The sequence below is a fragment of the Pecten maximus genome, chromosome 8, assembly GCF_902652985.1.
Source record: "Pecten maximus chromosome 8, xPecMax1.1, whole genome shotgun sequence".
Classification (NCBI taxonomy): domain Eukaryota; kingdom Metazoa; phylum Mollusca; class Bivalvia; order Pectinida; family Pectinidae; genus Pecten; species Pecten maximus.
This window is the reverse complement of record NC_047022.1, coordinates 20,198,086-20,319,981: the sequence shown is the minus strand read 5'-3', so window position 1 is coordinate 20,319,981 and position 121,896 is coordinate 20,198,086. Positions and strand designations below refer to the sequence as shown.

Here is a 121,896-nt window from a genome sequence, read left to right as displayed (position 1 = left end):
CCTTTAAATCGCTACTTGTCATAAAGTTATAAATGGATTTGAACCCAATTTGGTCAGAAACATCCTTGGGGGAAGGGGAACAGATTTTGCATAAATGGTGACTCTGACCCCCAAGGGGCCAAAGGGGCGGGGCCCAATAGTGGAAATAGAGGTAATTCCTTTAAATCACTACTTGTCATAAAGTTATGAATGGATTTGAACCCAATTTGGTCAGAAACATCCTTGGGGGAAGGGGAACAGATTTTGCATATATGGTGACTCTGACCGCCAAGGGGCCAAAGGGGTGGGGCTCAATAAGGGAAATAGAGGTAATGCCTTTAAATCGCTACTTGTCATAAAGTTATGAATGAATCTGAATCAAATATAGTCTGAAAGATCCATGGGGGATGGGGATCAGATTTTGCATAAATGGTGACTCTGACCCCTAAGGGGCCAGAGGGGCGGGGCCCAATAGGGGTAATTGAGGCAATTGCTTTAAATCGCTACTTGTCATAAAGTTATGAATGGATTTGAACCCAATTTGGTCAGAAACATCCTTGAGAGAAGGGGAACAAATTTTGCATTCATGGTGACTCTGACCCCCAAAGGGCCAAAGGGGCTACAATAGGGGAAATAGAGGTATTTACTTTAAATCGCTACTTATCATAAAGTTATGAAGGGATTTGAACCCAATTTAGTCAAGAACAGCCTTGAGGGAAAGGGAACAGATTTTTCATAAATGGTGACTCTAACCCCCAAGGGGCCAAAGGGACAGGGCTCAATAGGGGAAATTGAGGCAATTCCTTTAAATCACTACTTGTAATAAAGTTATGAATAGATTTGAACCCAATTTGGTCAGAAACATCCTTGGGGTAACGGAAACAGATTTTGCATAAATGGTGACTCTGACCCCCAAGGGGCCAAAGGGGCAGGGGACCAATAGGGGAAATAGAGGTAAATCCTTTAAATCGCTACTAGTCATAATGTTATGAATGGATTTGAACCCAATTTAGTCAGGACATCCTTGGGGGAAGGGGAACAGATTTTACATAAATGGTGACTGTGACCCCTGAGGAGCCGGAGGGGCGGGGCCCAATAGGGGAAATAGAAGTAATTTCTTTAAATTGCTACTCATCATAAAGTTATGAATGGATTTGAATCCAATTTGGTCAGAAACATCCATAGGGAAAGCAAAACAGATTTTGCATTAATGATGGCTTTGACCCTAAAGGGGCCAAAGGGGTGGGGCCCCAGAGGGGAAATAAAGGTATTTCCTTTTAAATCGCTGCTAGTCATAAAGTTATGAATGCATGTTGTAAACTTAGAGAGTCTGGACTTCGTTATTTCTTTAAAGCAGTTGGATTCCCCACATTATAACCATATATAGCATTGTTTGAGATTGACAAATAAAACGAATTGAACAATTATAATATTACTTAGACATTTGGTCAAATCCAACCAGGTGAGCGATACAGGCCCCATGGGCCTCTTGTTATTCTATCTAGGGCGATTGGAATAAAAAGGATTGCTTACACACAACAGTTAAGCCCATGACCTCTGAAGCTTTCCATGAGAAATAACAGGTGCAAACTTCTCCCGGTTACATTGATTCACTTTTTTGTAATTTAATTAATTAGCTACATTTTCAATTAAAAATTCTGTAAATAAATTATTCTGTCTCATTTTTACATAAATAAGAAAAAAAAATGTAAATGCTTTCAAAGTCAAGATAGGTGGTCTTTAAGAGTATACTGGCAGCTACATCACTGGTAGGCACTGACACAGCTAGTCCAGCTAAAAATTAAATGAAAAATCAAAATCTACAGGAAATGGAAACAACCTGTCTCAGATAATGCATTCAAACCTGGTTGATTGATCTTCTTTAACCATTTGACTTATCACAGGATACTGACCTAAGCCCACTACAAATTTAACATATATATGTACTATATAAACCATGAAACAAAATAATCATGCATGTAACAAGTAATATATCTGCATAAAACTCAGCTACCACATATAATCCATTATCAGTTATTGCAATAGCAGTGTAAAATATTAACATATCATGTTATATTGAACTGTTCTTTACGGGATAAATAAGCCTAATTGATATACATGTACATCAGAGACCTATATATATACATATATATATATACCATAATTAAAGTTAAGAATGTTCATATCATCATATGAAAACTTTTCTTTTGTATGAAGTTATGTTAGGCTACATTAATTTGAATTTAGTCATTTCAATGCTATAAAAATTATTTTCCAATAAAAATGGGAAGCGATAACTTTATGAATTATTTTATACATTTGTATTTAATTTATTTTCGATTATAAATTATTAATGATTGATATTTAAAATAGGTCTTCTTAACTGATTTTTTTACGTTTACATATTAAAAAGCATTAATTATTATCATGTTACTAATTACACTAGTACTGTATATATAATACCGTATGTGATGATACATATATATTGACACACCCCTTTTCTGACACAGTAATCTGACTCATCTTCGCGAGAGTTATCTCCCTTCACCGGAACAGTTTTGGTGTTATTGGCGCTAGACTCCGAAGATGGCGACAGGTTGGTATATTCTTTTCCTTGTTTTTAACTTGGTTTTGTGTGAATGCAGTCATTCAGTGGATATCTTTGATGACCCACGGGCAATAACGGATGTTCCCTTTGTTTATTTTTCATGTCGGATGGCTGCTTACAGACAACAGACAGGTAAGGTGACATCTTCTTCCGAGTCCGAATGAAACATTCCGAAATTCTGCAAATAACAAAAACATGACAAGTCCATGAACTATCAAAAACAGATGAGTGTAAATTATTTATTTTCGTGATTGATTTTGTCGATGCATGCCAGGGTCATTATCAAATAGACTACCAGAACGTTACTGTAGATGAAAAATCTGGGTCATCGTGACACTTGCAAATCTGCAACCAGTTTCATCAACTGTGAAAATGTTCGGATGCATGCTGGGGCTCACCAAAGGGAGGTCCGGGACAAAGGCTAAATACCCAGACCTAGGTTATGACTTAAAAAGTATCCATGGGGGCTTTGTCAGCAATAATTATGCTCTGATTAAGAGAATGTACTTTTATTTGAAGTGATACAGACAGGAGATTGTACCCGATGACCTGACAAGTTTGACAGACCCACATGTTGATTGTATCATTTAACATGTTAGATTGTGAGGCAATGGCGACTTTAATTGAAATAATTCCCTGCATGCAGAATTTAATTTATAAACATTAAAATGTCTTCAGCCAAACATTAATAAATAAATAAGCTGCACTCTGATTTTGCAGTAATTATATTTTGAATACCCCAGTAATATGAAAGGAATGATTTCTAAATAAAGATGTAAAAGCAGTTTGACACAGTATAATGTATGATGTCTTGAACAGTGAATTGGACTCCCGTTTTAAGTTCTAGCTGAAGCTAGAGTAAGACAATATTGATACAAAATACAATTCACATAGTTCAAACAAGAAGGGATTTCCGTCACGACTTTAGCTAGAAACAATGCCCGAAATCATCTTATATAATATTACGAGTGGCCATGGTTCTGCTTGTCATTTGCTTGGATTCATCATGCATCTGGTTAACAATCTGATTTAGATCTACTATAATACTGTAAATTAATATGTGTGTGCATTTTACCGAAACTGTTTGATTTGATAAAATATATTGAAGAAAGATAATGTAATATATAAAATAAAAATGCAATGATGAGACTGATTCAAACCCTGAGGACCTCCAAATTAAAGTATAGACTGAAACTCAAAGCTCTTATATATATATTATATATAACAAAAAGATCTCATTGTCTGCAGATTCAATGCTTATTTCAGTCAGCTCATATATTTCTGTCATCAATTAACAAAGCCTGCAGATTTGTCATATTTTAATTTTGCTTTGATTGACTGAACTACAACACAAAGGATATGATTAAAGTATGGTTTGTTTTTAAACAGAATTACAAATATATTTTTTTGCTAAAAATTTCATCAAAATAGGACTTATGATTTCCATTGAAAAGAAATGATGTGATATCATGGGAATATTTGTAGAGGTTAAAAAATTGCAGTAGACAAATATTTAATTTAATATGTTGGTGAAAATAGATAAATTTGCTGTACTGGGGTCCTGTATACATGTTATGACATGGGAAATGCTGTGTTCTAGATTTTCAGACTCTATATACATGAGTTTTTGCCTTAGGCTAAATCCGTCAGATCGAGACAGGATTGACAGGCTTTGCATTGTGTTTCTCACACTACAAGTGCTTTCTGTAGAAAGTGGAACATTTGAGGATGATAATACAAAAAAAATGTGAAAACTTTATAAGACTACAATGGAAAATGTCACAATACTGTAAACACAGTAACACACATTATAGACATTGGGTTCCAATCTACGACATGTAAAAAATAGTTTTAGGTCAAAATCAGATTCAGATTTAATGAAAATGATTTTTTTGTATCATGTATTTAAGAAATATATGTTAAATTTATACCTCCCTCCCCCCCCCCCCCCCCCCCCCCCCAACCAAACCCAACTCCAACCACTTTGCCCCTTGCAGCCCCCCCCCTCCCAGTTGCTCTAGTTTCCTCCCACAGAAAGGCCTTCCAGGCCAACTAGAGTGAATGATATAATTGTATGGTACTTCTTTAACAATTGTTATAAAATGAACAATATTCACATTACCATTGACCACTGAACATGGTTTTTGGTAGAATTTTGAAATAATTAGCTTTCCTCAAAATATTCTCCCATATATATATTTACTTGCCCTTGTGTACATTTTTAAAACTGATTTTTTTCATTCAATTATTTCAAAAAATGAAACAGTGAGTACATCTATAGAGATAAAAGAAAAATCACCTCTATTGACCAAATGAATAAGAGTAAAAAATGTATGCAGCAAGAAGGGGCCGCGGTGGCCGAGTGGTTAAGGTGTCCCGACACTTTAACACTAGCCCTCCACCTCTGGGTTGCGAGTTCGAAACCTACGTGGGGCAGTTGCCAGGTACTGACCGTAGGTCGGTGGTTTTTCTCCGGGTACTCCGGCTTTCCTCCACCTCCAAACCTGTCACGTCCTTAAATGACCCTGGCTGTTAGTAGGACGTTAAACAAAAACAAACAAACAAATGTATGCAGCAATTTCTGGACTACGTTTATTTTCATTTGCTCCTATATCTTCCTACACAACTAATCTGATTCTAATCTAACAAGAAAGCTAAAAACCACTTAACATTTTGCCGTCTACATGTATAGTTAATATCTTATACATGTAGAGCTGTCTTATTTGAACACTTTCCACTGTTACTGTTAAATGAGCCCTTGTTGTAATAAAAATAACTTGATCAGTGTAATGATGTTTTTCTGCCTGAAATTTACAACAGCAATTGCCTTAAACCGGGGCCCAGACTATAAAAGGAAAGTATTAGCATTGTGTTATACTGTTATAAGGTTTTGCTTCATTTTGGGGAAAATAACACACTTTTTAGCTGGGGAAAGAGCCTAGCCTGTGTTTAGCTTTAGAACAGGTCAAAAACTATACACTATTTTGATAAATTCCTTTATAATTTTTTTGTTTAAAATGCAATTTTAATAAAATCTTTGTGAATCTAAACATTTAAAAATTGATACTACAGTTGGTAATTTCAAGAATGAGATATTTCATCAATATTGCTGAAATATTTTCTGTAGAATTTATTTTTGGCCATTTACTCATTATACTAAAGCTCTAAATTTTGTCTAAATTAGAAAGTTTTGCAGTTTCAATATTTGAGTACCAGGCATATTAAAATTGAATTTGTACACAAAATAATTAAAAACTAACTTAATGCACTGTGGTATATAAATGCATTAATGTTGGCAAAATATTTTATCAGCAAACACAAATATGTAGTTGCCCTTATCAGATAGCCAAAGCATCACCCCTATTGCAAGAAATGGACCCTGCTTCTCTTTGATCAGAGGTAAACCACAGATGTTTGGAGGGAGGTATAAGAGGGTTGCACTTCATCAAATTTTCATCTTTATCCATATACTTATGTAACTAAGCCTGAAATTGTATAGAATTACTTGGGTAGTTTTTGTGGTTGATCCACTACACTGAATTAGAATGTGTTACAGGCTAAAGTGGCGATGGCTTTGTCTGAGTTTAATGACATCGCTGCATCGGCTAAGGTTAAAGGAAGGACATATGATGTACAAGATTTGACAGTAAAGATAGACACCACATAACATGTGTAGAAAGAAAAAAACAGACTTACTTATTAAATAATCCTGGCCCCATGCAGTTTCATCAATTCTTTAACTTAAAAGTTTCCCATAGAAAGCATGACAGAAGTTAAGTGGAAAAACTTAGTTAAAGAACTTTAATTAACCTTCCTTAACTAAATTCTGTAATGCTTTTTTATGGAAAATTTTAAGTTAAAGAATTTCTTAAAGGTAAGAAATATTGATGGAACTGGCTCCGGTTTCATCAACATTCCTTAACTTCAACTTTTCCATAGGAGAGCATTAAAATATTAAAGGAAAACATAGATGATCTTTAAAATCAAGAACCTTCCTTCAATTTTGTAATGCTTTCATATGGAAAATTTTAAGTTAAAGAATTTCTTTAAGTTAAAGAATACATTTGTATTGATAAACTGGCCTCATGGTTTATTCTAGACTGGCCCCCCTGTCTCTAGAATATCAAAATTATAAATAAAATTGAACTTTAATGATTTTGATCCCTAGGATTCTAGAAGTTTCAAACAGTGAAACTAGGGGGAGATAATCTAGTATTAGATTTTAGCTTGGCAATTCTTAACTAAAACACTGAGGGTCTGGTGGCCAGTCTAGGTTTGTTTATCATGAAATATTTCTTGCTGTTTAATTTTGAGGAAGAAAGAAATTTGACTCTGTCTGAATTTTGGCTTCCTTTTTAAGGCCTGGGGCAAAGATACAAGTCAGAATTCTTACAAATACTACTATGTCTGAAAGGTAATTATTATAGGAAAATTATAGGTCAATGTTTAGAGAAAAAGTTAAAGTCAACACATGACGGGTGGTAAATACCGTTGACAATATCTTGTTACTTCTGATTGAGCTGTGTATAGAAACATAATACTTTCCTAACCTATCCATGAGAAAAAAAGTTTCTCACATTTCTTCTCAGCTTGGAAAGTGAAACCTAGAAAAAGTTGTTAAAATTGACATTTCAACAATGAATTCTTTTACGTTGGTTAAAATTTGTGGTGAGATTTTCACTGTTTTGTCACTCTGAATGGAGGTGTGTGTTTTATGAGGTGAAGTTGTTTTGTAGATGTTGGTGTAGAGATTACAGATAATTTGTTGTATACTTGGTAATATTGACGGGGTTACAATTAAAAGGACTAGAATGTTGATGTTACTGATGGGAACTGTTGCCTGTGTTTGAGATTGATTTATAATCTCAGTGGAGGGCTGACATTTTGTAATTAGATCTTGTTTAATGAAGCCAGCTGGCATCCTTGATGGTAACGACTATCCGAGTATTACACAGAGATTAATCAATCTTTAACACAACATGTGTTTTTTAAATCTTCAATTTGACTGAATTATCTTCCTTGTCTGTTATAAATTTACCTTTTACCTGTTATTTAAAATTCCATTTTAATTAATACAGTAGTACATTAAGCACCAAATATAGTGTCAAGGTGCCTGACAGATTCAATGAGACTGAAAAAAACCAGCAATGAGTTTCGCAGTTCATGTAATTTCCCAATTTCATGTAAGAACATGCATGTGATCATGATTTGTGAGAATATGTGATCATGAATTGTGAGAATATGTGATCATGAGTTGTGAGAATGTTATGGTTTGTGAGAATATGTGATCATGAATTGTGAGAATTTGTGATCATTTAATAGTTGTGAGAATATGTGATCATGAGTTGTGAGAATATGTGATCATGAGTTGTGAGAATATGTGATCATGAGTTGTGAGAATATGTGATCATGAGTTGTGAGAATATGTGATCATGCAATGCGGGAATATGTGATCATGAATTGTGTGAATATGTGATTATGCATTGTGAGAATATGTGATCATTTAATTAGGGAAAAGAATGGATCTTTTATTAGAATTTTGTTGGTGGGATGGGGGCAAGGCCGCACCCAATAATCAATTAGTCTATAAATATGTTAGTACAGATTATCATTAGTTTCAATATTTTGTGTGTATTTAAAATGAAAATTGCAGATTTTTGTTGGTAAAATCAGTTGTAGCTTATATAGATATGCTTAGTAATTATGTTTATGAAAGTTTTCTTTTGAGGAAGTTGATATGACCTTAATCATGTATAAACTTTGACCCCCTGTGATGACCTTACAACCAGGTTGGCCGTGTGTCAAGCCCCCTTTTCATTGTCAGATGTCTGTTGTTTTATCATATGTTATCCCCTTGAATTGGCAGACCTGATTGATTACAAACCATCCATGAAGATGCTAGGAAACATGATACTGAAATATTTGTGGAAAGGAATTTGTGAACAAAGTCACAATTGAAATCTTCAGGGTTACATTACATGTTTACAAGGGTTTTCTGACAGAGATACAGGAGGACTGGAACACCAGGTAGTCGATAATATAAATGTTTACATGTCGAGCTGTATACTACCGGTATACTTACATTTATATGGCGAAGTACACAATAATGCAACCTTATATAGTAAAACTTTTATCTGATATACTTGTATACATTCAGTACAGAATATTTAACCTACCATATTTATACCAAAGTACCCTCCTCCCTCCAGCAGCTCTGTCTGATTACTGAGGGGTGCTAATGTTGAGGAGTGGGCTTATTTGAAGGCATGGTTCCTGATATTTATCAGTCTCTGATATGTATCCAAATATTGTGAGTTGAGGTTTATTTTCACAGTAAGGTGATTTAAGGAGAGTGTCCATGAATGATAGGCCACTGATGGACATGTTTATAGTGCCATCATACTGAAATATCACAGCTGTACGTGGAAGAATGATGCCCCAATGGTCACATTTATATAAAGCCAATGGACAAACCAGTCTTTATAGCCATCTTTAAAGGTGAACATCAAGCAGAGCAAGTACCGATTTTAAAGACTTTAGTTTGTCTTGGTCAGGGGATAGAACCTGTAACCTTCTACACTGGGGTGAACTCTCAACATAAACCAGAAGTGAGGCAGTGTCAAGAAAGACAATTTGAATACAATAGTTGTTTATACAGAAGAGTAAATATAAATTCCCAAATTTAGTTGCCTTTTACAAATTATGTAAGGGGAGGGGGGGCAGCATGTAGAATTCCTCTGACAGAGGCTAGTCAAATGGCTTTCTGAAGGCAAAAAAGGACGAATCTACATTAAGGGCCAGTCCAGATTACTTGGTAGCTGTGAAGATAAGGTCTGGAGTGTCTTTAGTCTAAGGTTATTGTTAGAAATATTAATGTAGCCAGTGTAACTGTATAACCCAGTTGCTGAATCTTTTTTGTTGTTTTTGAAATATGGACATGCTAGTGTGACATCCCACTCAGAATATACTAATGGCTAACCCAGTTCTTACTGCTAACTTTAAGCTGATCTAATGTTAAACAGGCAGCAGCAAGTATATAAGACTTCTGTTTGCCTTGGACAAGGGACATAACCCATAACCTCCATCTCGGAGGCAACCATTTAACTAAAGACCAAAAATGAGGCAGTGTCAAATGAGATGTAATTAGGAAAAAGAAAGTTGTTTTGAAACAAGATAAGAGCTAAGATCCCAACTACAGTCAAATTTTACAAATCATGCAATGGGGGCAACAGGTATAATTGTTATGTAATGTACTGGGTCTGTTATTGAGTGAACAGGACTGTAATTTCTTTTGCCAAAAACCATATGGTCAGGATATCAGACTTAGATAATGCTGTTTCTGGGTATCCAATATAGAAATTTATCATTTACAGTCGAGACTCTTTCCTGCAACATCATAAAAAAAAAAAAATATGAAAAAAATTCTCAATTTCTAAATCAAATATTTGTAAATCATTTCAAACGGTCTCTATATTTACATACAATTTTTTTTTTTTTTTTAATTCTTAAATATTTTTTAGTTACAGCTGATTACCCTTTTTGAGCCCCAGATTGATCCTGCATCTGGGACTACATGTAGACATGCAGCAGTATAGTGTACATCTGTGGGGCACCAATGGGATAAATATATAATTGTTTATAAAAAAAAAATGACCTGAAGATGCCAATTTATTGATAAAAATTGGAAACATGAACACTCGCATGTAAACTTTATCATTTGCTAAATAGCACTTTGAGCGTATGTATGTGTTTACAAAGAAAATCACAAAAATTTTATTTCCCTTCATTACTGGTGCCCCATATGAATGAGTGATGGCTGGCCTGTAATTGTAGTTAATGAAGAGGTATTGATTTTGATGCATAGACGAGTTCTCAAAGTCTAGTTAGCTTGCAGCAGACAATAATTAACATTTTATACTGTATATTTATTTGGTTTTAAAACCTGTATCTGTTGTGGTTAGGGTATAAATGTATAGTAATCACTTGGCGGTGCATGTGTTTCGTTTGTTCCAGAGTGTCTGTAAGTGTGCAATAAACATTGTTGAAGTGTTATAGGGTCAAAGGTCATACATGGCAACCTTTGAAAAGAAAAGTTAATTAGGTACATAAAAATCATGAAATACACAATAATATTAGGATATCAAGTTCTACACCCTGATTAGATGTTGGTGGTCGTTGGTCAAGGTTTAATGGACAGAGGTGAAAAGGTCATATTTTGCCTCTTCAAAAACATCAAGTTCTGATTGAATTTCAGTGATCATCAGTCAAAGGGTCAAAGATCACACTTTTGAATAATTATACCCCGGTATGTACTAGTGCTGTGTATCGGCAACAATGTCACGATACGATACGTATTGCGATACAGACATCACGATACGATACGTATCGCGTATACGTGCAATTGTCATGAATTGAAACAAATCAAACAATATTTAACGTTCAATCTGAAGTTTTAATGACACTCATTGAACACATTTTTAACAAAAACAGTAGAATTAAACCGATCTAAATAAATGTCAAATATAAACAGGACTCTTGAGTCTTGTCACTGAAACATTGTCGACTCTGAATGTTATACCTTGGGCCAACAACGTGCAACAAATTACAACTCACGGAAACATTCATTTCCACTGCCGAAAAGGGCGCAGATCATTTATTATAAACTAGTTATCGATACATCATGTAGCATGTTTGCTATCAGCTTTTAAACATAGCTGGTTTTTGGCTTTATTTGTGTTAAACCTGTCCACGGTTTTCGGTTTTCAATACTTGTCTTGCTGGTGGTGTAAAATTGTCAAATGAGGGTGATGCCGATTTAATGCGAATTCAAGTTATTGTGTTCCCGGAATACATTAACTCCGTCTCCCATTCTGTGAATACGGCAATACTGAATACTCGACTTCGATAGGTAAGTTCCATGTGCTGTGGACCCTTGACTTGTTTCAAGTCAACGAATACCTTTGATTTACAAGTCGGAGGAGGTTTAGTACTAAGATATAGATATAGATAGAGAGATAAAGTTAAACGGAATTACACATGGCTGTCAGCGTTAGCCGTTGTCCATATTTATTCGCAATCATCAAGGCGCTCTGCATTGGCGACTTCATACAATCCGGTTACAAGCGTTTTACTGACTGTGTGCTTTGGCGCGCTCGATTCGCTGTATCAAATGTGTTACATGGACCCACACCCATGCCGGCGATATTACGATACAGGGATGACTGTATCGATGTATCGTATCGCGGCACAAAACGAAGATATATATCGATACGTATCGATGTATCGTTACAGCACTAGTTTGTACATATAGATAATCACATTTACTAACGAGGATGATGGGGTATACCAATTTAAGAATTCAGGATATAGCAATACTTCGGTTTTTGGTTTATTTTATTTTATGTCCTATTAACAGCTAGGGTCATTTAAGGATGTGCCTGGTTTTGGAGGGGAAGGAAAACCGGAGTACCCGGAAAAAACCCACCAATCTATGGTCAGTACCTGAGGCAACTGACAGTGTCGAGAATGACAGTGTGTTGTTGTTCCGATGGATATATGGTCCGGTGAAGCAGGATGTTTTTAAATTAGGTTGTTAGTGAATTAGGTGGATGGTGAAAAATATGTTTCACTGTTATAGTAAAAGTTAACCTCTTATACAGTAATAAGCCCATGCCTGGTAATAACTAAATAAGCCCACTTGTATGTTTTACAGTTCTGTAAAATTCTAGCAACTGCGATTTAAATTGTCTGGCTAAGACCATCTCTTAATTATTTTTAGCAGAAATCTATGTTTAAGTCCCCTAGTTGTATTACAGAATAGATAATTATTGTTTGTCATTGTTTGAGATATCTTAAATATAAAATTTTTTCCAAAGAAAGAAATGTACATCATGTACATTACATGTTGTTTTCAATTTTTGTGTGATCATTAAATGATTAATAAACATTGTCTTGTAAGATTTTGCTAAATAAAAGGAATGAAATAATGTATAAGAAATACTTTTAAAAATCTATGTCTGTTAAATCCCTGTAAAAAATTACTGCCGGAGGTCTAACATACAGTACGTTTTTATACATGTGGAGAGTTACAAGATGAAGCGGACATTGAATTTTGATCGCCTCTTAAGATGTTATTTAATCATCTGAGTCAGCTTCAAGTATCCCGTCTCCTAGGCTACCTAGTTAACTACCCTCACTATAGGAATAGGATTAATGTCTTGACATTTCTGTTGTAACACCCCCCTGTAGACCCCCAAATACATCTTTATAATATACAGTGTGAATGGTTTTTGTCCTTTGAAGTCTAGAAAACCACTTGGCTTGTGAACTGGCAGTTTTGTTTTCCTATCTCATCTTACTCTTAGGTTAAGAAGATGAAGTTTAGAGTAAAGAGTGCAAAAAACACTAATATAAACAACCTCGTAATAATCTGATCACAACGGTGTGGATAGTCAAAGGGAAATAACTCTACACAATTTAATACTTATGTAAAAAACCTAGTAATTATATTATTATCAAAGGGAAATAACTCTGTACACACCTGAGTAATATCAATAACCTAGACATGATCTGATCAAAACCACGTGGATATTCAAAGGGAAATTACTCTATACACAACTTACTACTAATGTTATCTTGAAATGGTCTGATCCCGTTGTGGGTAGTCAAGGGAAATAACTCTTTACGCAACTTGGTACTTATCACAAGCTTGTTGATAGTCAAAGGTAATAACTCTGTATACATGTTCATGGTGTCATTACGGTTTAGTCAATTGTTCAAATGATTCACAACTTAATGGTCTAGGGAATATTTGAAGAGAAATAACTGTATAAAACTATGGCTTGGCATGTATCACACTTAATGAAAAACAAAGGATTAATTAAGATATTTATGCAACCATATTTTATTATTGTTTTTTTTTTCAATGAAGATTGTTATTACAAACTCCAGGAAGTTCTAATTTGACCAATCTTGATATGTCAGTTTCCCATGGCTTTTAGTCATGACTATTTACGGGACCAGAATCAGGATCAGAAAATCATTTGAAAGGTGGCTGCCATCTTGGAATTTTGGTAATTGAAGACTTTCAATTCTTTTCCAAAATTCCATATGTAGGTGCGATATGTTGTCCCTGTGTAGTCGTAAATATATTTAGTTTTGGATTTGCTCAGAAAGGCAAAATTACAGTCATATTTTGTCAATGCCATGTACAACAAGTCAATAGAAATGATTATTATGAAGTGAACATGGAACCAATATATAAGAATGATACCCCAAGTCTGTCTAATTAATAGTAATTATAATTAAGTAATTAGTTACAGATTTAACTCAAAAATAAAGTTACTTAGTTGTATTTAAACAGATTTGTAATAGTTTGGGTACTTGAACTATGAAATGATTCAAAGATTTGCAGAAAGCTCTAAGTGCCATTGAAAGAGATAATCTGAATATTAGCATTTTGTGGAAGAAGGGAGATAACCTAACATAAAGTCGATATTGAAAGGGAGAAAACTCCATTAGTGTGGTTCTCTGGTGTGGATCTTTACTTTGTTGAGGAAGGGAGACAACTCTGTTAGCCTTATACTTGCATGTACCAGCAGTATATTGTTTTACTAAAAGAGGAAATTCTTTAAAAAAAAAATTATGAATCAGTTAAGTGAAGTGTAGATATGATTATATCATAATAAGCCTGTATCACATTATAAATGCTTTCTTAAGAATTTAGCATGATTAATACTGACTTTTTATTGATAAAATACTTCTTGCAAAATTCCTTTATATAGATATTGAAGAACTGAACTACCAGTTTGGTAATACATAATAAATTAATGTGCAACAAAATACACCCTGGGGAAAAACCACAAAACCTCTCATGATCAGAGTGCACCTAAGTTATCAGTATATAATTGATCAATAGCCTAATTTTCATCTTAATGACTTGAATATATACTTTTTTAAAGAAAACATGAAAAATATTTAATTTTTGTTGACAGTTACAAGATGTATAATTTTGATCAGTGTTCCTTTGATTATAAATGTTTGTGTTTGCCTTGATGCGCAGGATTCTCCTGTTATAAATTGATTTCAATCTCAATTTTTAAAGATAAACCCATTAAGTTATTTAAGGTGATTAGAATGTTAGATTTCACATCAGAACAAGTGAGTTATTATTAGTAACTATGGATATATTTGAGTGATCTTGTTATGTAATGGCTATCACATTACGAGTACTAAGGTGACAGGGGTTCAACCCCCTTGATCCGTCTCATCATGTGAGTTTCCCCTGGGTACTCCGGTTTCCTCCCATAATAAGACACCATGTGAGTTTCCCCTGGGTACTCTGGTTTCCTCCCATAATAAGACACCATGTGAGTTTCCCCTGGGTTCTCCGGTTTTCTCCCATAATAAGACACCATGTGAGTTTCCCCTGGGTTCTCCGGTTTTCTCCCATAATAAGACACCATGTGAGTTTCCCCTGGGTACTCCGGTTTCCTCCCATAATAAGACACCATGTGAGTTTCCCCTGGGTACTCCGGTTTCCTTCCATAATAAGACACCATGTGAGTTTCCCCTGGGTACTCCAGTTTCCACTCACAATAAGACACCATGTGAGTTTCCCCTGGGTACTCCGGTTTCTTCCCATAATAAGACACCATGTGAGTTTCCCCTGGGTACTCCAGTTTCCACTCACAATAAGACACCATGTGAGTTTCCCCTGGGTACTCCAGTTTCCACTCACAATAAGACACCATGTGAGTTTCCCCTGTGTACTCCGGTTTCTTCCCATAATAAGACACCATGTGAGTTTCCCCTGGGTACTCCAGTTTCCACTCACAATAAGACACCATGTGAGTTTCCCCTGGGTACTCCAGTTTCCACTCACAATAAGACACCATGTGAGTTTCCCCTGGGTACTCCGGTTTCCTCCCATAATAAGACACCATGTGAGTTTCCCCTGGGTACTCCAGTTTCCACTCACAATAAGACACCATGTGAGTTTCCCCTGGGTACTCCGGTTTCTTCCCATAATAAGACACCATGTGAGTTTCCCCTGGGTACTCCGGTTTCCTCCCATAATAACACACCATGTGAGTTTCCCCTGGGTACTCCGGTTTCCTCCCATAATAAGACACCATGTGAGTTTCCCCTGGGTACTCCGGTTTCCTCCCATAATAAGACACCATATGAGTTTCCCCTAGGTACTCCGGTTTCCTCCCATAATAAGACACCATGTGAGTTTCCCCTGGGTACTCCGGTTTCTTCCCATATTAAGACACCATGTGAGTTCCCCTGGGTACTCCGGTTTCCTCCCATAATAAGACACCATGTGAGTTCCCCTGGGTACTCCTATTTCCTCCCATAATAAGACACCATGTGAGTTTCCCCTGGGTACTCCGGTTTTCTCCCACAATAAGACACCATGTGAGTTTCCTCTGGGTACTCCTATTTCCTCCCATAATAAGACACCATGTGAGTTCCCCTGGGTACTCCGGTTTCCTCCCATAATAAGACACCATGTGAGTTTCCCCTGGGTACTCCGGTTTCTTCCCATAATAACACACCATGTGAGTTTCCCCTGGGTACTCCGGTTTCCTCCCATAATAAGACACCATGTGAGTTTCCCCTGGGTACTCCGGTTTCCTCCCATAATAAGACACCATGTGAGTTTCCCCTGGGTACTCCGGTTTCCTCCCATAATAAGACACCATGTGAGTTTCCCCTGGGTACTCCGGTTTCTTCCCATAATAAGACACCATGTGAGTTTCCCCTGGGTACTCCAGTTTCCTCCCACATAAGATACCATGTGAGTTTCCCCTGGGTACTCCGGTTTTCTCCCACAATAAGACACCATGTAAGTTTCCCCTGGGTACTCCGGTTTCCTCCCATAATAAGACACCATGTGAGTTTCCCCTGGGTACTCCGGTTTCTTCCCATAATAAGACACCATGTAAGTTTCCCCTGGGTACTCCGGTTTCCTCCCATAATAAGACACCATGTGAGTTTCCCCTGGGTACTCCGGTTTCTTCCCATGATAAGACACCATGTGTGTTTCCCCTGGGTACTCCGGTTTCCTCCCACAATAAGACACCATGTGAGTTTCCCCTGGGTACTCTGGTTTCCTCCCATAATAAGACACCATGTGAGTTTCCCCTGGGTACTCCGGTTTCCTTCCACAATAACACAACATGGGAGTTTCCCCTGGGTACTCCGGTTTCCTCCCATAATAAGACACCATGTGAGTTTCCCCTGGGTACTCCGGTTTCCTCCCATAATAAGACACCATGTGAGTTTCCCCTGGGTACTCCGGTTTCCTCCCATAATAAGACACCATGTGAGTTTCCCCTGGGTACTCCAGTTTCTTCCCATAATATGACACCATGTGAGTTTCCCCTGGGTACTCCGGTTTCTTCCCATAATAAGACACCATGTGAGTTTCCCCTGGGTACTCCGGTTTCTTCCCATAATATGACACCATGTGAGTTTCCCCTGGGTACTCCGGTTTCTTCCCATAATAAGACACCATGTGAGTTTCCCCTGGGTACTCCGGTTTCCTCCCATAATAAGACACCATGTGAGTTTCCCCTGGGTACTCCGGTTTCTTCCCATAATAAGACACCATGTGAGTTTCCCCTGGGTACTCCAGTTTCCACTCACAATAAGACACCATGTGAGTTTCCCCTGGGTACTCCGGTTTCTTCCCATAATATGACACCATGTGAGTTTCCCCTGGGTACTCCGGTTTCTTCCCATAATAAGACACCATGTGAGTTTCCCCTGGGTACTCCGGTTTCCTCCCATAATAAGACACCATGTGAGTTTCCCCTGGGTACTCCGGTTTCTTCCCATAATAAGACACCATGTGAGTTTCCCCTGGGTACTCCGGTTTCCTCCCATAATAAGACACCATGTGAGTTTCCCCTGGGTACTCCGGTTTCCTCCCATAATAAGACACCATGTGAGTTTCCCCTGGGTACTCCGGTTTCCTCCAATAATAAGACACCATGTGAGTTTCCCCTGGGTACTCCGGTTTCTTCCCATAATAAGACACCATGTGAGTTTCCCCTGGGTACTCCGGTTTCCTCCCATAATAAGACACCATGTGAGTTTCCCCTGGGTACTCCGGTTTCCTCCCATAATAAGACACCATGTGAGTTTCCCCTGGGTACTCCGGTTTCTTCCCATAATAAGACACCATGTGAGTTTCCCCTGGGTACTCCGGTTTCCTCCAATAATAAGACACCATGTGAGTTTCCCCTGGGTACTCCGGTTTCCTCCCATAATAAGACACCATGGGAGTTTCCCCTGGGTACTCCAGTTTCCACTCACAATAAGACACCATGTGAGTTTCCCCTGGGTACTCCGGTTTCCTCCCATAATAAGACACCATGTGAGTTTCCCCTGGGTACTCCGGTTTCCTCCCATAATAAGACACCATGTGAGTTTCCCCTGGGTACTCCGGTTTCTTCCCACAATAAGACACCATGTGAGTTTCCCCTGGGTACTCCGGTTTCCTCCCACAATAAGACACCATGTGAGTTTCCCCTGGGTACTCCGGTTTCTTCCCATAATAAGACACCATGTGAGTTTCCCCTGGGTACTCCGGTTTCCTCCCATAATAAGACACCATGTGAGTTTCCCCTGGGTACTCCGGTTTCCTCCCATAATAAGACACCATGTGAGTTTCCCCTGGGTACTCCGGTTTTTTCCCATAATAAGACACCATGTGAGTTTCCCCTGGGTACTCCAGTTTCCACGCACAATAAGACACCATGGGTGTTTCTATCTGGGCCAACAAAAATGATTCATATAAGTTTGATTTGATCCCCCCCCCCCCTCCAATTTAAAAAAAAAACAAATGTTTTGTTTTTAATTTTTAGTTCAGAATATAACTCATATGCACTGAAATACTGTGTGATGAAACAAACAAAAAAGTATATAGTTAGATTATTGGTAAAAGTTTTGGAAGTCACAACTGACTTACCTGTTGACATGAAATTGTCACGAGCTTGCCAGCACATCCTCGTAATGTAATCCTTTTCCTCTATTTACCCAAATTTCACAGTATGTGTATAAATGTTCTAGTCTGATACTAACAAGCCTTACCAGGGCTATGTATAACTGTACTGTTGTATCCATCACAGGTAGACTCTGCTGTGTATGATTACCCCTCCGTTAAAAAATACATCTATTTGTCTATCTAATGTGGTTGAATACTCTTAAACACCTACGGTATCTACTCTGAAATTTCGATAACTGGTTTGCAAATTGATGATTTTTGTAGTACAGGATATCTAAGTAAATTTGAGCATTTGGTGAATGAAAGATGCAAGGGCAGGGTGATCCTTGCCTTTCTATGTCCGATCTCAAATGAAACCCTTAGGTGCCTTTAAATTTTTGAAAAGGGGGTGTGATATTCACTTCTACACCATACCACCCAAGATTCTATTGATAAAAAATCATATGGAAATCACCTTGGCTTTTGAAACACACACAAAAAAAATTGATATCATGATTGAAGAATGGCTACCATAGTAGTATAATGTATGGAAAATTGATTCATAATATCTGTATGTCTTTCTGTTATTAAATTATGTTGAGGAGTCTCCAAGCCAACTTTGATTTATATTTATTTTGTAAAGGAATCTCCCAGATAGAATTTCAAAGCAGCAGAAAAGGTAACATACAATTTGATCTGACAACTAATAAAGTGTTGGATTACTTTTCCCATGCTGACATTTTTATCTTTTACTTCATTCAGAAAATAGATCTCAATGATTCAGGTAAAATTGATTTAATGGAAAAGCCCTACAAAGTAAAAAAATGTCTGATTATAAATGCGGCTATACTGTGTAGTATATTTGTATATTTAGAGGGGGTTGAGGTGCCCCTGCTTCAATCAAGGGCAACATTGGCAGGCCCAATAGCAGAAAAAAAATATTTAAGAATTTATGATATACACTGTATGTTATGTATATACTTCTTGATTCAAGATTTAAGGAAGAAAGTTCACAACAACTTGATAAGAGGACTGAGTTTATCAGTCGTCGATTTACTATGCAATAATCAAATAGAAATTTTACTGCTCCAGTTTTATGAACTGAATCTCCACAAATCAAGATATTTTTTTCTGTGCCAGTTACACCATCCTATTTAAAGTAGGTCATTTCTACATTTGAATGGAAGAATCCGAAGTGTAAATTAATCTTTTAAAATTCTGTGACGGCAAAAAAGTATCATTTGAAATCATGAATTACACACAAAATTTTTATCACTTTTGTATGAATATACATATGTATTATCATTAATGTAGGCCTAGGAAAAAAGTTCAATTGTTCGTTCAGAGCAATGTTCTTTGTACATTAAGTTTGATATGGGATTTTCTAGGGACTTTTGATGTATGTATTGTATTGTGAGGATCCTTTTTGACATCCACAGTACCAGGTCTGTCCAATTCATCTAAGATCAAGTCAGATATGTAAACTATATGCAAATAAAGTTTATTTATTTAAAGAGAAGATGTATCAAATCAAATAACCAATCTAGAATTATTTATACATTAAAATGAAACTACTCTGTATCTCAATCGGACATGTCGAGAATTTCTGAAGTATGTGGCGATGTAGAGGATTTTTATCACCTAACAAACGATTTAGATGTTTTTCTAGGGTGTGTATCATAAAAGTCAAGAATCTTGTCATGTAAGGTAATTAAAACTACATATCCGATACCTAAAAATATTTTATAAATATCAACATAACACATAGTGTTCTGATAATGATTAGAGTTAAAAGCTTCCTGTATGTTGTGTAGTGAGGTAGCAACCAGCTACTACAAAGAAGAGAGTGAAAAGCCTCCTGTATGTTCTGTAGTGAGGTAGCAACCAGCTAATACAAAGAGATCCTACCTCAATATGACCTTGGCATTGACAGGATATTTTAAACCCAGTTAACAAACCAACATCCATCCATCCATAATATTTCAAAACTCTAAAAAAAAATTTGCTATTTGTTCTATTTTCCAAAAAAGATTTTGGTTGCCATGGTTACAAAAATAGTTGTTACCATCAACAATGGAGTTTTAACATACAACAAAAAGGCACGATAGTATAGTGGTAGGACTCCGTGACCAAAGGGGCACTAGTTTGAGTCCTGTCATGGCCACTGTGTTGTATCCTTGTACGAATTACTTTACTCTGTAATGTTCCAGTTGATTCAGTTGTAAATGGAATGACAGCCCCAGCTGCTCCCTAGGGAGTCGAGGAAGACATTGACTGGTTCCAATAATTGAATAACCAATAATTTGTAAACCACTTTGAGACGACTATAGTATAATGTTGCTGTACAGAGGAGCCCACTTATTTGCATATCGCTTATTTGAATATCCCGCTTATTTGCATAACATTCTCAGGTCCCGATTTTCTTCTTCTTTATCTTTGTATTGTAATCCCGTGTAAATGTATTATATAGCAGTATATAAAACTCCAAAATATTATCAAACACTATATATAAAAAAGTTTCAGGTGTAAATCTTTAATCAGGTTGATCGAGGACTCATCAAAAACTAATCTATTAATATATCATTATTTATGGAAGTTTTTTTGAAAATAGAATACAATTTTTAGTCATAACTCATAATCATAACTATAAGATTTTTGATACAGAAAAAGATTAAAAAATAGTTCAGAATTTGCGAATGGGTTGTTTTCCTATTGAAATACTTCCTGTTATTATTTGCACTGTGAAGGTGATGTCACCATTTACAGACAAAATTGAATGACTTTAAAACTCCAAAAATAGTCCTTTTTGAATTAGATACTTCCTGGTGCTATTTTCACTTTGAAGAAATTTTGTGATGTAGATATGATATCGTAATGTCATCTTTCTAGTAAAAAAAATAATGAAATATTCAAAATCTTTTGGCGTCAGTTTCCGTCTATACTAAGCCAACAGGACTGTGATTATAATAATGAGTTGGAATGTAAATACATGTACTGGCTTCCTGCATTTTAAACTTTTCTTGAACACCTGCAATTTAAAACCTAAAATCTACATTTACTCAAAAATAAATGGAATGTTGTGATTTGTTTAACTTGGAATTTCTTTTTCATTTCATGTACAGTAGATCTTTATTTGAATAATTTGTAAAGAACACAAACAGGATTCAATATTTAAGTTTAATGCACTCTATCATTACGTTGAGATGTGATTTGGTGATAGGATTTGCCGTTTAATAGTTTGGCAAACAAACATCTGAAATGAAGGTATTTTACATAAGGCATTTTACACTTTTGGGACCAAGTAATTGAGATAAAATGTGCCCAAAGTATGATTATCAAAAGATATAAATTCCAGAGTGAATATTTTAATGAAATGTTCAAACATAAATTTTCTTTAGAAATGAAAAATATTATTATATGGTATGTTGTGGCCATATTCTTAGCTTATAATTTGATCTAAGATTTACATATGAATTTTGTAGAATTTCTCATTTGTTTGAACACGATATGATGATTATTATGGCACTTACCGAATGAAATTGTGTGTAGAAAGGAAATCTATCGCAGAAGGTATCTTTTTCAGGAAAACACCTAGATTGTTAAGGGTGCATGTATACCACATCTATCTGGAAATATTAAGCCCCTGCTCACAAATAATATAATCTTCATTTTTGCAGAATCTTCAATTTTGAAATAGTAAGTTAAAAAGTGGCTCATAAATAAGCCCTCCCCAAATCTATGTTAATATTGAACCTTTTCTTTTGGAATGAATACAGTACTACCATGTTTACACTAAGAGAGGGGATTTATTTGAGCATAATTATTGTACAAAATTTTACACTATGGGAGGGGTCTTGTTTGAGGATAAATATCTAGATTCAGCACAAAAACTTAAGACTACTTGACTTTACAGACCCTATGTGTTATCATTTTCACTTCTTAAATTCTGAATGAAATTCCTTCTTATAAAGGCATACATTGTTGATAAAATATTGTTTCGGGCCTGAAATTTAAAATGTAAGGTAGATTTTCTTAATGAAGTAATTTTCATCTACTTATAATGTAACAATTATTGATACCAGGTAAATATAACTATACCAGGTAAATATAACTATAGCTATAAAGTCATCATCCAGTGGCGCCAACATTTTGCAAACTACTTAGATATTTGAAATTGTGCTTGAAATATATAATATCTGGGGAAAAGAACTTTTTGGATTGGATATACTTTGTTAAATTGTTTTGGCTCCGAAATGATATATATAACTGTATATTCACAATTGAATAAATTTTAAATGATTTATACATAGAGAGAGAGCCTTCCCTGATAATCAACATAAGTATTAAGTTACTACTAGCTATATATAGGTCATTAAAGTAAAAACCACTTTCTCAAAATCTACAAAAAATACAAATCTAAGCTGACACATCTCTTACAAATCTGGAACATGAATTCCAAAATGGAAAAACCAGGTGCAGAACTGTGCGTACGTGTGTGATGCTATAGACAGCTTCGTGTGTGCCCACTCTCAGTCTTCAAATAAATATGTTTATCTCCCAGTAAACAAGCATTAACAGAAGCTTTCTAAAATTTAGGCTGTGGAAATCTGATATGAATTCTTCTTGCTGCATGCAACGATTTAAAAAAAAAACCCACAAAACTTTTTAAACTACAAATTAGATATTCAAGTGTGAATTTTAAGAGATTGTGTAGAAATTATTTGTGTGTTCTTCAGCAGGAAATCCTATTAAGATGAAAGTTTTAAATTAAAATCAAGTTTTTTTAATGAAAATCCATGTTTTTATTAAAACAGCAGCAGTATCATGTTACATTGATTTAATGAGTCTCTCTCCCAGTTCATACGATTCACTGTCTGGTGCTCCATACAGCTAAATGTAGTGATGAATGGTGAATTTAATGACAAAGAAATCATTATTAGTCAGAGAATGAATACATCAGCAACCACACGGATGCAAAAAAAAAAAAATGTTGCAGCCAACAAAACAGAAATTTCAAATCACCATGGTGACAAGTCGATGAAAGGGAGATAACTGCATAATTAATAAATATTGATTGAAGGAACTCTTCTCTGAGCTTCAGCCTGCTTGTATTGGAAAGGTCTTGAGACATTTTCCTGTTATTTTGAATCAGTTTTCGAGGTGGTGATTTGATATTAACCAAATGAACTCCTTGACTCTTTGAGTGTGTAGATATTGTATATATAGAGACTATAAAAATTGACCCTTGGGCAGAGGAGAAACCCATTTACAACCAAGATTCCTGATTATCAGCTGGCAACACCCTGATCTCCCCGTTTGAAGGTCTAGACTGACCCATCCTTTGAGGTGGGACATTCCACTGCGGGAGATTGGTGTGAGGTGTAGAGGCTGACTGGAGTCTGGGCAGGTTGAATGGCTGATGTGATATGATGATGTAATTTCTAACATGTGTGTTCCTGGGTAAAAGGTTACTCATCAAGCTGTAGGTATTGAAACAAAGGAATACACACAAGGAAATATCTGTTTGGGATTCTCGTATTGCGGCCGACTTTTGGAAACCAAAATCCTGAGGATTATATACAGTATTATCACTAATTAGAGAAGAAATATTGTGTTTCTCTGAATTCAGCAGCAGGATTTGTTGACCAGCCAATCAGATTGATTTACCTGATGACCAATCATGTCATCCCCTCATTCATGTAAACTTAAAGCACCATTCCTCAGTCTGGTTCCTGCCAAGGTAAGACTCGACCTTTGAACTTTTTCATTTACATATATAATTATTTATAGATGCATAATAAGACTCCTCCTACTATTAGGTAATAATTCACACTTACATAGGTAATGATATACCTATATATATACATACATACTTTTAAAGAGATACTGAGGTGTTTCAAATTTGTAAATGTTTACATCATTATACAGTGGCATATTTTAACAAACTCCTGACAATACTAATATTCTCATTTATTTTTGGTATAAAAAGTAATGTCAAATTGTCAGATATAGACTTGTGTTATATTACCACAGTAGTTTTAATCCTCCTCCACCCCACCACCCCCAATTGTCTATGGGTTTGTGCAATATCTGTCTGTAATTATTGTACTAATCTTTATACTCCCATAATTTATCAAACTTCATGTGAAAACATCTAGAATTTACTCCTCATTTGACACGCCTTATAAGGAATGACAGGTATTTATAATCCCTAATTAAGAGTGATGGTTTCCATCATCCTTATTTAACATACCTTATAAGGAGCGATGGTTTTCATCATCCTCATTTGACATGCCTTATAAGGAATTTTGGTATTTATAAGCCTCATTTGACATGCCTTATAAGGGATTTTGGTATTTATAAGCCTCATTTGACATGCCTTATAAGGAATTGTGATAGTATTAATAATCCTCATTTGAAATGCCTTATAAGGAGTGATAGTATTCATAATCCTCATTTTACATGCCTTATAAGGAGCAAGATGGTATCCATAAGCCTCATTTGACACGCCTTACATTACAAGGAATGATGGTTTTCAGAATCCTCATTTGACATGCCTTATAAGGAATTGTGATGGTATCCATAATCCTTATTTAGAATGCCTTATAAGGAATGGTGATATTTATAATCCTTATTTGACACGCCTTACATTACAAGGAATGATGGTTTTCAGAATCCTCATTTGACATGCCTTATAAGGAATGAAAGTTTTCATAATCCTCATTTGAGATGCCTTATAAGGAGCAATGGTATATACATAATCCTCATTTGACATGCCTTATAAGAAATGATAGTATTTATTATCCTCATTTGACATGCCTTATAAGAAATGATAGTATTTATAATCCTCATTCGACATGCCTTATAAGAAATTGTGATGCATTTATGTTATTGTTATGCATTTTCACAATCCTCATTTGACATGCCTTATAAGGAATGATAGTATTTATAATCCTCATTTGACATGCCTTATAAGGAATGATGGTGTTTAACTCCTATCAGCTTATGTTTTATAAGGAAAATCATTATATATACTGTAACAATGTCTACATTATGGCATAATACCCCACATCTCTACACAAAATATACATATGTGAGGCATATTATCTAATGATTTCACTGGTTTAGAAACAATAACAAAAGTGTAAGTTCTTTTTCAAAAATTTGAATAAAACGGATATTTTTTTTAATGACAAATATAAGAATAATGTAAAATATACCCTGAAATGTATAACATTTATGGTTACCTGGTTGGAGACAGGTCGTTACAGGTGTGATATGACCACCCGTGGTGTCCGGGTCTGTAAAACACTTGAGATAGGTGTCCCACCCTATATTTTTCATATTTGCATCGTTTACTTTTACACATGTAAATGATAAGGACTAGATATATGATACCCTAAACCCAATCTTACCTCCACAAAATTCTAAAAGATTTAATTTCAGACAAACGTAGCGGCCATAAATCCCACACAGGATACAGTGTCCGTAATATAAATGTTGAAAGTTTAAATCATATCCTGGACCAGTAGATGGACAGTCCAGCATATGACCTTTTGACCAACATGAACTGAAAATTTAAAGCATTACTGGTATGTCTGTCTGGCAAATCATTCACAGGTGATAACTATGTAGGTATATATAATACTTTTTCCTTCATCAAACTTTGTCATTTGACTTGAACAAAAACATCTAGTGCATAATCTATATCATACGAAGTCTTTTAAAATACCACAACTTACTTTGCTTGGGATTTTAAACACAAATATTATTGATGCATAACATCTATGCATACCTTAAATTAAGGTATGCATAGATGTTATGCATCAATAATATTAAAATCAATATGTTGTTTTCATATGTGCTTTATGAAATTACATTACTCATATGTGTCGAACAATAATAGTAAACATAGACTTGTGTAAGTATTAAGTTTATGTATCAAGTTGACAAGGCATAAGTTTTGTTAAGTATTAAGTTTATGTATTAAGTTGACAAGGCATAAGTTTGTGTAAGTATTAAGTTTACATATTAGTTGACAAGTAATAAGTCTGTGTTAGTATTAAGTTTATGTATCAAGTTGACAAGTCATAACTTTGGGTTAGTGTTAAGTTTACATATCAAGTTGACAAGTCATAAGTTTGGGTTAGTGTTAAGTTTACATATTAAGTTGACAAGACACAAGTTCATCATCAAGATGTGATTATAGCCTGTGGTAAAATCCACCCACATACCCAGGTCTTAGCCACAACCTATAATTTACTGTCCCAGTACAGGGCTGGGTGGGTTGGTTTGGATCAAGGACATTTTAACTTAACTTCCTAACAAGGAAAGACAAACTCCCTTGGAATGAGAACGCCAGACTACAGTTTAAGATTGTACCTGCTGGCTCAGACTAGATGATCAGTTTAGAGAAATCTCTCGTTTCCAAGTCACCCTATTAAGTTATCACCATACTGAGTTGGATTTAAATTATTACTTGTGAAAAAGTCTTAATATGAACATTCATGTATTATTGAAAGAGATATTCAGAATAAGATAATTTGTAAGAGAGTTTCATGGTGTGGTAGTAAGTAAATTCGTAGTCATATTAATAGCATGGGTCTCACAAATATGTACTTTGAATTTCAGCACTTGCCGGGAAATGTCTTAAATACAGTGTCATATGCCTTGAAAGTCTTGAAATGTTGCAAAAATACCTTGAAATTTTCGAAATTCATGTCATTTGGGTTGTTTTAAAAAAACTAGAATCGACAATACTCTTTATTGGGATTGTTATGTACATGTACACTAAAATACAAGACTTTATATTGTGTTATGTAACTGTCATAATTTCACCAAATTTTGATTATATATTTTTTGTATATATATAAATGAAATTAAAAGTCTTAGAAAAGTTCTTGAATTTAATGACAGGAAGTGCTGGAAATGTCTTAGATCACTAAAAGTCTCTTCGAACCATGAATGTATGATATACAGATTGGAATCAAAGGGAGGTAATTTGTATCTATGAAAGAAGGAGAGGTAATCAGATGATTTTAACATAAAAAAACACAACTGAATCATTAGCGAAGATAAAGCATCGGACATTCCGTAACAACCTGATATATCACAAAGAAAATGATCAGTAAGATCATAAGGGGAGCTTATCAGATACAGATCAAGGGGAGATAATCAAATCACAAATCCATCATCAGAGAAAGGAATCCATTGTATGATAAATTCAATTGTGTGATTTGGAAGAAATTTATATTTTTTTTTTTTTTGGTTTTAGGCATGAATTACATATGTAATATGAATAAAAAATATTTTCTTTATAATAGCTAGCCCAAAATCAACCATTACTTCATGTAAGCATGCATTTGTTGGCATTTGTACTTAAAAAAGTTAATATATTTTTGCCATTTGATAAATGATTAAATTTCATCTGAACTTTAAATTAAACAAATTGCTCCATCAAAAAAAACTGTGATTCATTTCCTATGTACAATAAAATCCTTGTTTCTAAATTGTTTGTGACAGAAACTCTTAATTTTCTCCTTTTGAATAATTAAGTTGCATGTGTACTTTTAAAGTAAAAACTATGACCTTGAACTTGAGAATTAGTGAGCCAGAGATTTCTGCATTGTTTGTTAAAACCATGATAGATGATGCATTGTTATTTATTTAATTATACGTCCGCTGTCAACAGAAATGTGCACTTTTACATAAAATGTCATTTGGTATAAACTAACAAACAGTTTTCTGTGTTAATGAAAAAATCTGAAAAATCACAGGAATGCATGATTTTAAGGATCACCTGCGTTTAATAATGCTTTGAGTATTTTACAGCAATGTATTGTCAGATATTCAGCTAAATGTCCTTTAAGTTGAGGGAATGTGTAGGCTCAGATGATTGGTAAACAGACTATAAACACGGATAAGGAGAGAGACAAACTGAATTCTCTACTAAATTAAATTAATGATGTAAGATATTGAAATTATAGAATAATACAACAGTAAATATCTTTTTGAATTTATTAACAAATACATGGTCGTTTGGGTTTTTTCTTGCCAAACATTTCATGACATTATGTTGTAAAAAACAAACATGATCTTTTGTGTGATATTCAAGTTGTACAAGATGGAATTCAGGATATGAAATTTGATATTGTTTTAAAGGACACGGAAATTTGTTTTGGCATTCTGAGAGATTGGGGAAGGGTTTTGAAGTGGTTCCTCTATGGTTTGCCTGTGTACATGTGAAAATAAAAATGTATGTCACACCCCAAAGATATCGGATCTGAGTGACAAAAATCCCTCACAGAATTGAAGAGGTTATATGATCAGCATATCCTTGTACTTCAATATGTGAGTGGCCCGGGATTTTTCATCTTTGACTCTTAAGTTCTTTCATTTGTTTGTGTTCAGTACTTACGAATATTCATAAAGGTATAGAGGTTTAATGATCTCTTACGAATATTCATAAAGGTAAGAGGTTTAATGATCATGAGGCCATATTTAGGGCTACATAATTTTTCCCAGATGTAGAAGAAAAAAAGAAAAACCAAAAGTCCATATGGGAATGAATAAATATAAAAAAATTCTATGATCTTTCTTCAGATTACACTTGTAAAAATACAGCAATCTCAAATGGCCAAGTTATGTGTACACATGTGAAAAGAGGAAGACATTTTGTAAGATTTAGCTTAAATATAATTTGTATACTTAATCTGTCAGTATGTGGCAGTTATATGAAATTTGAGACATCAGCTAAAATAGAAGGAAGTATTAAAGGCTATACAGATATATTTAGTGTTATATAAATCATGATTCGTGGAATAAAGTTAGGAGACGCTTCCATTAGTTTTGTATAAAAAGCTGTTATGATCAATTAGTTTATTAATTGGTACACTTGCTGTTTCATTATGATGTAATGCTCTGCATGTTAACATGCAAAAACTATCTGCTTAATTAGCACCTCTCTTAATTACTATGATATATTGGAATATTGCGCACAAGAATATTCAGAATTCTGTCTGATTTGAAGAGTTAAAACATTCCCAAAATTATGATTTTATTGGTTGTTAAGATTGATCAAGTGATAAATTTATTAGTAGTAAGGTACATTTCAGAACTAACAAAAGATTAATTATGATTTGATGAATTTGACTGGTTAATCAGGATTCGATAAAATGTACTTGGGTGTATTTCAGAACTGATTATAGCATTTCCTTCCACAAACTTGCACTAGACTTAGTCCTCGGTGGTATAGCTGGCTTCAAGGCATATACGTATACATACTTGGGTTTCTTGAGATGTTTTGGCTGCAGGAGAATGTAAATATGTGTACATCAGGCCACAGTATGTAAGTGCCTGCTACCAGGGCTAGAAGACCTCTGTATAGAGACGGGACAAAATGTCCAGTACTGGTGTTCGATGAAGATCGTGGAACAGTAGTTGTCAGTTAATTTCGTGTGATGTCATATGAAAAATTTGTGATTTTTGATTGTTGGTTTGCATAACTACTTCATGAAAAAGAAACAGAGAAATATGATTTCATCAGAATTCTTTGATTGACATTAGAATTGAGAAAATTATTTTTGTGACTTCGATGATGAATATTCATTATGACAATTACTACGACAGATGATCTTAAGGATTGGAATATTTTCCCTCTACATTCTATTTTCTGATTATGGATTTCCTTTAAGTGTCAATTTTATAGATTTGATTTAGGACTTAAGTTCATCATTTTTGTCCATTTTGGATTTAAAGTTACATTTATTCAAATTCTTTATAAATATTATTATATACATATAATGAATTTATTTTACAGTTAATTTTAGACTTTTTTAAAAGTTATTAATATTCATATTTGTAATTTCGATTCAATTTGATATCACTGTTATCATAGATTTTCGATCTTATCTAGACAAAAGTAAATGGTATGATGATTCTATTTCATGAAATCTAAATATTTTGTTTAAATCTTGAATTTTTGGCATTCAGGGGTTCTTGAAATTTGATTCTATAATCATGGATCTTTAATTTAGTCTAAGATAGGGACTAAGAGTGTCCAGGTGTATGTCAAGGTCTGTGTGTTTTTCAGATTAGAGTTCCCTATATACATTATAATCCCTACGTATGCTTCACAGAATATGGTTGGGTGATCCGATATCCTAGGCGGTCTTAACAAATTGGATATATCTCTCATCAAATATCCCCACATGAAAGTGAAAGTAGACATTTAACGTTACGGATGAGCGAAGACCAAAGGATTGAATCTTTGTGGTACTGAATGAAAATATTTGTGGCAAAAAAAAATTTCTTTGGATTAATGAACATTTTTTATGCAAGCTGAAGGACAGATTTTTACTGCGATGAGATAAGGGTGTGGATTCGATTGTTGTATTCTGAACTTGATGTTAAACATATTTTAGAGGTTAATAACTTGGACATTTCTCAATGTACTTCACATTATTTGTTCAGACTGCAGATTGGATGATATTTAAAACCTGTTGTAAAAGAACGATTGGAATATTGGACTGAGAATGGAATGAAGCACCTTCATTTATCAGAAAATATTCAAGGAATTGTAAAATAGAGGAATTCTAATCGTGAAGGATTTCAAGCGACTGTGCATGAAAATGAGTGTTGTTTTATAAAAGACTGATAACGTTGCTACTTGGGCCTTATCATTGGAGGTGAATTTTGCAGTTCATCAGTGGAAGTTATTTTCTTTGGATGTTTTATCAAAAATTTACAGTGTTGAAGAACAACTCGCATAAGTTTCATGCTTGACACATGTGTACTCTTAAAATTACACATGTATGCTCTTAAAATCACACATGTGCACTCTTAAAATCACACATGTATGCTCTTTAAATCACACATGTGCACACTTAAATGGTTTATGGACTTGTAACACTTATAAGGGAAAACGAAACACTAACATCTTGTAGACTTAATTACATGTTACTCCATTGACATCATACCTGATCATCTAAATACTTAACCTTAGTGTACGAACATCATTGAGACTTGATTACATCAATCATCGTCCATGGGCAAAGTAATGATTATTGGAGAGAGGAAAGCTAGAATTTAAAGTAATTTATTGTTGGACTCCTCCAGGGGGTTTTGTAGTAATTGGTTCGACACTTTCTCCCATATATTACATGACACAACCTATTAAAAGCCTGTTTGATGATCACTTCTCGGCCTACAGACGTTCAAGTAGTGTTGGGGTGAAATTATGACCCCTGTTTCTAACGTGTGCATAATGTGAAAACTTTGTGATATTGTTTAAATACCTGTAGTGGACTTTGAACATTACACATTTTCAAAAGCAATTGGATTTTACATGAAATTCTTGGATTTAAACTGTATTTTGCAAGTGGAGTTTCATCGATGATGCTCAAATACGTGCAGTGAAATTTTAAATTGGTCAGTGTTGCTTTTCAAAGTTATGACACAGTTTAATACTGGAATGACAGAATCGAAAATCTAACAGATACATATTTCTACCATTTCTGCAACGGATTACGTTCGACTATAAAAAGGTCTGTGAAATGCACTTAATGACCTGGTATGTTCCTAATGTTGTATTTCCTGCGAATGTTCCGGAGTGGTGTGTGCATTTAGATCATAACGACATATAACATTAAAGGTCGTTCAAAAAGCTTTGATATTGTAATCGAACATTTGTGTTACATGTGAACTGTGCACATGACTGTTATTCGAGTGTAATTCAACACAGCTACATGGTAGAGCCTGCTTCTTGATTTATGTGGAGGAAAGGGCTACTTGACATGTACAGTAGTCTATGAGATTCGTGATTATGTTAGAAGTATATTAAACATATGGACATTGGGATTATCTCAGAAGCTTGTTTGGATAATGGAAATCTGCAGTGAAGTGGCTGGATTAAGGTTTTGTATATATAAAGAAGTTTGTTGAAGTTATTTCTAGGTTAGTTTTAAAAAACTTTCTCTGATAATATATACATCTTTAAAAATCATAATCAGATATTGACAGAGAGGTTTGTGTAGGAGCAAACTTCCGGTCAGTGAAATTGTGCATTGTTTCTATATATATAATTAAGAATCTGATCATAGAGAATTTGTGTTGTATATGTGGCTTTCACAGGAGTGTGTACGCAACATCACACAGTAAACTTTTACATGTGAATGAAAGGAAAACTGTACTTGAGTAACTTTAAGGATACCAACCACACGTCACGGACACAAACAATGTCCTTGGGGCACAGGATGTGAAATGCACATGCGTTGTTTGTGTGTGTTGACCGTCGCACGATGGGGGACAACGACAACTCGTTTTCCCGGGAAGAGAGTCCAAGTCGACATGTGACCACCTCTCCGGGGGGATCGGAATCCTTCGGTCAACTAAAACTACGGAAAACCTGCGGAGAGATTCTCCTGTCTCGTTATCAAAAAGTGAGTGTTGCTTCCTGTTTTAATCGGTTTGTTATTGTCGTTTGTAAGAACTCTCGGCCATAAAATATGATTTGTTGTTTGGTGAATATATGGACATTTTTCCGACTACATTATGAAATACAAAGCCAGGTAGTATATATCATATAGCAGTTTCGGGACATGATTGATTTCAGTATGTAGGACCGAAGCATCAAGTGGCTTACAAAGCTGACCTCACCTTCATGTACTGACAAATATTTTGTTTCATAAAGTGTGGGTATAGAATTTGAAGATATCTATATGAGACGATAATGTGAAGAAGGTTGACCAGATCTGCCAAGAAATGGTTTCAATTTTCCTTGTAAATACAGGTGTTTGACTTGTTTGAGCATCAGAGACCTGTCCTGTAGATATATATGTGGCTATCACATAGCAGCCACTCGGTGCAGACAAGGGTTTTAAAAATCTATTGTTACAGCTTCTGCAGTATCGATCGAAATGCGAATTTGAGACCTATTCAAGCTTGTCTCCATCACTGAGCAGGAAAATTATTATTTTTTTCTGATGTGGTGTGCATATCACTGCTTTCTTTATCAACTGTATACAATTTTAATTAATTAAGGTTATCAGAAAATTTAGATCAAAACTCTACAAAAATGTTCAATATTTGATTGCTATTAAATTGAAACTTTAAAATGAAACAAACTATATTTTTGTGTTGTTTAGAAATGACACCAGGCAAAGTTATTTTGCCAGGTGTTTGAAATGGACACCTTCTATCAGAATTTATACCCCTGAAATGAAGATGGAAAGTCAATTTCCAAGTGAATTAGTTTAGGGAAATTTGATCTGTAAGGCTTTCAATACTGATCCAAACCATCACTGTGACCAGTCTTATCTTAGTATCAAAACACAGCTGGGAGTTAACTACAAGTTGAATGTTATTCCAGAGATTTTTTCCCCCTGATTTTTCCCTGCTGGTTGTACATGTAGATTTATGTTATTTGAGACTTGTTCAAGTTCCAGAACTTCTAATAAATCTTCACAGGGCTGGGATTACTGCATAAAAACCTTAATTGACAGTTTTTGCTGCTTTAGTAGAATCGCCTTTAAATGGTCTATTATTGCCTTTAAATGGCCTATTATCCCAACTGACACTTTTTCAGTCATATCAACATAAAACACCTTCCCAACCACATATCATTTGCCCTTGCCCAGCCTGCATCCCAAATTTTCTGACTTATCTGCCCTTGTCCAACCTGAACCCAAACTTTTCTGAGTTATCTCCCCCTGCCCCACATGCATCCCAACTGTTCTGAGTTATCTCCCCCTGTTCCACCTGCACTCCCAACTGCACCCAAACTGTTCAGAGTTATCTCCCCATGCCCCACATGCACCCCAACTGTTCTGAGTTATCTCCCCCTGTTCCACCTGCACTCCCACCTGCACCCAAACTGTTCAGAGTTATCTCCCCCTGCCCCACATTTACCCCCACCTGCACCATAACTCTTTTGAGTTATCTGCCCTTGCCCAGCCTGCACCCCAACTGCTCTGAGTTATCTGCCCTTGCCCAGCCTGCACGACAACTGTTCTGAGTTATCTCCCCCTACCCCCAGCAGTATTTTCTTGAATCTTACTTAGCAGCATGTTCTCATGCTCTTGTTGTTTTGTTAACATGCTGATAAGTCCCAAATTCTTGATATTCATGATAAAATCAAATTCCCATGCGGCTTTAATGTTTTAATTGTGTGCAGCTTACACTGGTAAGAGACTGATAAAGTCTACACAGTGGTATGTTCCCTTGGCCTCCCCTACACATGGTCAGATATCATACAGATTCATCAGTTCAGCTCCTGTGGTCAGCCACTTAGGCAGATACACAGAAATTACCAGCTATGTAAACACTGGTGGCAGATAGCTATAATGACCACCCCTTTTACCCATCTGGTCAGGTCAAACAAATTATACATGATATATAAACAGTGATCAACTGATACTGACCAATACCTAACTAATGGCTACTTATGTGTCCATCTGGTCTGGTCAGATACACCGAAGGACTTGTCCATCTGGTATGACCACCCTGAGACCATCTGGTCAGTTTTACAGATTTACAAAAAGGGTTAACCAATACACATACATGGGCTTATTTTGTCTGGTCAGGTCAGTCATAAGGTACACAAGTTGATACAATCTGATACACATGTACATATCATACAGAAGTATACCATCTCAGTTAAATAATTAGATTATTTTATATGCAATATTTATTCAACTAAAAGCCCATCTAATGCAGTTAAGTAAAAAAAAAAAAATCTATTCTACGCTTTGCCCTGGAATAAGCCTATGTAGCCAATCCTTTTCTGACGAACATTATTTATCCTCCAATTATATATACCAGGTAAGTCCATGTCTGGTAACATGTCCACCCACCAAGGTCTATTTGTTTTTGATGGGTTTATCGCCCCATGAACAGCCAGGGTCATTTAGGGATGGGGTCTCCCTGTAGTAGTTGGTGACAACCACACTGAACAACATACAGGAGGCCGGTCGCATGCCATCAAGAGCAGTAAGTATAAAGTGCCTTACCCAAGAACACAACCACAACAAAACAGACTGGTCAGTTTGGTCAGTTTGGTCAGTTTCTCAGCTTCCTTAGAAGCACAAGCCGACATGGGTAGGGAGTGTCCAACCACTCACCTCGGATCTTACCTGACGTTATATGGCTGGCAATTAAAATGACTGAGCTATCACGGCCCCACCCAGGTCTAATTCAGTTCAGTAAAACGTTATTGCTTTGTCCTGCATTAAATCCATCCCCTACTCTAATCAAAGCTTATATATGTTGGACTGACCAAAACAGGGATTATTTTTGGATAAATAAGTTTCTGACCAATTGAGGAAAAATTATGTTGGAAAAAAAACACTGGTTATTGTGGTTAGATGACTTTCTGCCTTTGTCATGTGGATAAAATAAATTTTTCCCAAGTGAGAAACGATGAAACAAGTATTCAGTTGGCTCTATATATTACCATCTTATGTGTATGAATCTTAAGTAATTTTCATGATATTTGGCAAAAATATCTTAAGCAATCCAGCAAAATTTTGTTTGGTTATACTCAAAAGTTAAAAGATGTGTGTGCATTTGAAAGCATTCCAAAGTGATGAGGACAAGTTATATTGGTAAAGATTAGGATAAAACTTAAACCACAAAATTCTTCCTGTGCCAGGCATGTCAGATTTTCTACAGTTTAATGTACATGAGTATGATAAGCCATGTACGTAGGATGATGTGGACATTTACAGCGATTCTACCCCTATCTCCGGTTTACCTTCCAAGTGTATGTGTTTTGATACATCCCTTTAACATTCCGGTATCTTCACACTTAGTCAGATGTCATACTTTATGTTCGATTCACACCCATCCCCCCAGGCCGTCTGATGTCATAGTTTGTGTTCACAACCATCCTCCAATGCCGTCTGATGTCATAGTTTGTGTTCTCACCCATCCACCCAGGCCCTCTGATGTCATAGTTTGTGTTCACAACCATCCACCAAGGCCGTCTGATGTCATAGTTTGTGTTCTCTCCCATCCACCCAGGCCGTCTGATGTCATAGTTTGTGTTTACACCCATCCACCCAGGCCGTCTGATGTCATAGTTTGTGTTTACACCCATCCACCCAGGCCGTCTGATGTCATAGTTTGTGTTCACAACCATCCACCCAGGCCGTCTGATGTCATAGTTTGTGTTCTCTACCATCCACCCAGGCCCTCTGATGTCATAGTTTGTGTTCACAACCATCCGCCAAGGCCGTCTGATGTCATAGTTTGTGTTCTCTCCCATCCACCCAGGCCGTCTGATGTCATAGTTTGTGTTCTCTCCCATCCACCCAGGCCGTCTGATGTCATAGTTTGTGTTCTCTCCCATCCACCCAGGCCGTCTGATGTCATAGTTTGTGTTCTCTCCCATCCCCCCAGGCCGTCTGATGTCATAGTTTGTGTTCTCTCCCATCCACCCAGGCCGTCTGATGTCATAGTTTGTGTTCTCTCCCATCCACCCAGGCCGTCTGATGTCATAGTTTGTGTTCTCTCCCATCCACCCAGGCCGTCTGATGTCATAGTTTGTGTTCTCACCCATCCACCCACGCCTTTCCGTGCCAATCTCTTCACATGTTCAGTGCCTTCTGAGTCGAAAATGTTGTCATGTGAAATTTACGGAAATTTTGATATGGATCAGTCTAAGGTCATGGTCATGTATATATCTAGACTGAAAATAGTATTTATGACACAGATGTAATTAATTGACAACTGAAGAGGTCTATTAATACGATTAGCACTAGAAGACAAACTCAGGTGAAAATATGATTTTACTTTGTACCAGTGCATGCAGTAGCTGTGTCACTTTGACCTTGGCTATTACGAGCTGTTTATTGTTATTGTCAGATTTGGTATACATGTATTAGATTGAGAAGTTTAACTTTTAAAAAGCAACAGGATAAGATGTAGGTGTAATAGAAATTGAATTCAGGGAGCAAATATTCGAACCAATAAAGGATTTCATCTGGACACAAAGTAGAAGGAGAAGAAGATTTAAGTGTCTAATTGCTTCATCGATAACCAATACCTTCCATGTAAATCTAGGGGCCTGTTCGTTTGTGCAGACAAAGTGGTTTGATGTGTTTAATTGTAACCTTAATTCTAGAAAGTAAATCTTGCCAGACCTGCAGATATTAATACAGGTCTTGAAAGTCTTTGTCAAGGCTTCATCCAATGGCAGCATGAAAACTAGGTTGTCGTTATTTCAAATGTCATGTTATCAAAATGAGGAACCAGGAATCAAGTACTGATGAATCCTTCAACTTCTTATCACTAATAAGAGTTGGCATCTCAAAACAAAGGCAAGTTGTGTAAATATATATTATCAAAAAGCCTGAAATACAAATGAGAATCTCACAAATGTTTGACATGCATTAACAACCTTACAGCTCAAACCATATATATATATATATATACAAACACTACAAACAAAATGGTAGGCCCTGTAATGCAGTAGTGTCCAGTCTTTGTGATGCTCATGATTACTGTTAATATGGATGTAAGTAATTGCTGTATGTCTCATAAATTATTCAATGTATTCTTTAATGCGTATGATATTACAAATAGATATATATTGTTTACAAATCTTCATAGCAATGTATGAGGTTGCTAAACTTTTGCCAGAATTTGCTTTTAACTTCAGCCAAGGGTCTGTAATATCCTAATATCCTCATAACTATTCATTCATCTACAACAATGAAATTTAGTTTATATGTATTGTTGTTGAGAGCATTTCTTATGCCATTACATCAAGGTTTTATTAATATAAAACAATTTCAGATCCTTAAAAGATTGATGTTCCATGAAAAAAAAATCACCCAATTTCACATCTAGGTCAGGATTATCTGGGTCAGAAATGCACCTTTTAGTAAAGGAGGGGCCATTTATTTAACCCTAACTATGTTAACACCAGGACCAGTGGGTTTTTGTACTGCAGAACTTTAAAAAACTGGGGTAGTGTGGCAATAAATGTAGGTAAATGATACAGATGCTGAAAGACTGTTTTAAACTCCTCCTAGACTTTTCTGTGGACTCTTAACATAACTGCTGAAAATTAGTTGAAATATGATAGCGATATAAAAATGATAAATTCATTGTGTTGACAGCAAATTCAAGCAAAATTGTTCAGATTGTAAAAATGTAAAGTGGCATTTATTTATGAAAGAGTAATAAAGTTCTAGGTATAGTAAATTAAAATCAAAGTGAGCTGGTTTAAATTTACCACAGATCTCGTCATAAAATAATGGATTCACTGTCAAGATTGATATCAAGTAATCAAGATGTTGAAATAATGATTCAAGAAAACCTTCTACTGAACATGTTTTTAAAAGTGCCTGTGTTAGAAGTGTTGGCCTCTTGATAATAATTTACTAAATGTGATGGAAATATATTTAAATAAATTAATATGGCAGTCATTTGCCTTCTAATTAGCACTTAAATATAATTAAGATACAGAAAATATGTAGATCACTGTAATTATCCTCAAATAAGCCCCTTCCCCTAGTGTAAAAGTTTAGTAACATGTTAATCCTCAAATAAGCCCCCTCCTCTAGTGTAAAAGTTAAGTTTAGTACCATATTTATCCTCAAATAAGCCCCTTCCCCTAGTGTAAAAGTTTAGTACCATATTTATCCACAAATAAGCTCTCTGCCCTAGTGTAAAAGTTAAGTACCATATTTATCCTCAAATAAGCCCCCTTCCCTAGTGTAAAAGTTTAGTCCCGTATTTATCCTCAAATAAGCTCCCTTCCCTAGTGTAAAAGTTAAGTACCATATTTATAATCAAATAAGCTCCCTTCCCTAGTGTAAAAGTTTAGTACCATATTTATCCTCAAATAAGCCCCTTTCCCTAGTGTAAAAGTTTAGTACCATATTTATCCACAAATAAGCTCCCTGCCCTAGTGTAAAAGTTAAGTACCATATTTATCCTCAAATAAGCCCCTTTCCCTAGTGTAAAAGTTTAGTACCATATTTATCCACAAATAAGCTCCCTGCCCTAGTGTAAAAGTTAAGTACCATATTTATAATCAAATAAGCCCCTTTCCCTAGTGTAAAAGTTAAGTACCATATTTATCCTCAAATAAGCCCCTTTCCCTAGTGTAAAAGTTTAGTACCATATTTATCCACAAATAAGCTCCCTCCCGTAGTGTAAAAGTTAAGTACCATATTTATCCTCAAATAAGTCCCTTCCCTAGTGTAAAAGTCTAGTGCCATATTTATCCTCAAATAAGCTCCCTCCCCCAGTGTAAAAGTTTAGTACCATATTTATCCTCAAATAAGCCTCTTTCCCTAGTGTAAAAGTTTAGTATCAAAGTTTGGAGAGACTTATTTCTGAACCACTTTTAGCTGACCATTTTAGAATTGATGCTTCTTGAAACTTTGTGGGAAGGTGCGGCAGACTTTTGTAGATAAATGTTGTAAACAAAAAAAATTTACTTCATAAATATTGAGGTTGATATGCTTGAACTTTAGATATACATACTCAAATCATGCATACTCAAATTGTAACAAAGTTCAACTGTACAGTTATATTGTTAGACTTCAATATTTAAATCACTTCCTGTACAAGTTTATTCATTCTAAGATAACTTCCTGTTTAGAAAAGCGTATGATATTATAGGTCTAGAACCTTGTGTGTTCCACAAATCCCTCAGCAAAGTTTTATGTTATCATTATAGCAACATTTCTCAGACATTGTCAGACTTATCTTTGATGTGAAAAGTTCTGGCAAAGAGAGTAAATTGTTTGAGGTCTAGAAGTACTCAGAAGATTCGACAGTTTCTTAGTCTCGTTGCCTTATCTTTCATCGGTGTAGTTTGGGAACATTTTAAGTATACGCAGGTGAAAGTACCAGATCAACTCTGAAACATTTGGCACAATCTGATCATGGTATTGATAAAGCTTGATCCACATACGAAGTATGTCTTCTTGAAGTTTAAACAATTTTATCAGCTTTTTTGCATTTTGTTTTATAGAAATTAGTAATTTATTATCATAGATGGTAATTTGTTTCATCTTTGTCTCTCAAAAGTTTGGAATTTTTTGCTGTAATCTTTATTTTCATTTGATCTTTGTCTTTTAGACTCTTAATATTGGGGAAGTTTTTGACTGTATGATATATGCTGTGATCATGCCAAAATATAATGGAACAATATTTATCTTATAAACCCACCTCTCCTTATGACTACAAACATTAACCAGTTCATGCTGAGTTTAACTAAAATTTACCCTGTTGACCAAACTGTTCACTTAAAAGTCATATATGAAAATTAGTTTTTCAGTCATGTTGAAGGTTGTGCATCAAATGTAGATGTAAACTTTATTTATTTTACAAAAATTGCGAAACAAGTTACATCAACTTATATTAATTACACTTATTGGCCCGGATTAAAGCACTCGATCGATGTTGTCACGGTAATTTCTATAAAATCCAAACAAATTATGTGTGTTTTGTCACATTGTTTGTATTTTCCTTAATTTTTAAGGATTTTTAAAAATTAATGTTTTTTTAATTAAACTCTTATATGTTAAAGTTTCCTCTTTAAATGATGAAAATTGTAGGCATAGTATTTGAATACTTTTTAAATTAAAACTAACAGAAATTTTAAAGATATTTTAAAATGCATCAAAAATGGCTTACATATTAAATGCAAATGGAGAAATCTTGAAAATGGATAGAGTAAGGGAAAGTGAGAGAGAGTAGAAACAATATGGGGGTGTTAGCAATCTGTTTAATGTAACGCTGCATGGTTATCTCAGAGCATCACCCACAAATGTTGGAAGGAAAGTCAGACTAACTTATCAATCTCTCACCAGAATTGTACAACATTGTACCATCTGTCCTGTCTAAAACACAAACTCAAAACCAAGGTTCATGTAAATATTTCAGTGAGGGTGCTAGCAATTTCAACTGAATTCATTTCACAAACTGCAGCACTTTGGAATTTATCTGATTTTCACTAAAACACAGTGAGCAGAGATTTATTCAATGGAAACCAGCACTCTCAGATAGACAAATCTGATTTGGTAGCTAAAGAGTCAGTATTAAATATCATGACCTTGTAAGTATAAAATATTTTGACCTTGTAAGTATAAATATTGTGACCTTTTAAGTATGAAATATTGTGACCTTTAAAGTATGAAATATCATGACCTTGTAAGTATATAATATTTGATGACCAATTAAGTATAAAATATTGTGACCTTATAAGTATAAAATATTGTGACCTTGCAAATATGAAATATCGTGACCTTGAATGTACAAAATATCGTGATCTTGAAAGTATAAAATATCATGACCTTGTAAGTATAAAATATCATGACCTTGTAAGTATAAAATAATTGTGACCTTGTAATTATGAAATAACGTGACCTTGTAATTATAAAATATTGTGAACTTGAATGTACAAAATATCGTGATCTTGAAAGTATAAAATATCATGACTTTGTAAGTATAAAATATCATGACCTTGTAAGTATAAAATAATTGTGACCTTGTAATTATGAAATAACGTGACCTTGTAATTATAAAATATTGTGAACTTGAATGTACAAAATATCGTGATCTTGAAAGTATAAAATATCATGACCTTGTAAGTATAAAATATCATGACCTTGTAAGTATAAAATAATTGTGACCTTGTAATTATGAAATAACGTGACCTTGTAATTATAAAATATTGTGAACTTGAATGTACAAAATATCGTGATCTTGAAAGTATAAAATATCATGACCTTGTAAGTATAAAATAATTGTGACCTTGTAATTATGAAATAACGTGACCTTGTAATTATAAAATATTGTGAACTTGAATGTACAAAATATCGTGATCTTGAAAGTATAAAATATCATGATCTTGAAAGTATAAAATATCATGATCTTGTAAAGGTATTAGTAGATCTATAGCTGGAAGTTGGAAATCTTTGAATGACACCATCATCATTGTAATTTGTTCTCCATCATTCGGTTATTGTCGTCCTACAATGAAATATATATAAAGTAACTACCATTTTTTCCAATAGTCTAAAGTTGAGAATTTTGAAAAAAATGGACCCGTATCATACAATTTTTCCCTCTTTAGAACTATTGTGAATGAGTAAGTGTTTATAAGAAATTTATTTTTGGAGAGCTGTTCCTGAAATCCTTTCCAAGTGTAATACGATCTCTTATCAACTGGCAATATATATCAGCATTGCTTGAGCGTTCCACAAATTCACATAAGCTATGTTTCCATTGGTTTGGTTTGGTTTATTTTGTTTAACATCCTATTAACAGCTAAAGTAATTTAAGGACGGCCTCCCGTGTGTGCGACATGCATGCGTGTGGTGAGTGTGTATGTGTGTTTTGGGAGGCTGTACATGTGGTATGTTCGTGTGAAGTCTCCTTGTGATAGGCCGGAACTTTTGCCGATTTATAGTGCTACCTCACTGAAGCATACTGCCGAAGACACCCAGCAGGACACCCCACCCGGTCACATTATACTGACAACGGGCCGTTGTTTCCATATAATTTCTGCAGCTTAATAAATTGCAAAGCCACTTTGTTACTTTCTGTAGATAATTAACTTATTTTTTCTGACAGTGAATTTCCATGTCATAAGAAGTTATTTCAATATTCAGTTGGTTCAGCCATATATAGGCATATATATATGCATAGTATATTTGAAGTTCATTATGAGTCTGTTAGAGTTATGTCCCTTCTACTGAAGCGACATATTGAAATCAACCTTTTTTACAGCAGGCTTACAAAAGTTATGAAGACTATCTGAATTCAGATATAAACATGGTTTCTTATTCTAAAAATGGTTGAAATAGATTTCCTACCATAACATGTACACCTTGATATTATATTCTATCAATTCAATTTGAAAAAATACATTTTTTAAACAAAGTTTACCAGTAATTTGGGAACTGAAAATATCCAGTTTGGTTTGAGATCCTGTTGGGGACCCGGCTATTCAGACAATGCACCATGCAGTCTCGAGACTAATTTGTCATACATGGTCAATTAAATGCTTTACAGGGGAAATCATGCTTACTTTATAGAAGGGATAGGATATGTAGGTTAGTTCCGTATGATACTGCACAAGTTCTCCAGGGTAATGGATCTTTGACTTCTCTTAAGTATGCGTTTACATTCTCGCTTTAATCTTTTTATCTCGAAAATCTCGAAATCTGAATGATGTTGTAATACTTGAATAACATTTTTTGACGAATTTGCAAAATAGAAAAAGGGTCCGTTAAGATGATAAAGTTAGATAATTATTATATATAAAATCACTTCACTTTACATTGATAACAGAGAAAGGTATTTTAAGTAAGAAACATATGATGCTTCTGAAAAACTACACATTAAATCCACTAGCAAATATACCAGATATATATTGCATGCAGAAAAAAAAAAAAAAGTCCTACAGCTTTTATTTCGCAAATTTGAATTTAAAAAAAGAAGAAGAAAAATATTTAAAAAATTCTTAAAGATATTTTTTTAAATAAAAAAAATGAAAAAAAAAGTTAATGTTGCTATAGGATATTTACAAGTTCGATCTTTTTATAAGAGAAAAGTTTTTCAATTGATTTTTTGGATGAAGCTGTTAACCTTAGGTCCATTTGCAGGTTGCCTGTATGTAATGTATCAGCAGGCATTGATTGATGAGAATGAACCGAGAACTTCATACACAGTAACACACCAATGGGCCTCCCTGCCAACGCTATGACATTTCTCATGAAATGCAAATACGTATCATTACTGCTTAGCTTAATTAACATCTCTGGGAAACAAAACTCTAATTCAACTTCATAATAATAAAAAAACATGAACTGATTATTTCAACAAAAGGTTAAATTTTGTTAATTTTAACCATTGTTTCATAATTTATCATTCAACAATGAAAAACTCTTTTAATAAAACTTACTATGAAGTTTATTTGTTGGAGATTCCATACTCCAAAGTTGTGCTGCAGATGTTTTAAGCAACTGTTTCATTCAGCAAAATTAAAATGAAAATTTTGATTTTTGTTAAAAAATGAAAGAAGATAATTTGATATGTTTGTTCTATTAATTTGTCACAGATGGTGTATAAAAACAGTATTTTTACAGTTTCATGGCCACAAGATAAGTTAAAGATACATATTTTCCTGTCTGTCAAAAGTGAACTTTACTCTATTTTACAAAGCACTATCATTTTGTAACTTAATCATTGGTAACATGAGGCACCAAGCTGCAAAAAAGATTTTGTGAAATTGTATCGGTGTCAGGTATGCTGTACAAGTTCATGAAACATAAAAACATTTAAATGTCTTGTTCTAGGGTTATAGGAACTCCGCTGTGTTTAATCCATCGTAACTAGATATGTTAAGTTGTCACTTTGTCTAAATCTTCCTTGTGACAATAAATATTGCTTGAATGAAACTGTCGAAGGTCAAGTACATGCCTAGCATAATAAGGATTCTAATGACTGCAACGTTTCATTTTCATCACCCCAAGAATATTCAAGTGGACATATATTATCTTGCGATGATATTTGAAACGGAAAAGTGACATGATAATTTGACAGAAATGTGTCATGTTTTTATCTTGAAAATGGAAATTTAAAAAAAATACTGATATTTTAAAGATATATTGATGGCATTTAATTATAGTTGAATAAATGTTCTGATAGTATCGTTGACAAATATTGCAGCATATTTTGCTACTTCTTTGACTTGATTCCAACACTGCAAGGGAGGTCATCCTAAAAAATTGTATAGAGTTAATAAACTCTTGGATACTGCACCTGAATTTTATCGTAATTTGTTATATATCTGATTTATATAAATAGTTCTGCTCAAATTTGAACTCCCAGACTATTTGACAAATATGACAAATTATTGCGTCCCTCAGAATTTATTTTTCAATCATGAAAAACTCGAAAAACTATTTTTATGCTCAGCTAAAAAAAATTCCATGCTCACTTAAAGAGAAAAGTAATATTCGTATATTGAGACTGATCATATTGTATTTATGCGCAGGATGTTAGAACTTCTTGATTAAGTATTTTACGTAAGACAGGAAAACATAAGCCTGTGTCAAAGTTTTGTCAGCTTAAGTAATTTCAACACAAAATCTTTTCAAATGCATCTGGGCTAAGATTAACCTCGAGCTCTTTATTCAACACAACTGCTGTCAAATCTGTTTTTATCTGTACATATTAACATAAACTTGATACCATGTATATATAATAATTATAATGTATTATGTTTTGTCCTTCAACTGTGTTTTAAACAAGTAATGCTTTCTGAAAAAAAAGATGACCTATAAAAAAAAACCGCCTAAAAGAACATCAATCAAACTACAGGATGCCTTTTGATTGGCAATTTTTTTTTTTTGTGATTTTAGTTTAAAGCTGCCCAACCTTGATGTGTTCTGAATCTATAAAAGATTGACAGAAAAGATCTATGTGTGTTTTTAGGTCAATAACGGGGTAGACTCAGGTCAGCTCAAAGTAAATACTGAAAAATATCTTAAGTTCTAAAATGTGGCCATTGTAGTGGACCCTTGACATTCTTTTTAAAGCTTTGTCACATTTAATGGTTCAATTTAAAAACCTTTAGCCTTAAAATTGGATTTGCTCTTGAAAAAGTGGCTCTCTTGTAAAAGTTTAGCAATCATTTAGTTTCAAGAATGTTTACTTTTTCAGCTCTTTGCTTACACACTGATACAAAGAATGTGGCTTAAATTACCACACAATGTGAAATACATTTTGAATTTTTATTCAGAAAACATGGCACCGAAACAAACAATTATCAGTATTCATTTTGTTGTTAAATCAGGAAAAAATATTTAAGTGATGGCACAATTTCTTCACAGATACATACTTGTATTATGTATGTATATAAGGTTGTACCATAAAACTATTCTCACTTTCTCTGACCAACATTTTCATCATGAAATTTCAAAATAAAATGAGTTTAAAATCGGTCATTCATGCTTTCAGCAGCTTAAATGTACATTTCAATGTAAAGGGTCCTCAGTACTTAGAATTGAAAGGGACTTTTGTCAGTGTTGTAGATTCCAGACAGAAGATTTTTCTGATACTACCTGTTGGTTTCCGTGGAAACTAATGAGTTTGTACCTGTGTGTCAGGTGACGTGTTTGTAAGGAATGTATAGTAACAGTTGTAAATGTCTCTTTACAACAGGAAACTTTTCTGAATGAATGGTGCCTAGTCATATGAGAAAACGTTAGCATTAGGCCAGCTAAAAAGAACACCTAGCTCCGACCAGAATAATATGTAGTCTTGAGCTAAATTTAAATTGGTTCTCCAGGATTTGCCTCCATTGGGCTGTATTGAGAAAGTTTTGGATTTTGGACAACATTTCTGAATTCTTCAAATATCCTCAATTTTCATTATAATTCGGTTATTTATTTGGATTAAAAATTTTGGGAATAATTTGAAAATGTTATAAGTTTTCTACATATTTAAGGAGAAATTTTGTCTGCACAGCATCCTCGCTCAAATTGAATGGTTTATGATATTCTCTTTGTTTTTCACCAAAAGATTATATTTGTTCTTAATGAATTATTAATTGCAAGATTGGGGCCGCGGTGGCCGAGTAGTTAAGGTGTCCCGACACTTTATCACTAGCCCTCCTCCTCTGGGTTGCGAGTTCAAAACCTACATTAATTGGGCAGTTGCTAGGTACTGACCGTACTCTTTCCTGGCTGGTGGTTTTTCTCCAGGTACTCCCGGCTTTCCTCCACCTCCAAAACCTGGCACGTCCTTAAATGACCCTGGCTGTTAATAGGACATTAAACAAAAACAAACAAACAAACCCTCTCCTCCCTTAATCTGCACCACCACAAACACCTGTATATATACCATGGAAAATTGAAAACTGATCATTTTGAAATGTTGGATGGTCTTGTGAATTCAGTTGGTATTGAATGTGACTTAAGACATGACAGGTGTTTGAGTTGTAGCCAGTTTGATATGGCTGAAGTGTGGTACACCACCCAGAGAGAACTATACCCCAGATAGCCTTGTACACCACCCAGAGAGAACTACACCCCAGATAGCCTTGATGTCGTAGTGGGAGGAACAAATCATTATGGCGGGTATCAGATGTTCAGAGTTACAGCTGAGTTAACTAACTTTCTATAGGAATTGAATTTTAAGATTTTATGTAAATGATAAGAACTTTCTCTGTATAGAGATCCCTAGCCATGACCATCTAATGAATAAATATCCCAATACTCTGTCACTCCTAAATCCCTTACCCCAAATTCATGACCTTCTCTATAGCCCCACCCCACCCATTTCTATTAATATGACATGACCATCTCTTCCCTCAACTAAACCCAATCCACATACCCCCCTCCATCAATATCTCTCCCCTACCCCTTTCCAAGAGACTATCAAAATGTCATCTCTCCCCTCCAGATCCCCTACCCAATCCACAGATCTTCCCTAAAGACCCCCTCCATCAATATCTCTCCCCTACCCAATCCACAGACATTCCCTACAGACCCCCTCCATCAGTATCTCTCCCCTACCCAATCCACAGACATTCCCTACAGACCCCCCTCCATCAATATCTTTCCCCTACCCAATCCACAGACATTCCCTACAGACCCCCCTCCATCAATATCTTTCCCCTACCTAATCCACAGACCTTCCCTACAGACCCCCCTCCATCAATATCTCTCCCCTATATGTCATCTCTCCCCTCCGGATCCCCTACCCAATACACAAACCTTCCCTATAGACCCCCTCCATCAATATCTTTCCCCTACCTCATCCACAGACCTTCCCTAAAGACCCCCCTCCATCAGTATCTCTCCCCTATATGTCATCTCTCCCATCTGCCTAACCCCAAAACACAGACCTTCCCTAACGACCCCCCTTCCATCAATATGTCATCTCTGCTTGCCCCTACCCCCAAACCACAGACCTTCCTTAGCCCTGTAGACCCATCAATATACATTCTCTGAGTGGGACCTCTGCCCTACTCCCCGGACCACAGACCTTCCTTAGCCCTGTAGACCCATCGATATACAATCTCTGAGTGGGACCCCTGCCCTACTCCCCGGACCACAGACCTTCCTTAGCCCTGGACCACAGACCTTCCTTAGCCCTGGACCACAGACCTTCCTTAGCCCTGTAGACCCATCAATATACAACCTCTGAGTGGGACCCCTGCCCTACTCCCCGGACCACAGACCTTCCTTAGCCCCGGACCACATACCTTCCTTAGCCCTGTAGACCCATCGATATACAATCTCTGAGTGGGACCCCTGCCCTACTCCCCGAACCACAGACCTTCCTTAGCCCTTTAGTCTACCCATCAATATACAACCTCTGAGTGGGACCCCTGCCCTACTCCCCGAACCACAGACCTTCCCAGGAGATTCCAAGTCTACAATTTGTTCTATATATTTCCTGACCCTGCAGCCCTGACTACCCTCTTACTCAACATATGATGATCATGATACCAAACACAAAACGAAGGACCACCCCCACCACAGTTCACAACCGATTGAGATCATTGACTCTGAACAGGGATCAAATTATATTTCTTTGGTGTCATTCATCTTTAAATTTATATTTCTTATCTTCGGTCACAGTGGTAGATGAAAGAAACCAGTTGTGACTTTAGATTGTTGTCGTTTATTTGGTGATAGATGAGGTTAGTCTACCTTTGCGGTGACATAACGGACATCCTTTGAATAAGATCTTTAGCTTGTTGTAGTATATTTTCTTTCTCAATTTTCTTTTCGAATAGACTGGAATTCTTTTCTTTTTTTAACCATCAGATAAGTTGAAAGCGATGTAAATAAGTCATGGTTGGAAATGATTTTCCTACACATAATGTCACATGTAAAAAATTTCTGAATTAAATGTCTGTTTGTGAAAAAATTATCATCTTTTATAGCATCTGATAAGAGTTGCTTCGATAACAAAATGCATTACGATAACAGGATGTTTGTCTGTGCAAGACGATAATACATCTTGGAAAAAAAACTGTGTTTTAAAATTATGTTAATGGGAAAATTTTAATACTGTATTCAACCTAATAAGTGCACCCCAACCTTTTTCAGGAAAAGAGGATTGGTATGATAATTGAATCATACAAGTTTCTAATCTCACTGATTGGTCATTATGATGCAAGTTAAAAAAAAGATTTCACCCCAAATTTTTTTTTTACATGGTTTTGTTAAACACACTTCATTTTGTTTTTGTATGCGTACAGTGCGCTTATTTGGAATGTAGCTTCCAAAGCGAGTATACCTTAATATGTTTATTAAATTATGTTAATTTATGCCAATCATAAAATCTAACACTATACACTTGTACAATTAGACATTAAGGTGAATCTTTTGTTATGACAAACTACATATGTAGTTGATATGAGTAAACTTGAAAGTTATTACACATTTTATGATGGACACTGAAATTGATCTGTGTCTATTCCTCGAGAGAAAAAAAAGACAGTTTCTGAAACACACAGGTTTTGATTACATATATACATTGCTAAATTACAATGTGTAAAACTGGCCAGAATGAGTGCTTCGAACACAGACCTAACATAACCTCTTCTAAACTCCCAAACACAGAAAATTCTTTTGTAAATGTGTGATTTTAAACATGAAATAATTAATGCCATAACATTTTAATCAGGTTGTAGGAATTTTGGCTTCCTGTCATATAATATCGATCCAAATCTACACCAAACTTGAACTTCCATTTGCAAATCATATATCTCAACACAAAATAAGCTGTTCCTTCATCAAAGATTTTTTCTTTCACTCTCTAAAATGAATTTAATGAAATCTGGTTTCTGGGTATACTGTTAAAATTTTGAGTATCCACAGACACCAGGATATCATGATTTGGGCTGGAAGTGATAGTTGACATGCCAGCAATCTGGGGCTGAAAACTTGTAAGCACTGGCGTTAAAATTCTCAGACAGTAAAACCGATTGTAGAGGTGGTATATATTTGTTTTACAACCTGATGTAAGTCTGTGTTTGAACAGATGTTTCCAACAACATGTGGGAGGATGTGGAACTCTTCTGTACTTTAAATTATCTGCATTTTCAAATTATACTTTCTTTTCTCATACGGACACATGTTTGAATGTGTTCAAATGATTTTGAAAAAAAAAAAAAAAAAATGATAATGAAAAAACTTTTAGCAGTTACACTTTCTAACAAGCTATATTATTATGAAACTCTATGGTAATTTAAGGTGTTTTGTTTACAATCTTGTATGTGGTTTCCAAATCTGGTTCAACAGAACTGATAATCTGAAATCATTGTTGACTAATACAGATGATGTTTGACCTGTTTACTCTACTCCAGGTCATGTCTTCCTGTCCGGGATGAGTGCATTTCCTGTGCGTGTATTTTTGTCTCGGATGTAAATGTTCAATTGACAACGTTGTCACTGTACATGTTACTTTTGAGTGTGCTATGAAATGTTGGCCCCTTGTAATTAATTATCAGACCCCCCACAAACCACAGATAATACAATCATGGGTGTGCCATTTTTCTAAAACATAATTATATCAAATAGAAAAAGTTGTCAGCACAGTAAACATACATATCTAGATTTCTCTTTGTTCCTTTAAGATTTGAGACCCTCCCCATTCCTCAACTATGATATGTCTCCAATAAAAATCAGAAATCCTTAGAGAAACTCCAGAGAAAGCAAGCATGGGGACCGTTGTAGCGTTTTGTGGATCTAAAGTTACAGTTGTGCTTAGTTGACCTTTGACATTACAGATTGGTGTAGATTTCATCTCTCTTGTGATCCGACCTTTGACCCCAAACTTATATATTCAACTTGACTAATTATCAAATATTTCTTGTACTCAGAATTGAAAAGAATGTGAAAGTTTCAAGATCTTTCGAGAAAATCTCATTCAATCACTGAATGAAAATGAAAATAATCTTTTCTAAGTTTTAAACACTTAATCCACACATACCAGCTATGAATAGATGTGTGATCTTTGACCTGTGACATTGCGACACTTGACATTTAGTTTTCTTCTGTTGTCATGGTAACTCGACCTGATGACAGGAGAATGGGAGAGTTTTCTAATTTGATGTGAATGCTACAATGAACAGACATCATTTATAGCACACAGCCATTTCTTCGAAGAGATATGCTAATAGGGTATGATAATGATGGCCACTGCCCCAGGGAAACTGTAATTTTGATGTCAAATGTACTGGGATAGGCTCGGCTTAAGCACAAGTATTGTTTACACAGAATGCCCCCAGAAACTTGAAATTTCTTGACTGAACATTTTATTTCTAAAATCTGAAGCATGTTGATGCATAATGCACCAGGATTATAAACTTCTGAACATAAAGTTTTATCCTCAGAACTTGAGTATTATCAAATTTAGATGTTGAACGAGTATGAACTTCAGCTTGTCTGTCACTCTAAGAAATGGAAATCATTTAATTGTGATATTTTTTCCCAGTTTTCGAGAATTCATGAAAATAAATGTAATTTATCAATGAATGGCCATTTTCAATGTTGCCTTAGATACAAGAATCTAAATTTTATTCATAATAATATTTATGTAAAATAACAAAACATTAGCATTGTGACATTATTCCTTCTGTAACTTATTGGGATTGAAAGTAAATGGCTGATGGAGAGATTAAATAAGAATGTGATTCATACCATGTGGGTGAAAAAATGGTAAAAATGTGTTATGAACTATTAAATATGATATCTAGATAGAACATGTTTTACAATTCGTCTCATCACCAACCCCTATTTCTCAAATGCTGTTTTACCTGTCTGCAGACTTTCACTATCAACATCAAAACAAGTGTCACTTAAAATGTTTTAGACATGTACTGAAACAAATCTGGTATTTCAGGCATTTCTTTTTTGAATGCCATAAGGCTGTTTTATCTGAAGGAATTTTCTTCTCTTTGTTTGAAAGTTATAATTTTAGAAATTAAATCATAATCAAACACTCACCTGTTCAGGGTAAGATTTCCACCTGCTGTGCCAGCTCTGGATTACTATCAGCTGACTTCACGATTGGTCGGATATTGTTGTTACGTAAATAACTTTGACAACCCCAATGATAGGTCAAAATTTTTGTAGACATTTTTAACTCAAATTCAGAAAAAAGCAAAGCTTTGAAATATCAGGTTTCCAATTTTATCACCTTTGCAGCATCACAGAATTGCATATTATGTGTCTGCAAGCTATAGGGGGGAATTTAAAATGAAGTTCATAATCTAGAAGGAAATTATAGTTATTTGGGCAGGAAAGAAAGCATTGAAAATCTGTGACTGTATTTTGTGTAAAATTGGTGGTTCAATGTTTAATTTACATAAAATTTGAATTTTTATTCTTTCCATAGTTTAAATAATTTTAAAAGTTTGTAAAGACATGTGAATTTGTTAAAAGTTGTAAGTCTGTGTCATGTACCTTAAACACCCATAAACAAACTGATGTTAACTCGTTACCAAAACAATACAGGTAAATAAAAAAAATTGTTTATTTCCCATTATGTTCAAGGTGTGTATTGTTAAGTTGATCTGGGACCAATTCTGTAGCTAAAGGCCAAACCAAATTAATTTCTAGATTGATCTGTAGTTTTAGGCTAAAGTTGTATTTGTTGGTGTTTCTTGACTTATGTGTTTACCTTTGTAAGGCCATACCAAGGTAATTTGTCATTTATAGGCTATGTAGTTCTAGGCCATACCAAGGTAATTTGTCATTTATAGGCTATGTAGTTCTAGGACACCCCAAATCAGTTTGTAGTCCTGTAGTCTGTGTAGTTCTAGACCACCCCAAATCAATTTGTAGTCCAGTAGGCTGTGTAGTTCTAGGCCACCCCAAATCAGTTTGTAGTCCTGTAGGCTGTGTAGTTCTAGGCCACCCCAAATCAGTTTGTAGTCCTGTAGTCCGTGTAGTTCTAGGCCACCCCAAATCAATTTGTAGTCCTGTAGGCTGTGTAGTTCTAGGCCACCCCAAATCAATTTGTAGTCCAGTAGGCTGTGTAGTTCTAGGCCACCCCAAATCAATTTGTAGTCCTGTAGTCTGTGTAGTTTTAGGCCACCCCAAATCAGTTTGTAGTCCTGTAGTCTGTGTAGTTTTAGGCCACCCCAAATCAGTTTGTTGTTCTGTAGCTATATAGGCTGTGTAGTTCAATGTCACATCAAATAAAGTTGTCCTATATTGGATATAGTTCAATGTCACATCAAATAAAGTTGTCCTATATTGGATGTAGTTCAAGGTCACATCAAATGAAGTTGTATTACTATTGAATGTAGTTCAAGGTCACATCAAATAAAGTTGTTGTCCTATATTGGATGTAGTTGAAGATCACATCAAATAAAGTTGTATTACTATTGAATGTAGTTCAAGGTCACACCAAATAAAGTTGTTGTCCTATATTGGATGTAGTTCAAGGTCACACCAAATCAGTTGTTCTGTAGGCTGTGTAGTTCAAGGCTGTATAAAATTTATTTGTAGTTCTGTAGACGTAGTTCAAGGATGTAAAAAAATTATTTGTAGTCCTGTAGGTTGTGTAGTTCAAGGTCACATCAAATAAAGTTGTAGTCCTATTGATTGTAGTTCAAGGTCACGGCAAATAAAGTTGTGGTCCTATTGGATGTAGTTCAAGGTCACATCAAATTGTATTACTATTGAATGTAGTTCAAGGTCACATCAAATAAAGTTGTTGTCCTATATTGGATGTAGTTTAAGGTCACATCAAATAAAGTTGTATTACTATTGAATGTAGTTCAAGGTCACACCAAATAAAGTTGTTGTCCTATATTGGATGTAGTTCAAGGTCACACCAAATCAGTTGTTCTGTAGGCTGTGTAGTTCAAGGCTGTATAAAATTTATTTGTAGCTTTGTAGACGTAGTTCAAGGATGTAAAAAATTTATTTGTAGTCCTGTAGGTTGTGTAGTTCAAGGTCACATCAAATAAAGTTGTGGTCCTATTGGATGTAGTTCAAGGTCACATCAAATAAAGTTGTAGTCCTATTGGATGTAGTTCAAGGTCACATCAAATAAAGTTGTGGTCCTATTGAATGTAGTTCAAGGTCACAGCAAATAAAGTTGTGGTCCTATTGGATGTAGTTCAAGGTCACATCAAATAAAGTTGTAGTCCTATTGGATGTAGTTCAAGGTCACATCAAATCAAGTTGTCCTATTGAATATTTTGTGGCATTATAGGTTGTGTAGTTTTAGGCCATGGTTGCTTGCCAATATAAATTGTGAATTAGTTTGCCTTGGCCTTGGAGGCCTGAAGGGATCAGACCAGACAACGCCTGACATGTCAGGACTGGAGACAAATCTATTGTGACTGACTGCTGTCCAGCTCATTATTACAACCAGTGGTCAAAAACTTGTCAGCTTCAATGTATAAATTTTGACTTCACTTGGTGGAGTCCTGTGGTTTACTCCCAATTTTAAATCCAATGTGTGTGGATTCATATGGTGATAAAAACCAGTAAAATCTATTATTGAAATGGATATGGAAGAACATGGTGAAAGTTTATGTTTTTTTTACTTATACTTTTTGTGGTGAGGAAGCTTGCATTGGTATAATGGAATGTCAAATGAAGAGTATTTATAGAGGGATGACTGGAAGACATGATTCAATTTACAGATTATAATCACTATAAAAATGCTTGTCAACTACATTACTAGGATATTATTAGCAATGGTTGATAAGTTTGAGATAGCTTCTCCTAATCTAAGGTCCTGTTCACAATTCAGAATCTTTCAAAACTTGTCCACAAGTCTTTTTTTTCAGCCAAGTCACTTTTAGAAACTTTCAAAACTTTTCTCCTATTCATATAAAAAATGTATTTTTACTTTTCAGATATTTTGAAACCTAATTATCCCAATCAAAGTCAATTTTCACTTGTATGGTCACTTTCAGGACCACTCAAACTTTCTTTCTCTTAGTTCAAAGTCTATTTCACAATAATTATTTGAAATTATCATTCAGTAAAATATATATATATAATCAATTGTTCAGCTAGCTGTTGATGTTAGGAAATTTTTTTTTTTATTAAGATACAGTAAATTTGAATATGAAAAATTCATTTCATGATTTTGAAGAGCTTTGATGGTATGATGAATGATGATGATGATGGTGATGGTGATGATGATGATGATGGTGATGGTGGTTATTGCAGCAGTTGTAGAATGGACTTGTGACAATTGATATGGTAAATGTTATGATTTATTTGGTTCCAGTGACTGAATCTTAGTAATTCCAGTGAGTTCCATTAATGGGATTACAATCAAATTGTACTGGTTCTGGAAAAAGCATTATTTTGTTTGCATCAGATAGCTATAGACTGTGAACACTTTGTGGTGATTGTAGTTGCAGATCAAGAGTTAATTGGGAGGCACCAGTGGGGTTTCTGATGCAGTGTTAATTGGGAGGCACCAGTGGGGTGCCTGATGCAGTGTTAAACGAGGCACCAGTGGGGTGTCTGATGCAGTGTTAATCGAGGCACCAGTGGGGTTTCTGATGCAGTGTTAATTGGGAGGCACCAGTGGGGTTAAGATGTAAAGTGTATAATCGAGAGGCCTTATTATTGGGGCTCTGTATCCTGAGCTATGTCTGTTTTGAAGGAATTTTGCCACCTGTCGTAGCCCGCCTAATCTCTGACTGTGGTGGGGTGGTGTTGAGTCCAGCACCAGTAACACGTGGCTATACCAGGTATACTCTAGTCTGTTTAACGAGGTGAAAGTTTGAAAGTCGGAAATTCCTGTCCATTCACCGACACACCAACCATCAGATCTGTATTATTTAACAGACTGGTGTTACAGCTACAGGTAAAAGTAAATCAAATGATGAGTGGATTTGTACACGGTCCTAGTCATACTTACCTGGATACTACGCAGCCTACCTGGAGAGACTTTCTGTACCTAGCGGTGTGTGTCTGCGGGAGACACCAATAGGCCTAGTGTTACACCGGCTACCAGCGGTCAGTGTAGGAACTGGACAGAACTACTGGTCAGATATATACTATTACCAGGGCTATCAGTCAGCCTGGATGGTATTTCACTGACCAGAAAGCGAGGGTTTAGGTAGAAGTTGACCGTTTAGCGATGTAAGTAGGTAAAAGTTGGATGTAAGTCCACAGATGATAACAGTGATATCTACCTGAGGATTCCCCAGTACAACACACCTGAGACCCGCACTAACGACCCCTATACCTGTTCATATGGACTGTAATCGTTGGTGTTGGATATTCATTTGTCGTTTGGAGGCAAAAGAGCAGTAAAAGTCATAAGTAGTCAACAATGACATGACGTTCGCTTATTACGTTGTGTCGAGGCCGTGAACAGCGTAAACAACGTGTGGGTCACCTAAACACTTGTCAGCAACGGCAGCCGTGAGAGCTTGACGAGGGTCCCATCTTGTTATGGGCTGTACTTAAAGGAAATATCACCTATGATTTTGCATGTACATCTGGTACTTTTACACCTGTACAAATTACACCTGAAAGATTTACACCTTGAAGTGTTTACACCTGTGCTTACACCTGAGGGAATTATACCAGTGTAATTAATTCATACAGGTGAGATTTTTACCTGTATGTTTCTTAAAAGGAAAAGGATTAAAATTTCATTGACCTTGGATAATTTTTACGTTTAAGGATTTTGTCAGTATTACAGCTGTGGTATACTGTAGTATACAGCTGTATTCCTGTATTATTGACTTGCTGTAACTTAGCGCCATGATTCCGCGACGTACACAGAGGACTGGAGGCTTGTCCAGTGCCTCTTTCTCATCCAGAGCGACGTCAAACACCTCGTCATCAACACATAGTGCATCAGCGTCCATTTTACTGCGCGAGCGTGAACATCAACGGGAACATATTGGACCAAAATCTCCACAGAGTCCGAAATCTCCAGACGAAATTAAACATCCCTCACGCTCAGCCTCATTTTCATCTCAACACTCAAATAACAACTCTTCAAAATCTGCCACCACAAATTCGTCTAAACAATCGGTAAGAGTGTTTAAGCAATGTATTTCATATATATAGACTTGCACAAATTCCATTATTTTATTACCCAAAATGAGCTCTTCGGTTAGTTGGAGAGTCATATATGAAAATTAGGTCGCTTTGACCTCTGAGCCAAATTTTTAAAGTAATTCAACTTCTGATCTGAATCAAGCTTCCCTTAGCTAGAAGTATTAACATTTTTCCTTGTAAAATATTGAGATCATAAGGTCTGAAGTGGCAGCGTTTTATCCAGACTTACGTCAGCTAGAAGTTTAACGTCTTTCCTTGTGAAATGTTGAGATCATGTGAGTTTTATTCCAATGTTTCCCCTTAAGTTAGGTGGGGATTATATATTTTGTGTTGTACCTGATCAATATTATTATATATGAATGGGTTAAAATGACTATGATTGGAAATTGATTTCACTGAAACAATTGATCACTCAATGAACAATAACCAATCATTGCTGGTATCTGGTATAGTACTGTAATAACATAAATGAAACAGTGTGAGAGGAGGGTGGATAAGGTTGATACAGGTGAGAGAAGGATGGTTGTGGATGAGACGGTGTGAGAGAAGGATGGATAAGGATGAGACGGTATGAGAGAAGAGTGGATGAGATGGTGTGAGAGACGGGTAGATAAGGATGAGATGCTGTGAGAGAAGGGTGGATAAGGATGAGACAATGTGAGAGAAGGGTGGATAAGGATGAGACAGTGTGAGAGAAGGATGGTGGATAAGGATGAGACGATGTGAGAGAAGGATGGATAAGGATGAGACAGTGTGAGAGAAGGATGGTGGATAAGGATGAGACGATGTGAGAGAAGGATGTTGGATAAGGATGAGACAGTGTGAGAGAAGGATGGATAAGGATGAGACAGTGTGAGAGAAGGATGTTGGATAAGGATGAGACAGTGTGAGAGAAGGATGGATAAGGATGAGACAGTGTGAGAGAAGGATGGTGGATAAGGATGAGACGATGTGAGAGAAGGATGGATAAGGATGATATGGTGTGAGAGAAGGATGAGACAGTGTGAGAGAAGGATGGATAAGGATGAGACAGTGTGAGAGAAGGGTGGATAATGATGATATGGTGTGAGAGAAGGATGAGACAGTGTGAGAGAAGGGTGGATAAGGATGAGACAGTGTGAGAGAAGGATGGATAAGGATGAGACAGTGTAAGAGAAGGGTGGATAAGGATGAGACAGTGTAAGAGAAGGATGGATAAGTATGAGACGATATGAGAGAAGAGTGGATAAGGATGAGACAGTGTGAGAGAAGGATGGATAAGGATGAGACGGTATGAGAGAAGGGTGGATAAGGATGAGACAGTGTGAGAGAAGGATGGATAAGGATGAGACAGTGTGAGAGAAGGATGGATAAGGATGAGATAGTGTGAGAGAAGGTTCAGGATAAGGATGAGATGCTGTGAGAGAAGGATGGATAAGGATGAGACAATGTGAGAGAAGGGTGGATAAGGATGAGACAGTGTGAGAGAAGGGTGGATAAGGATGAGACAGTGTGAGAGAAGGATGGTGGATAAGGATGAGACGATGTGAGAGAAGGATGATATGGTGTGAGAGAAGGATGAGACAGTGTGAGAGAAGGATGGATAAGGATGAGACAGTGTGAGAGAAGGGTGGATAAGTATGAGACGATATGAGAGAAGAGTGGATAAGGATGAGATAGTGTGAGAGAAGGTTGGTTGTTGGTGAGACAGTGTGAGAAAAGGTTCAGGATAAGGATGAGATGGTGTGAGAGAAGGTTGGATAAGGATGAGATGGTGTGAGAGAAGGATGGATAAGGATGAGACGGTGTGAGAGAAGGGTGGATAAGGATGAGATGGTGTGAGAGAAGGATGGATAATGATGAGATGGCGTGAGAGAAGGTTGGATAAGGATGAGACAGTGTGAGAGAAGGGTGGATAAGGATGAGATGGTGTGAGAAGAGGATTGGTCTTGGATAAGTGTTGAGGATTTAAGTTAAAAAGAGGGTAGAATCCCGGATGAATGTGGTACAGATTTAATTGTCAGTAGTGATAGATAGGCACAGACAGATGGTCCTCATCTCTACAATGTTTATTGTCAACAAACATGGCCGACCTGTTATTGTAAACTGAGACAGTTTATTATGAGAAATAATGTCTGCAGTGGGGATGGGCTAACTAATCAGCCATCACTATCTATTTTGTTTTCTGTCTGGTATAGCACCAGCTATGGTGATGGTGTATCATATCATATTCAGTGTATATTCTTTGTATTATCTTTGATTGTGGAGGGGGTTGGTTGGTAGGGAGGGGATTATGGGGTGGGGGTTGAGGATGATGTGGGACAGGAGGGTGATATGGTGGGGAGAGGGGGGGGGGGGGGGAGCTGTGAAGGGTGTAGGTGTGGTAGTGGGGGGGGGGGGGGGGGGGGGGGGGATGAAAAGAGGAATAATACTATGAGACCATGAGGAAATGTTCATGCAATGCTATATTAATAAATGTATGATTTTCTCTCTGGGTTTTAGGCCAAGTAAACTTAATATATGTTTCCTGACACCTATATAATGTATACACATACAGTATACACAAGGATGTGTTATATTTTATGAAAAGTTTAGCTGCAAGATACATGTATGTTAAAGGTCATGTACATACATATCTAGCCTGTAGCTGATAAACATGTAGATGTGTTTTGAGTTGAACAGACATAGATATACAGGTAAAACGAGGTCAAACACAGGTATGATAGTCTTACAGGTTACTCCAGGTCACATACAGGTGCGACAATTTTACACCTGAGGGATGTATTTCAGGTACATGTACACACTACCTCAGAATATAAGGTGCATACATCAACGTTTTGTTATGATGAATGCTTTCTTAAATTACTGACAGGAAATTGCTAGCTCTCTAAGAAATTATAATCTATTTGTGATTATAAAGTTGAGTGTAGGTGGAGTATGTGAAGTTAATGATGTATTACATTTTCAAACCCAGTCAAACCTGCTTTTAAGGCCATCTGTGTATAAAAGAAAAAATGTGTATAAAGACCTGACCACTTGTTTAGGTTCCCAGTATAAAATTTTATTGTAAATAAACAAAGGTCACCTGCCTAAAAGGCCACTCTTCCTTGGTCCCTAGAGTAGCCGCAAGCCCCTAAGTTTTTGGTTAAGTGTTGCTCAGCTAAGTTCTAATACTAAATCATCTCCTAGATTACGAAACACTGGATACAGTTGAAGGTTCCTATAATTGAGACGTCATGATGCGCTTGGGCTATATTATGGTCCAGTATAGTCTGAATATAGCTCATCTTCTCAATGATAACTTTGTGCCTTTGGGCTCAGTATAGTCTGAATATAGCTCATCTTCACAATGATAACTTTGTGCCTTTGGGGTATATTACGGTCCAGTGTAGATATAGCTCATCTTCACAATGTCATTAAGGGTTACAGGGTAAAATAAAGGCCCTTTATGTCCTAGTAGGGTTACAATTATAGGGATATATAGGTTAAAAATGAGCATACAGATTTGACCTATGTTTTTACATATGACCATACCAAAGAAAGTGTGTCCATTCTTGGGCCTATTATTTCATACTCATTAGGGGACTTAACATTCACTGAATTGTCTTCTTTTATGTATATGTTCTGTATATGAAGAACGTTTCAATTTTAAAAATATATATTGCTATCAAGGAAGAAAATGATATCAATGTTTACATTTAAAGTTGCCTTCTCATGATCAGAGTTGAAGAATGAAAGTTTGTGGGTGGAGATTAGGGTCACCTCAGCCTAACATCAGCAGGTGTTCTGGGTCAGGCCACACACCATGTATAGCCTATCACCTAACAGGTACACTGTACAACCTGATATCAAAAATGAAATTTTGTAATGTACATGTATCAAAATTTTCAACAAAATTCATTCCGGAGGTTTCTATGATTTCTAAAATATTAATGAATTGTTGTTTTTTTCCCTTTATCACACAAAATTCAATTCACTATCTAGAACCTGGTAGATATATTAACTCATGTATGTAGTGACTATACCTAGATTCAAGATGGCCACCACAGGGCCTTTTAATTGTCTGGAAACTTATAAGCCAGAACTTATAATAAGCCAGAACTTATAATAAGCCAGAACTAATTTCCTGGCATCTTGAAGAATTGCATATCTGAACCACTCATGAAGACGAATAATAATTATAGATTAAGGTAATTCATGACAATATGTGTTATTTTGTGAGAAAAAAAACATTGCAGAACTTGGATAATTTAAAATTCATATAATATTAAAGATAAAATATTTGTTTGGATATTCTGATAGGTGATTTAGGACATTGTTCAATCTGGCCACTTGATTGACCCATCGGTTTTCTGTAGTGTGACCAGGTTAAGCTAACCAGTCATTTGACTAAGATGTTTACTCCATCTCTGTAGACCAGCTGAGATGTATATTTACACAGATACCCAACTCCTTCATCCGGCTTCAGTTCAGCACAAGTATTATCAGCTTGTAATTATCTCTGTACAAATTATGATTTATGTGTAGCTATGAATATTGATATTCATAGATATAACCAAAACTGAGGAAATGTACTGATTTTCATTGATGGTATTAATGATTGAAGTTGATAACAAGTATTGGTACACAACTTTCAAGTTTATGATTTTCAAGCTAACAAAGCTTTTAGCACTAAAGGACTGATTCCTACTACATACAACTAGCATATACTATCCCCATATCTTCCTTCTCTGAAAACTTTTGAAAATTATTTTATTTCAATAGCTCAATATAATATTTATTAAAATAAATACATTCAAACAAGGGGCAAAAATATTTGAAAACCAGTTTAAGAAAGATTTAAAGAAAACGGTTAACATACGTGAATTGCCATGTATATTGTATTGTTTATGCTTCAGCATCAAGCTGTCAGCTTTGGGATGTATTTCCCAACCCCATAAGAAATATCTCACATTTTTGGTGAGGAGGAAGGCTAGTTTTATCACACTCTGCTCAATACAGCAATGCTAGAACCGGCACATTTTTTTTTTCCTGTTTTTCCTCCAGCAGGCTATATCTATCAGCAATGCTTTAGTTTTGTTCTGGTAGAATACAACAAGTTCTTTGTGTGGCAAGATTAGGCTGAGCAATTTTTTGTTCTTGGATTTTAATATGTACTCTCAGAAAATAACCAACATGGAAACTGTATATGTGTATATATTGGGGATGATGTTGGCCTGTGTGGTATAGACAGTGTTATTTTACTGGAAATATAATCAACGTGGAATTCACAGCAAAGGTGTGAAATCCAGAAATCATTTTGATAATTGGCAGCAGATTTCACGGTCCACATCTCGAATCATGTTCTCTCTAGGAGGAGATGAAAACGTAAGTGTGAAGTTTACACGAGAGATCAGTAGTATTGTATATGTTTCTTGGGTCTCAGCTGGCCATGGGTTGAAGGAATGGGGAGGGTTAGATGGTTGTGGTTTTGGGAAATATTAGGAAGTTATTTTGTATGAAATCTTGTGTATGATTAAAATGGTTTGAGGGAATACAGATTTTAAGGAAGATGTAGTGTACATTTCTTTTTTCACTTTTGAGAAAAAATGTCATATAAATGAATGAGCAATTCTATATTCTTGCATGGCTAAATAGTGTGTTGAAATGCAAAATCTGTGAAGATCTTCTGATATGTATAGGTAGATTTGAATAGGGGCGTGAATCTCAAAGCTCAGAGTTGTAACTTTTGTGTTTTGTGGAGGGGGTAGGGCAACTTGTGTGGAAGAGAAATCTTTTATATATATAAAGTTATATATACATCAATCATATTGGATCGTGTATTAAATATGCATATTATAATTAATATTTTAACAATTCATTTTACATTATTTTCTGGATGGAAATGATACTTGATCAATAAATAAATCTTCTATTTCCTATACTGGTACATATATATAAATATACAGAAACACATGGAAGATTTCCCTGTGTAGGACATTCCAAGTTAGTGCTACAGTCATACCCGTTTTTTTGGCGGTTACATGAAGGCATTACTGCACTTGGAATTCCATGTAGGAAAACAAAATTTTTATCTGTAAGATGAGAGGGCGGAGGGTATAATATTTACTCAGAAATGGTATAAGATGATTCATTCTGTGTTGTCAGTTTCTCTATCAAACTCCTGCTGTTTTTACTGATTAGACGACCATTAGAATTCATCTGGCTTTAAATCGACAGCAAAAACTTGTATGATGTATATAGGAACAAGATATTTGATGGCTTGCTATATGCAAGACCGAATGTGCACTTCCAAGTTTTCTGGTACATTTTGTAAAGCATGTGATTTCTGTGTTTTTAGTTTCAGACATGAAAAAACATTTTCTGTTAACTTTCTTGCATGTGAATTTTTTTTATCTTGCTGGGACAAAGTCCATGGTAGCTATTGCTGAACCTCAGTGTCAGCGTCCATAAATTGTTTGTTTGTATGCCGGGTTTATTGCCCTGTGAACAGCTAGGGTCATTTTGAGGTGGGGTCTGATTGTAGTAGTTGGTGACTACCTCCCTGAACAACATACAGGAGGCGCATCACATGCCATCCAGAGCAATTACGTAAAAGTGGCCTGCCAAAGGACACATCCACAACACCATAAACTAGTATGATTCCGAGCTTCCAGAGAAGTACAAACCGACAGGGGTAGTCAGTGTCGAACCACATACCTCAAAACCTTTCCCTGAGGTTTACATGGCTGCCGCACTAACTGACAGCTATCATGGCCCCACTCTAGATCTGTAAACAGCTAGGTTAAGGTTTTTAGAAAACAGTGTTAATTTTGTGTCAATACAGATGAAGATACAGCTTAGGTATTTCACGTGTGTGTTCCTTGTCACAAGTCCTTTCTATTGATATTGTAGACATGCTGACCTTGACTGTGACCTTTGACCTACTTTTAAAAAACTTAATCTGAATTTCAATCCACTCTGTGAGCTATGATATGTCTTTGACAACTCTTGTTTTTAGCCATGCACTTTGGGCATTTTCATATCATCTTCATGGGGTGAAGTATACCTCCTGTGATATACCAGTGATTTGTTATAGAGTAATCTCCCTTTTAAAAACTTTTAAAGCAGCATCAAGTACATTGTACTTGAGAATCGACTTGGCAATATATCTTGAGCACCAAATCCTAATGGTTGGAATCATTTGATAACAATTCACAAAAAAAAAAAAAAAAAAAAAATGTACAACCTTAAATTAACTTTTGATGATCTTCTTGGTCGGAGATGTGAAAATGGTTAAGTACCATACATCCTTTAAATCAATGGTAAGTGAGTTACTGGTAATCTTTAAGTATGATGCACAAGTTTTAAATTGAGCTATTCTTGTCTGTGTATTTATAGTTCACAAGTCCAGAACAGCCAGGATATGTCGGCTTTGCAAACCTTCCCAACCAAGTTCACAGGAAGTCGGTCAAAAAGGGCTTCGAATTCACACTCATGGTCGTGGGTAAGTAGAAACAGGCCGATTAAGGAAATAAATTTGGTTTCCTGTATTTATTGTAGATGTTGAATCATTCACTCACCACAAACCTGTGATGTAGTAGAGTACACACACAGCTCACTTAAACTGTGAGGTGATGGTGATGTAATAAATCATATAGCATTGAACTGACTTTCTATGGTATTCATATAAATGGTTTGGTTTGTTTGGTTTATTTGGTTTAACGTCCTATCAACAGCTAAGGTCATTTAAGGACGGCCTCCCGTGTGTGCGACATGCATGCGTGTGGTGAGTGCGTATGTGTGTTTTGGGAGGCTGCGGTATGTTCGTGTTAAGTCTCCTTGTGATAGGCCGGAACTTTTGCCGATTTATAGTGCTACCTCACTGAAACATACTGCCGAAGACACCCAGCAGGACACCCCACCCGGTCACATTATACTGACAACGGGCGAACCAGTCGTCCCACTCCTAATATGCTGAGCGCTAAGCAGGAGTAGCAACTACCATTTTTGAAGACTCTGGTATGTCTCGGCCAGGGGACAGAACCCAAAGCCTTCCTCACATGGGCGAATGCTCAACTAAAGGCAAAAAGTGAGGCATTGGTTTGTTTTGTTTGGTTTATTTGGTTTAATGTCCTATCAACAGCTAAGGTCATTTAAGGACGGCCTCCCGTGTGTGCGACATGCATGCGTGTGGTGAGTGCGTATGTGTGTTTTGGGAGGCTGCGGTATGTTCGTGTTAAGTCTCCTTGTGATAGGCCGGAACTTTTGCCGATTTATAGTGCTACCTCCCTGAAACATACTGCCAAAGACACCCAGCAGGACATCCCACCCGGTCACATTATACTGACAACGGGCGAACCAGTCGTCCCACTCCTAATATGCTGAGCGCTAAGCAGGAGTAGCAACTACTATTTTTAAAGACTCTGGTATGTCTCAGCCAGGGGACAGAACCCAAAGCCTTCCTCACATGGGCAAATGCTCAACTAAAGGCAAAAAGTGAGGCATTGTCAAGGGAGACATTAGGAAGAAGAAAGCTGTTAAGAAAGAAGAGAAAAGATAAGATCCCAAATTTAGTCGCCTCTTACGATCATGCAATGAAGAAGCAGGTACAATTCTTACGCCCTCCATGCAGGGCAGTTCATATAAATGACACTGATCTTTGCGACCAAACATCAAATTGCAACTGACTGAAATTATGACATAAAAACGGGCACACCATGAATGTCATTTACAGCCTTTTAAACTACACGTCTTTCTTGTTGGTTTATATTGTGGCATTCTCATGCAAATGAAAATACAAAAGTTTGAACTGAGTATGACCTAGCTGAACTAAACATATGTATATATATATGCTTGCAGTGATAAAGTTTCATTTGTGTTTCAGGTGAGTCAGGCCTGGGAAAGTCCACACTGGTCAACAGCCTTTTCTTGACCGACCTCTACCCAGAAAGACATATTCACTCTGCTGCAGGTAAAGTAGTCTGTGATTGGACGATGCATATCAGCTAGTTTGTCTGATTGGTGGAATTTCACTTGATCGATCATTGATTGCGATCTTGATATATTACATATTTTTTTCTGTTTACTGCTGTTCTCATCCAACAGATTCTTAAGGTTTTCTCATAATTTCCAGTATACATATCAATCAAATTTTTGAAATGCATTTTACTTGCCGGACAGTGGACTATGACCAGATTTTGTTTAGTATTGTTTAACGTCCTATGAACAGCTATCAGATTTTGATTGAATTTCAAGTGAATTATCTGGTTTTGCAATCTATAGGAATATTTGTTAAGTGTATTTTGATAAAAAAAAGGAAAAGAAAAAAAACTACATCCCGCATTCATTCATAAATTCTGTTGGCATACAAAGCAACTTGACCTATATAAGATGTATACTGCAGTGCACCTATCATTTCATGGAGAAATGTCACACATGACCGATCCACTATCTTTTTATCTGGGTCTCTATCAGATAAAAGATGTGGCGATACGGACTGCAACACGTTTTCGTTGGTAAATCACTCTCCATTTACCATAGAAATTATATCGTATAATTCAACACAATGGATGCTATTTGAAAACACTCTCATTAAATTTCGCCAATTTTATGCTTCAAGTATCCCTACGGCAATTTGATCTCCGAAAATTGCTTCATTATATTTGAAAGAAATTGCATTAAACTCTAAATGTAAATTAAAAGATAAAATATGACACCAACATTCAACGTATATGTTCCCAAGTGCATTTATCTATGAAAAAAATTAACCATGTCTCAAATTTAAGTCCAAATGTCATTAGGAAGCCTGTTAATTTTGTCACGAAAAAACGTTTTCAGTTATTTCTTTGGAAAATATTCATTACAAGATACTGAAAAAGTGTTGCCCTTTTCAAAAATGTTTTGAAAAGAATATATTAAATAAGAAATTATCTAAGGGTTCGTTGCAGGTGCAGGTCCTGTCCAAAAGATGACTTTTTTTTAAGTATCTGTCCTATTTTCAAGAATCTTGATGAAGTGTTTTTCTTGTTTAAAACAATTCTTCATAATAGAATTTCTTTTTACAGAACATTTAAAAAGATATTTTCATCTAAAATATAAAACATGAATTAGAATATAGATTTGTCTAAAAAGTGAAATCTACATCAGTCATAAAATGAAATCTACACATGTACAGATGCTACTGAAATCTACAGAGATGCCATAAATTGAAATCTACATAAGTGTCATAGTCTGTCTACTGATAATCTCTTTCAGAATTTCTGAAAAATTTTCAGAAAGAAAAAAAAAACAAGACTGATGTCTCCCAAATGGCCGATATTTTCTGGTCTCAGATTGGTCAACATACTTACAGTATATTGCAGAAACTTGGTACCAACATCATAAGTTATGATGCTGTATCTCTCAACTACAGCGACACACTCCACACTTAAGCATTTTGTACCACTGTAGGAGTAGTTTGAGTGACTTCTATAATGATTTCTAGCTGTTTCAGAATCTGTTTTATGTGTCTCTGTCTGGTTCTGTAGGTGTTTCAGTAAATATTATTGATACTTCCAGAGAAAATCAAACAGACGGTGAAAATTGATGCATCCACAGTAGAAATAGAGGAGAGAGGAGTGAAACTCCGGCTAACAGTCGTCGACACTCCTGGATTTGGAGACTCTCTCAACTCCAGCGACTGGTGAGGGACGGCATTTGATGAATTAAAAATACAGTTTAGATATTAATTATTCATCTACAATAAAGATAAAGAAGTAGGAAAACAACCAAAAGTTGTCATACTATAAATTGTGTGAAGTAAAAACTTACTGATGCATCAGTTAATCGTTATTACCTCCCTTTACTGGTGCAAATTTGAAAGGAAGGAACATGGCCAGGCACACATACCAATAGTATATACAAGTTGAATAGTAAGCCATGTTGGTTAAAATATTGTAATACAAAGACAAAAAAATTTAAAGCAGTTTATAATAAACAAATTTCCATGTACATTTTTTGCCGAGAAAGGGTAACCAATCAGATTAGAGTAGATTTATGAGTGATGATGCCCATTGTATAATTACTATCATGGTAACCAATCAGATAACAGTAGATTTATCAGTGATAATACCCATTGTGAAATTACCTGTATATTTCTGTTGTTTCCACATTCTGTACCAATATTCTTTGTCTCTTTGGTAAGAACTTATTTTAAACTTTCAACAGAAAGCTTTGATTTGACACAGTAACAGTAATGAACTTCCCATATGTACAAATGTGCTCACAATCGGCCATGTCTGTTTTTCCTAATTTAATAGAAGAGAAACAGTTATACACTTCAACACAATATTTTCCCCAAATTCCTTATGGCTGCATAATATGGCGATATGTTATAGTACTTTGTATTGTATCGTCACTTTCCTGGCAATATAAAACCTCTTTTCAGCCTATACATATAATTATAACTTATAAAAACTCAAGACCTTAATCTCTTTTATATATAGACTTTATTTTTTATCCGACAGCTTCAAGCCAATCATTCAGTATGTTGACGACCAGTTTGAGCGATACTTACAGGACGAGAGCGGTCTCAACCGACGTCACATCATTGATAATAGAGTCCACTGCTGCTTTTATTTCATTAACCCCTCAGGTCACGGGTAAGTCAAGGTCGCACATAGGTCAAGGTCACAGGTATCTGAAGTTGAAAAAAGTAAGAGAGAAAAGTTACAATAGAAATGTTTCAAAACTCATACAGCCTCAATCAATTACGACGTTTACTGTATTACTTATAACAGCTTTATAACAGCTTTATTGCTCAAGATTAACGTTGACATAAGAGACAATGTGCAGTGAAAGATCCAGGGCGCGGGATCGTTAAAATCCCCCAAAATTTACGTTTTGCCCCCACTTGCAGAAAATATCTGGGGGCCAATTCACGCACAAATACTAGTGTGACCCGCATATGTATCAACATAGCGCGGGTACAAGATGTGTTTAATAATATTTTTAAGCGTGTTTTTATCAATCAAACGAAAAATATAGCAAGTACAATACCGTATTGGTGTCGTCTTTACAAACATACATGATTTAGGCGGAAGTCGTAATTAGAGTTACTCCCCTTGAGTCGCAAGAACACTTAAAAATTTGACGAAAACCCAAGCGCTTATGTGACTTTTAACAACTCAAACAAACATGGCGGAAGCCACCTCCACACAGAAAAAAAATATCACGTTTCTTTAGGACTCATCATCATCATCATAATGTAGAGAGTAGGCCTGATAAAAACACCGAACATAATAAAGACACAGCAGCGGACACAACAAGAAAAGAATAAGGAACATTCTGCAAAAAAAACGAAAACACGATTTCCATGTTGATATAGATCTAGTTTGATGCTCATTATACATTTAATAACATTGATTTTTGTTTGATCATTTTCAGAATGAAAAAATCTGTTAGCATATGATATTCAGTCTTTGTTTTAAAAGTTCTATTGTACCAAATAATTTGTTTTCAGCAGCTATGAAGAGCAATTATTTAATGGAAATGATGCAATAAGTCAATTCTTAAAATGTAATAGTACTTTGTGTCATTCATGTAAAGAAGTAACTTAAAAACAGATCCAATTTCAAAATTTTAACTTTTACCATAAGGTTAGTCAAGAGCCCCCATCTTTTTCAATTTGATGGGGGCATGCCCTCAGTTACACAATTTTCTGTATCCATCACTGAATGTGTATACGTGTATAACACACGTTTTGAAATAAGTGAAATAACTTCTGGGCAATAACATTACATTCAAGCATTTTACTGGTAGTCACGCACACTTGGTAGTTCGATGATTCTTTTAAAAGTTTAGTGAACAAAATGACCTAGTCAGTAGTCAAAGGGAGACAATTTGCATTAGAAATATAGTCAGTGGTCTAAGGGAGATAATTTACTTTCAGGTTTGGTCCATGGAAGGTGATAAAACTGAAAAGTTTAGATAGTCACTGAAATCACAACAATAAATTTTCTGACTGGTCGTGATGTAGAATTAATTATTTTAATTGATTTTACAATGCGTTATTTGGAATCTATTGTTCTCATGACAGATTACGCCCCCTTGATGTGTCGTTCATGAAGGCAGTTCACAATAAAGTCAACATTGTACCGGTGATCGCCAAGGCTGACACGCTCACTCTACAGGAAGTTTTCCTTCTCAAGAGAAAGGTATACTGAAGATATTGTATATATCTCTAGTTGTATAATCCTGATTTCTGATCTGAGATTTTGGCATTATCGATAGAATAGACTTTTGTTGTTATGTAATGGAAGTTTTTTAATTCATCAAAATGATGAGAAACATTTGTAGCTCATTAATGGAAGTTTCCAAATGGTAAATGGTGAAGTTGTGGAACCGGGTAAATACAAGCTGCTTCCTACCACCATTGAGAATTCCATTTCAGCTAAAGCATTACTCTAGTGAGCCCAAACTTGCATGTTGTCGGCAAAGGTGTGAAGTAATGATGACCTCTGTAACATAGAAAAAAGACAAACTTGTACCAAGCTAGACAGATTTATATCTTAGAAAAAAAAAAGATTTCAAAATCTATCTTTCCTGAACATGACCAATGATCCGTTTAAAAAGATAGTGAGGTAAAAAAAATTCACCATGACAATTTTGATGAAGGACAATTTCAAATTAAAGATTTGTCTAAAAAATTTATATCTTCCCTTTACAACTTGAAGTCTAATAACAAAAATTTCATTTGTTAGGTGATGGATCAGATAGATGAACATGGAATTAGTATCTACCCACTGCCCGACTGTGATTCAGATGAAGATGAGGACTATCGGGAACAGTGTCGCCAACTCAAGGTAACCATGGTGACCACTTTGTCACCAATGACTATGCTTCTATACTTCTAACTGAATCTTGGTATGATCTGGTGGCGAAGGGGTAACACTTTCACATTTCATCCAGACAACTGGGATTTGATTCCCTGATTGATCGTGACAAGGTATGGGGTTACGTGTCTGACCACATCATTTTCTCCGGGTACCCTAGTTTCCTCCCACTGTTAGACCCCTCACAGGCTTCAATCTGAGCCAACAAGAGTGAATTTTGCTGATTTCCGTTTGAAATAATAGAAATTGAAATATATACAGTTGTATCTGTTATAAATGACACCTCTATATAAAGAACACTTGTCTATAAAGGACAGACTCATGAGACCGACTCCTTCCAATTTACTATATAATTAACCTCTGTATAAAGGACACCTGTCTATAAAGGACACTTTTGATCTGTCCCTTTGATGTCCTTTATAGGTAAGTTTGACTGTATATATATTCAAATTGAAAGGAAAAGAAAAATGGAAATATTTAATGATATTGCAAAAATGTTTATCTTTCCCTTCCAGGAAGCAGTGCCTTTTGCTGTAATTGGGGCCAACACAGTAATCGAAGTCAAAGGTCGCAAGGTCAGAGGTCGCATGTACCCATGGGGAGTAGTAGAGGTGGAGAACCCAGAACACTGTGACTTCATCAAACTTAGAACAATGCTGATGTAAGAAAGGACTCCTGTGATTGGCCATTGAAGAAAAATTTAAACTAATTCATTCTCTGGCTTGGTTTATATTGTGATTAATTCCATATTGGAAAATAATGTTTTTAAAAGACCTGACCATATGTAGGTTTTATTGTGAAAATATATGACATATATTAGGATCCCGGGTCTTCATGGGACACAGAAAAACATTTGATTGTTATATTTCTGGTATTTGTGTGGTTTTATTTATTACAGTCTTATTGGGAAAACTTAAAAATTGTCAAGGAATATTTGTAATAGGAAGGAGTAATGAAAAATACCCTGCCCATGCTGGAGCTCGAACTATCGACCTTTCGCTCTCAAGGCAAACATCCTACCACAAGGCTAAAGGGAAATTCCCACTAGTTTGAGCTAGTAAGGTGACCTTATACTCTCTACTTTTACAAAGTACTTCAATTTACAGTTGTTGTTGGACAAGGTAATCAATTTATAAGATAGTAAAGTAGTAACAATGAAGTTCTTATTCTGTCAGCTTGAATTAATCTTAAAATCTAGAGAGAAGACTAAAGAGGAGCCATTTATGTAAATTTGTGTTAGTGATGTAAAAATAGTTTGATGGGAACTACACTACCCTAAAATAACACTAATTCTGATTTTTACTATACAGCACACATATGCAAGACTTACAGGAAGTTACACAAGAAGTGCATTACGAAAACTTCCGAGCAGAGAAACTTGCCGAGGGAGGCGGAGCTGCAGCTGCAGCCAAGAAGACAGTCAGGTATGGGCAGGGCTTGTCAGTGATGTACAGCTATATTCTCCTGATAAAATTTAGGCCAAAAAAACAAGATCAGTGCAATGTTGGAAGAATATCATGCTTGTTATCTTCATTATTTTCAAAATGTTTGCTAGCCTTATATATTCTGTATGTGTCTGTTCAAATCTTTGATGTGATTTTTATTGTTTAGACTGAAATGTTCATTCACACTTCTCAAACCTGCAAGCTTCACTGGACACTTTTTGTCTGTAGAGTCACTGTTGTTTTCTTTTATTAATTTTTCCTGTAGAACAATGATGTCTTCCTATTTTTTTCGTGTAGAACAATGATTTCTCCCTCATCTTTTCATGAAGAACAATGATTTCTCCCTCATCTTTTCATGTAGAACAATGATTTCCCCCTCATCTTTTCCTGTAGAACAATGATTTCTCCCTCATCTTTTCATGTAGAACAATGATTTCTCCCTCATCTTTTCATGTAGAACAATGATTTCTTCCTCATCTTTTCCTGTAGAACAATGATTTCCCTCTCATCTTTTCCTGTAGAATAATGATTTATCATTACTCATTTTTTTCACGTAGAACATTTATTTTTCCCTCACTAAGATAATTGTCTAACATAATATTTTTTTGCTTTTAATGTTTCATATTATCTATTGTTTATAGGTGTGTTTTTAAGACAAATTTTAACCCCACCAGTTGTGCTCTTTTTATCACATATTTCCCAAAAAAAAAAAAAAAAAAGAAGAAGGAAAAAAAAAAAAAGGAAATGGATTAAAGATTTTTAAGGGTCTGTTACAATGTATTTTCGTTTGGAACTCTTTTAAAGAAAGAGAGAAGAAGTAACACATTTTTCAAAAAACCTGATGAAAAACTAAATCTAGTGAATAAAAAGTATATCTTAGCAATTTAAAATGCGTTTATAGTCTTAAAAATGATCTTAACAAGTCAAATAAGAGTACAGTATGCTAGTATGTAAGCTGTAGTATTTTGACTTCACTGAACATTTGAACCCATAGACAAGTTTTCCAAATTAATTTTATCATCTGTAGTGTTGGATATATATATCTTAAATTTTCTGGAAATGGAGAATTTTTTTTTTATTTCAGTGGTAAAAAGAGCACGATAGTTTTGAGTTAATGTTTTGTGTGGTGAATTATAATTAATGACTAGGTTTAGACGTGTTTGATTGGCGTGCCCCATCACTGTTTATTACAGAAGGGTGCGAGGTGACGAGGTCGATGCTCAAGAGTATGTCTCATTTTCTCTCTTATGCGTGAATCTAACATGCCAACATCATCGTAAAATAGATCCCATTCTGTTACCTGTCCACACCAGATAAACAACCATTCAGAGTTTTTAACAAATTATCTCAGACAACAGATCGTAAACACAAGAAAAAATTTAAGCACAGAATTTTGAAAAGTTTTAAAGTATTTTTCTTTGGGCAATAACAAAATAAATCATTTTGAAATAATTCAAACATCAACCTATTTGACATGCTGAAGCAACCAAACTATAATAACTTTTGTTGAATACTGACTCAGTTTTTTTGACACTAGAGTGACCTATAAAATATGAGAGAAAAGAAACTGAATATTTTGAACTCCACAGAATAATAAGTTCGTGTTTCTGGTTGATTAACAGAATGAGATCTGTAGTAACTACAGCATCATCTCCATAGTTGTGTCACTCATAGTCAAAGTTTTATTTTTGGACATTCATCAAATTTGAGAATCATCTCTGAAATAAAATATGGTATATGTAGCTAGTACCGCGGTATATGTTGATATTTGGAGGGGGGGGGGGGGGGGGGGGGGGGTGGTAGAAATTAATTACTAAAGGCTTGAGTCTACACATGAATATAAAATTGGCTCCAACTTCATAAATTTAGATTGAGGAACATTTTGAAATTTATCATTGGAAAGACAGTCTGACCCACATAATTGCAAATTTTAATATCCACTTTTTGAAATTTTGACAAAATCACAATAACAATTAAGATATCTTTAGGTCAAATAATGTCTTTTGTATGACAAGACTGACAACGCTGAACTTTTTTAGTGTTATTGAGTAAAGCTTTTGACCATGTCATGTGACAGAAATATTTCTTGCATTTCATCATTTCATACCTGGCGCCATAGCACCTGCATGCTGTTTTTGATGTTCTCCAAGATTGACAAATCCCGAGACGTTACTACATAATCAAACCTAATTCATAAGAAATGTCCTGAATTGTTTTTGCAATCATTAAGAAGTTTTTATATGGAAGTGCAAGAGAAATATAAAAAATAATTCAGGACATGTAATTCATTTTAATACGATAACATGTCTCGCCATCTTACAGAATACAGTTCCCATCCCTGCCTTTATGTTATGAATGTAATTGATTTATGGAATACAGTTTTCCTGTATATGTCATGTATGTCATACATATGTCATGTATCATACAGTTTATCTGTCATACAAATATAGTTGAATGTGAATTTCCCTGTATGTTATACGAAGGTAGTCGTATTAAAATTTCCCTGTATGTTATACAAATGCATTCATATTAAATTTTCCCTATGTTATACGAATGTAGTCGTATTAAAATTTCCCTGTATGTTATACAAATGCAGTCATATTAAATTTTCCCTGTATGTTATACGAATGTAGTCATATTAAAATTTCCCTGTATGTTCAAAAATTTCCCTGTATGTTATACGAATGTAGTCGTATTAAAATTTTCCTGTATATTTCATGAAAGTATTTGTATGTAAATTCCACTATTTCATAAAAATGTTTGATATTTCATACAATGTAGTTGTATGTTATTTCATACAAATATATTGTATATTATTATTATATATTATTGTATCAAGTCATATGTAAATGTCATTAGAATGTACATTTTTTGACAGCTAGTATGTAAATTTTTCCTGTACATATTATACAAATTAAATATGATGTAGCTATAATCTAATCTTGTGTAGTTTGATTTTAATCGACCACAATTTACAACAAAGTTTCCAAATAGAAAATGATGACTCTTCAATAGATTCACATATAGACGTTTCCTGATATGTGAAATAAACACTTTATTTCAGAATTTAACATTTTCATAAAAAAGAATGCTTCAGATTATACAAATCGTCAATGGCTAATTTGCTGCCTTGTGCTTATCTATTTGAAGATTTCATTCTTAGAAAGATATTTGATAGTTTTGTAATCATGCTGACAATGCTTTCATTAACTGGAACCCGGAACTTGGATGTGTTAGCTGTGATGTAGCGCTTGTTAGCTTACTTTTCAGGTTTTGATTGATTATTGCAAACCTCCACTCGTCTGATTTTCCTGTCTTAAAAAAAAAATGCTGAAAATGCGATTTCAGCCATCAAGTCAGATATGCAGTACATGTGTATCTAAAAACAGCATATATTATTTATCACAACAGCTTCAGCCTTTCTTTAAGTTTAATTTACCTTTGTAAAGAGTATATACGGTATATAGTTTTAATCAGGGAAGGCGAAACCATGTATGCTGTACAAGAAAAACAGGGACACCATTGTTTTAAATTCAATGATTAATTTTTTTGTTGACAATTGAAAAAATATTGACCTTGTTTTTCAGTCGAGTTTCACTTATGGAGAAGCTAAGCAGGTTGATCTTGGTTCAAATCTTCTTCACTATCATTATAATTTCTGATATGCAAAAATGTACATCAATATATTGCAACAAATATAAAGATATTTTAACTTTACCCCATAAATGTATCACAACTTGGAAATATGGGGCTGTTATGCTCTTTACTTTCTCAGCTCCTTCAGTTTCAAGTTTTCAGTTACTCAATTATTTTGATATATTACATAAATCTGCCTTTGTTTGCAGGATTTTATTTAAAAAAATCAGAGTTTTCAAATATTCTGTTGCTTATTCTGGAAATATTTTCAGTCTGTTTTGCAACATTTTAGTTTATATTTTAGTTTCCTGTCCCTAGCTATCAGACTAGCTTTAGCCAATTTTAACTTTAATTTTCTGGTCTTAGCTACCAGCTAATTTAACCAGTTATAATTTAGCTACCCATTCTTAGCCTCTAGGTTAGCTTATTTAACCAATTATAATTTAGTTTCCCATTTTTAGTCTCCAGGCTAGCTTATTCATCCAATTATAATTTAGCTTCTTGTTCTTAGCCTCCAGGTTAGCTAATTTAGCCAATTATAATTTAGCTACCTGTTCTCAACCTCCAGGTTAGCTTATTTAACAAATTATAATTTAGCTACCTGTTCTTGGCCAACAGGTTAGCTGATTTAACCAATTATGATTTAGCTTCCTGTTCATAGCCTCCAGGTTAGCTAATTTTGTCAATTGTAAGCTAAGGTTCTTGTTCTTCTCTATGAGATTAGCTGAATTAGCAAATTATGATTTATGATTTCCATTCTAATAGCAACCAGATTAGCAAATTTATCTAAATATAATTTAGTTTCCTGTTTTTACATATTAGATGAGTTAATTTAGCCATGCCATTTAGCTGATTATAATTTGGGTTTGCTCTTCTTAGCCACCAGAAGCTTACTGCCGATAGCACTTAAGCTTCCTGCCAAATTTTCCATAGTGATTTAGTGTCATGGTGATTTTGTGTAATGAGTTAGCTTTAAAGCTTTTTAAGTTTACAGCAAACACTGAAATTTGTCTTTGTATGTAAACACCTTTTTCTCTTTTTTTTCCTCCCTACTTTTTGCTCCTGCTGCATTTCACGGTAAGCATGTACGACCTGTAGTATGTATGTGTGTAAACCCTACCTGTAATTCTATAACTATGTATGTGTGCCCAGCAAATCTCCGATTTATACCCATTACTACATTAATATATCTGATAAACCAATGAGTTTTAGTATCCTGATAACGTCTCGCCTTTATAGACTTTCTCGGTACTAGCAGACTCTGTAGTTGGGAGTGGAAATAAAAAGTAACAAATGAGGGAGATAAAAAATAAAATTGGGCATAATTTTTTTAAGAAATTCTATACAATATTGATTATATCACATATTACTACTTTCATGGCTTTAAAAGGGTATGCATAATTGAAGTGGGGAGGGGGGGGGGGGGGGGTCATGTCATCTTGTGTAGGCGAAATTTTATTGAAATTTGTAACCATATTTGTCTTCGTGACTTTTGAAGGGTTGTTGCGGGGAAACTGTCATGTATTTTAGAATCTTGTCTCTATAATTAATGTTTAGGACAACTCCTATAGTGAAAAATATATGGTGGCTGGATATCAGAGATTGTCAGTATAGACAGGTGGTTTGTGTGGATGGTGGTAGCTACATACTGGTCAATATAGACAGGTAGATTGTGTTGATGGTAGCTATATAGACAGGTTTTTTGTTTAGATGGTGGGAGCTACACCTCAAGATTAATTGACATAAATGTAATTTCAATTTCCATTAATATTGCATAACTACTATTTATTTTTAATATATAAATAATATTAATATAAATATTTTAAAATAAAAATTTCCTTTCATTATTAATCCAAATGAAAAAAATCAACAATAAAATGAAGGAATCTATTTGTGTTGATAGTCAAATTTTCTGCAATATTCATTGATGTTGTTGGGCCCACTGTATTAGTGGGCAGAGCTACACCATGGGGAGGAGTTAGAGGGGCGTGTCTGCAGTTGCATGATATGAATATGCATGAATGTACTTTACCCGGAATTTTACAAAGATAAAACCAGTTTGTGCTAACAAAGAGAATGTCATATTAAAACTTGTATTTGATGTAGACATGAAAAAAGATATATTTATGATTATCTCATGACTAAATTGTTTCCTTTTCCGACTGTTGTAATAATATCTAAAATATCTTGTTATTTTCACCAACCTTTGCATGTAATTATTCATAATCTGCCTCAAGAGTGTTTATTTTCTAGCACCGATTAATTTATTTTTTGGTTGAATGCATGATCACAGCACACGGTACAAAATAGTTTAATGTCCTTCCAAAGAATAGCAATTTGCATATGAATTTAATTCAATGATAGCACCAATTTCATTTAGAGTATGACTCTGATTTTATGTCTTAACTGATAATGACGGTTCAATAATGTTTTCCAACACTTCCATTTTGCTATAAGGGACTATAAACCTAGCTTTTGTACGCACTCTGCCCTGAGCACTGTTTGTTGTATAAACACCTCCTGTTTTAGGCCACTCGCTCATGATCTTGTAGCTAATTATTTCACTTGAATTCACATGGAGGAGGCTCAGATATGTGAAATACATTTTTGTCAAAAAATATATATTCAGATGCATACCTGAGATATCCTCGCACATCAGAAGAAATTTATTCCCTCACCAAAATTTTATTCCCACACCAGAAACATATTCCCACGCCAGAAATATCTTCCCACACCAGAAATATCTTCCCACACCAGAAATTTATTCCCACAACAGAAATATATTCCCACATCACACACATAAATTTTAATTTTCACAAGTACAAGTAACTGGCAAATGACTGAATAGGATCAGTAAATATCTTGAGGGAATTGGTAACTTACACTTCATCAGTATCTGTAGTAAGCTAAATTGTTTTCTTTAGTCGTATATATTTTTTGGACTGATGGATTTTACCCCTTGTTTACTTTGAAAAAATGAATTGTCCATATATTTCAATATATTTCACAGCCTTATGATTATAATGTCTTGAAAATTGTTGTTGCCTGAGGTTGGTCTGAATGACCTTGACCTTACTACTAATTTTCCTGATGACCTTGACCTAATTATGCCATACAGGATCATTGATTTGTAATAATATGGGATTCTGGTTTCTGTGTTACAGTAAACGTAGACCTGAAAGTCAAGCACAGGAACTGACAGACCGTGAGAAACAGCTGGTGGAGAAAGAAGCTGAAGTATGTCCATCTTCCTATCTTTCTCTCTGTAAAATCTATTATTTTTTTCTCCAATTCTATCTTTTAAATGTATGTTGTTCTATTAAGGATTTGATCATATTGTCTTTTTCTTCTCAATTTTGTTGCCAGTATTGTAGAGTATTGTGAAGGATTTGAATATACCATATTTATGCACAAATAGGCCCCCATATATATATTTGCATATTGACAATTCTTTACATATATGCTAATATGTTATAAATTATAGGTAAACCAAATAAAAATAACATTAAATCTGTTACCATAGCTACGCAAGATGCAGGAAATGTTGGCTCGTATGCAAGCTGAAATGGACGCTCAGAAACACGGCGGAACTCCGCAGAAAGTCCAACAGAATGGTGGGGTAAAGTCACATGATGTGTAGGCCATTCATACTCAGGTATGTCAGGATAAAACAGCCTTGGTATTTAGAGATTTGTTTAAGGAATGAAGTTATCTTTGTAACATTGATGATAATATGCATGACAATTTAATTCAAACAAATATTCCATGATTCTTTACACTCTTCAGGATTCATAAAGAAAAATGTATTTCAGTTTTCAGGATAGATTATTTAGATCCCTGACACATTTTAAACTGTTGAATTAGTTGGTAAAATAGCCACTTTTAAGAAAACAGGTTTATGTCTTCAATGCTATGCAGTTTTGACAGTTGATTGGAGGCCAATCAGAATCGATTCAACAGTATCTGTTTTCTGTTACAATTTGAATTTGATCTCCCCTTACGCAGCGGTTAACAGTTCCTGTAACATTATAACCACAAGGGTATCTGGTATCAAATGGTCTACAACTAGAAAAATAGTCACATATAATTATAGCTCGTCACTGTTGAATCCCTATAAAATATGAATATTTCTGAATATAATCTCATTTTATGGGAGATAAATGATCAAAAGTATTACATAACGGACACAAAAATGAATTATTGAAAATGAACTGTAACCTTTAAATAAAAATTCAGTGACAAATGCAGTATTTACCGAATTATTAATATAAAACTGCATCATACAGCTGTTTTATCATTCTGGGACTCGTTAGTGGTGTTAGCGCCCAAAAATGTGGATATCTGGAACGACAATCACAAAATTAATAATTCTTTCTTCTCTGAACTTTCAGCTCGAATGTAACTTCCTATCTACACAAAAATATGTACTAGTAATCCACCAGAAAACATCCTGAGGTTATTACGGAAAAATTAATGTCAAATATTTGTTTTTGCAAGTTTTATTGATAGAAATGATCATTGCAATTGTTTAAATAATATTATGTACCTAGAAATACTGTTATCAATATAACATTTAACAAATTATGTTGTTCATTACAGGGTTTAAATTTTACTCGTGGACCATCAATGTCGGACATCGGTGTAGGTGCATGTAAAGCAAGGGGCAATAACTCCAGCAGAAGGAAGCATATAGTCCGACTTCATCAGAAAACTGTATATTGTGGGGCTACAAGTTTATTTGTATCTTGACCAATAATTTTGAGCTAGCTGTGAGAATTTTTACCAGGACTTGCCTTGTAGACAATCATACTTTTTCCACTGCTGGTCTTAGATGTGTAAAGTTGCAGTCACTCAGTCAAGGGGAGATAACTCTGACTATTCCAACCAAATTAATTGCAAGTTGGTGAACTCTGTGAAATTTGTTACAGTTGAAATGAATATGTCTATGTATGATATTGTGGTCTGATGAGAATTGGGAAAAAAATCTCAGAAACACTTGAGAATATAAAATCTCAAAAAAACAACAACAAAAAAACAAAATTCCAATGCACTATGAAAATTAAAAAAAAAGAAGATAATAGTGAATTTTGTTTGAGCATTTTCAAACAGGACCATTCTTTAAAAATTTAAGGAAAATCTCTTCACATGTAAGGACTAGTCTGGAGCTGAAATTAATATTTCTTGTGTTTATATCATTTTAATGTTTGTACAGGTGACTTCAGTTGAGTATTACGGCTCCAGTCGTTAGCATTATACATTAAATATGCCAAAACATGTTCTGTACAGTCTAGCAATGTAGAATTAGGTGCTTAAAATGCTGTTTCTAGGCAAAAATTTTATTTTTGTTTTTCATTTGCTGAATGCTTAACAATCACGGACAATATCCCAACGTTAAGTTCTGTTACAGTAACCTTGATATGAAAATGAATGTTACATCCATCAATCAAATTTTGAATTTCTGTTAAGATAATCAATAATTGTATCTCAAATTTGAACTTAAATTCTTCACACAAACGAAAAAAGCATTCAGAAAAGCATATTAGGACAGATTTGAAGAAAATTGGACAAAAATATGCCTTGGAAGTTTTTTCTAAACATTCTGTAGAAAATCCCTGTCTGAGAGCAGAATTTGAATCAGTCTGTTACAGTATTGTGATGGACCAAATCAAAACATTCAATAAGATATTTTTTTTTATTTATTTAACTGATATAGAGTATATTTATATTGATGTTATCAATGATTAATAACTTGTAACAAAATATATAGTTTCCAATAGTATCTAATTGTCCCTAATAGTATTATTTTTCTTGGTTTTCAAATTCACCAAAAAAAAACCAGTTTCCATCAATCTGTGATCTTCTATGTTGAAATTCAAGCTTTGTGATTGGTTAAAATTTCACATATTCTGACCAATGGGATAAGAGGTTCAGAAAAGTGTTGGTGGATTTGTAACGAAACTGTTTGTTGTTCTAACCCTGATGTGAAGTGTTTTGTAGATAGATTAGTTGTTGTGTGGTTGTTGTTTTGTGATCAGCGTCGAAACAAACATAAATCTTGTTCAGACTTCCTCTGGTCAGGCCCTGATTCAGGCAATAAAATGTTGTTTTTTTAATTGAAATATTTTTTCTTTAAGAAATAAGGGCCAGATTTGTGAATGTTTCAAGTCACTGTGGAGAGAAGAAAAATACAGAAATCAATATTTGTGCAATAAATAAACCATATTTTTTTTTTTTTTTTGTTGGAAATATTTTCTTCCTTTTAATAATAGTCCTTAAAATGTACAAGATTTCTTCCAGATTTCTGTCCTTTGTTTTATGTATGAAACAACTGTAGATTTTGTATGGATGTTATTTTTCCCTACCAAAATTAAATTAATGTATATCGAAATTATTTTCCAAAATAAGCATTTTTACTCTCACATAAGTGCCATTTTTGATGTGTAAATGAACATTTCTTCCACTAACTGTATTTATTTGTTTACAATGTTCAATTTTTTATGAAAATCGATGGCTCTGCATTTCACTTGATTAAAAACTTTCTCAGAATAGAATATAAAATTGAATTTAAAAAAAAAAATTAAATATTTTCAAATGCACTTTGAAAAATCATTTATGATCTTGATAATTAAACATGATAAAAATATTTTAAAGTTGTCTCAAGACTTGATGAGATGTTTAACACGTGGCCACCTTAAAGATCTTTCATTTACGCATAATAAGCATGTATAAAATTTATAAACTAACACATATAAATATATATATATATACATATAGCATTAACACAGTATCGTTTCTAGCTTCTCAGCAGCCCCAATGACAGTCGTAGAATAATTTTATTTTGTTATTTTAATGCTTTGCTGTAGAAATGAAATTTCTCTTGCTTGAGGCAGAATACCAACAATTATTAGATTTGCAAAAGCTGTTCAAGCTAATTTCAGTAAAACTGGTTTGTGAAATCTTATAAATCCTGATGTTCACAATGTAAAACACTTGTATTAAAGTTGTATCCAAAAACAGACAGACCTTTTCTCAAACTTGTCTGGGCAAAAAGATATGAAAATTGAATATCTCACTTTTTATCTCCTTTGGTTAATAGTTATTACTACAAATTCTATTTGCTCAAGTAAAGGATTGCTTTTAAAGCTGTAAATATTTTCTACGCTTACCTGAAAGATTCCGATATTCCAACATATTTTAATACATTGCAGAAGTGTCAATATTTACGTATGTCCACTGTCAACACTAGGTATACATGAAGCTTTGGCACTTTGGTTTGTCAATGTTAAAGATGACTGCCTGGAGATAAAAAAAAGGCCACTCAGCTTCAAGTCAGTCCTGATTTTGAGTTTGTATCAAGATAGAGGGGACTTTCATTTTTGTAAAGAAATGATTAGATAATACATGTATTCCATGTTTAATTTGAGAAATTAACACATGCAAGTACCAGCTTTTGCCGTTAGCATTTTGTGTGAAAAAATGTTTTTGCTGAATTTTTAATGTGGGTGAATAATGCCTTATTGTGAATTTGGTTCATAATAATGATCTGTTTCAATATGTTTTATTCGCATTGAATGTCAAACACTAGAAAAGTCATGTTAAAACCAACTTTCCATTTCCTTTTTTTACTTTATGCAAAATGTCAGCATTTCCATTTGATATATGAATATATACACATTTATATATATAATAAACTTCATCTTAATGTGAAATCAAATGAAGCAAATATATTCCTACAACAAAATTGCTCCTTTCATTTATAACCATGCTATCGCTATGGCGACATCTTCAGCAAATGTGCAAGCTTAATGATGGCAGCGTAGTAAATTTTGTCATTATTTCACATCTGCAATTTAAAGTGGATATAATCCTCGTGTTGACATGTAGAGCTTAAGTCAGCGTCAACAACTTTTCTATCAGGTCAACATTTTAAAACATTTTATGTCGAATCTGTTGTCAACATTTCAATAATGAATGAAGACTTTCATATGTTGTGTATCAATACCATATAAGGAAATATGTAAATTGTGTATTACCATATAAGGAAATGTACATGTGTATTTCCATATTAGGAAATTTATTCTTTTGATAAGCTATATTCATCTTTGCTATTTGCAAAATTGTAATAAAGAAATAAATCCTAAATTTAATTATTTTCTTGTTTTGTTTTTAACCAATATAATTATGATTTAATTACAGACGTGGTAAGAGAACTCAGCCAAATAAACACAAATTCTGAATGAAAATTGGTAAAAGGACAAATAATGAAAAAAAGAAAGATAAAGATGCTTGAAAAATGTAGCAAAAGAATATGCGAAAACGTTTCAAAAGGGTTAATTGTTTTCTACTTTATTGACAATTAACGTTTCAAAAAGGTTAATTGTGGTCTACTTTATTGACAATTCCCACCCTACAAATCTAGTTCATAGCCAGATAATGTCAGTTCTCTAAAGAAGAACCAAGTTAGTGACAACTGAACCAGACATATCAATAAGCCTCCAACATAACTATACATAAAATGCAAGGAAAAATAATACTTCCCAGAGATTTTAATGGACGATGTTAAACAACAGCCAGGGTCATATGAGGATGTGTGTCAAGGGGACACCAACACCTAAGGTCATAAGGTCATAAGAGGATGTGTCTAGAGGGTCACCAACAGCCAAGGTCATATTGGGACAGGTGTCTAGGGGGATACCCTACAACCAGGGTCATATGAGGATGTGGGTGTAGAGAGAGACAAACAGCCAGGGTCATATGATGATGGATGTCTTGAGTGGACACCAACATTCAGCGTTATATGGGGATGGGTTTTTAGGGGGACACCAACATCCAGGGTTATATGGGGATGGGTTTTTAGGGGACACCAACATCCAGGGTTATATGGGGATGGGTTTTTAGGGTGACACCAACATCCAGGGTTATATGGGGATGGGTTTTTAGGGGACACCAACATCCAGGGTTATATGGAGACATGTATTTAGGGGGACACCAACATCCAGGGTTATATGGGGATGGGTTTTTAGGGGACACCAACATCCAGGGTCATATGAGGACATTATTTAGGAGGACACTAACATCCAGGGTTATATGAGGACATGTATTTAGGGGGACACCAACATCCAGGGTCATATGAGGACATATATTTAGGGGGACACCAACATCCAGGGTCATATGAGGACATGTATTTAGAGGGAGACCAACATCCAGGGTCATATGAGGACATATATTTAGGGGGACACCAACATCCAGGGTCATATGAGGACATATATTTAGGGGGACACCAACATCCAGGGTCATATGAGGACATATATTTAGGGGGACACTAACATCCAGGGTCATATGAGGACATGTATTTAGAGGGAGACCAACATCCAGGGTCATATGGGGACATGTATTTAGGGGGACACCAACATCCAGGGTCATATGAGGACATGTATTTAGGGGGACACCAACATCCAGGGTCATATGGGGACATGTATTTAGAGGGACACCAACATCCAGGATCATATGGAGACATGTATTCAGGGGGACACCAACATCCAGGGTCATATGATGACATGTATTTAGGGGGACACTAACATCCAGGGTCGTTTGAGGACATGTATTAAGGGGGACACCAACATCCAGGGTCATATGGAGACATGTATTTAGGGGGACACCAACATCCAGGGTTATATGAGGACATGTATTTAGGGGGACACCAACATCCAGGGTCATATGAGGACATGTATTTAGGGGGACACCAACATCCAGGGTCGTATGAGGACATTATTTAGGGGGACACCAACATCCAGGGTCATATGGGGACATATATTTAGGGGGACACCAACATCCAGGGTCATATGAGGACATTATTTAGGGGGACACCAACATCCAGGGTCATATGAGGACATATATTTAGGGGGACACCAACATCCAGGGTCATATGAGGACATTATTTAGGGGGACACCAACATCCAGGGTTATATGGGGACACCAACATCCAGGGTTATATGGGGACATTATTTAGGGGGACACCAACATCCAGGGTCGTATGAGGATGGGTTTTTAGGGGACACCAACATCCAGGGTTATATGGGGATGGGTTTTTAGGGGGACACCAACATCCAGGGTTATATGGGGACATTATTTAGGGGGACACCAACATCCAGGGTCATATGGGGACATTATTTAGGAGGACACCAACATCCAGGGTCGTATGAGGACATGTATTTAGAGGGACACTAACATCCAGGGTCGTTTGAGGACATGTATTTAGGGGACACAAACATCCAGGATCATATGGGGACATGTATTTAGGGGGACACTAACATCCAGGGTCGTTTGAGGACATGTATTTAGGGGACACAAACATCCAGGGTCATATGGGGACATGTATTTAGGGGGACACTAACATCCAGGGTCATATGATGACATGTATTTAGGGGGACACCAACATCCAGGGTCGTTTGAGGACATGTATTTAGAGGGACACTAACATCCAGGGTCGTTTGAGGACATGTATTTAGGGGACACAAACATCCAGGATCATATGGGGATGGGTGTTTAGGGTGACACCAACATCCAGGGTCATATGGGGATGGGTGTTTAGGGGGACACCAACATCCAGGGTCATATGGGGACATGTATTTAGGGGGACACCAACATCCAGGGTCATATGGGGATGGGTGTTTAGGGTGACACCAACATCCAGGGTCATATGATGACAGATGTTAAGAGGGGTGCAAACAGATAACAGAATAATTAAACGATCACAAGAATTTCAGGGAAGTGGATGTGCCGCCTGTACAGAAAGTTGAGTGATTACATGAGTTATTGCACGGAAACAAATATACTTTTTAGTAACAATGACCTTTGACTTCTGGACCGGAAAAGCAATCCCAAGCAAGCACTTGTGATAAGAAAAACCTCCATGAAGTTTGAGTTAGATCAGTCCAAGGGAACTTGAGTTATCGCACAGAAACAAATTTTCTATTTTTAGTAAGAAATATTGACCTTTGAACGTGAAAAGCAATCGCAAGCAAGCACTTTTGTTAAGGAATATCTGCATGAAGTTTGAGTTCAATAGCAAATGGAACTTGATTTATCGTACAGAAACAATTTTTTCTATTTTTAGTAAGAGACCTTGACATTTGACCTTTGGACCTGGAAAGCAATCGCAAGCAAGTACTTTTGGTAAGGAAGATCTGCATGAAGTTTGAGTTTGATCAGCCCAAGGGAACTCGAGTTATCCCGCGGACACCTCTACGGATGACGACGCCGCTGACATAGTGATACCTATATCTGTCGTCTGGTTTTTGCAGGCGACACAAAGAGAGACTAGACACATTAAGTATCTTTGGTATTGTTGGTATTGTTAGTGGAAGTTGTTAATGAAAAGTGATTAATAGTTATCAAGTTTTTGAAGACTAGTGGTATCAAGTAGGAAATAGAGGGATGATTCACAACTCATTATAACTACAAGACTCTATTTCCGAAACATCAACTAAGCAGCTTCACACTACACTGGGGCCATTGTGATTTGGTCTAGTACCGTCTGCTCAGGAAATCATTACTTTGCCTGTTTCTCATTCGACATAGACTTGTTTTGATGACCCCTTTAAAAAGTACAATTGTTCATTTTCCATGTGAACATATGAAAGTTCCAGAAAAGAATGTGCAAAAAGTTAAGTGCTTTGGGTAATTATAAGTACTACTTGAGAAAAAATGATTTGCATTAATTTGAAAGTTGGTAACAATTCTTTTCATTGTCATAATACTTCATCGTCCAATACTTATTCTTCCTTCTGTCTTTTATTGTCTTTTATTATCATATTGAACCATACACTTCCTCCACCATTCCATCTTGTTCTGTTTGTTCCTCACCTCCTCCTCCTGACCCCCTTTATTCATCTCTCTTTCCCTCCTAACTTGCTTTTCGCCTCCCTGCTCCTGCAAACTTTTTCTCTGTCTCATAATTATCTTTTTCCTTTTCCATCTCTCATTTTCCATCTTTTTTCAACTCTTCTCTATCCCTCTTGCTACGTCTTTTTCTGTCGTTGCACGTTTTTGTCTCTCCCCCTCCTCCCCCACCTCCTCACACCTATTGTTATCAGTAACACTATCTACAGCCTGCTGAGTCTGTTCCTGCATTTTTGCAATCTCTCCAGATGGTTCCGTCAGGTCAAAGCATCCCTCCGCCAAGTTCAAGTGAGGTCAAAGTTCGTGACCTGATCGCTTTGTCTGATTGACGAGGTGCACGCGGACTCTTACAGATGTTAATTGGTCCGAATAATTCTTGATTGAAAAAACGGGGCTCCAATAAGGATATTCAATTGAATCTGCAATTAGAAGAGGAAAAAAAGTTTGCTTATTTTCTTTTCCTAAATTATGCATCACATAGAACTATATTCGCGATAATCCGATGTTTAACAAGATGGTAATGACATTGTTTTTATCCTTCTCTCAAAAACTTACAGAAAGAAGTCTAGAATGTAAAATATTGACTCATAAAACTTTCAAGCAAATCCTGCACGAGACGATTTTAATTCATGATTAATCAATTAACATTTATAGAAAAAAATATAGAGATACTCTAAAGTATAATTACAATGTATGTATATTTATATGTTTCGTGTTGTAATTTATGTACATGTAGTTATTTTCAGCTAAGAATTTACTGGAGGCAATTTATCATTGGCTTGAATGAAATTTGAATTTTATACTCTAGTCTTGCATGTTTGTTTGTATTTATTTTTTCAAATGGTAATAACAAAAGCTACGTATACTCACAGGGGCTTGACACGTTCCTATGTCCGAGAAAGAAGTAGGAACCCCAGGGTTCTATCCCTTAGATCACGTACATTGTATGATGCCCCTGTGGTATTACTTCAGACCAAAGATTTTAATTAGAATAAGCTGTGAATAGACTTTAATAGATTTAGTTTATTAATGGTCAAAGATTCTTCCCTTTGAGGTTCTGCTCTGTAAGCCCGATATTGGCCGTGATCCCAATAATTGCCCCAGGAGAATCGCCAATTAAAGATGTGAGGGTCTGACGACAAGTGGAATAGGATATATCGTACATGCAGAAGGGCAGTAGGCAGTTCCCTCATTACGTACAATTAGAGCGTGGTCTTTACCATACCGAAGTGGCAGTAGTATTTGCTAATTGTTTTACCTATCCCAGTCCAATTGTGCATTGTCGAAATGTGTAGTAGTGGTGTGAGAAAAATTTAGACCAGATTTAGGAAGAGTAAGTGAACAAATCGAAAAAAAAAAAAATAAAAAAAAAATAGCGGTTCCCGATTTTTTTTATATATATGGACGTGTGTGTGTATCACTTCCTTAGAATATTGACATAGATAAAAATGTGCCTCAAAATTTGAACATTTTTTGTCTCGTGTTTCATATTCATTGTACGATATCTTGTTAACATAATTACGCTCATAGTTTTCAACAATTCATACTCCTGATAATACAAGACAATTTGGCAACATACGGCATTGTTTTAATAGTTTTTTTTTTGTTTTATAAAAATGTTAACCCTGTCATACACCTCAGATGGGCAACTCTAAGTAGGCCATATCACAGGTCCATTAGACCTTTTGAATTTTTCAAACATACCTTATGGGTTTACGGCATGGTTTTAATTTTTCTTTTGATGAAAAAGTAACCCTGTCGTAACCACAGATAGGCATCTCTAAGTAGGCCATAACACAGGCCCCTGGGACCTTTTGAATTTTTTCAACCATACGTCATGGGTTGTCTCAAAGGTTGTTACAAATAGTGGCCTGGTTTTGGTCAAATTGGTTCGTGGGCAGAATTCTATTGTTCCTGTAAGAGGTCATTTGATCAAAGTAACTTTTGAAATGAATTCGCTAAAACTATGACAATGTTTTTGTCTACATATGTATACGTACAATTAGTCGAACAGAACACTAGATTTCTCTTCTCGGCTATGCAGCCGAACCTGTCTATAAAGGTCACTACACTGGTCCGAGTAAAGCGACTTTTATACACAGGTTCAAATACAAAGACATTTTGGTGGTCTATAGAGACCACAGGGCCCTGAGAATTTGTTACAGTCTACGTGTATTTGGACCTTCCCAAATGTATATAGCACATTTTCAGACGTTGGTAGAATGAACACCGAGGGCTGTTATTTTCACCAAATTTTAATCTAGCCCCTATTAAAGCCTGAAAATGTTCTATATACACTCGTGAAGATCCAAATACAAGTAGACTGTAACAAATTCTCAAGTCCCTGTGATAGAGACGTGTTTATCCAGAGGAACAGATCTCGATCCATGGTCACCACAGAAAGACACAGGGACCCGAATCGGGAGCCAATGCTAACAAGTGTAGATGAAACAAAATGCGTTTTAAAACATTAATGAAATATCCAGTCATATTTTCTGATGTGCAGTCCGTTAATATCCTTGCAATTATCCGTCCATTGAGCTATCATGTTCATTTTCCCCATATGATTTGTGATATTTGCCTGGTACAGCAATTGATCGAGAAACCACATATATTGGCTTGCTATCTGTAGTTCTTGTCACAATCTTTTCAACCAACTTATACATTTAGTATACATATATATACATGTAGATGGTTATTTTTTCTTCTGTTGTATGCACAAACAATTTTGCGAAAAAAATCCCCATTGACAATATCCAGTGACAATCTTGTCGCTAAGTCAGCGTTTTCCCCAAATGTTCGTCTTCCATGCATTATGCAACTCTGGTGCACAATCGAATAAAGCAGACTTATCGATTTGTAGAGTGTGGAATGTCAAGGGGCTCACGACAGGGTGTATCATCTGAAAAATAACACCATTAATCGTTTAGGCTCAATAATCTGTAACTATATTTCAGATATCATTACATTTTAACCTTCTAGATTTAGCAAAGGTAATGTAATATCAATAAAATGCGGGTTTTTAAATCAAAGTTTACACACACGGCGAAAAGCAGTTTTAAGATTTACATTTACTTTACAACCCAATCCAACACCCGCCCACCCAATACCGCCAATAATGAAGAAAAATACTACAAAATTAAATCTATATTTCCCATATATATAATGTGTATTATTTCCCTCATATAATGAAATACACTTTTTAGCTTGAGGAAAACGTCTTTCTAAATCATTTTTGTTCTGTTTTTGTAAACGATTCATTCACAATTTCAGGGCTAATAAACCGTATATGATCATGTTGTCTCGTAATTGGCATTTAATAACTTTCTTTTTCTCGTTGTTTTAACTTAATATTTGTAGTTAATCTACATATGTATAAGTGATCGAAATTCAGACTTATTTTATGGGTTCTAATCACACAAACAGCATTTGAAAAAAACCAACAACAAATACCAAAAAAACAAAACAAATAAAAAAACCTTGTTTGTTACATTGATGTCTGTTTCAAGTTACGCTGGTTTTGCTCGAACTCGCCAATGTTATATCGATGCAAAGATGTAGACAAAAGTTTTTGAGTTCAAACACAGGGGTTCGTTATACATGATAAGATATGGATAAATGTACAGCCCATCTCATATAGCATATTGTATTTCCTATATTGCCCCATGTAGGCCGGAATTCGTTAATAAAGAATTGCATTGCATTGTATTGTATTGTATTGTATTGTATTGTATTTGTATTGTATTTGTATTGTATTGTATTGGTGTTGTGTTGTGGTGTTGTGTTGTGTTGTATTGCATTTGTATTGTATTGCATTGCATTGTAGTGTATTGTATTGTATTTGTATTGTATTGTATTGTATTGTATTGTATTGTATTGTATTGTGTTGTGCTGTGTTGTGTTGTATTGTATTGTATTGTATTGCATTGTATTGTATCATATCAAACGTAACAAATCCCTGTGGTTAAAATGTCCTCAGTATACATATGTACGATGTCATAATCGACATTTGACTTATGAGCTGCTAAACACTTTCGTCTCAAAACATTATCTTGCTCATTTGCTTTTTCTCTTTGAGGGAGAAAAATGCAGCGTCCATGTAAAATTTATATTTGACAATTTTTCGAATGTTATGTCTAGTATAGAGAAATACTAAGGAAAAGCCTTGCTTCAATTGATAAATATTGATTCATTAAGATAAATCAACGTCAGTTTCTCGTAACTGACGAATGTTTTCACTTGCAATTTTTTTTAAACCATCAAAATTCATTCCCCCAATGGAGCCCCAAGACCAGCTGCGCTGTCGTGTGCTGCAGTGTCTACTAACTGACTGGCGTGTGATGTCATTGTTGTTGGTAGCTCATCGATTTCCAAACGTCACTGCACGTGGGATTTCCCGGCAAAACATCTACCTGGATTATTTTGTCGTCGGCACGCGTTTCCATGGTACGTGACCTCATCAACTATTGATTATTGCAAAAATGTAACCGGCCCCTGTTTTCATTGATTTTTATCAATTCGTGATATTACATGTAATGAATTTGAAGAATGCCGCTTTGTTGTGGAGAAAATCGGTCTTTCTCTTCAAAAGAGATAAAAATCACGTGAGGTGTAGTAGGTCAAAGGCCAAAGCTTGAAGAAGGAATTGGTATGTATACTAATTGCATACAAATAATTTATAATTAATTATTTAAATTTTGAAGTTGTTTTATTTGTTGTGTCGCCATTGAACGACAGGATGACTAAAAATAGCAAATGTTCTTGCATAATGTGTTTTTGATTGATTTTCTTTGTTCCTTGAGAGCTTTTCTTTTCACAAGAAGAAATTATGCCAAAAATTGTACGCTTTTGCATTTGATTTAATTAAAGTATTTGGGAAGAAATATGACACTTGCATTTCAAATCCAATATTTCAAATGGCCTGTAGATACTGCCTTATTTAAGCAGCACATTATTATTATTTTAAGGAGGGTTTTGCACAAATTAAGGATATTTTGTGAAAAACAAAAATATCAGTTTTCATACCTTTTCATTACTGCAAAAATAAATAAGATGCAATTACTGTTTTGGTTGTACGAGTGACATTTATTACGGTAAATGTCCATTCTTTCCAAAATGTTTGACAGTAATTTTCTTGACAAATATGGACCCATTCAACAATTTCAATGTTTGAACCAGAGACCTATATAAATAATATAGAATATATCCCAGCTTTACCATGTTAAAATCTGGTGATATCGAGATACAGATACCTTGGTGATAGGGATATTTAAATCCCATTTGTGTAGATGCAGTAGAATATATGAGCTCCTGCTTTTATAGAGATTTTATATCAGAATTAATTGATAAAGACAGGTACAATGTATTTTAGAGCTGTTTCCTGTACATATGTATTTTAAAGCTGTTTCCTGAAAGACAAAATGTTTTTAAATTTTTTATCTTGGGAGTGAGAGTGCGTGATTTCCACTTCATAAAAACACATTATTTTCTAAAGTCACATCGCTATTTTATTACATTTCTCAAACTACACGTGTAAAAATATAATGGAAGAGAAATTAAAGAAATTTTATTGATTTGTTCAATTTATGTCATTATAATTGACCATTTAAATAGTACCTTTTAAATTTCAAGAATAAAAAGGAAAACAAGCATACATTTAATTTGATTTTACTCTAAAAATTGCGTTTAAAATTGAATGACATCTCCTTAAAGTTTTCTGGTTTGCTGAAAAAGGAAATATTTCTTCATTTCTGACAGTTGTTATAAAATTAAATTGCACCATCATGACTTTAAGTAGTGAAAATCTTGACGATAAAAGCTTGCATTGTCCATTGATAGTTTAAAATCCTGACTGTACAAAGAAAGTTGAAAATGATGCTTTAATTAAAACCTGAATACATTATCTCTATGACATTTTCTATAAATAAGACTTAGCCTTTGAGCTTCAGTGTGAAAATGAAATCATAAGAAATGAAAGTTGATAATTTTCATGAATCATATTCATGTTCATACAGCAGAACCAGAGAAATGGTCATGTGACTCTGTCACCCTCTTCAGACAATCATTGTGGGGGTGCAATTGTACAGGGGCCGCAGTGGCTGAGTGGTTAAGGTATCCCAACACTTTATCACTAGCCTTCCACCTCTGGGTTGCGAGTTCGAAACCTACGTGGGCCAGTTGCCAGGTACTGACCGTAGGCCGGTAGTTTTTCTCCGGGTACTCCGGCTTTTCTCCACCTCCAAAACCTGGCATGTCCTTAAATGACCCTGGCTGTTAATAGGACGTTAAACAAAAACAAACAAAGCACTGAAATATTAAAAATATAAAAGACAAAATTCAAGTTATAAGCAAACAAGACATAAAATCATTTATATAATAGATATTAACCATATGCAAAATTAAAAAAAAAAAAACATAAGAACTTCCCTTTGAGAGTCTATGGGCCCCCTCATCACTATTCATTATTTGATTCAGCATTACCAGGGTTCTGTCTGTACGCTCACTGTCCATAGATTTAGGTATTTATAGTTTTCCTGTAGTCCTGGTAATATACAGAAGCTAGGTGAAGTTATATCTAGCCATTGAACTCTCTTTATCTGGAATGTTTAAATGATATGAATAGCACGTGTTTTCAGATATACATAATATTACATATCGGTGTATATTATGGTATGATTGCATGCAAATCAATGTCATTCATATTCGCTATAAATGCCGTATCAACCAGTTCAATGGCTTTATATATGTTTTGTAGCATTTTTGAAAATCAGAAATCAATGCGTGCTTACTAGTTACAAAGATAGTGCTTGATAATCCATTATTCTATCAATTGATAGACCAATAATAAAAATCTAATTTGAATAAACTGTTAAGGTTTGAATGCCTATTAAAGACCAATTTAGTGTTTTGTTCAATTCTGATAGTTTAATTGCAGTGCTAATAAAGTAAGTTGAAATTGATGTCAAAAGGTTGTTTTTTAAATTTTACACAAAACTATTGACACAGAAAGTCTGTGTTTCAGTTTTATAAAGATAACCATACATATAACAGATAATTTCATTCCAGGCTTATCAATGGTTGTTAATTGAGAGACTCGTGTTTCTATATCTCCATACACACAGGTTTTAAGTAATCACAAAAAATATCTTATCGCTTCTCAATTACCAGAGGATGTAAATGTTTTTTATTATTGAATTCCTTAGGTATCTGATATTTTTACGCTTATTTTTTTATATAATAAGTTTTTTTGAATACTGACATTAACTTTTACCAAACAGATCTCCATATGCCTCACTCCAAGGTATGACAGCCTACCTCAACCTCTGGTAATGGCCGCTGTCAATTGTATTGTCATTAACACCAGTTCCTCCTCCAAAACTTGACCTCTGCATTTAGATGTACTTGTTAATTACCATGTTGATGTCAAAAACAAAACCAAGCTAGCTCACTACCTAATTACCTCCCTTATCAACCCCCTCCCATACCATTGTTCCCCCTCCCTTCCCCTCTCTGCCCCCTCCACCTTCCCCTCCCCAACATCTTCCCCTCCCCCTTCCACTCTCCCCTCTGTCCCCTCCACCTTCCCCTCCCCTTCCATTCTCCCCTTTCCCTACCCCACTACCCTCCCCAACCTTCCCCTCATACCTCTGCCCCTCTTCCCCCTTCCATTCTCCCCTCCCCCCACCTTCCCCTCCCCCTTCTACTCCCACATTTCCCTCCCCACTTCCCTTTCCCCCTTCCCTTCCAATCTGTTCCTTCCCTAAAAAACATCATATCCTTTTCCAGTATCCTAGTACATGTAATTGCATCCTTCTTCTCCCACTTCCATTTCCAACTTTCTTTCCTTGTCCTATCTATGACAAAGTTTTTATCATCTTTCATCACTCTTCTTCAATTGTCTCAGCCTCATGAGATTTACTCAATCAGTTCCTAAAATTGTAAACATCTTCCACCAGCTAAAGAGTAATTCAATTATAAGTCTCCCACCAACCTCTGCTGTTCATGCATGCCCCCACCAACCTCTGCTGTTCATGTATGCCCCCCTCCAACCTCTGCTGTTCATGCATGCCCCCTCCAACCTCTGCTGTCTATGTATGCCCCCCTCCAACCTCTGCTGTTCATGCATGCCCCCTCCAACCTCTGCTGTCTATGTATGCCCCCCTCCAACCTCTGCTGTTCATGTATATCCCCCTCCAACCTCTGCTGTTCATGCATGCCCCTTCCAACCTCTGCTGTCTATGTATGCCCCCTACAACCTCTGCTGTTCATGTATATCCCCTTCCAACCTCTGCTGTTCATGTATGCCCCCTTCCAACCTCTGCTGTTCATGTATACCCCCTCCAACCTCTGCTGTTCATGTATACCCCCCTCCAACCTCTGCTGTTCATGTATACCCCCTCCAACCTCTGCTGTTCATGTATACCCCCTCCAACCTCTGCTGTCTATGTATGCCCCCTCCAACCTCTGCTGTTCATGTATACCCCCTCCAACCTCTGCTGTTCATGTATACCCCCTCCAACCTCTGCTGTTCATGTATGCCCCCCTCCAACCTCTGCTGTTCATGTATACCCTCCTCCAACCTCTGCTGTTCATGTATACCCCCTCCAACCTCTGCTGTCCATGTATGCCCCCCTCCAACCTCTGCTGTTCATGTATACCCCCTCCAACCTCTGCTGTTCATGTATACCCCCTCCAACCTCTGCTGTCTATGTATGCCCCCTCCAACCTCTGCTGTTCATGTACACCCCCTCCAACCTCTGCTGTTCATGTATACCCCCTCCAACCTCTGCTGTTCATGTATACCCCCTCCAACCTCTGCTGTCTATGTATGCCCCCCTCCAACCTCTGCTGTTCATGTATACCCCCTCCAACCTCTGCTGTCTATGTATGCCCCCCTCCAACCTCTGCTGTTCATGTATACCCCCTCCAACCTCTGCTGTTCATGTATACCCCCTCCAACCTCTGCTGTCTATGTATGCCCCCCTCCAACCTCTGCTGTTCATGTATGCCCCCTCCAACCTCTGCTGTTCATGCATACCCCCTCCAACCTCTGCTGTTCATGTATGCCCCCCTCCAACCTCTGCTGTTCATGTATACCCCCCTCCAACCTCTGCTGTTCATGTATACCCCCCTCCAACCTCTGCTGTTCATGTATGCCCCCCTCTCTATTGCCCCCTCCCTAACATCCCTATCAACAATGAATTTATTTTCCCACTCTTGAAACACTCCCACCAAATTGAACAAGTCACCTACCCGCTCTCCTTAATCTGTCCCCCCCCCCTCCCCCCTCCCCCCTCCCCACCCACCACTCAATTAAATCTTAAGTTAGTCCCTTTGCTAACACCTCCCACCAACCCTTAGTTTCAGAAAGGGTCCAGATAAATTACCCCTCCCCTCGAACCCCTCCTCCCAAATCACCAACAAAAACAAAAAAATGTGCTGTAGGAGTAAAAACGTGTGGCCCCTGATGCACATGACTTGTATGTGTCACGGTTGGTTAGGCACAGCGTTTAACCCTAAACAGCCGGTGAACCCTCTACTCTCCTTCCCCTACAAACACCATACACATGGCTTTCTGACAGTTCTGTACAGACCGCTACACTCTCGTAGCAACCACAAAAAATATCACATTTAAGCCACATTATCAGACATAAGGACTAATTACTGTTAATTAAGTGTGGAAACCTCTCCCACTTTGATGCTTGTTGCCTCAGCAAAATGGAAGGAAAACTGTTTTTCATGGATTCTATTTCTGTTTATTTTGTGGTTTTGAAGAAGTCAACTTGACTGATTAATGCTTAGAATGGAAAAATATGTGTCTGAACAAATTTTGAATTTCATATTGGAATTTCCTCTTCAAATTCAGTTTCATATGATCGGAATTACTTTTTAACAGGTAAGAAAAAAGGTTATTTACTGTAATCGGAAAATTAAACTTGCATATAGTGGTATATTAGTCTATAAGGTTTTCTGAGATATTTTCTTTCAAGAAAATATCTCATAATTTTAGTTAGTTGGAATTGAGAAATATTTCAAATAATTTCAAAGATGTTGGACATTCTATTAAATGCATTTCTGACTCCTTTTGTTAAAAAAAACTCCCTTAATGAATTGTCTACTGGATCAAACAATGGTTTTGTCATCAGATTTATGAGTTTGTGAGTTCGTCTAGAATTGATTTTTCTGTTATGGTATTCGCTGGATGCAGCTCGACTCCAAGTTGAGTCATACCAGGTGAAGTCGGACATGCAGACCAAATATTTTGTAAACAAAGAAGGAATCTTGTACAGATGTCTCCGACATGTTGTTTGTGTCATGTTTATCACATCCAATAAAGTAGAGGCCGATATTAACAGCTTATAATTATCAAATACATTGGCTATATAGAGAATAACAAATGTTTGTATCTGTGTATTACATTGGTTTTATTTCATACAGATGTATGATTTCAAATGAATTATTGGGAAGTGTCTGTCAGACAGTCTGGATCAATATATCTCTTACTGAATGTTTTGATGCAATTTTGACCAGAGCTGTAGAATTCAAACCATGGCAGGAAATTGTTGGAAGATCTTGGAACAGAATTTATCATTATGTCTCACTGTTTTGATTTAACAATTTATTGTAGAGACAAAAGTGACAAATTTACCTAGATGGTTACAGTCGAGGATGAGATCGGTCCAACAGAAATATGAATATTTAGGTGTGTATAATTATCTGGAGGTCATTGCTTGATAGGGATATGTAATGTTTAACACGTGTCACAAATGATGTACCGACACAGACGAGTTAGGAAGTTGTTTATTCACGTCAATTGTGTTAGCTACTAATGTACCTTTCTTTCTTTCTTTCTTTTTTCTTTCTTTCTTTCTTTCTTTCTTTCTTTCTTTTCCATCTCTGCTCTTGTTTATCTGTTTGTTTCTATCTTTCCATCTGCCATTCTATTTTCTTCTGTCCTTACTGTTTTCTTTCTTTCTGCTCTTAATTTTTTTTCTTTCTTTCTTTCTTTCTTTCTTTCTTACTATCTCAATAAAACCCTTACATTAGTACCTCGCCTACAGAGCTATTGTGGTGTAGGTAGACCATCATTTACATGTAGATATATACATATGTACAAGTATGTGTCTTGTAGCCTCTTTTCTGCTGTATGTTCTACGGTTGTCGCTGGCTAATGGAAGATATGTATTCTCATGTAATTAGCATTGTCTTCATACCATTGTTAATCTAGATCTAGAGTGTTTTATTACTAAACACAAGACACTTATCATCAGAGCAGAAATGTTCTTGCAGCTCTTGGACAATGTTTAGTCAGCACTGACCATACAATATTGTTTTATTTTGTTTTTGTTTTTTACCCCAGTAGTAAACAAATGACCTTACTGAACTTGATTATTTCATCAAAATCAATAAAAAGGCACTTTAATCCTTATTCAATTTACCAATAAAGCTAATGTATTCATTAAGAAAATGATATAATTCTTACAGTTAAACATATCGTATTTATCCTAAGATAAACCCTTTTCTCCAGTGTATAAGTTTTAGAATGAATGTTTGAGGGGCATATTTGTAGGCAGGGGCTTATTTGTGGATACATGTGGTACTGTAAACAATGTATTTTTCAAAGCAAATTGTCTCCATAAATTATCTTTCCATCGTTCCTATTGTTGGCAATTTTGTTCTTTTCACAAAAATAGGAAAACATCATATATAATTAACTACCATATTTATCTGCAGATAAGTCCCTGCCTACAAATAAGCCACCTTTATATTTTTGTAGAATCATCAATTTCAAGTACAAGTTAGAAAAAATTCATTCACAAATAACCCTCCCCTCTTAATGTAAATGGGGGGCTTATTTGAGGATCGATGATTATGGTACTAAACGTTTTCACTAGTGAAGGGGGCTTATTTGAGGATAAATATGGTAATAAACTTTTTCACTTACGGAGAGGGGGCTTATTTGAGGATAGATATGGTAATAAACTTTTTCACTTACGGAGAGGGGGCTTATTTGAGGATGTATATGGTACTAAACTTTTTCAATAGGTGAGGGGCTTATTTGGGAATAAAGACTGCTCTTAACCTTTACACTTATACTGTATTTAACTTTTACACTAGGGAAAGGGGGGGGGGGGGGGGGGCTTATTTGAGGATAAATATAAATATGGTACTAAACTCACCAGGGGATAAACACTACTTCGACATGTAAATTTGAAATTGTCCCAAACTGAAAGAAAAAGCATCTTCAACAACAGAAAACTAAACTAGCATGTGATGTTGTCCTTTCCTTTTCGATTATACTTTCAACTAAGAACATTCTTTTCTCAATCACTTGAGAATATTCTAAATAAAAACTAAAAACTGTAAGATATTATATTTCTTTAGTTTGAAATAAGTTCACAGAATCTGAAACCAACATTTATCACACTTTGGGCCTTGTCATACAGACGTTGGTTCCTATTTCTGTGAAAAAACTGAAATATATAAGAAAAATACTTGATACTTTCTTTATTGAATGTAAGTTTGGAAAAATAATTTATTTAAAGGCTATGAAAATAAAACCTAGATATGCAATTATCTATTTTATACAAACATCCCAGACAACAAATGAAAAACTGAATAAAATGCTATTTCTATACAAAAATCTCCAATTGTGTGGACTTTGTACGTCAGATGTATAGAATTTAGTGTAGACAATTTGGCACAGGTTTTAGTAATTAAACTGGAGGTAGTGTGTCCGTTTCTTGTTTCTGGATGTGTTGTAGTTATTTAAGCGAAGGCTGGTTAACACAGTAATTGACAATAAATGGTAATTACTTAGTGGTGTAGATTTCAGACCGTTTTGGCAACAGTTAAAACACAGTCATTAGATAACTTGGAAAACTTATTTTTTCAAAAGACGCCCTGTAATTTTCTTAAACGTTTGATGACTCAAGTTTGATGTATCAGTAGCTATATTTATGTGCCCAGACACTTTATGTAACTTTCTCTTCAAATTATTTCCTGTTAAATTACAGTTGATGTGTAAAGTTATAATTGAACGAGACCTTCCATTTTTTGAGCAGTGTTATTGAGAATATACAGAAAATAGTTCCAATGTTTCATTTGAGGGAGGCTCAGAAAAAAAATCATTACCAGGTATGTTATTTTTAAGGGAAAATTTATAGGCAGAATAAAAAAAAAAAAAAATGGTATTTAATCTTTAGAAGAACAGGGAGGAAAAATTGATGATTAATTAATATTGTGGTTGTGTGGGAAAGTATATTATGAAGGTCGACAAAGTCATTTTTGACAGATAGGTAAGGTACACCAGGGGATTATTTGTAGTTAAATACTGTAGGCTTAAGTTTACTTGTCTAAGGGACAGACATTTCTATAACCTTTTGGTAAAAAACACTCAAATGTTTAAGATATACAGAAGAAAAATGTTTAATGCATGCATGCTTCTGGCGTGTCATTAATCGGCAGCTTTAGAATCCGTGAACCAGGCCAAGGCACATGTGTTAGTTTTCCAGGGTGTTTAACCTGAATCATCAGAGGTCTGAGTTACGCCCCTTGATTGAGTGATGCTCTGACTTTTTCGTAATTGTTTACATAACAGTCCAGCCCAGAATGTGGTGGTGTGGGAAGTTTGTAATAAAGAAACTCAAAATAAAAAAGTACCGAAATTTCACTGATAAAAATGCTACATCCCATATATAGCTATTACAGATATTACTGAATTTATCTCAAAATATTAATCAGAATTAATTAAGTCTCCGTCATTATTGCAGAGTCATCAATTTCTGAAATAAGCCAGCTGACCCCAAACTTTCATACGTAACTTTCACACTTGGGAAGGAGACTTACTGATGTTTGAAGATTATAAAGACGTTAATTGTATAATTTCATATACACATGTAATATCAAAAGTTATGTATATTACGGTATTACCAACCTCCAGAAGTTTGAGCTTCATGAATAAATAATTACTCAAGTTCCATCTCTATACTCAATATGTGACTTATATAGGTTCTATTGCCGATTATATTTAGAATGGTGTTATCATTATTTTTCATTTGTAAGAGTGAATTTGATTTATATCTATAAAGTGGGTAACATTTATGCACTTTTGTGAAGAGCTGTGCGTGCAGGGTTGGCAGTATAGCATCTTAATGTATATATTATTATAGGAAAGTTAAAGCACCTGTTTGTTATCATAAAAAAATAAGAGAAATTTGGGAATGTGCACTGCAGAATTTATAAATACTGCACAATGATTTCTTTAAAATGAGCAATTAAAACACCTGTCTGTTGTCACAGAAAAAATAAGAAAAAATTGGCAATATGAACTGCAAAATTTATATATGTTGCACAATGATTTTCTTAAAATTATTCAAATGAGCAAATATATGTTAAGATTGGTACTTTATAGAAAATGAAGTTGAGCAATTAACTGGGAAAAAGAAAGGTGTGCTTTTGCATATTAAATTTGTAAATCTAGAATGTATTTCATTTCCAGTCACAATCTTCGCTGACCCCAGAAAGCACTCAACATAAATCACATGTTATTTAAACTTCAAGATATTGAATAAATTTGAATTTTATATTTTAATGTTATATTCACAAATTTGTGTTTTCTGTATTTTCAGACGAAAACATTGGTGCTGTTTATGAAGTGAAGTTAATGCAGTGATTGAAACACCCAACACATCTATTTAGAAGGATTTTAAAATAAACATGCTGAGAAACTTGGATTGTTTGTGAAGAAATTATCTACAATTCATAAAATACTTTATTTTATCACCTGTGCAGTTTTGTTCTTCGAGTTCTTCAATATTTCACCTGGATTACAAACTCAGCATATTTATTTCACAAAGACGGTAAGTGCGAAGATTTATTGACATACCCACAAATGTACTACAATTTCAACTTTGAAAAATTAAATCTGTTCAATTTCCCTTTATCGTATTTTAATTAGAAAGCAGAATTTCACATTTTGATCACTGAGTTGAGTATTTGAGCTGATTTTAGCCCAGATTGTTGATTGAGTCAACACAACACCATTAACATTTTAGTCTGGATGTGGCCCAGGGGTCAATGCTTTTTCCTCACCTGTTCTGTAACTTTAAAAGATTGTTATTTTTCAAGCAAAATCATCAATTGTGTTGAGTGGCAGGCCGTAATAATGAATATAACAATGACCACCATCTTATCTACAGATCTACAGATGTTTGGCTAGGGGCTGACAAGGCTAGGGGGGATAATCACATTATTGGTATAATGGAGTTCATATCTAGGTAATTAATCCTGTTGAAAACAATGAGAAAGCAGTGATCTTTGTTTGAAAAAAAGTAAATGTAGCCAAAATTACTTTAAAAGGCGATCAGTAAATAAAAAATTTCTGTCCATCAAGGTCATAATGTTTTTTATTGTAACACAAAATACTGTTTGATGAACCTCTATAAAGAGGCCACCTGTCTATAAAGGTCACCTTTGTTTGCTCAATTGATTGAGTGACCTTACAAGTTTGCCTGTATTGAAAACGGGGAAATTGATGACAAAATTCACTTCTTTTTTTTTGTATTGTTATATGGCTCATTGGCTAAGAGTCATTTAGAGCCAAATAGTCCAGAAAAAGAGGCTCACGAAAAGGAAATGATCAAGTTCAAAGGTAGAAATAAAGATGCAAAAGTGCAATAATTAATCCAGTTCCTTTGTGAATGTTGTGTTTTTGGGAAAAAAAGGTATTGGAAATTTCTCTGTTCTATAAAAAAAATTTTCAGATATAAAAAAACTATGTATGTAATACATTTGTACCAAACTATCATAAAGCTCTGTGATCGAGGCATGCTTAATGTAATGATGCTTATGGAAGGAGATGTTTATCAGGGAGAATGTCTGTATTAGGATGGGAACGAGAGGAGAGCTGGCAGTGCTAGAGTCAAACTTGTACAGATATTGTATAATGTATGAACGTAATGGTATACTCTACAGCTAAGCGATCAATACAGGAGACAGGCCTACCCCAGGGAAGTTACCGACAGATTCTACCGGTAAACCGTTCATTTTTAGATCATTTTGCTTTCATATTTTGAAGTGTAATTTGATAATTTGATATGATTTGATTAATTAGCATTGTATAACATGGTAATCTTTTAAAGAGTTTGTGTAGAGGCCTAGGTATATGTAAATGTGTGTATATATATACAGACATTTCATTCATCATACATTTAGTATATGATATACATGAATGTTATATTTAACTTATTATATAACCTGTTAATATTGAATATGAATTATTTTATCTACTAGTAGCTTTGTGTTAAGTTGTTAACTGAACCTGTGTTATAAAACCCCTGTCTATTCTGACTTTATTTCATTCAGAAATAATGCCAAGCTACAGCTAAATGTGTATTATGGTGATGACATAGTTATATAAACACATTGTGGTGTGTAAGAATCATGGTATCACTCTAGGACCGTTTATATAACCTGGTGAAATACTAGTCCTGCATATTATTACTCTTACTTGGTGTTAAATTTGTAATAGATAGATTCCATATCTTTTATACACCTGTCGCAGTAGTATAAATTAAATGTGGCATCATAATTATATCCTATCAAATTGTCTTTAATATGTTGGGTGAACTACTGCAGTAGATAAATTTTGATACAACTTCATAAAGTTCTTTCTTGAGCCTAAATGAAAGTATTGCAAATGTAGGTCAACACTACTCTTTTTAGAAATCTTTCAAAAAAACCTTTCTTAGGAAGTTTCTATGCCATGTTCATGGTAAGGCACTGGAAATGTAGGTCACCATTTCTTATTTTAGATATACATTGTATTTACAATTAAACAACTATTCCTTGGTTTCATTTATTTCATCATTTAGAGAAACATATTGTTTTGAATAAGCTTTCAATGTATATTTATGGGATGTTTTTTTCCATATAAAGCTTATTCTACAATATTTCTATCTTAGATATTAACTACCTCTGTATTTGCCAACATAAAACATCCCCCTTTCTTCCACAATTTATTATACCCCCGCAACGAAGTTAGGGGGGGTATACTGGAATCAGGTTGTCCCGCCGTCCGTCCATCCGTCTGTCTGTAGACACATTTTGTCCGGACAACTCCTCCTAAACCGATGGGCCGATTCCAATGAAACTTCACACATATATTAATGATCATATGTAGATGTGCATGCCACTTTCTTTTTCTCAAAATTATGGTTGCTATGGCAACTGGTCACTATAAACAGGTTTTCCTATAAGAACCATAACTTTAAGTTTGTCCGGACAACTCCTCCTAAACCGAAGGGCCAATTTCAATGAAACTTCACACTAATATAGAGGACTGTGTGTAGATGTGCATGCCACTTTTTTTTTCTCAAAATTATGGTTGCTATGGCAACTGGTCACTTTAAACAGGTTTTCCGATAAGAACCATAACTTTAAGTTTGTCCTGACAACTCCTCCTAAACCGAAGGGCCAATTTCAATGAAACTTCACACAAATATAGAGGACCATATGCAGATGTGTGTCTCACTTTTTTTTCCTCAAAATTATGGTTGCTATGGCAACTGGTCACTTTAAACAGGTTTTCCGATAAGAACCATAACTTTAAGTTTGTCCTGACAACTCCTCCTAAACCGAAGGGCCAATTTCAATGAAACTTCACACAAATATAGAGGACCATATGCAGATGTGTGTCTCACTTTTTTTTCCTCAAAATTATGGTTGCTATGGCAACTGGTCACTATATTACTGGGTTATCTTAGTTAGCCTCTAATTAAGAGTTCCAATTCACCATTGACTCGTGCAGATTGCGGGGGTATTAGTCAGCCATCCTGGCGACAGTTCTAGTTGTTTTCTCTGCCATTTCAGTGGATACATGGTTTATAATATAACAAGTTCTTAAATTATTCATAAAGGTTTCATTTTCAACATTATGATATGTGGGACTTGTGTAAGTCTAGCTGAGATACAATCACGAGTATATATTGTATATATATATATATATCTAACATTCCATTTAGGTAATTATCCAAGTCCTATGTTAACACTGGGACCCTGTCATACAGTCATCAACTCCGGTAATTTATCCCTACACTGGACACCAGTTGTACAGTGACCTACTCCACTAATGTATACCAATATTTCGTGTCAAATTTCCATCACATTCTATATGTCAGGCCAGAATCCTGGCTAATATTAAGGTCAAACAATAAGTAGATATCTTGGAATCTGAATCAGTATGCCTAAACACACATCTGTTTGGAGAACACCAGTTTACTAAGACTACTCACCAGCAAACTTTATAATATATATAAAATGGCTGTGGAGTTCAAATTAAATCCTCTTATTCATTGGTAGATATTACTATTGATGCAACTCAATAACATGGTGATCAAGTGTTGATTCTTCTTTATATCATGTTGACTGTTGATTCCACTCAAGGTCATTGTGAGTGTTGATTCCATTCAATGTCATGTTGACTGTTGATTCCATTCAATGTCATGTTGACTGTTGATTCCACTCAATGTCATGTTGACTGTTGATTCCACTCAAGGTCATTGTGAGTGTTGATTCCACTTAATGTCATGTTGACTGTTGATTCCATTCAATGTCATGTTGACTGTTGATTCCACTCAATGTCATTGAGTGTTGATTCCACTTAATGTCATGTTGACTGTTGATTCCATTCAATGTCATGTTGACTGTTGATTCCACTCAATGTCATTGAGTGTTGATTCCACTCAATGTCATTGTGAGTGTTGATTCCACTCAATGTCATTGTGAGTGTTGATTCCACTCAATGTCATGTTGACTTTTGATTCCACTTTAATATCACATTGAATGTTGATTCCACTCAATGTCATTGTGAGTGTTGATTCCACTTTAATATCACATTGACTGTTGATTCCACTTAAGATTATGTTGACTTGTGATTACTCTTATTGCAGAATTGACTGTTGATTCTATAAAATATAATCTTAATTGTATTCAATCCATTTAATGTAATGTAGTTTAATCTCATGTTGCTTAATATCATGTTTTATGGGACACTCGATCTTTTTCTACTTTATTTTGTGATCTAGATAATTTGACAATCTGTGTTTTTGACATGAATCCCAGCCCAGAGGGTCAACTCATAATCTCTTGACTCAAAATAGTGGGTTAGCATATTTTAGCAATTATAGAAACTGCAAAATATATGGGTGGCCTTATTACCAGACATGGACTTATTTGGCTATAACTACAGCACTGTGGTATTTTGTTTACTCTAGTTGTTTTTATTTACTAGTCTATATATAACTAGAGTTTTTACTGTAATGACAGTCTCAGGTGAGATGTATTTGATAACTTACCCAGTGTGAAATGAACATCATCACCTGTCTGTCATCACAGGTGTAAATAAATACCACCTGTAATTACTTTGTACCTTCAGGCTAGTTCTACGTACAGGTAGAAGGTTTATATTTCCTACCCAATATTTACAAAATCCTCGTAAACTATGGCCCCTCTATTACACACAGAGTAACGACAGAGGTGGAATTTAAATAGAGTAAAGTGTGTTATTCAGCAAATTTTCCTCTTTTTCTTTTTAACCAGATGAGGTATGAAATCTAACGTCAAGATTTTTACTGATACAGATTTCATGAGGAGTCAGTTGAACTCGCAAGTTATTTAAAAAATGTTGTGAGACGCAAAAGCGAAATTATCCTAGCATTGTATTGTTATGGTGTCATTGATGTGTTTCTGTATATATTTTCAGGTGGCTGGATACTGTCAATGAAATAGGGCTGTAACTATAGCAAGACGTGCTGTCAGAGAGATACATTATTGATATTACAGACGGAGGGATGTAATTGTTTGCAGACAAGATATGCATATAATTTGATGGAAACATAAACATTTAATGGTGTGCTCCTCTCAAGTCAAGATCAGCTGATCAAAAAACTTAACAAAGGAATTATTTATCGATGAATAGACAGTGGAGGATTATTTCTCGGAAGGAGCAACAGAAAGAATAATTTCGTTGATGGATGTGATTATTTGGGATATACTGTGATTTATGTGTTGGTAAATAGATGTCAGTTTCACCATAACAAAATCAAGATGTCTATGTATCGGAGTATGAACCCACCTCTATCACCGCGCTTCTCCAACTACAGAACCACAGGTAAGTACAGGAGTATGAACCCAACACTATCACAGGTATGTACAGGAGTATGAACCCACCTCTATCACAGGTATGTACAGGAGTATGAACCCACCTCTATCACCGCGCTTCTCCAACTACAGAACCACAGGTATGTACAGGAGTATGAACCCAACACTATCACAGGTATGTACAGGAGTATGAACCCACCTCTATCACAGGTATGTACAGGAGTATGAACCCAACACTATCACAGGTATGTACAGGAGTATGAACCCACCACTGTCACAGGTATGTACAGGAGTATGAACCCAACACTATCACAGGTATGTACAGGAGTATGAACCCACCACTATCACAGGTATGTACAGGAGTATGAACACACTACTATCACAGGTATGTACAGGAGTATGAACCCATCACTATCACAGGTAAGTACAGGAGTATGAACCCACTGCTGTCACAGGTATGTACAGGAGTATGACCCCAACACTATCACAGGTATGTACAGGAGTATGAACCCACTGCTGTCACAGGTATGTACAGGAGTATGAACCCACCACTATCACAGGTATGTACAGGAGTATGAACCCACCGCTATCACAGGTATGTACAGGAGTATGAACCCACTGCTGTCACAGGTATGTACAGGAGTATGAACCCACCACTATCACAGGTATGTACAGGAGTATGAACACACCACTATCACAGGTATGTACAGGAGTATGACCCCAACACTATCACAGGTATGTACAGGAGTATGAACACACCACTATCACAGGTATGTACAGGAGTATGACCCCACCGCTATCACAGGTATGTACAGGAGTATGAACCTAATACTATCACAGGTATGTACAGGAGTATGAACCCACTGCTGTCACAGGTATGTACAAGAGTATGAACCCACCGCTATCACAGGTATGTACAGGAGTATGAACCCACCACTATCACAGGTATGTACAGGAGTATGAACCCAACACTATCACAGGTATGTACGAGAGTATGACCCCAACACTATCACAGGAATGTACAGGAGTATGACCCCAACACTATCACAGGTATGTACAGGAGTATGAACCCACCACTATCACAGGTATGTACAGGAGTATGAACCCACTGCTGTCACAGGTATATTCAGGAGTATGAACCCACTGCTGCCACAGGTATGTACAGGATTATGAACCCACTGCTGTCACAGGTATGTACAGGAGTATGAACCAACCACTATCACAGGTATGTACAGGAGTATGAACCCAACACTATCACAGGTATGTACAGGAGTATGAACCCACCACTATCACAGGTATGTACAGGAGTATGAACCCACCTCTATCACAGGTATGTACAGGAGTATGAACCCACCACTATCACCGCGCTTCTCCAACTACAGAACCACAGGTATGTACAGGATTATGAACCCACTGCTGTCACAGGTATGTACAGGAGTATGAACCCACCACTATCACAGGTATGTACAGGAGTATGAACCCAACACTATCACAGGTATGTACAGGAGTATGAACCCACCACTATCACAGGTATGTACAGGAGTATGAACCCACCACTATCACCGCGCTTCTCCAACTACAGAACCACAGGTAAGTACAGGAGTATGAACCCAACACTATCACAGGTATGTACAGGAGTATGAACCCACCGCTATCACAGGTATGTACAGGAGTATGAACCCACCACTATCACAGGTATGTACAGGAGTATGAACCCAACACTATCACAGGTATGTACAGGAGTATGAACCCAACACTATCACAGGTATGTACAGGAGTATGAACCCAACACTATCACAGGTATGTACAGGAGTATGAACCCACTGTTGTCACAGGTATGTACAGGAGTATGAACCCACTACTGTCACAGGTATGTACAGGAGTATGCACCCAACACTATCACAGGTATGTACAGGAGTATGAACCCACCACTATCACAGGTATGTACAGGAGTATGAACCCACCACTATCACCACGCTCCACCAACTACAGAACCACAGGTATGTACAGGAGTATGAACCCACCACTATCACAGGTATGTACAGGAGTATGAACCCACCGCTATCGCAGGTATGTACAGAAGTATGAACCCACCTCTATCACAGGTATGTACAGGAGTATGAACCAACTGCTGTCAGTCTATATCAGAGTAAGCTAGTTAGCATGGCCTTCCAGGGCCATGCATGCAGAGACTATTTGAGAATCATTAAGTATCACACAATCATTTACTACATTACATCCTGGTGGACTTCCCCACATGCAAAATCACTTATGCAGCTGGGTAGACATCTGTGGCATCATCATGGGTCAAAGATGGAAAGTGTTTTTGTTTTTTTTATTTCAATGAAATTCTTTTATTCACACTTTTATATTTTCTTTTCAATTACAAGAGTATAGGAAGGCTGAAATATATGAGATGCAACATGTTAATCTTTTTTATCCTTAAATAGATATGCAAATTAATATGATCATGTGACCATTGTAGATCTACAGACATTAGCTGACAGGTATGCTAACACTGGATCAGACAAGTACAGCTCCTCCTCTACAGGATCTGACCGGTACACCCAGCCGGACAAAATTTCTCTGATTGACCGCATTCCAAACACTGACCGCTCCCTGCACAGTGACAAGTCCCAAGCTGACAAGGCGAATGTAGAGCGGTCTTCTTTGGACAAATATTCTCTACACTCAACAGAGTCTAAAAACAAAGACCACGAGGTAAGATCGCTATTGTCTGTGGACAGGTCATACAGAGTTTTCACATTATGGAGGGTTAACAGCCAATCGTCATTATTTGTATTTTTCTATTTCTATTTCTAAATGATAATGACCAACTTCAACAAGTTGAAGATAATGTCATGAGAGAGAGAAAAAGAGATGCAGTACGTTTCATTAATGGGCAGAGGAAAAAGTATTACACATTTTAAAATTCATAGTATATTTCTGTGAACATTACATTCATGATACAATAATTGATTTTCCATTGTGTGCGCGCAGGTTGTGGGTTTCTGATTGGTTGAGATTTCATTTCATATCTCTATGAAAAAATACCTGAAAAATGGCGCAAAAAATGTGACTTCACAATACAGCCATTGATGTTGCGCATTGATTTTTGAAAGAGAATCCCTTATAGATCCGTTAAAATGTACAGAAAACATATTCTAATTTTGAAAATCAATTTCAAAAATTAATTATAAGTGTTGATGTCAATTATTTTTTAGTTTCATATGGGTATATTTACATTTGCTCCGCATTTCCCCATTGACACAATGCTAAGAGGCAGTTGCCACCATACACCTATAACACCCAGTGCCTCAGGCTATTAAACACCCAGTGGGTCATGTGACATTAAAAGATTCAGGATTTTTTTGTGTTGGTTTAGTTTTTTCAAAGTTGACGAAAATGGTAAGACAATGTAAATATAAGTATTGAACAGTGGTTTTAATGTTGTTATAATCGATATGGCAGCAAGATGTATGGTGGACATTTGCCCACCATACATCTTGCTGCCATATCGATTATAACAACATTAAAACCACTGTTCATTGCTTAAATGAACCATATTTTGTTTGCAAACTTTTTTAAGAATTTGCTACGCTGATTCATACAGTTTACAACCAAATTTTTTTTCATACCCCAATGAAACTAAAAAAATTGACATTAATGCTGAATTCAGCCTGTATTGCAGGTTTTGCACCATTGCTGCATGTTTGAGGAGTTGAAAATGTTGTAATTGAAGTGTGATATCTTAACCTTTCAAGTTACATGTACTCTAAACACGTATCTTAGAGGACACAAACTTTACAACACAACCTTTAAAAAGATCAGCTCTCAATGATGAATCAGCGTAACCAAAAAAACATACTGTAGAAAACAATGGAAAGAAAGTACAATCATAAATCAGTAGAAAGATTTCAGAACGAAAAACTCTAAAACAAGATTAACCCTAAAATTTGTACTTTTACAGTAACCTGTGTTAAGTATGAAGGAATATATTATCAGTTCCTTTTCTATATATAGTAACAAACCTCATTTCTAAGGTTATGAAGTTTATCTTTCCCTCAATTCTTCTCATAAATAAAAAATCTACATTTGGTGGTTTTCCAACGAAAGTTATAAATTTCTGGTGTCAGTAATGTGATGAGGGGTGGTGTCATTTTCTCTTTTTCCATTTTAGACGCCCTTGTATTATTTCACCTGTGGATATGCAAATATATTTCAAGCATTTGCATGACTGAGTAAGAACGGAGGGAAATTAACTGGTTAGAAAAAGCTGTCACTGTTTATTTCTTTAAATAAAAATCTTGAGACATCTACATCATGACACAAAGTGTTTATCAATGTTACATGAATGTTGAGCTTGTTGTCAACCAAAAGATACCTTACTATGTATGTATTATCATATACAGTTGTTTTTCGTGTAGTTTTTAATATATTAAAGAAACATGTAACTAGTGTGTGAGTGTCTAGTCTGTGAGTAAGGGGTAGTGTCTAGTCTAAGATGGGGGCCATGTAGTCTGTGAGTAAGGGGTGGGGTCTAGTCAGTGAGTAAGGAGTAGTGTCTAGTCTGTGATGGGGGCCATGTAGTTTGTGAGTAAGGGGTAGTGTCTAGTCTGTGATAGGGGTCATGTAGTCTGTGAGTAAGGGGTAGTGTCTAGTCTGTGATAGGGGCAATGTAGTCTGTGAGTAAGGGTTAGTGTCTAGTCTATTAGTAAGGGGTAGTGTGTAGTCTGTGAGTAAGGGGTAGTGTCTAGTCTGTGATGGGGGCCATGTAGTCTGTTAGTAAGGAGTAGTGTCTAGTCTATTAGTAAGGGGTAGTGTCTAGTCTGTGAGTAAGGGGTAGTGTCTAGTCTGTGAGTAAGGGGTAGTGTCTAGTCTGTGATGGGGGCCATGTAGTTTGTGAGTAAGAGGTAGTGTCTAGTCTGTGATAGGGGCCATGTAGTCTGTGAGTAAGGGGTAGTGTCTAGTCTGTGAGTAAGGGGAAGTGTCTAGTGTGTGATGGGACCATGTAGTCTGTGAGTAAGGGGAAGTGTCTAGTCTGTGAGTAAGGGGAAGTGTCTAGTCTGTGAGTAAGGTGTAGTGTCTAGTCTGTGATGGGGCCATGTAGTTTGTGAGTAAGGGGTAGTGTCTAGTCTGTGAGTAAGGGGTTGTGTCTAGTCTGTGATTGGGGCTATGTAGTCTGTGAGTAATGAGTAGTGTCTAGTCTGTGAGTAAGGGGTTGTGTCTAGTCTGTGATACGGGCCATGTAGTCTGTGATTGGGGTAGTGTCTAGTCTGTGAGTAAGGGGTTGTGTCTAGTCTGTGATGGGGCCATGTAGTCTGTGATTGGGGTAGTGTCTAGTCTGTTAGTAAGGGGTAGTGTCTAGTCTATTAGTAAGGGGTAGTGTCTAGTCTGTGAGTAAGGGGTAGTGTCTAGTCTGTGATGGGGGCCATGTAGTCTGTTAGTAAGGAGTAGTGTCAAGTCTATTAGTAAGGGGTAGTGTCTAGTCTGTGAGTAAGGGGTAGTTTCAAGTCTGTGAGTAAGGGGTAGTGTCTAGTCTTTAATTGAGGCCATGTAGTCTGTGAATAAGGGGTTGTGTCTAGTCTGTGAGTAAGGGAAAGTGTCTAGTCTGTGATTTGGGCCATGTAGTCTGTGAGTAAGGGGTAGTGTCTAGACTGTGATCGGGCCATACAGTCTGTGAGTAAGGGGTTGTGTCTAGTTTGTGATGGGGCCATGTAGTTTGTGAGTAAGGGGTAGTGTCTAGTCTGTGAGTAAGGGGTTGTGTCTAGTCTGTGATACGGGCCATGTAGTCTGTGATTGGGGTAGTGTCTAGTCTGTGAGTAAGGGGTTGTGTCTAGTCTGTGATGGGGGCCATGTAGTCTGTGATTGGGGTAGTGTCTAGTCTGTGAGTAAGGGGTAGTGTCTAGTCTGTGAGTAAGGGGTAGTGTCAAGTCTTTGATTAGGGCCATACAGTCTGTGAGTAAGGGGTAGTGTCTAGTCTGTGAGTAAGGAATTGTGTCTAGTCTGTGATTGGGACTATGTAGTCTGTGAGTAAGTGGTAGTGTCTAGTCTGTGAGTAAGGGGTAGTGTCTAGTGTGTGATGGGGCCATACAGTCTGTGAGTAAGGGGTAGTGTCTAGTCTGTGAGTAAAGGGTAGTGTCTAGTCTGTGAGTAAGGGGGTAGTGTCTAGTCTGTGAGTAAAGGGTAATGTCTAGTCTGTGATGGGGGCCATGTAGTCTGTGAGTAAGGGGCAGTGTATAGTGTGTGATGGGAGCCATGTAGTCTGTGAGTAAGGGGGTAGTGTCTAGTGTGTGATGGGGCCATACAGTCTGTGAGTAAGGGGTAGTGTCTAGTCTGTGAGTAAAGGGTAATGTCTAGTCTAAGATGGGGGCCATGTAGTCTGTGAGTAAGTGGTAGTGTCTAGTGTGTGAGTAAGGGGTAGTGTCTAGTCTGTGATAGGGGCCATGTAGTCTGTGAGTAAGGGGTAGTGTCTAGTCTGTGAGTAAGGGGAAGTGTCTAGTGTGTGATGGGACCATGTAGTCTGTGAGTAAGGGGAAGTGTCTAGTCTGTGAGTAAGGGGAAGTGTCTAGTCTGTGAGTAAGGTGTAGTGTCTAGTCTGTGATGGGGCCATGTAGTTTGTGAGTAAGGGGTAGTGTCTAGTCTGTGAGTAAGGGGTTGTGTCTAGTCTGTGATTGGGGCTATGTAGTCTGTGAGTAATGAGTAGTGTCTAGTCTGTGAGTAAGGGGTTGTGTCTAGTCTGTGATACGGGCCATGTAGTCTGTGATTGGGGTAGTGTCTAGTCTGTGAGTAAGGGGTTGTGTCTAGTCTGTGATTGGGCCATGTAGTCTGTGATTGGGGTAGTGTCTAGTCTGTGAGTAAGGGGTTGTGTCTAGTCTGTGATTGGGGCTATGTAGTCTGTGAGTAATGGGTAGTGTCTAGTCTGTGAGTAAGGGGTTGTGTCTAGTCTGTGATACGGGCCATGTAGTCTGTGATTGGGGTAGTGTCTAGTCTGTTAGTAAGGGGTAGTGTCTAGTCTGTGAGTAAGGGGTAGTTTCAAGTCTGTGAGTAAGGGGTAGTGTCTAGTCTTTAATTGAGGCCATGTAGTCTGTGAATAAGGGGTAGTGTCTAGTCTGTGAGTAAGGGAAAGTGTCTAGTCTGTGAGTAAGGGGGTAGTGTCTAGTCTGTGAGTAAGGGGTAGTGTCTAGTCTTTAATTGAGGCCATGTAGTCTGTGAGTAAGGGGTAGTGTCTAGTCTGTGAGTAAGGGAAAGTGTCTAGTCTGTGATTTGGGCCATGTAGTCTGTGAGTAAGGGGTAGTGTCTAGACTGTGATCGGGCCATACAGTCTGTGAGTAAGGGGTTGTGTCTAGTTTGTGATGGGGCCATGTAGTTTGTGAGTAAGGGGTAGTGTCTAGTCTGTGAGTAAGGGGTTGTGTCTAGTCTGTGATACGGGCCATGTAGTCTGTGATTGGGGTAGTGTCTAGTCTGTGAGTAAGGGGTTGTGTCTAGTCTGTGATGGGGGCCATGTAGTCTGTGATTGGGGTAGTGTCTAGTCTGTGAGTAAGGGGTAGTGTCTAGTCTGTGAGTAAGGGGTAGTGTCAAGTCTTTGATTAGGGCCATACAGTCTGTGAGTAAGGGGTAGTGTCTAGTCTGTGAGTAAGGAATTGTGTCTAGTCTGTGATTGGGACTATGTAGTCTGTGAGTAAGTGGTAGTGTCTAGTCTGTGAGTAAGGGGTAGTGTCTAGTGTGTGATGGGGCCATACAGTCTGTGAGTAAGGGGTAGTGTCTAGTCTGTGAGTAAAGGGTAGTGTCTAGTCTGTGAGTAAGGGGGTAGTGTCTAGTCTGTGAGTAAAGGGTAATGTCTAGTCTGTGATGGGGGCCATGTAGTCTGTGAGTAAGGGGCAGTGTATAGTGTGTGATGGGAGCCATGTAGTCTGTGAGTAAGGGGGTAGTGTCTAGTGTGTGATGGGGCCATACAGTCTGTGAGTAAGGGGTAGTGTCTAGTCTGTGAGTAAAGGGTAATGTCTAGTCTAAGATGGGGGCCATGTAGTCTGTGAGTAAGTGGTAGTGTCTAGTGTGTGAGTAAGGGGTAGTGTCTAGTCTGTGATGGGAGCCATGTAGTCTGTGAGTAAGGGGTAGTGTCTAGTGAGTGATGGAGCCATGTAGTTTGTGAGTAAGGGGTAGTGTCTAGTCTAAGATGGGGTCCATGTAGTCTGTGAGTAAGGAGTAGTGTCAAGTCTATTAGTAAGGGGTAGTGTCTAGTCTGTGAGTAAGGGGTAGTGTCTAGTCTGTGAGTAAGGGGTAGTTTCAAGTCTGTGAGTAAGGGGTAGTGTCTAGTCTTTAATTGAGGCCATGTAGTCTGTGAATAAGGGGTTGTGTCTAGTCTGTGAGTAAGGGAAAGTGTCTAGTCTGTGATTTGGGCCATGTAGTCTGTGAGTAAGGGGTAGTGTCTAGTCTGTGATCGGGCCATGTAGTCTGTGAGTAAGGGGTAGTGTCTAGACTGTGATCGGGCCATACAGTCTGTGAGTAAGGGGTAGTGTCTAGTCTGTGAGTAAGGGGTTGTGTCTAGTTTGTGATGGGGCCATGTAGTTTGTGAGTAAGGGGTAGTGTCTAGTCTGTGAGTAAGGGAAAGTGTCTAGTCTGTGATTTGGGCCATGTAGTCTGTGAGTAAGGGGTAGTGTCTAGACTGTGATCGGGCCATACAGTCTGTGAGTAAGGGGTAGTGTCTAGTCTGTGAGTAAGGGGTTGTGTCTAGTTTGTGATGGGGCCATGTAGTTTGTGAGTAAGGGGTAGTGTCTAGTCTGTGAGTAAGGGGTTGTGTCTAGTCTGTGATACGGGCCATGTAGTCTGTGATTGGGGTAGTGTCTAGTCTGTGAGTAAGGGGTTGTGTCTAGTCTGTGATTGGGGCTATGTAGTCTGTGAGTAATGGGTAGTGTCTAGTCTGTGAGTAAGGGGTTGTGTCTAGTCTGTGATACGGGCCATGTAGTCTGTGATTGGGGTAGTGTCTAGTCTGTGAGTAAGGGGTTGTGTCTAGTCTGTGATGGGGGCCATGTAGTCTGTGATTGGGGTAGTGTCTAGTCTGTGAGTAAGGGGTAGTGTCTAGTCTGTGAGTAAGGGGTAGTGTCAAGTCTTTGATTAGGGCCATACAGTCTGTGAGTAAGGGGTAGTGTCTAGTCTGTGAGTAAGGAATTGTGTCTAGTCTGTGATTGGGACTATGTAGTCTGTGAGTAAGTGGTAGTGTCTAGTCTGTGAGTAAGGGGTAGTGTCTAGTGTGTGATGGGGCCATACAGTCTGTGAGTAAGGGGTAGTGTCTAGTCTGTGAGTAAAGGGTAGTGTCTAGTCTGTGAGTAAGGGGGTAGTGTCTAGTCTGTGAGTAAAGGGTAATGTCTAGTCTGTGATGGGGGCCATGTAGTCTGTGAGTAAGGGGCAGTGTATAGTGTGTGATGGGAGCCATGTAGTCTGTGAGTAAGGGGGTAGTGTCTAGTGTGTGATGGGGCCATACAGTCTGTGAGTAAGGGGTAGTGTCTAGTCTGTGAGTAAAGGGTAATGTCTAGTCTAAGATGGGGGCCATGTAGTCTGTGAGTAAGTGGTAGTGTCTAGTGTGTGAGTAAGGGGTAGTGTCTAGTCTGTGATGGGAGCCATGTAGTCTGTGAGTAAGGGGTAGTGTCTAGTGAGTGATGGAGCCATGTAGTTTGTGAGTAAGGGGTAGTGTCTAGTCTAAGATGGGGGCCATGTAGTCTGTGAGTAAGGGGTAGTGTCTAGTGTATGATGGGGGCCATGTAGTCTGTGAGTAAAGGGTAGTGTATAGTCTGTGAGTAAGGGGTAGTGTCTAGACTGTGATGGGGGCCATGTACCCGAGTAACCTACACCTGTCATTTCACAGGTGAAAATGCACTGTATCACCTGTACGTTACACCTAATTAGTGTCAACATCAACATCAGCCAGGTGAAAAATCTATGTATTATATACAATGATATCTGTGCATGCCTATAGGGACATTTGCAGTGGATTTGCCTTTTAACATAAGATTTACTCGTTCGTGACACTGATCTAAGGGAGATAAGCCTGGGAGTTATACATCATTATTACACAGCCTGGAGTAAATCGAGTATAATTAACATAGACTGTATCTGATGTTCAACAAAATTGTTTATTTATGTATGAGATGCATATTCATGGTATGTACATTTCTTGTTTGAGTTGGTATGTCAGATAATTGGGTGGCGTAGTGTTAACACACTAGCCTTTCAACTAGAGGTACCGTAACTGGAGTTGGATACCTTTTCCAGACATGAAAAGGTACACATACACCCATATCTGGCAGGAGTGTGTGGTTATGCAATCTCTTACAGTTGTTGATTTTAGTCCTACCTGATAATATAATTATTTCTGACAAAGAATCAAGAGGCAATGCAATCAAGAGACAATAGACAAGTTTGTAGACTGAAAGAGAATAAATAAGAAATACAGATTAATTAAGGGAGGAAAGCTGAATCCATTTACAGGCTCAGGACATCATTTTCAGTGAAACACTTAAATGGTTTCAGAAGTATGAATTTTACGGACACAGCAAGTACACTGTTACAATTCAGTAGAAAATGAGTCAAAATTCAATTTAATTGAAAATTTTAATTCAATTCAAAATTTGAAATTTTATTCAATTGGTGTAAATGTTATTGTATATTATTACAATTCAGTAAAAAAAATAGTCAAAATTCAATTTAATTGAAATCTTAATTCAATTCAAAATTTGAAATTCAATTCAATTGGTGTGAATGTTATTGAATATATAATATTAATACAAGCTGAATGAAGGCCTGTCTTCCTCAGTTCTAATGACTGATCAATAAATAAACATGTCTGAAGCATGACCTTTGTATTGGACGGTAACATATGATCTTTGTATTGGACGGTAACATATGATCTTTGTATTGGACGGTAACGTATGATATTTGTATTGGACGGTAACGTATGATCTTTGTATTGGACGGTAACGTATGATATTTGTATTGGACGGTAACATATGATATTTGTATTGGACGGTAACATATGATATTTGTATTGGACGGTAACATATGATATTTGTATTGGACGGTAACATATGATCTTTGTATTGGACGGTAACATATGATATTTGTATTGGACGGTAACATATGATATTTGTATTGGACGGTAACATATGATCTTTGTATTGGACGGTAACATATGATCTTTGTATTGGACGGTAACATATGATATTTGTATTGGACGGTAACATATGATATTTGTATTGGACGGTAACATATGATCTTTGTATTGGACGGTAACATATGATATTTGTATTGGACGGTAACATATGATCTTTGTATTGGACGGTAACATATGATATTTGTATTGGACGGTAACATATGATCTTTGTATTGGACGGTAACATATGATATTTGTATTGGACGGTAACATATGATATTTGTATTGGACGGTAACATATGATATTTGTATTGGACGGTAACATATGATATTTGTATTGGACGGTAACATATGATATTTGTATTGGACGGTAACATATGATATTTGTATTGGACGGTAACATATGATCTTTGTATTGGACGGTAACATATGATATTTGTATTGGACGGTAACATATGATCTTTGTATTGGACGGTAACATATGATATTTGTATTGGACGGTAACATATGATACTTGTATTGGACGGTAACATATGATCTTTGTATTGGACGGTAACATATGATATTTGTATTGGACGTATTGGACGGTAACATATGATCTTTGTATTGGACGGTAACATATGATACTTGTATTGGACGGTAACATATGATATTTGTATTGGACGGTAACATATGATATTTGTAAAATTTGTGAGATCACTTCAAATTGGGTTAAAGATAACTTGGACCCAGTCGAGTGTATATATAAAAAATATACTTTAATGTGGAGTATATGTTGATAAAAAATCTCCAGTATTACCTGGGATAGGAAGTATAGCTATTTCTCTAATGGGTACATTAAATTCAATCTTCAAATATGTTACTCTTAAATGGAAATTGAATCCGAAAGATCAAACACATCTACTTTTAAACTGAAGAGGTCTATCGTTAAGTGAGAAAATTAAAACAGATTTTATGTTAAGTGCCAAAAATTGATTTCAATTTGATATACTGTTTAAAGAAATTAGGTCACTGAGTTCTGAATGAAGTTTACAGTACATTGACCTTTGACCCAAATAGCTGGAAATAGTATGTTCATTACCAAACTGATTTCCATTGATAAAAAGCCATTCATCAATATTTTACCATATACATATATAAATGTGTAAAAAGACTTTTTACTCATTCTTGTTAAAATGGCTGATACATTTCCTTTCTATTGCACAATTTTTATTCTGCTTAGAGAACACAAACCATAAAATTTATAAATGTGATAAAACTTTGTGATTTGTTGTTTTATATTTTGCAATTACAGATGTCATACATTCTATATGTCCTACAATGGATGCACAATCTGCCTACTATATATAGGTCTGAACTATCAATAAGCTATATTAGGATTTATATAATTAAGCACATCTCAACTACGTTCTTTCAGCAGTTAATTATATTAAAATTTAATTATAAGCAGTAAACCAAATCACAACTCATAACCATATTGACAATACTGTATTTGACTCAATAACCACACTGTCCACTTACAAAAATACAACAGGGAAGTGTTTAATAAAAGCATGTAGAGGGAAAAGATTCCACGTGAAATCTGGGTGGAAAAAGTAGCGAAACAATCCAGAGACTTTGGTTAAAATATTGAAGAGTATAATGGCCGATCACTGAGGTAGGGAACTTATATGTACAGTACAACTTCCGAAAACCAAACCTTCTAAAAACCGAACACCTCTGAATACCGAACGAATTGTCATTGTACAGAATTGGTCCTTCTTTATTATTACAGTATCAAAAAACTTCCAAATGCCAATCCCTCTGAATTCCGAACACCGGACCGATTTTGTGTCTGGTTCCTGTTAAAATATACCAAAATTTACTTCTGAAAACCGGCCTTACCTGAGCGATAATGACACGAGGTCAGGCCAGTCAATCGTGAAACAACACCTGTGACGGGTATTGTGTGAAGCCTTATTGTCTCGGGACCTAGTATACATGTAGGTGATTTGTACAGGTATCCAATATATACCCCAAGGGGGCATTATGATGGTAGGCCTAGTGTATAATCAGCACGACAATTATGAAACAATGCCACACTTCATTGAAGCGCGACGGTTTGTTTATCTTCTCAATGCAAGTAGAGCTAGAAGCCCGATCGCG

General features: G+C 36.0%; 2 protein-coding genes across 10 annotated transcripts in view; both read left to right on the top strand.

Annotated features, from left to right (window-relative positions):
- Window positions 1–2,473: 2,473 nt before the first annotated feature.
- Window positions 2,474–84,691, top strand: LOC117332717 (septin-2B-like). 8 transcript variants are annotated; one of them, XM_033891733.1, is made up of 14 exons: window positions 2,474–2,575; window positions 2,709–2,719; window positions 64,991–65,096; window positions 66,477–66,563; window positions 68,150–68,273; window positions 69,097–69,231; window positions 70,668–70,785; window positions 71,332–71,433; window positions 71,979–72,124; window positions 72,774–72,887; window positions 74,102–74,134; window positions 79,709–79,781; window positions 80,068–80,199; window positions 81,144–84,691. In XM_033891733.1, exons 1-13 carry the CDS (start codon window positions 2,566–2,568, stop codon window positions 80,182–80,184), a joined length of 1,176 nt encoding a protein of 391 aa, XP_033747624.1. In that variant the 5' UTR covers window positions 2,474–2,565; the 3' UTR covers window positions 80,185–80,199; window positions 81,144–84,691. The 8 variants fall into 8 exon arrangements, with proteins under 8 accessions (XP_033747624.1, XP_033747623.1, XP_033747622.1 ...); XM_033891732.1 differs by lacking the exon at window positions 2,474–2,575 and having other exon boundaries at window positions 2,651–2,719; XM_033891731.1 differs by lacking the exons at window positions 2,474–2,575; window positions 2,709–2,719 and adding an exon at window positions 32,645–33,022.
- Window positions 84,692–103,088: 18,397 nt separating this feature from the next.
- LOC117332720 (septin-2-like) overlaps window positions 103,089–121,896 on the top strand; it is a 59,078-nt gene continuing 40,270 nt past the window's right edge. The window contains exons 1-3 of one of the 2 annotated variants that reach the window (XM_033891735.1): window positions 103,089–103,306; window positions 108,208–108,615; window positions 111,091–111,326. In XM_033891735.1, coding sequence (XP_033747626.1) covers window positions 108,552–108,615; window positions 111,091–111,326 — 300 coding nt within the window. In that variant the 5' untranslated portion in view covers window positions 103,089–103,306; window positions 108,208–108,551. Of the gene's footprint in view, window positions 103,307–104,442; window positions 104,480–108,207; window positions 108,616–111,090; window positions 111,327–121,896 lie in introns of those variants that run through there. The other variant, XM_033891734.1, reaches the window with a different exon arrangement.

Excerpts from the sequence above, each read along its gene's own strand:
- LOC117332717 (XM_033891726.1), top strand. The coding sequence starts at position 57,329 with ATGATTCCGCGACGTACACAGAGGACTGGAGGCTTGTCCAGTGCCTCT. Across the intron at positions 65,097-66,476 it reads ATTCACACTCATGGTCGTGG|GTGAGTCAGGCCTGGGAAAG; the intron begins GTAAGTAGAAAC and ends TTTGTGTTTCAG. Across the intron at positions 71,434-71,978 it reads AACAGTGTCGCCAACTCAAG|GAAGCAGTGCCTTTTGCTGT; the intron begins GTAACCATGGTG and ends TTTCCCTTCCAG.